Here is a 144,179-nt window from a genome sequence, read left to right on the forward strand (position 1 = left end):
AAAAAACGGCAAGAAATTATATTTAAAGATTATAGGGGCGGTTACAGGAATTATTTTAAGACAGGACTAGGCCTTAGTTTAATTAGGAAATATAACTAGTTTTAACAAACATGCCTTACTAAATACATTACTTGTGTACATTTTGAAGCAAAACAAAGGGCACTGGTGTATTTTAAAATATGGCATTGCAAGTTGTTTTCAGTTTGGACAGCTCTTACATTTATTTTAGTCTAGGACTAGTCTAATCCCTTTCCGGGAAACTGCCCCATAAACTTTATCTTACTTTACAATCATATAAATCTTTATTTAATACAAGAGTGAGTGCAGGTGCAAAAGGGGAGCTGGGCTCTTTTCTAAACCCCCCAACCGAAAATCACGCGAGCCTACTCAATAAACTTTATGAAATGCAAACTTTTATAAAGACAAACGTTTGTTTTAGTTTACATATAAACACACATTGCTAGACAGTTAGGGACCACAAATACTACATAATATTTATTTTAAATTGTAAACATTTTTACATGACACATTTAATAATATTCCTCCAATTTTATGCACGTATATGTAAGAGCATAATTACAGCGCTTTTTACAATGTGTAAACTTTAAAAAGTTAGCGAGGTGTTGGTTTTGCCGGTTGTTGATGAGTAACAGCTGTGAATGATCACCGCGTTTAAGCAGCCACGTCACAGGAGAACAAGTGAACAGTGTCTCAATGTGAAGTGAGCTAGAGTCCTTACCAGTGCCCGAACCTGGATACACATTCTCAACATCGAGAAATTGGGAACAAATTGAGACACTCGCTGAGCAGCACCCAGCACCCGCAGCCAGCTACAGTGGTTGGGTGCGCCGCTCTAATTTGCCCGTTTAGAACGTTATGCGTCGGATTAGTTCCGCTTTTGGCGCTCGCGTGTAAAATCAAAATAAATGTATACTTTTTTATTTGGTCAGCACGGGGTGGCCACAGGGGTGGCCAGGGACTTGTCTACAGAGGCACGGGCCACCCTTGGCCTCCGTGTAGAACCGCCACTGGCCACTTGTGCTACAACCTGGCACAAGGCATCTCTCCTTGTTCTTGTACAAGGTTAATGTTAATTTTGTGCATTGTCCCTGCTTAAATAAATGAAACTGAATTGTTTTGTCTCAATAAGCACACCAGAATTGTTTTATTGTAAGGTATGTTTGTAAAAACTACTTAAATGTCTTAATATAACTAAGGCTTGGATTAATCTAAACCATGTACGGGAACCCACCCCATAAACAACACATGAAAGGTGTTGGTTCTCACCTGTGAAAGGTTAGCCCATTTTTATCTGGAATATAAATATATTTGTGAATATAAATCTCTGCTGGGTTTACGAACCAGAGGCTGCGCAATGTGAGTGACGGACCTCAAACATAGATATTGGTACATCAGTGATACATATCTGTACCTACAGTAAATGGTTAGGACCTTAAATGTTTTAAATGTTTTAATGTTTTAAATCATTTACCTTTTTTTCCGAAAGTGTAAATTCAGTTTCTTGTAAAATTTTCATGTTTTTACATGAAAATATAACAATACAAAAGTAAAATGAAAGGTATATTCTGTTTTATGCATTTGCTACATTGCATGTAGTTTAAAAGTGAAGTTCTCTCATATAGAGAGTACTGTTGACCTGCAGAACCCCTGTGTGTGTGTGTGTGTGTGTATGTGTGCGTGTGTGTGTGCGTGTGCGTGATTGTGTGCGTGTGTGTTACTACAGTAGAGGTTCCGTTGACCCTTTTAAGGTCATGAGTAGAAGTGGTAGAAGAGAGGAGCTAATGGTTGGTGGGCTTTCACGAGAGGCATATACACACAGCCCTGCTTAATGATCCTGCAGTTACCACAGCAACCTGTCAGAAGAAAGGACATTTATCTTAAGGTGGATGTTTCTGTTTTTTTCTGTCACTGTGTCATATAAATTAAGGAATAGTTCAGAAAATTTAAATTCTCTTACTTTACTTACCCTTATGCCATTCCAGATGTATATGACTTCCTTTCTTCAGGGTAAAATTAAAAACTATCCTACTCCAGCTTTGTAATGCCATTGAATGGTGGTCAACGTTTTGAAGGCCACCAAAGCACACAGATCCATCATTAAAGTAATCTAAATGACTCCAGTGGGTTAGTAAATGTCTTCTGAAGTGAAATTATATGTTTGCGACAGAAAATTATTAATATTTTGAGTTTATTCAGCATTGATAACATCGTCTGACATTAAGTTAATAACAAAACCCAACGCCGCCATATGCGAGTCATTAAAGGAACATGCCGACTTTTTGGGATTTAAGCTTATTCACTGTATCCCCCAGAGTTTTATAAGTCCATACATACCTTTTTCATCTCCTTGAGTGCTGAAACTCTGTCTGACGCACCTATCGCTAGTCTAGCTTAGCACATAGACTAGAAGTAAATGGCTCCAGCTAGCATACTGTTCCCAATAAGTGACAAAATAATGCCAAGATTTTCCTATTTATATGTTGTGATTTGTATAGTACAAAGGTCATTTAAGTAACAGCCATCTTTAACAGTATGGTAACTATATTCTCAGAAGGCGAAGTACTGCTCCTTATATATACAGTGAGGAAAATAAGTATTTGAACGCCCTGCTATTTTGCAAGTTCTCCCACTTAGAGGAGGAGTCTGAAATTGAGTCTGAACACCTTAGGATTGTTTTTACAGGACACATTCTTGCCTTCACAGCTAACAGGATGAAACACACTTCAGTTGTCTCTCAATGAAACATAATGCAGGGTCTCATGTCTGACACTCATGACGAAAGCAAGATGTGATGCAATGGCCAACAAATTTTAAAAATAGCACAGACATGTGTCCCCCTTATAGTGCAGCATAATTACAGCGATGATGCATCATTTGCTGCTCCATAAGAATCTTCATACTGGACAGCAGGATTCTGTCACTGGCAATTACCCACCATATCTCTGGGTATTTCTGCTTGGTTTAAAACCAGAAAGTGGCATTTCAATGTGACAAGACCTCAAAAGACCTCAGAGAGAAAGAGCTTCAGCTGATGTCTTGTGATGGTTTTGCAACTAGGGTGAGGTCTTCTTTATAGTCGTTGTTTCTCCAAAATGCTCCACAAAAAAAGTAGAGTATGATAAGCAATAAAAGCAGTATTAAGATTTTATGAGGTGACAAAAGACACATTTTTGTCTCGTCTTGGGATAAAATGAACATTCACAATCGCCAGACCACAAAGCCCCCAAAAAGCAGTCGCCTAAATAAGAAAATAATGAGTCAAATGAGCATATAAACATATAAAAGGGTTTGGGGACTCGGATAGTGCAAACAAAAAGAGACAGACATTACCTCACACACACGTTAAAAATCCACTCTGTCAATCATTTTGGATTTCATGTTGTCAAAAAACTCGGATTCAATTCAAACTAATCAGTCGCAGGGTGAAATGATCATTCCCAGCACCTTGTTTTCAATAAAATTCCAAACAGACACACAAATTTAGTTATTTACTTTTTTCCGAGGCTGTCATGTCATCATTTTTTAACATTTTTTCCAACTACAATTTGATCACAGCTTTTTGTCTTATAATATGACTTTTTTCATTTATCTTAACAGATAAACAATACAGCATGACCCATAACCAGTCAGACACACAGACAACCCAAAAACATTCATACCAAAACACTGGCACCATTCTATATACATACAGTATAACAAAAGATAATATCTATATATGAATATTCAATTAGAAGTATATCAAAGACATGGTCACAGAGTCATAAAAAATAAATCTAATAAATAAATAAATAAGTCAGTCGATCAATAATTACTGAAGTACTCTTTTTCGAGGAAATGGATGATCGATTGAACTCGCTAACCTCACCATTCACAGAAGCAAATAATACATGATTTGTACTGTATTCAGATCACTGAAACATTAAACTTTTCAAACCAATGCAGTAAGCAGGCCGGTCCTGAGCAATGCTCATTGGTCTGTTCATCTATATTTTTTACATTACACGTGTCTACTTTCCGCACTCATTACCAACATTCAGTGCATACAATATGTAGAAAGGCATGTCCCTCTCCAAAAATACCTTTCTGTTCGGGTCTGTTCATGTAAACGGCACATACTCCCATGCTTGCAGTGCATTTCCAATTGTGCATTTTCAATGCCGAACGTGTAGACGTCCCACTGTGTAGCACCATGCTGACCATCGGGGATCGCAACGTAAACTCACGGCGTCGTCTTTCACCCGAGTCCCACCTCTGCATAGAGATGTCACGTGGAAGGTGGAGCCCCCTGGTGGTGGGAGGTATGAACAACACTACACCGTAGTCTCATACTCTGTCACTTCTTTGGGGTCGCTGAAGGTGTGGTACTGGATGCGGGGCGTCACAGGAGACGTGTTCTCTAGCACCAGAATGGTCTTCCTCAGCCTCCGATCGATAAAGTGAGCGTCCCAGGCCGGGTACCTTTTTCTTGGCAGGTCGATGCGGATGACGGGGCCCTCAGTTCTTGGGGGACGTGGGGAAGGAGCTGGGTGAACGGTGGGAGGCCTTACCTGAAACACAGGTAGGCAGCTGTCTCTGTCCCCGGCTCCTATCTCCCGATCCCCACCAGTAGTCCTCTGAAGCGTTCTGGGTGGGCTGGTAACTACATCTGGCTGAGGCAGGGGTGTCCCCAAATCCCCAATGCCACCTAGTCCGATAACCCCCATTCCTTCCTCCACGCAGCTCCACTGAGTGCCCAGGATGGGACCATCTGGGTGGAGCAAACAATAATACACAAACATAAAGAACGTTCCTAACGCATAGCTACACACAACAACACACACAATAATCAGGGAGTAGAAGTCCGAGGTGTGAGGTCCCCTGTGGATGTACCAAGCGGCGGTGAGTGCGACATTCTCAATCAAGGTCACGCAGTAGTACACACCCAACCGGAAGCGGGCGCGGCCTTCCTTCACGTTAAACCAGCAGAAGATGTAGATGATGCCCACCACCATGTTGTAGATGATCTCCTCCCACTTGGACATGCAGAAGTCAGTCTCACCCTGAATGATCCAGAAGGTCATGGCACACCAGTGGGCCACGATGAAGATCCCGAAGTAGAGCTGGAAGACAGAGGCGAAGAGGGCAAAGGCGATGGTCCGAGCACCGATGGTGAAGAGGTGCCAGAGCATTTGGACAATCACGGCCTTGTAGGACATGGGGAGCTTATCGTCACGAGAGTCACGCAGAATCTTCTGGTATGAAGCGATCATCCAGGCAAGAGAAACCAATGAGGCTGATGCAGAGAGACCTATGAAAATAGAGAGAAGAGCTTAAGTAATACATCATAAGGCCAGACATATGCTACACTATTGTGAAAAAGTCCCCTCAACATTCTTCATAAGACTCACTGAAAGAACACTGCCAGTAAAATCACACCGTTTCTATTAATGATACTTGGTTGGTTATTACGAATCTTGTATAGATCATTTCACACAGAGATTACGGAAAATACACTGAAAATGTGCCCAGGATTTGTCCAGGATCATTTGATTGTGGTTCGTTCACACTGCCATTGATTTTCTGGAATCTGTGTGTGCATTCACACATGCATTTAAAGATGCCGTAAAGACACCTGCCATATTTAAAGTCCTGCACTTGGTCTGAAGTTATTATCCGTGATTTCTCTTTAGAGAAACAACACGCTTGCATTTTTGTTTATGATAAGATCATGAAGGAGCGCATGACGTGCTGTTCTATTATGCTGGCGAAAGATCTCAACTTAAGCACGGATAGTGACGAGTTCCCTGATCTCTGCTTCAGTCCAGTTTGCAGACATTTCTTGTCATGCATATTAATCTGCATTAAAATCCCTGGGTCAAAGAGTTGGACCATATCTTCTTGTTGCGATAACTCCTTACTACGGCACAACCCTTATGACATTGTTATGTCTTTGTTCACACACAATGCTTTCTGTAAACATTACAGCAATGTTACTAGATCCGTTTTACTGGAACGTGTTTTTTACGGAAATTTTCTGGGATCAAAGTGCTGTGTGAATGGGGTTTATTACAAAGGTCTGAGTCAAGAACTCTCATGTCTCTCGCTCTGTACCTTTTCAAAAAGCCAGAAAATGTCGCTGCCAATGGTGAAGTGGACAGTGCTCCGACATATAGTGCAGACCCGTCCGCAATCGGACAGCAAAAAAATATAATTTACCTGACCCGCTTCCTGGCCCGCATTTTTTTAAAGTAGTAATTGTTTAAAATAATTAATTGGCATCTTTTTCAAACGACCCGACCGACTGCAACCCAAATATAATTAAAAATATTTTTGAATGACTCGTAACCGCGGGTGACCGCAAGCACTCGCTAATTATGGATCAACCCGTGCATCACTGGTGCAGACGCACTTCCGGCAACTCAAGTTCGAATAGTAGTCTCGCGTAGCCAGACCTTCAGTACTAAAGATCTGGTGTTTTTCGCTTCTTTTTCTGGACAAAGCCCGCCCACAAGCTGTTTGACCGACATGTCAAACAACCAATAACAGTTTGTTTCGTCTAGCGTCACGTTTCAGAATCCCCACAATAACGAGCCGGCTGGCAACATGTCAGTTATTGAAATGACCAGCCAACCGAATAGCATCTAAATAAACAACATTACTCATCATAGAACAACGTTGTGCACTTTCATCAACAGCCACACCAATGAGACGCTCCCGATAAACGTCTGTTTGAAGCATATCTTTTCGCTTTGTAACACCTACAAGCAATTCAGGAGAACCGAACTTTTTGACTCCACTAACTGCCTCAAGCAAAACTCTTGGACGTCTTTTAGAGAGTCTATGCCGCAAACTTTGCATATTTTTGAGAACCCAATGTTTAGCTGATCATTATAACTGCTCATTATTATCCAGGTGAACACGACTGATTCTCTTCCTCAATGGAACGTCAGAGCTTTGTTTTCCAGGGACCGAAACTAATCTCGACACTCGCGTCTCCTGGAAATCTGGTTTATTTCAACCAAAGACGACTTTGACATTCTCACAGGGTTTCCAGAAAAGTGTACGAAAAACATCAGACGTTTAAACAACAGTCTGTGGGTGTGACGTCTGAGGCTGAGACTAGAATCCTACCCGAAGTCCTTTGGCGATCCCATACCCCTCTCTCCACCACATACTTTCTTGTTGTCTCCTTAAATACTGTTAAATAAAGGCAAACATGGCCCAAAAAATAATAAAAAAGCCTGAAAAGAGAAAATGCTAAATATAAAACTTAATTAAAGTCATTAAAAACAACCACAGTTCCACATTCCCAGACTTCCACCCTTCAATATTTCATTAGATCTGATGTGATTCATTGCTAATGACATGCGACTGAATAATTAACTTTTGAGAAATTAATAATTCAAGCCATAAATGATGTCTCTTGCCTCTCCCGACTCAAAACGTATGAATGTGTGAAAATACCTTGCGTCATGGCCGACACGATTTGAAATGAAAGATACAGACGATTCAAAGATGCGAAACGATCACAGCACACGCTTTTGAAACAAGAAGTGACATGAGCTGGCAGAGAGTCAAGGAAAGATTGATAGCGTTGAAAAGCAACGAACGTTCAAAGTTATGCCACATTTGTTGCTTTTGTTTTTAAATTTCAAGTTGTATTTTATAGAAGCAAAAGCACCTGCTGAGACGACAAATCGCTGGGCTTGTTACCAAACTGCCTGAGAGAAATGTCTCTCCAGAGAGAGAGAAAGAGAGAGAGAGAGTATTTGATTCGTTGAGGGGGAAACAGACAGGCGTTTCATGTTGTGTTTGCGAGTACCCTAGAGCGTGAGGTTGTGTGAAAAGGTGAAGAAGAAATGTGTGAGTGAGTGTGTGCATGTTCTTGTGCGATTGAGAGATATGAAGTTATCTCTAGAGACTTTTACCGAGAGCTGATGCTATCATGGGATCAACTCTTTAACGCTTCCCACTGCATGCCTGTTTATCTTTGGTTCTGCCGCTTGATTCCCATCTCTGTCACAATTCACACACTTTAAACATCCCTTTCCAGCCTCCGGTCGGGCTTACATCAGGTCACCTGAGGCTATTTGGAAGACCACATGAAAAGCATCCATTGCATGCGGTCAGATCCGGATTGGAGAAAATTCCTATCCAAAGGTCGATCCTGGCATAAATAATGCAAGACATACTATTATTTTCTGCTTCAGGCCCACACGGTACATATCCCATTCCAAATTTCCCTTAGCACAGACTTGACCCCTGATGTTTGTTGAGTGGTTACTCATTTTCTGGCGAGAATCTTATCGAGTCCCTTTTGCATATTTCGCTTCATCTTCATATGCTCTCCGTCTCTCTCGTCTTTTCAAACGGCTCATTTGGTGCAGATCCAGATTAAGCGAGGTCTTAATTAGCAGATCCAAAAGCATTAGTCTGTGTTTTCCCGCTACGCTTCCAGCCTGCCCGCTACTCTCTCTGTTTTCTCCTGGCCTGGCTTTTATGGAGCAAAGCGCTGGCAATCTTAATTAAATCAAACATCGTATACAGCGCAAGCCCACAAAGACTGCCTTAGATTAGAATGCAGTTTAAAGAGAAACGGATAAGGCAAGTTAAAGTCCCATGCTGCTAGATAGAAAGAGAGAGAGAAAGAGAGAGAGAGATTAGGAGGAAAGCAAAGTATATGCATGCATGCATGATGCATTTTAATAAAAATAAATTGCATTAAGCGCATGCATAAGAATGACAGTCAATTCAGTCAATAAAACATAAACTTTACAAATGCAAAACACCAAAACACACTGGGAAGAATTCAGCATGAATAAAATGCACCCACTGATAGTGTTATTTATGCGCTATCTGTATTGTTTTTGCAATTGGTTCAATAAAGGAATTATGCAAATTCGGTAATGTGCAGGCACGCCCACAAAATTAGGCCAGAACTCAATTTGCATGGCGCAGTTCCATATCTTCCAGGCCGGCTTTGGGTGATAAACTGTGAAGGATGCACCAGACTGCCTCAACCTGGCATACTTTTCGATGACTGTACAGCAATGCCTCGCTACGACAAGTGTTGCCAACTACTTTCAATGGAAAGTAGCTTAAGCCAGCTCGCAAAGTCTAGGTTACGTCATGCTATAATTAGCATATTTGTTATGTCATCACGTTACATTTGCATTCAGACTAGTGTCAGCACTTCAGATTAGTTATGCTCTGAACTATCACATACTGTATTTTAAAGGAATATTCAATTTTCTTAAAAGAAAAATCCAGATAATTTACTCAGCACCATGTCATCCAAAATGTTGATGTCTTTCTTTGTTCAGTCGAGAAGAAATTATGTTTTTTGAGGAAAACATTGCAGGATTTTTCTTATTTTAATGGACTTTAATAGAAACCAACACTTAACACTTAACTCAACACGTAACAGTTTTTTTCAACGGAGTTTCAAAGGACTCTAAACGATCCCAAGCGAGGCATAAGGGTCTTATCTAGCGAAACGATTGTCATTTTTGAGAAGAAAAATAACAAATATGCTCTTTTAAACCACAACTTTTCGTCCAGGTCCGGTCCAGCGCGACCCAACGCAAATGCGTAGTGACGTAGGGAGGTCACGTGTTACATATATAAAACGCACATTTGCAGACCATTGTAAACAATAAACTGACACAAATACATTAATTAGTATCAGATAACATACAACAACGTAGGAACGGTCCTCTTTCAACACACTTGTAAACACTGGGGCGGAGTTTCGCATTCGTCCTCTGTGACCTCTTGACGTCATGACATATTGCGTGGGGTTACACTGGCGCATCACGACCGGATCTAGACGAGAAGTTGTGGTTTAAAAGTGCATATTTTTTATTTTTCTTGTCAAAAATGACAATCGTTTCGCTAGATAAGACCCTTAAGCCTCGTTTGGGATCGTTTATAGTCCTTTGAAACTCCTTTGAAAAAAAAACTATTAAGTGTTGAATTGAGTATTAAATGTTGGACTCTATTAAAGTCCATTAAAATGAGAAAAATCCTGCAATGTTTTCCTCAAAAAACATAATTTCTTCTGGACTGAACAAAGAAAGACATCAACATTTTGGATGACATGGTGGTGAGTAAATTATCTGGATTTTTATTTTAAGAAAATTGAGTATTCCTTTAATACAGCCAAACAGGGGGTCATGCATCAGTTTTTTAAGGGGGCACACTGTGCACAGCTTACATTTCTAACAATTTGAGCCCCCTTGCCTTCATTTGAAAACCACCAAAATAAATGTGTTGACTATCTTTTATGTTAAATACTTATATCAATTAATTAAATCAGAATAATGACATAATGGGCATCATATTTGAAATCCTTAAAGTATATAAACAATAAAAATGATGACAATGACGTGATTGATTTTATTGTTTAATGCTGCAAACGCAACAATGCTTTAACACTTTTTGTTTATTTTCAACTTTTATTTTAATTGCAAATTTTAAAAACTTTAAAATATGTTAATATAAAATGATTCAGAGGAATATGAAGGAACCCATTTTTGCACAAAATGTTACCTCATATGTGAGCATGTGATTCTACGCCCCCGCGAACTTTGGCATTGTACTAAGATGAATCTATAAATCTATAACATCTTATTTTGAACCATTTCCTACACAGCGGAGGTTAACTGCACATTACCATACTAAGTTTTGGAAATGTTGTCAGCGTTTATGGCAACGTTTTAATTCTTCAAATTGCAAAATGCAACAGCAACTGCGCTGTTGGCTTGTCTCAGCTGCACGGAGCGTCAAATCTATCAGCGTCGCGTTTTGAGTGACCAGAGCGTCAATCAGAAAGTTGAAAGAAGCTCAGCTTGGTAATGACCTATGAGGCGGTTCAGCGGCAAAATGCCTGCAACCAATCGGAATATAGCATAGACGTTCTTCGCTGGCTGATTCTGGAGAAACATATGATGTAAACTTTCGTTCCTACCAAACCATTAGTTCAGAGAAAACAGACTTCAGAGCGGCCAAAGCGTCAACAAGTTTTTTGACAAGCGTCCTTGACCGGGCGGCCTGAACGTACAGTAAAGTAACATGTAACATGATCAAAAACCTATAAAAATGGCGAAAAAACTCTAAAAAGTGGTTCCGCAGAGAACTGATAATATTGTGCATATTAAACAGATAAAATAACATAAGACAAATAACAAATTAATGGACGTTTCTTTAATTTGAAGGTTGCATGCAAAATCCATTTGCCTCAAAAAACTTAAGAGTTAAGACATGAAAATTATCTTATTTGCACTGACTGACAGATCAGAAGCTTGCACACAGACACGCGAGTGTATTTGGTGTGTGCTAAATTAGTTTTACAAGTGATTTTAAGGTATGGATGCTGTTTTTTTTTTGAATCCTCAAAAATCTTTAAAGGAATAGTTCACCCAAAAACTCTTTCATCATTTAATCGCTCTCATGTTGTTACAAACCTCTATAAATTTCTTTGTTCTGATAAACACAAAGGAAGATATTTTGGGAAAACCATTTGTTGACCCCATTCACTTCCAAAGTAGAAAACAAGAATACCATGGAAGTAAATGGGGTCCACGAACGGTTTGGTTACAAACATTTCTCAAAAGATCTTCCTTTGTGTTTAGGTAATAAGGTAATAAAAACATAACATTTAATTATGTAAGGTTTCTTACACAATGCACCATTAAAACACTGAGCACTGTTGCACGTTTGTGATGTTTCAGTGGTGTAAGATCAAGTATGTGTCGCCACATTCGGAAGTTATGTAGTAAGAAAAGTTTATCTTCCAAAGGCAAGTAATACTATCTCAAGTAGTGTTCTGTAATTTTGCAACACTGGCTACAACCACAGTTATTATTGGTATTATTGGTTAAAATCCTGAAACAGCATTCACAGCAATGTATTTTTGAATATCTGTCACGATCGCTAAAAATAAAGACAAACATCTCTTTTAATACAATTAGGGGCCAGTCACACCAAAAGCGTTTATGGCAGTTGCAGGCGCCTTTTTTGAATGATATTCTATGGGCAGGGCGCGTTTGCGCGCTGTTTATGCGCGCCGAGCACCTTGCGTTTTTTTGCCGCCTGCCGCGCACGCGTTTTTGAAGGCGCGCTGAGAGCGGAGAAGCGCCCGACGTCATTCGCGTCTTTCCATTGTCTAATCGAATGAGGGGAGAGGCGGGCCTTACGTTGTGGTAAGGAAAGTTTACAGTTGCTTTGAAGAACCGGACTCCACTCGCTCACTCTCTCCTGCGTGTTCGTGCACCTCTCATCCTCAAACATGGTCAGAGCAAGCGCCCTCTTTTTAAAGTTTCTGCTAATATGACAGTTAACAGCAAAAGAGCGCTCACGCTTCAATATTTGATTGACAAGACAGCTGACTCGGTGGTTGCTTAGCAATATAAAAAGCCACGTCGCACTGCTCTTTTTTTTTAAAGGCAGTGCGTCGCGCCTTGCGTTTACAAGCGTTTAAAGTGCTTTTGGTGCACTGGCCCCTTACACTGCATACTTCATGCGGAATTGCAGCTGGCTGGCAATAAGATGTATGTTTTTGCCCTAAAAACAGTGATGCTCACTTTAAAATTGAATTGATTGACACAGCGGTCAAAGGTTTGAGACGGTCAGACAGGCTGAGACATGAGATCAGAAAAAGACAGAGAGAAAAAGGTAAAGATAGAAAGAAAGGTTTTCTGTGTTGTGCTTGGTAACCTAAACCTATGACCCAGAATTAATCAGAACATCACTGAGCACTGCTCTCTCTCTCTCTCTCTCTCTCTCTCTCTCTCTCTCTCTCTTCTTTTTCTCTTCATTTCTTCATTGTTTTTCTGCTGACTGAGTCTCTCATCATCATCTCTGGAGTCCCATTCTCTTTCTCTCTTCATATTGTGTAATGGGCTTCTATAAAGGAAAAGCCCTTCTCTGGGTCTTTTTATCCTAATGTAAAGTTATGATCCATTTAAGGTTTACAGAATTTCCCAGAATTTTCCAAGTCAAAGAAAAGCTGTAAATGTAAGTAATTTCCAATTTTTTTTGCCAGCTTATTAGAATATTTCATTTGGATAATGCTTCACATTAAGGGTCTACAGTATATAGAGAGCACATAAATGTAGATAAACATAGTTTTATTTTAATCAGACAGCTATTCTGTTATGGTGCTTTTCCATTGCATAGTACCCCACGGGTTGGGTCAGGTCGGGTCAGCTCACATCATTTTAGCTTGGTTAGCTTTTCCATTGAGTTTAGTAACACTTCGGAGTGGGAGGGATTATAGGCGTGTCATTATATATGCGCTGCCTACAGCTGTGACATCATACAAGTGAGAGCATCGTTATACAGTCCCATACATTCATTTTTCACTCAGTCCGCCACAAAATTAAAATTGCCCACCACAAATAGATGTTTCCACATTACGTTTATCACTACCTCTGTCTCACATGACACAAACACCCGTGGCGTCAGTCGACGCGCTCCGCTGAGCCTCATTCAAGTTGCATTTAAGCATATATGTGGATGTGCGTGTCGCGAATGTTCCGCCACAAACTGCAAGTCTGGAAAAAACTGTTATGGTGATCCTGATTCTCAACCTGTGGTTGTGTTTCACGCTAAAAGGGAGTTTGGGAATTTACAGCAAAGAACAGATGACAACAGGTTTACTCGAGACAGCGCAAGCTATCATGAAGGTAAAGCTAATCTTTTACATATAGCCATGACGCTGGTAGTAGCGATTCTCTCAGAGCAATCAGTGATTTTCGGTGTTTTCACGTCACGTTTTGGTATCAGCTCGGGTTGCTTGGAACTCCAACCGAGGTGGTACTAAAAAAAGTATTGGGTACCCAGTGAAAAAGCCCCCAAAACTAGGCTGACTCGACCCAAACCGTTGGGTACTATGCAATAGAAAAGCACCATTAGAAAGACCATATCATCTCTCTCTTTCTCTTTCTTTCTGTCTTTCTCTTTTTTGTCCATTCTTGTTACTCCAGCTTCATGTCATATGATTTCACACAGAGCAATGACTGTAAAATGTTTTGTTTTATTCATCACATGTAAACCTCTTCTCATGAGGTCCATATAAATAAGTCATGGCGATCAAGACTCATTCAGACAAGTGTTCTGCTCTCTCTCTCTCTCTCTCTCAACTAAAAGCATCTCAGAGAAACGTGTGTGTGTGTGTGTATGTAAGTGTTACCCTGCAGTGGCAGTATGTGGTTGCTGTGGATCATGATGCTAAGCTGAAGAACGAGTTGAGGAGCGCTCTTCAGAAAGGCCTCCAGCAGCCGCAACATGTTGATGTCAGCGCTCTCAAACATCAGACGCCAGTAGAAGTGACGCTGACCGGGGCCGGCATGCCAACGGCTCTGCACTCCGAGATACAAGGTGTGGACATACCTAAAGAAACAGAGGGAGAGATCAAAGGTCCTTTAGGTTGAGGAAACCTTACAATATACTTTAGCTGACTATCTATTATTTTGAGTAAAGCATGCAATTTTCGATGGATGTCAACACTTCACCTGTAATAGAAAGTTCCTACTATGCCTAATAAGACTAAATCCTAACTTACTGATATTTAGTTGAGAGTCTATTGAGAGGTTGTAGAGGTATGCACTGTGTAGTGATCGACAGGTTTGAATGAACAAACGTTCGTTCATTCATTAGATCATCGGACTTTACTGAAGGGCAAATGTTACATTTGCATGGTGGCATTTTTTTGAAGACTCTTTCTTCTGTTTGGCAGACTAACAAAATGTCTATTAAAAAGAATAAATATTTAATAATTGTGGAGAAATTTTAAACCTGTTCAAATGATGACTGAATGAGAAAGGGTTTAGTAACTAAATATCAGAAGCTTTGGCTGAGCTGTCTGTCAGAATGCCCATCGCAATTTGAGTCCGGTGGAGTGGCACCGAAAGCTTTTTACCTGTCAGCAGCTTTTGGCAGGACAGGAACAGAACATAACCTGATACCATACACACATTCAGACATTTGTCTAATCTCACAGAGAGAATGTATTCAACATTGAGAATGATTGACTGATATTTTTCTAAAATTAAATGTACATTTATGCATTTGGCTGAAGCGTGTGTGTGTGTGTGTGTGTGTGTGTGTGTGTGTGTGTGTGTGTGTGTGTGTGTGTGTGTGTGTGTGTGCATGGTAAGCTATACATTTTATCAGTATGTGTGATCCCTGAAATAAAACCCATGACCTTTTGCACTGCGCATGTAACGCCATACGTTACCAGTTATAAAAATATCTCATTCATTTATCCATCCATCCATTCAAACATTTATTTACAATTTCTTTCTTTCTGTCTACCATCCATCCAGCCATCCATTCACTATTCCTTTTTTATTTATTCATTCGTTAATTAATTCATTTATTTTCTTTCTTAGTTTCTTACTTTACTTACTTATTTTACTTTTTTCATCCATCCATAAATCCATCCATTAATTATTCATTCATTCAAACATTCACTCACAATTTTTTTCTTTTTTCTTTCCATCTTTCGTATCTTTTGTTCATTCATTAATTTATTTATTTCTTAATTTATTTCTTAATTTTCTGTGTTTCTTTCATTCTTTCATTCATTGATTGATTCATTCTTTCTTTTTCGTTCGTTCGTTCGTTCGTACGTACGTACGTACATACATACACTAATTCACATTTTTTTTCATTAATTTCTTTTTTGTCTTTATATTTTCATTGATTCACTCATTTTTTTCTTTCTTTCTTTTTTCATTCATTCATTCATTTACTATTTATTTCTTTTTTCTGTCTTTTTTACTTTATTTCTTTCTTGATTGATTTTGATTTGAGTGTTGATTCCAACATGATCTCACAAAGTTACGGAATTTTTAGTCATGGAATTTTGTGCTCATTTTTCCGTGGCATTCTCACGGATCTCCGCATTTTTCCGTGGCCCTGCTACGGACTGCCTTTTTCGTGGCATTCTCACGGATTTGTTACTCAACTGCTTTTTCTATTTTCAAACCATTTTCGCTTCGGTTTAGGGTTAGATTTGGTGTTTGCGTTAGTATGTCACTTTAACTATTGGTTTATACTATTTTTTCTGATTTATTCTTTTATATTTTCTAAACTTTAAACAATTGTCGCCTGGCGTTGGGGTTAGAGTTGGGTTTGGGTAGGGATGTAATTTCATGTAAATCTAACCCTAAACCGAAGCGAAAATGGTAAGAAAATATGACAAAACAGTTGAGTAACCAATCCGTGAGAATGCCACGAAAAAGGCAGTCCATAGCAGGGCCACGGAAAAATGCGGAGATCCGTGAAAATGCCACGGAAAAATTAGCACAAAATTCCGTGACTATGCCACGGAAATTCGTGAGATCAGGTTGGTTGATTCAGTCATTCATTCTTTTATTCATTCACTTTCCGTATTTCTTTCCATTTCATCTATTTATCCATCCATCCATTCAATCATTCTTATTTTTTCATTCATTCATTCATTCACTATTTATTTCTTTTTCTGTATTTCTTATTTAATTTTTTATTGATTTACTCATTCGTTCTTTCTTCGTTCATGCATTTATTTATTCACTGTTTATTTCTTTTTTCTGTCTTTATTTCCTTATTGATTGATTTTGATTTGAGTGATCGATTAATTTATTCATTCATATATTAATTCACTATTTATTTATTCACACATACATACATTCATGCACATTAATTCACAATTTTTTTATTTTTCATTCATATCTTTTCTTTCTTTATATTTTTATTGACTCACTCATTCTTTTTTCATTCATTCATTTACTATTTATTTCTTTTTTTGTCTTTTTACTTTATTTCTTTCTTGATTGATTTTGATTTGAGTGATTCATTCTTTTATTCATTCACTTTCCGTATTTCTTTCTATTTCATCTATTTATCCATCCATCCATCCATCCATCCAATCATTCTTATTTTTTCATTCATTCATTCATTCATTCATTCTTTCACTATTTATTTCTTTTTCTGTCTTTATGTAATTTTTATTGATTTACTCATTTTTTCTTTCTTCGTTCATTCATTTATTCATTCACTGTTTATTTCTTTTTTCTGTCTTACTTTATTTCTTTATTGATTGATTTTGATTTGAGTGATCGATTGATCGATCGATCAATTAATTAATTCATTCATACATTAATTCACTATTTATTTAATATTTATTTTTCATTCATTCATTCATTCATTATTTATTTCTTTTCTGTCTTTATTTTTTATTGATTCAATCATTCTTTCTTTCTTTCTTTCTTTATTCATTCATTCACTATTTATTTCTTTTTTCTGTCTTTTTTACTTTATTTCTGTCTTGATTGATTTTGATTTGAGTGATTGATTGATTCATTCATTCACTATTTATGTCTTTTTCTGTCTTTCTTATTTAATTTTTTATTGATTTACTCTTTCTTTCTTCGTTCATTCATTCATTCATTCACTTTTTATTTATTTTTTCTGTCTTACTTTATTTCTTTATTGATTGATTTTGATTTGAGTGATCGATTGATTAATTCAGTCATTCATTCCTTCATTTTCTGTGTTTTTTAGTTTTTTCTTTCTTTCTTTTTTCGTCCATCCATCATTCATTCATTCATTCATTATTTTTTTCATTTGAATGAATGAATGAATGAATGAATGAATCAATGAATCAATGAATCAATCAATCACTATTTTTTATCTGTCTTTCTTACTTAATTTTTTTATTGATTCATTCATTCATTCACTATTTATTTATTTTTTCTGTCTTCCTTACTTTATTTCTTTATTGATTGATTGATTGATTGATTGGTTTGTTCATTCATATGTTCATTCATTCACAATTTTTTTCTTTCTTTATTTCTGTTTGTCTGTCTTTCTTGTTTTCTTTATGTATTTTATACCTTTATCGATTAATTCATTGATTTTTAAGTGCAAGTTGAATAATCTCTCATTCTGTTCAATATCTTCTTTGTTTTCATTCAAACGGTGTCTCTCGTCCAGGCTCTAGCTAGCTTCGGGCCAGCTGCATTATCTAAAGGCTGCAGAAGAGCATTTTATCCCAAGCTCTACACTTTCAGCCTGCAACCAGAGGGATTTTTCATGCTTAACTCTGATAGGTGGTGAGGGGCGAAGATTGTATTTCATGGTCCTCTCTGATAGGCTAAAGGTTCCAAGGGAACTGTGCCTGCATGGCGCTATGGAAGATTCTGATATGATCCATTGCCAAGTGAATGTGAATATTTTTGTATCTGCGTGAGAAAAAATGTACAGAGAGGGGCAGAAATAAAAGGCAAAACAATATGCTACAATTTGTGAGTGTCTGTGTGTATGGTTGTTTATGTGCTATCGCGAACGGGCATTTAGCCAGTATGTGCTCTCAAGAACATCCATTATCAAAAGAGCGAATTAATCTTGAGGTCTCCAATGCTCCGGAGGGGCCCGCGGTAACGTAATGCAAGAAAAATGAGACAAGCGCCATAGATGTAGAAAAAATAGATTCTTGACCCATCTATGTCACGGCCAAATGGGTTTTTGAGGCTGATAAAGTTGAACTGTCACTGAGCTGCTGATATAAGGACAGATTGGGGTGAAATACACCGCAGATAAACGGAGAGCAGAGGCTGTAGCAGCCGATCTTTACTGTATGAAACGGTTTAATTACATTTCGCATTGATTTTGGCATAATGAACTCTTATTACTTAATACACAGGACCTAAAAGGAGAACACCAAAATCCCTCGTATACAGAAAGACAGAGAGAGAATCTTCAGGATAAATTGAGAGTGGCTGTACATGCGCCTAATTTATCCTCAGCAGTAATTAGCACCTTTGTAACCCATTGAGACCGTCAAGGAGAATTCTTGTCTAACACGCTTACAGTCAACACACTGTTTAACTCGCACCACATAAACTGCATTATTATCGAGTGTCGTCGGCTATTAGCAGACACGCCAAACAATTGCGTATAAATATTGGAGTACATAAAACTGGGCTGGCAGATTGTAAACAAGCTTGAAGATGTTTAGTAGATCGCTGGTGGGTCACCAGAGACTGGAGTGGGGTCAGGGTCATTATCTGGGTCCGCCAAACCCCACCTGGTTCTTTGATATATTGTTTGATTACATGCTTTTAATGGCCCCCAGCCTACATTAATCCCCTAAAATATGAGGTGTATGGTATGAAATGGACAAAACAATAAACTTTTAAGTTATTTATTTATAGACAAAATATTTTGGCAAAAGGCAAAACAATACACAAATAGTGCTAAATAATAATAAAAGTGGATCACTGGCTCGTTACTACTTTTGTATATCAGAGACAACTGAGCCAACTGTATGTTAAATCCTCCGTAAACCGTAAATACTGTGTGCCGCTGTCCGAACATTGCTCCTGTCCGACTCTGACATAGCAACACTCGTCCACCAGTGATGTACGTTTGGGTGCACGCTATGTGTTTGTTCAGCCAATAACAGACAGAAGAAAAAAATAATGATTCAATATTTTTGCAACTCCCTTTGACTGAGAAAATGATCCACTTTACCTTGAAAAAGAACAAAAACACTCCTACAGTATGTAACTGTACATCTTTATAACACATATTACTCTCACCGAGCATTGTATATTTGAATAAGGAACTCAAGATGGATATTTTCCTTCCTTTTCATCTCTCTTTCTTTCTCGTCATTGTGTTTTGCTCTTCAGCTTCATGTAAAGTACTTCATGTGAAAGTATTGCTAAAGGCGAAGTATCTGTAGCATGTCTCTCTACTTTCTGCACCACTTGTCTGAAACCACACTATCAATATTTCACACTGCATCTCCATACACGACACAACAAACATCTATACACTGAAAGTGTGTATGTGTGATGTGTAGTGCTGGACTCTTGAGGCAATGACACTTACTGTGTCTACAACCAGATGTTCTTGTAAAATCTGAACCATTGCTGACCTTTGTGAAATTGATCTGGTGATCAATACAAATAGGCGGGTGAAACGAGAGGGTGAGTACACCATCCTGATCTCACAGGAGTTTGGCTAATTCATATTAATTTGTACAAAGTACAGTAAATAATAACACATGTACGATTATTAGAAATACAATAAAGACACCCTAACCCCACCTGTAAGCATCATGGTGTTAAGATACTGCCTCTCTTGTTCACACTGTAAAAAGTAAGTTAGTTCAACTTAAAAAGTAAGTTACCTGGTTGCCTTAAAATTATGAGTTAATTAAAATATTAGTTAAATATTAACTACATTATTTTTTAGTTAACTGATATTTTAAGTTGAATTAACTCAAAATTGTACGGCAACCAGGAAACTTACTTTTTTAAAGTCATTTCACAAGACTTTGTCTCCAGAGTACATATGTGAAGTTTTAGCTCAAAATACCATATAGATAATTTATTATAGCATGTTAAAATTGACACTTTGTAGGTGTGTAAAATGTGCCATTTTTGGGTGTCTCCTTTAAAATGCAAATGAGCTGATCTCTGCACTAAATGGCAGTGCTGTGGTTGGATAGTGCAGATTAAGGGGCGGTATTATCCCCTACTGACATCAAAGGGGGAGGCAAATTTCAATGAGCTATTTTTTCACATGCTTGCAGAGAATAGTTTACCAAAACTAAGTTACTGGGTTGATCATTTTCACATTTTCTAGGTTGACAGAAGCACTGGGGACTCAATTATAGCACTTAAACATGGAAAACGTCAGATTTTCATGGTATGTCCCCTTTAAGTTGAACCAACAAATTTGGTTTTTATAGTATAGTTTTGTGTCAGGATCATGGCAGTCCCATGTTTTGTGTAAAATGCCCATTGCCCATTTTTTTGTTTTGGTGTGCTTTCCTGTCTCGTGTCATGACCTAGCCCCCTCGTATCTTGATTAAAGTATCTTATGATTGTTTCATGACCCTTACCTGGTGCTCTCATCATTTGCGCCCTTGTGTTTGATGTGCTGGTGTGTTTTGTGAAGAGTTATGTCTTGTATTAGGGCTGCACGATTTGGGTGATTTGGGTAATTTTTCCCATTGCGGTTATTGATGCTAATATTGCGATGTGCGATTTCAATAAATGGTATCATGAGTCAACTTGATGGGTTTTAAGGAAAATCCACACACAGTTTAGTGATAATGTTAAAATGTGTATTTGTAAAACTAGAAATGTTTTCGTATTGCCACGTGACGTAGCAACTGCTCAGTGTCAGTAGTCCTAAATCCAAAATACTGCCATACAACAGACGTAGAGATTTTTTTAGCTACAAGATCACTGTCATGGTCCTCTGCATGCATCTTGGCTCTGGTATTAACGCGCTGCACACACACAAGTGACGACGCACGCCACACACGTGCATGCCACACGTGCACTGCCTTTTTTGTTTGTTTTTCTTTCTTTTTTTAACAGCAAGGAAAATCATCAAACTGTTATCGGAAAGTTTGTGTTAACAAGTCCACACATTTATTTATTTAATATAATTGCAACATTTTGCTGTCATATAATCGCACAGGCTGACATCACGATTGCGATTGCGATGCGATTAATTGTGCAGCTCTATCTTGTATCTTGCTCTCTTATATTTTGTCTGTAAAGTGTCTTTTGTTTTGCCCCCTCATGTTTAAAGGGCGTGTTGCAGGGTCAATTTCTCAACGAATTAGTGCAATTTGCTTGTTGATAATACACATTTAAACTGTTATCCATTGTATTTTATGTTGTTAATGTTGGGTATCACAAAACGGAATATAATAAGAAAAAGTACAGCGGTTTGCAATGATTCTCCTTTCCCCCACGACGCACTGCATGACGTCACTTTGGGAAGAGAATTTACCAAAGCTGCCTTAAGAGCATTGAGAGTGACTAGAGAGATGAGTAAAGTACAATATTCAGGTAGTGCAGATTGTAGATAAATACATAGATATAGATAGATTAGACAGACAGACAGACAGACAGACAGACAGATAGGCTAGTAGAAGAGATAGAGGCAGACAGCCAGATAGCATAACGTTAGCATAACTTTGTGTAGAAAGTAAACAAACTATTAACATACTCGTGCGTGTTGGCTTGAGGGGGACCATAATCCTGCTGAAATGGGTGAATGTGATCTTCAGCACAAACGGAATCGGGCAGCATGCCTAAAATCCTGGAGTGAGGCACGTCACATCTGGTCGCGGGGTAAGCCTCGAACAGCGACCAAAAAGAACACACTTCCTTACAGCCAGTAGCGAAGTGGCAATCGGGAGAGTCGGTGACGTACATCCGAGTGAACGAGACTGAGGGAAGTTAGCAAGGGAAGGTCATAAAAAAATGAACTGGAACGCAGGGCCAGTCATATGGTATGGCAGGTGGGCGGGGTCCGGGAGAAGATCTCTGCGATTAGCAATTAGCAACAAGACCCAACTTCAAACGATCCAATCCCTGATAGCACACATACATCTCGAAGACGTCTATTTGATGTCTGCGTTTACATCTGCAAGACGTATTATTTAGATTGTTTGCTCATCTGCAATACGTCTCTGAGACGTTTCCTAAAAGATGTAATATAGACATATTGAAGACGTCTGCAAGACGTTTTTGATTTAGAATGTATGTAAAGCAGCTCTTTCTAAGACCTTTATAAGATGTTTTTACACACCAGATGTATTCCAGATCTCCAGATCTTTACCAGACATCTTGCAGACGTACCTGTGCTATCTGGGATAAAATCTCAATGTACAAATTCAAATCCATCCCTGCTTTATTTCATTTCAGAAGCCGGTTTCACTTTGGATATACGTCACCATGGGGAAAATAAGGTAATCGCTACTTCTTTTTTTCATGGTGAATTTAAAGTATAGTTTTTATGAGTTTGTGTGCTCTTCGAACCTCCAACTTTTGAGCTGCTAATCACATCATTTCCTGCATTTACAGTAGTTTCAACAAATGTTTCTCAGTGATTAAATACAGAAACATATTATAGAAACAGCCAACCTGCTACTTTAGTTTGTATGATCAAAGTGTGCTTTTTGTCACTGTGTTTTTTGGCCCTAAACTCCTACAGGTATTTGTTTCAATAGAAAACATCACAGAACCTCTGTCTGTAAACTTCAAGGCGCCAAGTTTTTAAAGTTCAGAACTGGACTTCAATGAAAAGTTTACCAAATAATGTGAACCCAAGACAGAGAATAGAAAGAAGACAATGTGCTTAAATTTGACAAAAGCTCAGGTACTGATTAAAAATAAAAGTGCTAAAATGGGCTTTATCTAATTCCTCATTCAAACCTATTTCATGAGTTTCATTTAGACTGAAGGAAAGCATGTGAAGCTCTCAAACAAAATGAAGATCCCACACAATTTCAGAAGGTCTTTCAGTGGACTACCAAATAATAAAAAAAATAGAAACAAACGCACTCCGTCCGAGGTGTGAGTCAAAAAGAATAAATCCAAATATATGACACAAAATAGTGACTGCACACTCACTTGCAAAAGAATTTTATTGTCACCAACGTTTCGGCATATAGCCTAGACATACCTTGACGAAGGCTATATGCCGAAACGTTGGTGACAATAAAATTCTTTTGCAAGTGAGTGTGCAGTCACTATTTTGTGTTATACTTTCAGTGGACTATACCAGTGGTTCTCAAACTTTTTCTGCGTGTGGCCCCCCTTGTATATGGTGCATTCCTTCGCGGCCCCCCCAAAGAAAATTTATGACAAAACAGTTCTAAAATGTAACATTTTAAATAAACAAAACATATTAAATTATACAAAGTAGTGATGTTGGTTAGTAGGCTTATATTTTTTTTGTTAAATTACACAAAATTTATGATAAATTCATAAAAAGTCATAAAACTGGGGCCCCCTGGCAGCGTCTCGCGGCCCCCCTGGGGCCCCCGGACCCCAGTTTGAGAACCACTGGACTACACCACCCCTCACATTCATCCCCGTGAAACATCCATATTAAACAAGTAAAGATGGCAGCTCTATATGTCATAGTGAAGAATGAAGTGCAGAAATGATGTCATGAAGCACTGACATGCATGTTATATGTATGTTGTCATGGGGTACGGCTTTACAGTAGGAATGATCTGAAGGGTGGGAGGGACGCATTATTGACTAATAAGGTGAACTCATTTTTGGCTATAGGGAGGTATGTGAGTGCTAACCCTTTCCCGATTACCGTTATGGCTTGCATGTTCAGTCCCCCAAGGAAAATGAATAAAATATACTATAAAATAATCTTAAAGAGCACCTATAATCCAATTCAGGATTTTACATTTCCTTTGGTGTGTAAGTGTGTATTAGTACATGTTAACCATATGCAAAAGGTACAAACCCCAAAGTAAAGATGATGCGAGTTATCGATCTGTTCGTTAATTGGATACGTAATATTTTGATTGCGAAATAAGCTTAAATTATAAATATTAAACATATCATTTCACTTCAAAAGACATTTATTAAGCCAACAGAGTAATTTGGATTGCTTTAATGATGGATGGTTGTGCTAATAGGAGCTTCGCCCTGTTGACCCCCTTATAAGAAAATACATAATGACATTTTTTTGTAAGAAATTGCTTGTGCTAAGCTGAAGAAAGGAAGTCCTATACATCTGTGCTGGCGTAAGTGATGGCGATGGAGTAAATTATTAAGGGGATTGTTCAGAACTATTCCGTTAAGTATTTTAATCCGTGTTACCAAAGTATAATCAACATTTATGGTAGAATTGAGCTAATTCCTTATTTCAAAGCAATCATAATATCATTGAATATCTCGTCAAACCCTTTGATTCAGAGTTTTAATGCGGCAGCAGATGTTTTATGTACAGTATGTGTGAATGTATGTGCGACAAAGTTTGTGAATGTGAGAGAGAGACCGAGAGACCACATACACCAGCTGCATCCTCCCTCTTCCTGTATTTTGTGCACTCTAAGCCTCATTTTAAGTAATTAGCTGTATTTGACTGAGGTAATGAGTTTCCTTTCTGTACAGTGTACTTGTTTTCAAAGCGGCTCTGTCAGTCTGAAACATAAAGAGCCCACCTTGGTAGGGCAAACTCCTTTTGGGTATTAATATGCGTGTGTGTGTTTGCGTACATGTGCTGGTTGGGACAGGCTTCTAGGTCTCATTCGAATTCAAAATGAGCATTAATCACGCTAATTACAGCGGCTTTGCCCCAGGGGCTGTTGGGATGCTGGAGGACCAATATGGGAATAGGCTGATAGACAGAAGATTTTAGTCACGGTGCTCATTGCTTTGCAATGCAAATCACAGAGTCTCAGAGAACTTCATTTCTGGCTTGGCATTAGCATATGGCTCGTTTAGAAAGGATTGGAATGGCATTTGATTTATTTAAGGCCTTCATTCACTCGTTTACTTCATTTCCACGTTCTGTGTTACGTCCACGGATTGGCACCTTTAGCCCAGCATGAGAAACAAAACCCATATTACATTCAGTTCTTGCTTTCTACAGCATTTACACATTTAGCAAACATTTAATTCACAGTCAGTGGCGACCGGTGAATTCTTTTTCAAAAGTCAAAATATGTGTTCGGCACATCATGTGAACCTATGTGCATCCCGGGTCATTTCAAAATATGTGCCTGCTGTAGACGCTTCGAAGGGGTTTATGATAAAAGAGACAATCACGTTTGCCAGATACATAATCTCATGTGTAATCAGAGTTTATTGAGTATTTTGTGAACGTGAGCGTCCTGAGTTTGTCAAAAGTCATATTTCATCACAAAAATATGTATTTTTTATGCATTTACAGTATGTATTTCCTATATATCTCATTCTGCATGTGAAAAAAACCTTGATATCATTGATATTGACTGAGTAAGATTAAAGGGATAGTTCGGCCAAAAATGATATTAACCCTCTGGGGTCGACAGCGGCGCAGGCGCCGCAAACTCTTCATTTTTCAATCACTCCGCAAAGAGACTTAGATTACTCTGCTGATTTTTGACATACAGATATGATTTATGCATAATTTAAAATGTTAAAGTGTCTATTTTTTTTTCTATCCACTACCAATAAAAACAGAATGTTGTTCTTTTCGCAAAATTAGGAAAATAAACATGATGCACATTTTGTTCTTTCAGAAACACGTCAGAAAAATTAACTGTAACTTAAGGAATACTTGTCATAGAAACAAAAGATAAATGTCTACATAATGCTTGGAATGTCAGCTTTTAAATGATGTAAGTGAGATCGAAAACGAATATTGTCATTCGGTGTAAACTGTATTAGAAGAGGGAGATGTATCGTCTCTCTCCTGTTACCTGTTTATCTGTAATGAGATGAGATCGCCACACCTCCGCGCCATTGAAGTAAACGAGCAGGAACATCCATATGCATAACTCATGCCCCCTACGGTCAATGGATACGCAATCCACAATCCAGTCTCTCCATTCCGTATTGTTTCATCCGAATGCACCAAACACGACATCTAAATCCTTATTTCAAAGCAATCATAATATCATTGAATATCTCGTCAAACCCTTTGATTCAGAGTTTTAATGCGGCAGCAGATGTTTTATGTACAGTATGTGTGAATGTAGTTGCCTCTAAGCGCAAATCTGGGCACAGCAAGTTTATTAAACACAGGATAACTCGTGTGTGCACACATACTGCCGCCATCTTAGTCGCGTATGCATTCCAGATGAGAGTGTATGCAGTTTACGGAGGATTCTCTGCTGCTGCTCTGTGCCCTCGCCCTCCGAATTTGTCATACGTCACTAATTAAAGTGCGTACACTATGCTAATACTCTCTTCTGAATACAGAGGAGTCTAAGATGGCGGCGTTACCGGAAGCTAGTTATTTTTGTTTATAAAGTTTTAAAAATATGGATATATCCACAACAACACTACACGGATTACCCTCAGAAGGCCTTTGTTTATCATCCTGGAGCCGTTTAGATTTATTTTGTGAAGGAAGGATGCACATTTTTTTGACTTGAAGGACATGTACACTGTAATTTTACATTTGATTAACTGAAAGATCAAAAAAAATTCTAAAATAACTGAAAATGTGTTCGTCTGAAAAATGATGGACATATGCATCTCGGACAGCTTGAGGGTGAGTAAATCATGGGTTTAATATCATTTTTGGCCGAACTATCGCTTCAAAATCAATGGTTGAAATCAAACTTTGATTTTTATAATCTCAGTTTATAAGATTTTAACCTAAACATTCACAGACATGGTCACATGTACATGTAATGCGTTACCCCCAACACTAATTATAAGTAACGTACATTACGTAATAATATTACTTTTCTGAAGTAACGAGTAAAGTAACGCATTTCTTTTTAAATGTATACATTAATATTTGAGTTACTTTTTCAAAAAAGTAATGCAAGTTACTTTTTTAGTTTAATTAATTCAATAAAAAAATAATGTACTGAATTAAACTCTATTTGTACACGCCTGTGTGTAGGCAGTTTGAGTCAGAAACTGAGATGGCAGGCCAGAGCTCGACATTTTTTCAATTTCTGAATGCAGAACTTTTCAGTCATAAAAAACCTGCAAGGCCTGAAAGAGATCAAGCCTCAGCCAAGAAAAAGTAACGCAAAAGTACCTTAAAAGTTACGTAAGCATTACTTTACATGAAAAGTAACTAAGTATCACAATCAGTTTCTGTTTTGGGAGTAACTTAAAGGACAAGTTCGGTATTTTACACTTAAAGCCCTGTTTTCAGATTGTTTATGAAGAAATAGAACGGTTTTGACTGAAATTTCGACATATGCAGCTTCCCCGAGAATTTTCGGGTGTTTGTTGTTTTACCTCCCACCTCTATAATGGGTGTATAGGTGCACTGGAACAATCCTTCCTAAAATGCATTAAACTTTCATTTACAAAGACATGAAACTCACCGAGTGGTTAGGGGTGTTCACTGATATGCTAACACAAAAATCGCTGCAAAAGTGTGTTAATGTAATGCATTACTTTTAAAGTAACTTTCCCCAACACTGCATATAATATGTAGTACAGTAGCTGTTGTATTGCTTATTTATTTACATTATACTGATACAATATGAAATCGTCCCACGCTTTGGTTCTCATGGTCTACATAAGTAATATTTTAAGACTCTTTGGTGTATTTTGAGCAGTTTGAGCTCTTTTATAATCTTAAGTGGAAAGTTTCTTGTAAGGTCGCTTATACTGTTCCAATTACTTTTATTGGGAGATATAAAGTCCTAAAGAAGCTGGAGATAGACAGAAAACGAGTGGTTGGAAAAGTGGACTGCTGTATGTGGTTTAACTAAATGAGGGTAATTATCCAATTTGACTGGAGAGAGGACAGTTTAAGTCATGGATTATACACTAAACTCAGGTGAGTGACTGTGTGTATTGCTCTACTTAAACTGTAAATTAAACCCAGTCTGCATCAATATTCAGTGTTTGTGGATTTACTTTGCAAAAACTTTACTTTTTTGGTTAGAAATCTACGGTTTGTTTATTTAGATCAGTAAAAGTGAGTATTTCTTTTTCTTGTGATGTCAGTGTTTGTTGTTGCTAAATGCCGGCTTTCCACAGAAAAATTGCCACCTGTCATTAAATATACAGTATACGTGTGCGTGTGTGTGTGTAAACATGCTTTTAACATTCTGGGATCCTTTTAAGCATTGCATCGTTTTGAAATGATTTGAGAATGAGGTGATGTGATATCCCAGGAGGAAATTTCTCAAGGCTTCGAATACATTAATATATAAATTTCAGCACTAAATCCTTCATACAGAAGGCAGAGTGTGGGGAGAAAAATCTGCCAGGCCTTCCTGCGGTAAATCTATACAAACACACAAGAGCTGCACAACTGTACGAATGACACCAAACCTGCTCTGAAATCGTGTACTGTGACAGTACATACACTGTAAAAAAAAAATGCAGCATGAACTTGGTTTCAAGTCAATATAACATACTATTTAAACATTTTACCTGTGATAAGTTGACATATCTCATAAAAGTTCAAAAGTTGAAATTGTTTAACTTAATTTTTTAAGTTAAAGTAACATAAAAATATAAGAATCCTGCATTTTTTAAAGTGTACTTAATTAAATTAATCTACTTACTCGACTGTTATAACAGAATGTTATTTATACAGCCCAGTCTCACAAAATTTCGTTATATAGTCACATATTTTTTTTATTCTTTTTTCGTGATATTATCACGGATTTCCGTGTTTCTTATGATCGTATAACGAATTCCTGTTTTAGTGTGATTATCACGTATTGGTTACTTAACTGTTTTGTCCTATTTTCTTACCATTGTCGCTTCGGTTTAGGGTTAGATTTACATAAAATGACATTACTAACCAAACCCAACTCTAACCCTAACGCCAGGTGACATATAAAAAAGTGACATTCTAATGCAAGCACCAAATCTAACCCTAAACCGAAGCGACAATGGTTTAAAAATAGGAAAAAGCAGTTGAGTAACCAATACGTGATAATCACACGAAAACAGGAATTCGTTATACGATCACAAAAAACGCGGAAATTCATGATAATATCACGAAAAAAGAAGCAAAAAATTACGTGACTATATCACGAAAACTTGTGAGACTGAGTAGCATTTTTAGTATGTGAGGGTATAGTATGAAAACAGTCCAGATGTACTACTGTACATTCACCATGTTTTTATTGTTATGTGACCCGTTTGTCCATGCACTATAATGTACAAACACTTCTTGGCACCTATATCACACTGAAAAAGATCTGCCCAGCTTACAGTTTTATGGCATTTTAAATTCATTCACTTTTGAATTTGGTGTCTCCTCAGCTCCTGTGACCTCATGAAATTTTGGTCATACTTCTCATTTTGTGTGCAATTTTCAGATATATTGGAGCATATAAAGAAGTATGTAATTTTAGATACAGGGCATGGCTCCCGTACTGTCTCACTAACTTGTCACTTGTTTGTGTTTGCCGAAGTAACCGTTGCTAATGAGAATAAATGTGCAGCGAATGAAACACTGACATTCCTTCATTATAGCTTGATAGAGTTTTGATTAATAACGGTATTAAAACAAGATCACTTTTAGAGGTACTAAACCAGTCAGACAAGAGTCATCACATGACACACAGCCAATCAAAAACAATGTTACTAGTTGGGCGTGCACAATATAGCCAATTACAACTGAGCATCCAAACAAGCGGCAAAATCAAAATGGACGAAAAGCTTATACTGTGTGTTTCGGAATTCCCAGAGCTTTGTAATACAAGTTTACGCTCCCACAGAGCCATCGAAAGGAAAGCCGTGTCATGGAAACACGTAGAAATTAAAGTTGGCATGTCAGGTGTGTTTTAAGTCAGGTAGCTTGTTGTAGGTAGGCAGCTTAAAGTTAAATCAAATGGAGACGGGCAAAATCAGTCTCTGTATTCCTCATCCACTATTTAACCCAAATATAAACACTGTATAATTTATTGAAAACCCCGCCTACTTTGGTCTGGCCAGCAGAGTGCAAATCCCTTGACTGCGGTAAACCCAGCGGCAAGCGCAGCGCACACTGCATCCTATGTGAAAGCCGCATTAGGTGGCTGGTTGCTGAAACCACGTCCACCTACCTCTATTCTAGTCACAGCAGTGGTTGTTCAACCGTCACACAAGTGGCCATGCCCTTAATTATGCAGAACTTTAAGGCTTAATAAAATGTAAACAAATGGGTTACAAAAAAAATCACCCCCCTCACAGTTCTTATGAATGACAAAATTAGCTATATAAACCAAAAACACTTTTTGTACCAGCCTACCAGGCTGTAAACACTGTAAAGTTGGGCATTTTAACATAGGGGGGTCTATGGGAACTGACTCCCTGTTGGATCCAGCCTCAAGCGACCAGTCGATGAATCACTTCCGTATTCAGAGAAATTGGAATGTTGCCCCCCGGTCCACACGGACATGCAAAACCCTGGTATGAAGCGCTGTCAAGAGCATGTCAAACCAATAGATGCCGATATATACCTAACCATAATGCCATGTTGGCCAATCCGAACCAGAATCCCCTGAGCACATCACAGGCCAAAAACTCCGGTTTCATCGGCTACACGACAATGCTGCAACTGAGGTTTTTAAAAATCTTCACCCTGGCAAGAGTTTTTATAAAAGTTTGGTTTCAGTCACCTGCGTTTGCATGATGACGAACAGCCAAACTGCATAGAAAAAGGTACGGCTTTAAAAATACCCGTGTACGTTTAGACAGGGCCTAAGAAACAAAAGTTATGGCACAGCTGATGTCAGGTTTAATTGTTGGGCCAAATATGTTACTTAATTGTGATTTAAACATGCTTTTTAGAGATATCTGTCTTTCCCCATATAAGTAGATAGGACTTTAAAGGAACAGTATGTAGGATTGTGGCCAAAACTGGTACTGCAATCACAAAACTTGTGGCTAAAACTGGTACTGCAATCACACAACTGGTGGCCAATACACAAAATGACAACAGAAACATCAGTTGAGGGCTGCAACTCCACTTTTTAAATGACAATATCCTGGCCGGACCACTGTTGTCAGTGATGTAAGTATTTGAAATGAAAATGATTTCTTAATGTCTATCAGGGCCATTTTATGATTAATTGATATACATTTCTTACATACTGTTCCTTTAAACTTGCATGACTGTAATAACTGCTCGGAGGTGTTACAAACATGGCCGCCTAGTGGGGTGAATTCCCTAAAGCGACTTTGCTGTTATTGTTGGTTGTTTCTTAGGCCAAGTCAAAAACACGTTAAACAGTTAGAAACACACAGTGGTTTAATAAGTAATGTTAGAAGTAGTGTTGAAGTAAAAACAATAGTAATAGTCCCAAAAATAAAGATGGAATCAAATATTCCCTTTCATATGCTGACACATTTATCTTAAGCACCAAATCCCAGGTAAACACATTCTCAAAATATATTCACATACACACACATCCCAACAAAATAACAAAACTCTGCTCTATCCCTCTTGTCCGGCATTGGTCAGCAGTGTCAAAAATGCAGAGAGATAAAGCACATGTCAAACTTTGCCTCACGCTTTTTACAGGAAGTGCAGCATCTGATTGACTGCCTCATGTGTCTTTAAATAACAGTTTTTATGAAGTCCTGTGCTATAGAGAGATCAGCTCCTGGAATACCAATGTTGTTTTTGAGGGATGGAGTTATTTACTTTGCAAAAATGGAAAGTATACGCTACAAATGTTTGCTTTTCTCTGACAAAGAGAAATCATCCGGAGCAAATAGTTCAGTGAGGAAACGTAATGTGTTTATTTGGTTTCTGACGTGAATGAAGAAAAACCAAATTCACTTTACAATTTGCCCAGTGCTATTATTATAAACGGTATATAGTGTAGGGCCTAATGTTCTTTTCATACTTGATTTCCTGTGTGGAAATTATCAGAATGGACGGCATGAGTATAAAAGTTTGCTTTTGGGTTATTTTGCTCTGAATATACATAGGGGGTAACATTCTTATTTGTCTATAAATAACTACCAACTAACATTTGGTCCCAAACTACTTACCCCCTATTGAGTAATAGCTCAGTTTAGCTTTGCATTTGTTTCATTTGATATTTCTTGACTCTTTTTATTTTTTATTTAATGATGTCCTACATCAAATTTTTTTGACATTGAAATCTGTATTGACATTGATGACATTTCCCCATAACTGTAGGTACAGAAAGTCAAAAAGTGTACTTAAGTAGGGGAGACTGGGGCTGGTTGTCTCACGGGTTGGTTGTCACACTGCTTATTCCAGACATACTACGTGGTACAGTTTTGATATCAATTTGTTAGCCTTTAATAGCTTACTCATTTGCACTAGTTATTTTTCTGAGCAGACACAAAACATTGAGGTTAGGAGACAATTTTTTATTTTTATGGGTCAGAGTAAATTTTCATGTTGGTGTTGTTTTCGTGTTGAGATCTTGTATGATATTAGTCATTCAAAAACAAAACACTCATTAAAACGCCAAAAGTGGTAGCTTTATTTTGAGTCATCTTTTAGCTATCAAGTTAAAGCCGTGTGGCAGCTAGCTTAGCCGTGGCATAGTCACGGAATTTTGTGCTCATTTTTCCGTGGCATTCTCACGGATCTCTGCATTTTTCCGTGGCCCTGCCACGGACTGTCTTTTTCCGTGGCATTCTCACAGATTGGTTACTCAACTGTTTTGTCCTATTTTCTTACCATTTTCGCTTTGGTTTAGGGTTAGATTTACATGAAATGACATCCCTACCCAAACCCAACTCTAATCCCAACGCCAGGCGACAATTGTTTAAAGTTTAGAAAATATAAAAGAATAAATCAGAAAAAATAGTATAAACCAATAGTTAAAGTGACATACTAACGCAAACACCAAATCTGGCCCTAAACCGAGGCGAAAATGGTTTGAAAATAGGAAAAAGCAGTTGAGTAACCAATCCGTGAGAATGCCACGGAAAAAGACAGTCCGTAGCAGGGCCACGAAAAAATGCAGAGATCCGTGAGAATGCCACGGAAAAATGAGCACAAAATTCCGTGACTGTCCCGCGGAACTTTGTGGGATCATGTTGGTTGGGGATGGTTGTCACATAGCTTGCGGGGTTGGTTGTCACATGTGAGTATTGGACATGTAGAGCTTTTAAGACTGTTGGTCTGTTTGTTTGTTTTTGTTTGCAGTTCAAATAAAATAAATAAAGCATTAAATAAAGAGGTTTTAACACTAAAAAATATTTCATTTTATTTCTCAACACAGTAGACAATTCAAGTAACTGATCACCCACTTTAATCCCATTGTTTAAACATAACGGGCATTGATGACAACTATCATAGGGGTGGTATTCATATTAAAACTTATTTGCAGTTTCTAGCTTAAAAAACTAAAAAGTTACACATTATCTTTTCAGATCCCAATTTATCACCGAAATCCTATTGAACCACTATAGGGACAACCAGCCCATACCCCGTGATGGGGTTGGTTGTCACATTGTGTCAGAGTGTCTTTGATGGTTAATTACTTCCTGTTACAATACATTCTAAAAGTAAAAAGTATACACATTTAAAGCCAAGACCCCAAGCTTTCATTTCATATAAGAATTACTGCTGAAAGATATTTTGAAGATGAGCAATTCATGGATGAGTAAAAATTGTGACAACATGTTGACCCTGGGACAACATTTCAATCAACCAATCAGATTTCAGAAAAAGTTTACAGTTTGTTTTAAGTTTAAGCTTACAACCAGGTTTCTACACCATTGTTTTTCACTTATCATGTCCCTCTGATTTTAGGGTTTGGTTATGGTTAGGGTTTGGGGTGGGTTTAGGTTTATTTAGAAAAATGTTGTCCTTGGGTCATTACAATATGATGCCCTGAGGACATCTCTCACTTGGCAAAATCAGTTTGAGCCGATCTCCCCTACAGTACTCAAGCTATTTTTTTTCTGAACAGAACATACAACAGCTGAAATATTTCGTTTGACTTTCTGTTGTTGATGACACCTTGAATTGGTTCTAGGCCCTGTTTGTACTTTACTGGTGGAAAGTGCCAAGTTTATCAGCAGCTCAGTTGTTCGATTGTTTTGATGTCCTTTTCACGTGCTGTATTCTGCCAAGACAGCAAAGACCGGTACAACAAAGAGCGAGCGAGCGAGAAAGAGATACATCAGAAAAGACAGAACAGTACTAAATTATGTCAAACAATGTAAACGTGAAATGACTCAATCTTCAAACTAATAGAAAAGAACGAGTCTTCATTTTTTTGTTTTTCTCTTCATTTGTCACTTTCTTGGATGTTTGAGAGAATGGAACAAAAGACAACTTGATGAAACAATCCCATTCAAGCCCACAATCTGTCCATCGCTGACTTTCCTCATTCTGCACGCCTGCCAATCAAAATCACCGATCATTATCACCATGGAGACAGAAGCTATAATGAGGTCATTAGTGAGCCTCCAAACAATCTTGAGGAACTTAAGGTTATCAGAAAGTGAGTCACTACAAAAAAAGTTTTCTTCACTTCGAAACTTTACAGTATATCGAGTCAAGGTCAGGGGACGGACTGTTTTTAAAACGGTATAATTCTTTCTCCTTATTAGTTTGTCTAATTCTCTCGCAGACAGTGCAAATCTTTCCAATTAGCGAGGCCAGTGGACTGGAACAAAGAGACGCACACAATGTCTTTACGGGATTAGCCACAGTGTTTTTCTCCCACCCTGGATCTTCCCTCATTAAAATGCTCTGGAAATGCAGAATGGTACACATCAATGTTACACGCACGCGCAGCTCTTACGGTTGTTCGTAGATGCTTTATATTGGATATGTTGTGAAAATGGCAAAACCAAACTATATAAAATAAATGAAAACTGGATCAGGGTATGTGTTGAAATGGTGTATAAATAACAACAAGTGTATTGTATATAAGCAGCTGCCTACAACTATAACAACAGGGTTGGTGTGAATTTTCAGCCTGATCTTACAGGAATTTGTATGTATTTAATGAGTTGACTAATTCACATGAATTCGTACGATATACAACAATGCAAGATGGTAGAAAAACAATAATGATATCTCGTCCTTAACCCCAACATCACAGGGGTAAGCAAAATATAGAAAAACGTATGAATGAATTAGTCACCTCGTAAAATACGTTTAAATTGCCATGAGATTGGATTGTTTTTTTTCGGGGTAAACAAGCCCCTGCTTTGACAGTAAGCGAAATTTGTTTACCATTATTTCTATTAAAGAAATACTTTATCCAAATATAATAATTCTCTCATAATTTACACAGCACATCATCAGATATCACTATTTCTTGCATGTTTCGTCACCTACCATCTATCTCTGTTTCCATGGCTACGTGATGCATCCATCACTAAATAAATAAGCTCAAAATATTAGCAAGCATATCGTTTCACTTCATACGACATATTTTAACCCACTGAATTAATTTGGATTACTTTAATGATGGATTTATGTGCTTTTTAAAGTTTCGCCATGTTGACCCCCATATCAAAAGATAACGATGGCATTTTAAAATAAAATAATTAATTTGTGTTCATTTGGAGAAAGGAAGTCCTTTACATCTAGGATGGCAGGAGGATGAGTAAATATTTTTTTATATTTTGGTGAACTGTTGCTTTAAAGGTGCCGTAGAATGTAATAATGTATTTGCATAGGCATAGATGAATAATAAGAGTTCTGTGCATGAGCCTCAAACGCGATTGTTTCATCCTTCTTATGTAAACCTCGTGCATGCAAGAAACTGCTGGAAAACAGGCCATTCTCAACATAACACGGACTGTGACGTTACAGTCAAAATGTATGACCCAACATTAAATGAATTACGTTATTACAATGCCAAAAACAAGGTTGTGACTGCTGACGCACATGCAAGGTTAATGCTATATGCTAATGCTAGTTAGCATTAGAAGTTCTACTATTGACATTACATTACGTTTTGCAGGTCCATACTGAAAAATAAAAACTCACGCATCAGAAACGTCCATTTCCAATCTCTGAACAATTGCTTGTTCCTCAAAATCTATATCTTTATCTGATACAGGCTCAAACATAAGGTCTGTTTACACACACACAGAGCTACTGAAATGAGCCGCTCTGTGAAACAGTCATTCAGAGCAAAGCTTAACCTCTTTTAATAAGGTAACAACAGCCCTTTTCATTCTAAGGAGAAATCCTAAGGTTGTAATTGGACATGTAAAACTGTTTCTGGATAATTTACAGTGGGGAAAATAGGTATTTGACACAACAGCTTTTTATCAGTAAGGAAATTTCTAAGTGTGCTTTTCCACCAGATGTAGCCATAAAGCCAAATATTGAATTCATAGAAAGAAATTAGAACATTTAAGTATACAAGTTGAGTCATAATAAATAAAGTGAAATGACATAGGGAATAAGTATTGAACACATTTTATTTAATACTTTGCAGAAAAGCCGTTGTTGTCGATTACAGCTTCTAGATGCCTCTTGTATGGAGACAGTTGTCTGCATTGCTCAGGAGTGATTCTGGCCCATTCTTCTACACAAATGGTCTTTAAATCTTGAAGGTTGCTTGGGCCTCTTTCTGAACTTTGATCTTCAGTTCTCTCCATAGATTTTCAATGGGATTTAGGTCAGGTGATTGACTGACCACTTCATTGTTTCCTTGGCCTTGTGTCTGGGATCATTGTCTTGCTGAAATGTCCACCCTCTTTTCATTTTCAGCTTTCTGGTAGATGGCAGCAGATTTTTATCCAGAATGTCCTGGTACATTTCTCCATTCATCCTGCATTCAATAATATGAAGTCTGTCAGTACCCCTTCCTGAAAAGCAGCCCCAAACTTAACTGTTGGTATGGTGTTCTTGGGGTGGTGGGCAGTGCCATTTCTTCTCCAAACATGGTGTGCAGAATGACTGCCATAAAGGTACATTTTGCTATCATCTGACCATACTATAGCCTCCCAATAATCTACAGGCTTCTCCAAATGCTCTTTTGCAAACTTTAACCAAGCCTCAACATGCTTTTTGTTCAGCAATGGAGTCTTGCGTGGTGAGCCTGCATGGATGCCATGGCGGTTCAGTGCATTGCTTATAGTTTTCTTTGAAACAACAGCACCTGCTGATGCAAGGTCTTCCTGAAGTGATTCTTGGCTCTTGGAGAACTCCTCTGATTATTCTTTGGACTCCTCGGACAGGGATCTTACGTGGAGCACCTGATCGTGGCCTGTTTATGGTGAAGTGATGGTCTTTCCATTTCTGGATAATGGCCCCCACAGTGCTCACAGGAACATTCAGCATTCTGAAAATGTGCCTATAACGATTCCCATCAAAATGCTTTTTAACGATAAGATTACAAAGATCTTGAGAGAGTTCTTTGCTTTTACTCATCATGAAGTCTTTCCTGTGTGCCTCCTAGGTAACGAGAAGCACTTTACAGGCCATCAATTAGGACTGATAGGGGGCAGGGTTTCTTTCTCAATACTGACAGATTTCAATGCCATTTTGCACCTTGTTCTCTTCATGTGTTCAATACTTATTCCCTGTGTCATTTCACTTTATTTATTATGACTCAACTTGTATACTTAAATGTTCTGATTTCTTTGTCTGAATTCAATATTTGGCTTGATAGCTACATCTGGTGGAAATTTTGTGTCAATAGCCCACTTGGAAATCCACTTATGTGATGTGTCAAATACTTATTTTCTCCACTGTATGTTACATAAAGTTACATACAAATTTATTTAGTTTATTACAATTTTTACAAATACATTTTTTTTTACAAATTCATTTGGTTACAAATGTATGTTATATAAAGTTACATACATTGTATGTAGATATCAGAGAACAATTAAACATATTGTATCAATGTGGTCTTTGGCACCTTTAGGACTTCATGAGCAGGTGAACTCATGAAATATCAATGCATATATTGTACTAAATATACATGCTTAGAAAACATACATCAAAATCTCACAATCAAAGATAAATATTTAGCGTGTATTCAAATATATGACAGCCCTGGGCCACAACAACCAGTGGCACACAAAGAACTAATATGCTAAGCAAGTGCCGCAGGCGACAGAGACACGGCCACTAGATTCACACGACATGGAGCTAAATATCTTCACTGAGCCATATAGTTGCAGTTCAGCAGGCAGAAAGGGGCTAGTTAACTATATTCAGTACTGAGTTTGCACCTACAGTTACAGTATATAGGGGAGAAATGTCATTAACTTCACTATAGATTTCTACTTAAATATTTCATAAAATTTGAGTCACAACAATAGACAAACATGGTCTGTCTTCATTGTACACACATCATTATCGAGTTAAATCCTAGATTCACATTCAAATGAAAGTTAAATCCAAGATGCAGCATCTGTAACACTGCACATGATCAGAAGACAATGAAGACTTTACAATCTGTTCACACTTTCTCGTGAAAGAGGAGTATGGCACTTGAAAAACAAGAAGTATTAAGTGACACAACTGGCTTAGCTTTCATTGGAGAGACTGGACAAACTTGGTTTAGCACTTAAGCATGGACATATGAACTGCCAAAGTTCTCTCTCTCTCTCTCGCTCTCTCTCTCTTTTCTCCCCCGTCTGCCACTTGACGTTATCCACCATCATGACCTCTGCTGTTTCCATGGAGATGTGAGAGTAGTGCCATACTCAGTCTTTTAATAATTAACATGTCTGGAGAGGGAAGATGTTTCAGGAGAACCTTTCAGGTATATAGCTGCTCCTCAGACGTACCACAGATCTTTCACACTGCAGTATGACTGCTTATCACCAACCATATGGCCAATAGGAATCTCAAGAGTCTGTTTCAATGATCTGAACTACATATATTGTGATGGTATCATAAGACAGTGATGCCTTGAAATGACATCCAGAGCTTTTTGGTGTAGTAACTTACATCTTGATACCAGCCTGATCTCATGAGAATTCGTACATATTTTACGAGTTGGCTAATTTGTATGAATACATACTAAGTTAATCGTTCAAAAACATACGAAAAAACAACAACAAGGAAACCAAACCTCTAACCCTGCACCTTACTCCAACATCACAGGGATCAAGGCAAATCGTACGAAAACTTACTAATGTGGTTGTATGAATTAATACGAATTAGTCAACTTGTAAAATATGTACAAATTCTTGTGAGTTAGGTGGTTGATACATATACTGTAGGGTCAGAGGAGAATGGGCCAACTGATTCAAGCTGATAGGAAAGCAACTTTGACTGAAATAACCACTTGTTACAACTGAGGTATGCAGCAAAGCATTTGTGAAGCCACAACACGCACAACCTTGAGGCGGATGAGCTACAACAGCAGAAGACCCCACCGGGTACCACTCATCTCCACTACTAACAGCAATTTGCATAAGCTAACCATATTTAGACAATTGAAGACTAGAAAATTGTTGCCTGGTCTGATTAGTCTCGATTTCTGTTGAGACATTCAGATGGTAGAATCAGAATTTGTCGTAAACAGAATGAGAACATGGATCCATCATGCCTTGTTACCACTGTGCAGGCTGGTGGTGGTGCTGTAATGGTGTGGGGGATGTTTTCTTGGCACACTTTAGGCCCCTTAGTGCCAATTGGCCTACCTGAGCATTGTTTCTGACCATGTCCATCCCTTTATGACCACCATGTACCCATTCTCTGATGGCTACTTCCAGCAGGATAATGCACCATGTCACAAAGCTCGAATCATTTTTAAATTGACAATGAGTTCACTGTACTAAAATGGCCCCCAAAGTCACTAGATCTCAACCCAATAGAGCATCTTTGGGATGTGGTGGAACGGGAGCTTTGTGCCCTGAATGTGAATCCAAAAAATCTCCATCAACTGCAAGATGCTTTCCTATCAATATGGGCCAACATTTCTAAAGAATGCTTTCAGCACCTTGTTGAATCAATGTCACGTAGAATTAAGGCAGTTCTGAAGGTGAAAGGGGGTCAAACACAGTATCAGTATGGTGTTCCTAATAATCCTTTAGGCGAGTGTGTATTTGTGTCTGTGTTGGCACATTCATCCTAACTCAAGGACATAAAGTCAGTGTGCCTAAAGGTTTTATTGTAAATAAACAATCTCACTTTTGTGTATAAGTAATCTACTGTGTTGAAGTGACTACTGTAAACAGTACAGTTGTATATATTGAATGTCATAAGCTGTTGTACCCATAAGCCCTCACAAACTCATTTTTCTTCACACTTTTAGTTGCATCTGTCTTTTATTGCTGCTCTGAAACATTTCTGCCCCAAAGTCCAAAACTCTTTCTTTTTCAATTTTCTCTATAACACAAAGTGCCAAATTCACTAAACAGCAGGTTTTTGCTCAGAAATTAACCATTCGTGAATCAGTTGGTAATGTTAAATCAAACCATCATCAGTTCTTTTTAGTACAAAACTACCCGCTTCCTACATAATCTGATTTTCCATCAAAGCTTGTCACAATGTTACAAAGTGATCAAAGCCAAGTTGCCTTATCCAACTCATTCTTTATGAAAGCATTGTGGGACTGACAACAGCGTAAGCGGTTAATGTTCTGTATTGTTATATATCTAGAGTATATATATATATATATATTATTATATATAATTCAGATTTCAAATGCATGCTTTCATTTCGGCTAGACTGTGGCTGTCAGAGTAAATGTAAGTGTATTAGATTACACAATACAGTATGCATACTTCGAACACTTGGTAATTCAGTTATATGGAAAGCAGTCACAATGACCTGGTATCTTGCTCGGCTAATAGTGTTACTTTCAAAGTTTAATGGCAGCTCTTCATTTTAGTGAAGTATTTCAAATATTTAGCAAAGTTACTTTTGCACTCTTTGTTAACAAATCAATTGCTTTGAATTGTATTTCCCAACATCACATACACTGTATATATGTCCTGTGCCCCCGCGTCCTCCTATGACCAATGAAAATGCGCCTCACATGAGCCTCATGAATTCAAGTGACGGGAAAGCATGACAAGTACATTAAAGCACACGACAGCAGGCAGACAGAGAAAAACAAACAGTCAGCGGTTCACATGCTTTACGCAAACATAAGACACACATGCCTCAGACTGACAGTAATATCACAATGACTCAGACTTAAACATGACATGATAACCAAATGCAATTCGAGAATTTAGGGTGGCACATGAATTTAGTGGATAGCACTGTTGCTTCACATTAAGAAGGTCCCTGGTTTGAGCTTCGGCTGGGTCAGGTAGTCTGTCTGTGTGAAGTTGGTACTCCCACAATCCAAAGACATGCAGGATAAGTGAATTGAAGATGCCAATCCTTCCCAAACTTGTGTATAGATTAACTTTGTAGAGTAAGTATGTGTATATCAACCAGTTCTCACCATAAATATAGCCATAGATGCTGGATTATTTTATTGACTTGGTTTCAAAACAGCTTCATTTGAACCTAATCATTCAGTAAACTCCTCTCCATTAAATTGCTAATACACTTATGGTAGTTGAATGCATGAAGTTGTGTAAAGGAGAAAAAAATCACTGCAATCATTTAAAGGCACAATTTACATACAACTCTTTCCCCGCCAGCGTTTTTTTTTAAGTTGCTAGCCAGCGCCAGCATTTTTTATGATTTTCACCAAAGTTTAATGCCTTCCAGTTTTTAAAAAAAATATATAAACATACAATATATAAAATGAACGAACAGACCATCTGCTTTCAAACAACATAAAAAAAGTTCAAAATCTTCATTTGTTCTCTTTTTATCACCTCTCACATAATGGGTAGGTTTCTTCAAAAATTAAAAATTTGAGCAAAAGGTTGAGAAAATTGAATTTTGGTAAAGGACCTTTGATAGAGATCAGATTCAGAATGATGATTAAAATATACACAGAGTTTAAACTGTTTCTGAATCCATGGATACTTTAGTGTTGTGTAAAACCTAGTGGAAATATGGATTGCTGTAGAACTCGTCATTGTCAGGGAAGCGTTTTCTTTTAAAGGAATATTCCATTTTCTTAAAAGAAAAATCCAGATAATTTACTCACCACCATGTCATCCAAAATGTTGATGTCTTTCTTTGTTCAGTCGAGAAGAAATTATGTTTTTTGAGGAAAACATTGCAGGATTTTTCTCATTTTAATGGACTTTAATAGAGCCCAACATTTAATACTTAACTCAACACTTTCAACGGAGTTTCAAAGGACTATAAACGATCCCAAACGAGGCATAAGGGTCTTATCTAGCGAAACGATTGTCATTTTTGACAAGAAAAATAAAAAATATACACTTTTAAACCACAACTTGTCTTCTAGGTCCGGTCGTGATGCGCCAGCGTGACCCTACGCAATACGTCATGACGTCAAGAGGTCACAGAGTCAAAAAATGTCAATCGTTTCGCTAGATAAGACCCTTATGCCTCGTTTGGGATCGTTTATAGTCCTTTGAAACTCCGTTCAAAAAAACTGTTAAGTGTTGAGTTAAGTGTTAAATGTTGCGCTCTATTAAAGTCCATTAAAATGAGAAAAATCCTGCAATGTTTTCCTCACAAAACGTAATTTCTTCTCGACTGAACAAAGAAAGACACCAACATTTTGGATGACATGGTGGTGAGTAAATTATCTGGATCTTTCTTTTAAGAAAATGGAATATTCCTTTAACTCTTTCCCCGCCAGCATTTTTCACGATTTTCACAAAAGTTTAATGCCTCCCAGAAAATGCTCTTCTTTAAATATATAAACATACAATATATCAAATGAAAAAACACCCCCTCTGCTTTTAAACAAAAAAAAGTTTTATCCTACCTTCATTAGTTCTCTTTTTATCACCTCTCAAATATGGGTAGGTTTCTTCAAAAACACCAAATTTTGAGCAACAAGGAGTAAAGGACTTTGAGAGAGATCAGATTCAGAGAGAGCCTCAAAACTTACACGTACATATAGCTGTTTGCCCTAGGGCGATACTTCCGGGTTTTATAAGTTGTGGAAGTGGAGAATAGCGGTATTGCGGATTGACGAGATAACTTGTCAATGGCGGGAAAAGAGTTAATTGACGAGGTAACTCGTTAATGGCGGGGAAAGAGTTAAAATATTCAAAAACTTTAGAGTGTTACACATTTTTTCACCGGTACTTACGTTATCCCAAATGTTTTCAACACGATTTGAATCCAGATCATTAGCAGTTTTAAAGAGCATTTCGCCCCTCTTCATAGGGTCACTTGTTAGTATTGTCAGGTTCAGGATATCATCATTCCACGCTCTTTAACAGCGTCATTAAGCTGCAATCGTTATTGATGTTCAGTGACCTCTAGCGGTGAAAATTACATATTGTGCCTTTAATGTTTTCTAAATACATTATAAATGTTAGAAATGTATTGCTGAACACATAACAAAGACTGTAGATGTAGTACTGAATTGTGAAGTTAGACCGCTAAACAGTTTTCCACATTTCTGTGTTCAGGATTATTTGGGCGGGGCTAAAACAGTGGATGCACTAAAGCCACTGAGCATGGCACTGCCACTAACACAATCGCGAGCATCTATTCAGGTTGTACCGTTATTTGAAAGCTGAAACTGCAGCTTTTCCCCGCGTTGCCGTGGTTTCAGGGCTGACAGTGGACACGCCCCCAGCGTCTGGGTTTTCCTCCAAATAGAGACGTCCCCACCAATTTGAACACTGGTCCTGAACATGATCTATACTCCAAAGCTAAACTTAATCGGGCCCACTAGACTCAGACTTCAGCTGTAATCTAGCATTTCACACCGTTCCTCTCACTTCTGACTCTACAGCTCTCTTGTTCTTCAAGTGTGTGTCGTTTTCATTGGCAGATTGCTTTAATAGCCTCTCTCCCACAATTCAATGTGTTTCGCAGCCCAAAAAGATTCTTGGTAAACCAACATGACACCTTAGAATTGATTTATAAGCAAATGGCCCTGCTCAAAGCATGACAATATCCTTCCTATATACTTTTATTTTATATGCACTAAATACTTTATGTCATTGCGAATGCTAAATGTCACCCCTGTTATAACTAAATGTCACTGTACAGTAAGATCAATCATAAAAACAAAAAGTGACTCAATCAGTTTGGATGCAGCTATCTATTATTAGATTACTCATGATGCACCACATTATACAACGCGTGACAATATAGTTTTGTATCACGGACAGACAGCGAGCTGAACTGTTTGTTTGTGTGTGGGAGAGTATGGATGGCTCTTATAGCAAGCCTTCTGGACTGGATGGATAAAGCCGTAGAAAGTTTAACACCCGTGCATGTGGTGTGTGCTCTGGGTGTGCATGTGTGATGATAAAGGGTTCACTTGGAGGCTGCCATGGATACAGAAATCTCTGGCTGGCAGGACGGCAGCTCTGATCCCCAGGATAAATAAATACATGCATCACAGTAACCTAGAAATTAGACACATGGACAGATTTCCTATGCTTGTGTGTGTATTTTGAGTGACTATATGGTATTGAACAAAAGTCTTTGAATAACCTTTATATTGCTGACACAGAATATGGAAAAACTGTCTATTGGCTAAACTTTGCACTGGTACATTGGCCAAAATATGCATATACAGTAAACACACATATTTATTAAAAAATGTAATTAATTGCATTGCAGTAATATTGTATATACACCAAAGATGTTGTTCATAAAAAATCTGATAATTTACTCACCTCCATGTCATCCAAGATGTTTATGTCTTTCTTTGTTCAGTCGAGAAGAAATTAATTTTTTTTTTTTTAGTAAATATTCCAGGATTTTTCTCCATATAGTGGACTTTATTGTACCTCAACAGTTTACAGTTTCAATGCAGCTTTAAAGGGCTCCAAACAAAGCATAAGGGTCTTATCAAGTGAACTGATCGTCACCCCCCCCCCCCCAAAAAAAATTTACTTTTAAAGTTCTCATCTTGCACTAGCCATATGACGTGCCATGATGTCTACGAACCTACCGCTTCAGTGGGGGTCGCTCCAACTGGTTGTATGATACTAATTAATGTCTTTGTGTTAGTTTTTTGTTTAAAATGGTCCTCAAGTGTGCGGTTCACATATGTAACGCGTTACCTTTTCACATGATTATGTAATACTTAAGGTCACGCTGGTGCATCACATGGCTAGTGCAAGAAGAGAAATTGTGGTTTAAAAGTACTTTTTTGGCAAAAATGATGATTGTTTCGCTAGATAAGACCCTTATGCTCGGTCTTTAAACTGCATTGAAATGTTAAACTGTCGGGGTTTGTTCCTCAAAAAAACTATTTTCTTCTTGACTGAACAAAGAAAGAAATCTTCGAGTAAATGATGGCAGATTTTCATTTTTGGTTGAACTACACTCAACTAAAGGATTATTAGGAACACCTGTTCAATTTCTCATTAATGCAATTATCTAATCAACCAATCATATGGCAGTTGCTTCAATGCATTTAGGGGTGTGGTCCTGGTCAAGACAATCTCCTGAGCTCCAAACTGAATGTCAGAATGGGAAAGAAAGGTGATTTAAGCAATTTTGAGCACGGCATGGTTGTTGGTCCGATCTGAGTATTTTACAATCTGCTCAGTTACTGGGATTTTCACGCAAAACCATTTCTAGGGTTTACAAAGGATGGTGTGAAAAGGGAAAAACATCCAGTATGGGGCAGTCCTGTGGGCGAAAATGCCTTGATGATGCTAGAGGTCAGAGGAGAATGAGCCGACTGATTCAAGCTGATAGAAGAGCAACTTTGACTAAAATAACCACTCGTTACAACCGAGGTATGCAGCAAAGCATTTGTGAAGCCACAACACGCACAACCTTGAGGCAGATTGGCTACAACAGCAGAAGACCCCACCGGGTTCCACTCATCTCCACTACAAATAGGAAAAAGAGGCTACAATTTGCACGAGCTCACCAAAATTGGAAAGTTGAAGACTGGAAAAATGTTGCCTGGTCTGATGAGTCTCGATTTCTGTTGAGACATTCAGATGGTAGAGTCAGAATTTGGTGTAAACAGAATGAGAACATGGACCTGTCATGCCTTGTTATCACTGTGCAGGCTGGTGGTGGTGGTGTAATGGTGTGGGAGATGTTTTCTTGGCACACTTTTGACCCCTTAGTGCCAATTGGGCATCGTTTAAATGCCACGGCCTACCTGAGCATTGTTTCTGACCATGTCCATCCCTTTATGACCACCATGTACGCATCCTCTGATGGCTACTTCCAGCAGGATAATGCACCATGTCACAAAGCTCGAATCATTTCAATTTGGTTTCTTGAACATGACAATGAGTTCACCGTACGAAAATGGCCCCCACAGTCACCAGATCTCAACCCAATAGAGCATCATTGGAATGTGGTGGAACGGGAGCTTCGTGCCCTGGATGTGCATCCCACAAATCTTCATCAACTGCAAGATGCTATCCTATCAATATGGGCCAACATTTCTAAAGAATGCTTTCAGCACCTTGTTGAATCAATGCCACATAGAATTAAGGCAGTTCTGAATGTGAAAGGGGGTCAAACACTGTATTAGTATGGTGTTCCTAATATTCCTAACCTACGTCATCCATTGCCAGTATACATCATTTCGATAGAAGTCTTTTGAGTCAACAATCTGAGGTGTTAATGTCATGTGACGAATCACTCTAAGGCCACAGGAAAATGACATCATAACAATTCTGTTTGGTTTATGGTCTCAAGCCGTATACTAAAATCTGCGATTTCAGTTTTTGTAGGACTCGGCCCCATATAAATATCCTTGCCTTATGTGCAAGTGAAGGATAATACATAATGTAAGAAACTTTTAGGTTAGTAAGGGGAGGATTCAAAATAAAACAGCCTTAGATGGCTACTGCAGAGAAATCACATAATCACAGATTTTTAAGGATGCTGACAGAGTTAATAGCTTTTTTTATAGAGCTAAGGCTGAGAGCTCCGTAAATAGCAATGGCTGACTATGCTAGCGACTTGTGATTTGAAAAGCAGCATACAGTAAGTCAATATCATGCTTTTAAGTCAAAAAATCAGACACTGGCAGAACATCTAATGAAATATCTGCAATTCATTTACACCCTTCTGGGAAACCAACCTACAGTATAAATGATTGTGTTATATCTATCCCTGTACATTAAGCTGGGATATAAGAAACATCCATTATATGACCGTTATTAAGTATTCAACTCACGTCATCCTATGAGTACGCAGGTATGGCTGAGGTGTTGTATGTGTATGTTTCTAAAAATAGTTTTTCCTCCAGTGCCATTCGGTATGAATCAGCTGTCTCTCCTGATGCTGCCGGGCCGGCCTATTTATCCACTCAACCACAGTGTGACTTCCTCTTCACTCACTGCATACAGTAAATATAAAGTGTTTCTCTTCAGCACTCCGCTGATCTTCTGTAATGACCCAAGTACTTACTATCACCTTTTAGCACTGATACAAGCTATTATATACAGGGTCTCTGCGACTCTGTAAGAGTGAACGTATACAATATTCATTAACTACAACGTTAAAGTTTACTGTGAGATTATAAACATCTATATAAGGACCATTTAACTACACTGGGAATTAAACCATACAGAACTCTGGATGCTCCATTAAGTTAACATTTAATTGCCAACAACACATTTTCCCACCATCCCCTTTGGTCTCAAATGAATATGTAACAAACTATAGCTCATTCAAATAATAGCCCAACAGTCTTATTAAAAGCTTTTTCATAGACAAAAATAAATACATTTTTGAAACGGCATGAAAAGATGTGCCGTATTAAAGGTCACGTTCTTTCTGATCCCATTTTAAAGCCTAGTAAGTGTGTAATGTTGCTATAATAGCATAACTAATAGCTGTAAAATGATAAAGCTCAAAGTTCACTGCCAAGCGATATATTTTCTTTAACAGAATTTACCTTTCAAAGCCTACAGCGAACAGCCGGTTTGGACTGCAGCCCTCTACTTCCTGCTTTAATGACATCACTAGAACAGTTTTTTGACTAAACTCCGCCCACAGGAATACAGCTAGCTGAGCTGCTTTCGAATCACAACACACTAAACAAGCTACACAATCAGAACTCGATACGTATTTCTGAAGGAGGGACTTCATAGAACAAGGAAGACATCAGCCCGTTTTGAGGACAGTGAAAACAGCGCTATACAGATACGTTTTTTTACACGTGAAAAATGAACACATGTTATATTGCACACTGTAAATACAATCAAAGATTCAAAAATACAGGAAGAACGGGACCTTTAAAGGTGCTCTAAGCAAATCTGTGTGACGTCACTTTTTGTTGATGTTTGAACTGTTTTCAAACAAAACGGAGCGTAGCTAACTCCTCCCCCTCCCTTCCGTGCTTTCATGAACGTGCCCCACCCCCAAATCCTTCTTGTTGTTTATTGGCTGGAATACTTTGTTATGTTTCGTGGTGGTAGGTTTTGACCACTGTGTTTTTATTGCAGTTTGTGGAGCCTGGGCTGTCTACAGAGATCAAGTTTTTTTACAGTATGATCAGCGATCAGGCAGCAAGCAGATAGTGAGGAGATGTTTACTGAATGTAACAAAAAATGTTTTATGGTATAAAATGCGTGAATTCGCTTAGAGCACCTTTAAGTGAACGGAAAGGCCTGGAGTATCATAAAAAATTGGAATTTAGCGTATTCATTGCACGACTTTTCACACTGTGTGCTATTTATATGCATTTTATAAAAATGGGTTGATACAAACTCATAACACCTATCCTAGTGGTCATTAAACCATTGTATGTTAAATTAACCCTTCAATCAAGACAAACAACAGGTGTATGATGATACAAGACCAAATACAAACCTCAACAATGTAACAAACTGACAAAAACTCATTTACATTTATTACTTTAGCAGATGCTTTTATTCAAAATTTATACTTTTAATGCATTGCAGTTTACGTTGGAAGTACGTGTATCTGCCAAATCTGTGAATGCAAATGTATGAAATGTATGCAAATAATGTCGTATTTAATAAATACACTATATATTTAATGAATTTAACCGGATCGCCCAGAGTTATAATACTAGCTACCCAAGCAATAAAAAATGCTGAGTGTATAGCATTGAAAATTGCTTGAAAAACATAGACTGGTATAAAGTGAAAAGGATTATTTTTTGTACTAAAGTAGAGCCAAATCTTTCCTTTTTACTCGGTGGAGTAGAGGCTGGAGTATATCGCCATCGATCAGCACAATTATTCACCTGAGCGCCATTAGAGGCCAGGAAATGAGGCTGTCTGCGGCAGTGTCTGGCATCACAGGTCCATTCATTTCAGTTAGGGGACGAGAGAGTGCAGGTTCCTCTCATCACCTCTGAGATCTTCCTAAAGTGATGAGTTACTGCATTAGGCCAAGATCCATGGCAGATATAAAGGTCCTGGAAACGTACTTATAGTCATGCATGACACTTTAATAAAGTATAGCTACAAACACAGTCCTAAAAGTGGCAAAGTCATGTCTAATTGTGACTAAAAAATTTGAAACTGAAAGTTTTGATCCTAATTTCGATGAATTCGGAATTCATCAAAGCCACCTTATAAAGGACAGAAATAAAAATGTAACTTTGCCAAATTTCACCTGCTTTACAATGTTAGGGTTAGGTTAGTGTGCAAGTATACATTAGTAGCCAAAAGTGAAAAGTCAGAAAAAACTACATTTTCTGTCACTGGGGTGGTCCCCTCAAATGTTTATTTTTTTGTACCTTAAAGCATAACTAAAGCCCTGGTCTGAGCCTGAATCCACCCACTGGCAATATTTGAAAAATGCGAGAAAAGTGGGCAGACCCCAACGGAGATAGAGGGGACGACCTGAGCTCATAGCAAGGCTGTGGTGAGATCGTAACAAGGGCGTGAACCTGCTTACGTCACGTCGTACTGCTTACGTCACGCGGTACCGCATCATCCAATATCCAAAATTCAACTGCAGTAGCCACCGTTCAACCTGAAGAGGGCAGCACTCAGATGTTTTTACACCATATATTGTAGCAATGAAAAACTTTCAGAGGTGTATAATACTTAAGTATTTTAGTTACATTTTCCAAGCATCTATGCTTTATCAGAGTGTTTGTCTTGGGAAAAAAATTACTTTTCTTTACTAAAAAATGTTCACTACATTCTAAAGCATAAAATCATACTGTGTATTCATTATATATTGCATATTAAAATTGATTTAATGCCTAATTACATAAAAATTGTGTACTTTTACTTTCTTAAGTAAAAGTACGAAAAAAATGTACTTAAGTAAAAGTACAAAAAATTACTAGATGTTTAATGTACTTAAATATTAAATATAAACCAAAAACTTGAAATTATGAAATGTAGTGGAGTAAAAATTATGATAATATGTTTTGGAATGTTTGTTTTCTAAAGAAAAACACTAATAAAATACAAATAATTGAAAATTTACTTTTATGTAGAACGTAAAAATACTTAAGTACAACTCTGAAAACTTTATACCCAAATGTCAAAAAAGTTACTAAAATCAATGAACAGCACTAATAAAGCCCCATTCTTACAGATCATTAACTAAAAAAAGTTGGTTTAGGGTTTAGTTACTCTTTAATATACATATATAAAATACATTGAAATGTTGTACCATTTGGGGTACAATATTATACCCCAAGGACCTATTGTGTACCTTTTAAGGAGATGTTTTGTACCAGTTAAATGTTAAGGGTACAAAACCTTTAGCTGTAGGCTACCTATAAATGTACACAATAGGTTCTTAATAGGGCTAGGACAATGCGTCGATGTTATCGATGACATCGACGCAAAAAATATGTTGATGCAAAATATGCGCGTCGATTCATCAGACCCACAATGGTGCCGCCATCTTTTTTAAATGAATCTTTAATAAAATATTTAAAGAAGAGCAAAGACATCAATTCTTTAAAGTTAAACATCACTTTTGGCCAGTTTTGTGTTTTGTGTCATCCGGCGGACTTTGCTGACAAATAAACATGAATATGTCAGTCCAGGTAAGAAGGAGAAAGAGTAAACATTACTAATTAACATAGTGTACTGTACAAAGCGATAAACAATGAAAATAGAAAAGTTACGTTTTGGCAATAATGAATAAACTAATACAAGTCACATGGGATGTCTGTGAAAAAATTTATGTAATAATTAATAATAATAATTTGTTACATTTACAAAGCACTTTTCTGCAGTACTCAAAGCGCTTTACATATGAACGGGGGATTCTTCTCAAACACCACCAATGTGCAGCATTCACCTGGATGATGCGACGGCAGCCATATTGCACCACAACGCACACCGCACACCAGCTTATTAGTGGAGAGGAGATACAGTGATATAGCCGATGATTAGTGTATATATATGCGAATGATTAGTAGGCAAATGGGCAAATTTGGCCAGGATGCTGGGGAACAATAGCCTGACTTTGTCATACTCAAAATTCTAATCAGAATTTGAGTCTGATACTGCTCCATTGGGCAGTGATTATGGGGCGTGTTTCAACCGAACCAGGACAAAAAATGCCTCTGCACTTAATTGGATAGACCTACAACCAATCACAGCAACAGAGTGTGTGATGTATGTTGATTGCGTTTCTCTGTTCCTCTTTTAAAATCAATGCGCTGTTAATATCTCTTGAACAGACTCTCTGGCAGAATCTTCACATCTCAATTTTCCAGCGGCAGCTATCTTTGTTGTAAACAGATTCAACACAAGCGCTCTTTGACGTGGTTGATTTACGTTACTGTTGATCATCTGTCCATCATTGTATAAAGCCCTCCCTGACAATTTGATTGGTTTGACCAGCTTTCGGCTGGCATAGTAGCGCCACAACGGAGCGACTCCAGACCGAACTTCCCGACCAGAGCACGAGGTGATCACCCCCTACTGGTGTCACTAACACCTCAACAAGCAGCAACCTGGTTTTCCCAAGAGTTCTCCCATCCAAGTACTGACCATGCTCAACCCTACTTAGCTTTAGTCTACAGGGTGAAATGGCTGCTGGCTAATGTGCCATTATTGCTTAATGTTTCACATATACTGAAGAATATGAAACTACGGTGACAGAAATGCTTGTTGTAATTGTGTCCAGCATGCGGCATGATTCCTGAATACTAGTCACATGCCTGAAATGACTTGTTATCGGCATGATATGCATATTATTATTAATTGTCCGTTTAAATTCCATCACAGTTAGAGAAAGTGAGGTGTTGTGCTGAAGTAATTGACTCATCATGAAGAGTTATTTGGGCTCTTAGACATATCTTGAGAGCTCGGTGAAATAATTACCGGGGGAAGAAAAACATGGCGATCACTTCTCTGATTTATGATATATCATTATTGAGTTAATAGAGCAGAACAATATCAACAAGCTCATGCAGTGCCTACTAAGCAGACACTGGGAAACTGCGTGTGTTTGTATTAAGGACGGGGCATTAAATTAGCTAGTGAATGAAACGCATGGCTTGCTGCCATTAGCTCATCTGTGTTGGTGTGGTAATGGGAAACTTTATGTTTTCACTTTTACCCTTGTTAATCACAGGGTCCACAGGCATCGAGACATCATTGCGGATCTATCTTCCTCTATACTTGCTCGAATCCCTAACAACTCTATTCATTATCTCCTGGCAGAAGATGTATTTTTGCAGGACACGCCCACTTATCCCCAAGGATTTCAATTAAAATGTTGATCTTGATGGGGATTCTCATTAAAGGTAATGTGTGAGAGGCTAATTGGTTAAATATAGACATATACACACACACACCCTCCTCATTATCCTTCTATGGACTCTCCACACACTTCATGTTAGTGAAGCTCTCTCTTGGGTGGTTCACTTCTAGTGTTATTTAATTGCGTGCCGCACATTTTTTAGCACCCACTTTTGCTACGTTAGTTATGCAAATCAACCACTGAAATTTAGCGCCTAGACTCATGCCTGCAATACTCGTTTCCATAATTTCGATGAATTACAGCTTATTAATCACAGATGAATAACGTAAAAGATGCAATCTACAATAAGCCATATTTGCATGGAAAGGTTATGTTTATGCTGGATTGATAATAGACAGTGAATAAGATGGAGGTTTTTTGCACTGAAATGCCATGTGCACATTAGATAACCGCAGCCCTGCTGTTGAGCAACTACAGTGTATGTTAATATCTGTTTGCATCAGTGTTTGTATTCGTGCACTTTCGTGTTTTAAGCTATAAATCAACACTGGTGATAAATGCATTGCTTAGACAGAACGAGAAAGTAATACATTCAGCAACAGTAAATTGCACACAATATCTCATCATTAGATAGCAGCAATTTTTTTTTGAAACCATAGACTTCAGCTGTTGGTATAGACACTATTACCAATAACATTATGGTCACATATACAGTAAAGAGGGTTGCTAAGTCATTGCAAAGATTAGAGTTTTCTTCGGGTCCATAACCTTAAGCATTAAACTTGTTGGGTTTAGGAATTTAAAGGTCCACTGTGTAGATTTTTTGTGGCATCCAGCAGTGAGATTGCAACCAACATTCCACAGCTCACCCCTCCCTTTTGAAACGCATAGAGAAGCTACGGTAGCCGACTAGCCTCCACAGGACAAACATGTCATCATCTGAGACAGCAAAGTGAGAAAATGTACTCTATAGAATAGTTTGTCCATTTAGGGCTACTCTACAAACATGGCAGCAAGAAATAGCTACTTCCCTGTAATAAAACCCTGAATACAGCGGCCGCACCGAGTTGCCCTGTAGCAGTATACAAAATGCGGTATGCAACAGTATGCTCTACAACCACCAGCAATTTAATCAGTGCTGGTGTAAACAGGGTTTTTCCAAGGGTTCAGGTTTGTAATTTTCGCCTTGTAGAAGATAAAATCACATACAACCACAGAAAAAAACTCTGAGGGAGAAATCTAACGAAAAACCTGCTGTAAAATTAAAAATCTTTAATGCGGTTCATTTAAATTTAGGTAATTGTTAGACACTTTCATCCAAAGTGACTTGTAGTGCATTACAAGATACACATTTTTCATATTTCAACTTCATTTCTCTTTTATTGATTTCTATAGACTATATTAATTAGTGTTTTTACTAGAGAACATTGTGCTTTAAAGACTCTCCGAGTTAGCCCTCGATGTGGTTTAATTAATGTGGTGTAACTCTTAATTATTCACTTCCCCTAACTCAGCGTTTTTCAAAGTGGGGCGAGACCCACTGGTGAGGAATAGGAACATTACAAGTGGGGGGTAACAAACGGGAGAAACTCTATTATTCCTTTATTTATTGACTATACACCCAAAATGACACATTTAAACTTAAAACAATGAAAAATATGTCACCATAAAGAATGAATTAATCAGAATGTTAATTGAAGGGAATCAAAACTTTAAAGTGGAGAAGCGGTATAGGCGGTAGCGGGTATAAAAGTTGCCAATGGATAAGTTTGGGAGACGAAATAAAAAGAAAACAGGAGATTCGGCACCAGCAGAGAAAACCGAGACAGACAGTGGACCCAATCAACCAAAAAATTTTTTGACTTTTGTCAGAAAATAAATCCAAACACAGTTGCATTATTATTGTTATTTACAGTATTTTCCGGACTATAACTCACACTTTTTTCATAGTTTGGCTGGTCCTGCGACTTATAGTCAGGTGCGATTTATTTGTCATATTAATTCATATGAACCAAGAGAAACCATTACGTCTACAGCCGCGGGAGTCCGCTATATGCTGCTCCTGTATTTATGTTATTCCATGGATTCAGTGATGTGGAATGACTTCGGGAGCTTGGTGAACTTGATTTGGCTTGTTGTGTTAATTTAGCCTATTCAGCCTCCCAGGTATGTTCTGTATTCTATTGTGTATCGTGTAAAAAACTGTTTACCTGTATGTTACTTTAACATGTATGGACACCTATTCAGCCTGCTGCTCTGTGCTATTGTTTAGTTGAATAACTTGCCTTTCCAGATTAAATATCTGTTCTTCGGCTTGGATTTTGTGAAATAATTTTCTAAATAAACGCGACGTATAGTCCAGTGTGACTTATACATGCTTTTTCTTCTTCAAAACACATTTTGACTAATGCGACTTATACTCCGGAAAATACGGTACTTTTGAACAAAGACTTATTTCATGCAAAGTGAAAATACATTTGCACATTTTCTATTGAAAGTGTTTAATGCTGTTATGTTTTAAAATATGATGTGATAAAATACATTTTATCACATCATATTGTTACACAAAGAGTTCAACTTAAAGCCTAGTTGTTTACCATTTTGTTGGGGCGATTAGGGACAGGTGGGGCTTGGAACCCTTCCCTACCTCCAAAGTGGGGAATGGCAGAAAAAGTTTGAGAAACACTGCCCTAACCCAACCACTAAACCTAACCCTCATAGAAAATGTTCTGCTGTTTTAGATTTAAAAAAAATCTATGTGCTTGTTTCCCCAAGGGACCCAAAATGTCCCCACAAGGTCAAAAAAATGACTGATATTACTATCTTTTTGGGGACATTTGGTGCTCACACCATAGAGATTACCAGGTACACACTCCTTGCAGCACAGCTAGTATGCAATTCACGCTCATCTTTTATTAATCCTCAACCCAGTGTAAAATGTCCTACACACACACATACTTCTACACATACGCTGGAATCATGAATCAGCAAGTAGGGACATGAATTATTGTCCATTAAACCAATGATTCATGTGTATTGTGGTGAACAAACTTTAATTACAGTTGTATCAGATACAGCAGGAAATTGCAGAAAATATAAAGTAAGCATTTGAAGAAAAAGGTCCAACTATAGAACATCTGTTATTTTCTATGCACCATTATTCTCTATATTCTTAACAGATTGCTGTTGTCCTGAAAATTCCTTTGTAGCCGCAGTATTTATAGTAAAGTTGTGTAATTTTAGAAGACTAATATCTACCCAAATGTAACACTTAATGTTTTTTTACTAACCGGAAGTATTCACAGTTTCTCGGAAGAGGGAAAATGACGTCAAGCGCATAGTACAATGCAAGTCAATAAAAAAAGTAAACTTTGCTCTTACGGCATCTGATAGCCCGCCTCACTTCCGTTATGTAAGCAAAGCCGTGACCGTTGAGTGCATGAAGGGGTCAGACACATCACACATAAAATTTTCGGTTGATAGTGCATCATCCACGTACTTAAAGTACACTTTCTTATTACTTCAATTTACACTATTTACTAACTGTAACTTACACTATTTATACTAGATAACTGTGTAGAATAGTGCCTTAGTGTGTGATTTGGGAAGCACCTTTCCTTTTTGGAACCAGGCATGCCACACATTCCTGAAAAGTGAAACCAAATTATTTCCAAATCGTTCCATGTATATGAATGGGAGATAGAGACAGAGCACAATTATGCTAATTTGAAAACCACGCCCACCGGGTGGAAGGGGCAATCCAACCGTCTACATTGACTTTGTATTGTGAGAGGCCACCTCCTTGTCATTTCTGGCTTAAAACAAAAAACAGAATAATGCCTAAAAGCTGCTGTGTGACAATATGTACAGCTAACAAGCCAAAAAACCCAGAAATAAGTTTTTTTAAGCTGTCGAGCCATAAAACTCAGCCTTTAAAGAGAAAAAAGTGAGTCGCCGACTACGTTTCCCTCTAGTGGGTGCAGTTCTACTAATAGTAGTACTATGAAAAGTTGCCTGTTTTCCACTTTTGTGTCTTTAAACACTCTTTTTTTGGGGTCGACAGCTTATAAAAACTTTTTGGGCTTGTTAGCTGTAAACCCTGTCACACAGCAGCATTTAGGCATTATTCTGTTTTTTGTTATAAGCCAGAAATGACAAGAGGCGGCCTCTCGCAATACAAAGTCAATGGAGACGGATGGATTGTTCCCCCCGGTGGGCGTGGTTTTCAGGTTATGACGCGTTGCGCTCTGTCTCTATGGGAATGAGCCAAACTTAATAAAATTACACTGGTATCTGTTATTTTAGTTATTTCTTATTCTTAAGTGCTCGTTTTTCGTCTTAAAGTTTGGTTTTAGTTCGTGATAACTCGATAATAACTGACTAAATAACTATCACAACTGCGCTCCAAATGATGTCATTGAAGCAAGATGACGGCGGCCATTTTGGCTTCATTTTTCTACAATGGCAGTCCATGGAGACACGTCGTCCATCTTTTTTACAGTCTATGTGTGGAACACAAAAGAGGTTTAACACACTGCAACAACTCAAGGCTAAATAAGTAACCAATAAACCATCAGACTGTTCTTCTACAAGAAAGTGATATCTTAACTTTCCCACATCTCAATGCTTGTTTCCAGTAAAGACATGATAATACAGATCTATACCTGCAGAGAGAAATGCATCATGTTTGATTTGGTGGTCTGTTAGTTGATAGGTCAAAAAGCTGCTGATAAAAACTGCTTATTGAGATGAAGTGGCTAGTACTGTTCACAGCAAGTGATAAATAGGTCGGCTGTTTGGGTTTAATGGACTGGAGAAATCAAATAATTCAAGGTCTAAAGAGCTACTCTTTTGTGGGTTTTAAATACTAGGCAAGGTTTTGAAGTAAAGGCCATAGATGTCTTCAGATTATGGTTGGACAAAAAGACAGCCCGTCCAAAACCTCAAGTCTGTCATAATTTGGGACATGTACACATCTTTTCACCTATTTGAAATAATCAAGGCATTTATGGAGTGATTGGTTACTTTACGTAACAAAATCGAGGCCAACTAGAGCACAAACAAAGAGCTTAAAAAGTTTTTTGAGCACAGCTGTCAGCATGCAGGTCATGTGTATCCAGAGGATCATCGCTCTCATCTGCCAGTCTTACAACCCTTATTGATCATGGCTGTCAAAACAGTCTGCTGACTTCAGGTCAACTATGCACAGAGGAAATGCACAAACGAAATCTCACTTATATCTCAATTGTTTCTCCTAGACAGCAATAAAACCATCAAATCAAACAGAGATAAAAGCCCCATTTATCTCACATATCAAGTTTCAGAAAAGATAGTTGGGCTTAAAGCTGCATTCCATAACATTATTTTATTAAAAATGAACAAAAATCTGTTGTTGAGTGAGTAAAAACTATTGAGTAAGTGTTCAAAACTATCCACAATGGTACGCTTATAATGATGATTTAAAATTTGAGTGTCCGGGTTTGTTTTTGCCGGACCAGGTTTGAAAAAGTCATTCATCTTTGCATGATTACCTCACGTCCGTCAAAAGAAACAAGTGAAACCAGCTAGAGTTTTACCGATAGACGTTAGTATCGTGTATTGACGATTGTCAGACATAAGGCCAATAGCAGACTCCCTTGCACGTGAGGCTGCATTACGTCATTGCAACTTTGAAGCATTAAATCTTCAAAATATACGGTCATGCGGCACATCGTTGGAAAGATTAGACTTTAGCGCGCAATTCCCTTAAGCGTGCACACAAAGCATAATATGATTTTTAGCAGTCATAAAACTGTAATCTAGTTGTTAGTTACCTGAACCGGGTGGCGCCGATCTATGATATTTACTTACCTTCAAAATCTTCCCATTATCCGCTTCGGTGAAATTGTCCAAAACAAATTGTTCATAAATCCCCAAAAGTCCAAGGAAATGGAATATCCAAGCCTTTTAATCCAAAACGATTTGTTCATCTCACAATCTTGATATTTCTGACCGAATTACGATATAAATAGTGTATACAATTAGTTCACTTTCGGACATTCGTTCGAATCTCACTTTTCATTCACGATTTATAATGAATATATTCGGATGTCACGTTTTTGTGCAACGTCTGGAACAAATACGCCCCCTTGTGGAATTTCAGCCGTTCCATAAGAGGCTACGAAGGTTGCGGTCATGACAGTGTTGGCTTTAGAGTAAGTCAGATTCTTTTTTGTCCATCAATCAAGTGACTTGTCATTAATAAATAAATAAATGAGTAAACCATTGCCCCGCCCCCCGATACTATCGTGTATCAGCGAGCTTACAGGCAGACAATAGGACGATCTCAAAATGGAGCATATTGCCCAACACTAAACCCGGCTACACACTCAGAAAAAAAGTTAACAAAAGTTTTCCCTAGGATGGTACCTTTATAAAAGGTCCTAATATGTACCAATATGTACCTCTAAGCCACAAAAGTGTATTTTTTGAAAAGGTAACACCCCCGTGACAACTTTTGTACCTTCTTGTACCTTTTTTCTGAGAGTGTACTTCATCACATGTACAGGTTTGTGGTCCAGATGGGAAACAGTTTAACCTAGTCAGAATTTAGGCAGATATATTACTTTTTTAAATACAATTTTTTTTCCAGATATATGACTTTTAGGATATACTTCAAACTGTCATGTCAATGTTTAATGACAGATCCGCTTAGATGTGAAGTGTCACAGACACAAACATCAGATCCGTGCAGAGTAGCTGGGCGAAGCACAATGCACATACAGAAAATTACTGCGCACAACTGTAATTTTGTAGTTTAAACAGAGATGGCGATAGAGAGGCCAAAATTACGGACTGCAGCTTTAGGGTGCGTGACAAAAGCACATTAGCACTTGCAGAAATGATGAGCTTCAAGTGTTTACACCCCCATCTATTGCACTTTTTAATACGATGCTTGCTGCGATTACTGTATGAGCTAAATTGTATTCTTTGAAGTATTGCGTTCACATAAGGTAAACTGTAATCGAAATATTGCCAAAATCTCATTATAATCACATTATCAGGGTGCACGTACATGTAGTGAATGTCACAATCTGTGCTCAAATATGAGCTAAAATATGTCTTCATGTGTGCTACTACGGTGGCTGAGAAGTGCAAAACAAAACAACAAATGAAAAACCCTGTAGTGCTAAATATGATCTTATAGCTCTATTCTTTTATGTTAAGAGAAATAAAAATGACTGAATTGAGGCAATTGTTTTTATGTCTTATATTTAATCTATCCTAAGGACTGAGACAAAGTAGTTCAGGGGTGTGATGGAGGGCCACTCTCGTGCAAAGTTTGGCTTCAAGCCTTATCAAACACAACTGAAGGAATGCCCACCCCTTAAGTAGATACTAATAAATATAAAAACGAGTAACTACATTAAGTCTCATGAGTTATTACATGAAAGAGCATCTTCTGAGAAATCAAATGTTTTTTTTAGTGAAGCCAAATCACTTAGTCTTTGTTACTTATTAATTAAAAGTGCAGACAGCCACCCATTTCATTTTGTTTACTACAGTTCAGGCTTCAGGCTTTCAGTTCAGTTCAGGCTTTGAAAATGAACGCCCAAGAGACCGCCACTGTTCGTGTAAGCACTTTAAATGAGAAAAATGTACATAATTTGGGATTCGATTACTGCTCTTTATTTTCTGTGGTTGTTTGTCTCAGGATTGAAGAAGTACAAATTCTAATGTGTTCTGATTGAGTCTCTTTATACGCTGTCTGTATTAAGTGCTTTGATGGATGGGCGGGGTTTAAGCAAACTAAAGTTTGATTGGCTGTGAGGTAGTTCAATGCTTTGTGGCTTCTCTCTCTGTGGTGTTTTAGAAATAGGCCATTGTTAAACTGTTCCTGAGCATTTATATCACAGCTAACAAGGCCAACACCAGCTGAAAGCTCGATGAGTTCTCTATTTTTCCAAAAAATATATAGCCTATATTTTGAAGTTTTGGCATTTTTTTTACTTTAATCATTGGTCTAACAGTGTTTTATTAGGTGTAATGGATCAACTGCTGACCCATACAAACACTGAATTAGATTTGGATACAAACCTGTGCTGAAGTTGATATTTACAGTATGCATATATTTAAAATTTCATTTTTTTGAAACGTATTATTTAAAGGAACAGTATGTAAGAAATGTATATCAATTAATCATAAAATGGCCCTGATATGTCACTAGACATTAAGAAATAATTTTCATTTCAAATACTTATATCACTGACAACAACAGTATGGCCAGGATATTGTCATTTAAAAAGTGGAGTTGCAGCCCTCAACTTATGTTTATGTTGTCATGTTGTGTATTGGCCACCAGTTGTGTGATTGCAGTACCAGTTTTAGCCACAAGTTTTGTGATTGCAATACCAGTTTTGGCCACAATCCTACATACTGTTCCTGTATATGTATGTGTTTAAAGGTGCAGTGTGTAATTTTTAGAAGGATCTCTTGAAAGAAAAGCAAAATAATATGCAAAACTATATTATCAGTGGTGTATAAAGACTTTTTAAAATGAACCATTATGTTTTTATTACCTTAGAATGAGACGTCTTTATCTACATACCCCTTACATGGATGTCACCATTTTGTGCCGCCATGTTCTACAGAAGCCCTTAACGGACAAACTTTTTTACTAAGTTGTCTCCGGCGATGAAATGTTTGTCCGGTGGTGGCTATCGTAGCTTCTTTATGCATTTCAAAAGCGAGGGTTAGGCAGTGGACTGAGCCGTTGATTCCAATTCACAACCTCACCACTAGATGCCACTAAAATTTAAACACTGCACCTTTAAGTAAAATGATAACTGTGGTTTCAGTCTGTCAACTACTGACAACATTTCTGCTAAATTCTTAATAGAAATAATGTTTTTGTTTGTATTAATTCATTGAAAATTGGAAATGTGGTCAAAATAACAAAAAGATACTGTGTTTTCCGAACTTTAATACTGCAGAGAAAACAACTTCAAATTCAGTTCTCATAAAACAAAACACTAACTTTTTACAAGTATATTAGGAAAAATCTAAAAAATTTTAGTCACATCTTTATGTGTCTTGTCATGCTCTCAGTCTTTAACATTTGCTGATGGGTGACTTTATGTCACTCCCAAGGTTTGCTTTTGTTGAAATTCAACAGAGACTGAAATGGTCGCAATACATCTAGAAATGATGATTAAAGTCAAAACTGAAGTGGTCTCTTAATTTTTCAGTGTAAAATAAAAAATATATAAATAAATGCAAATGCAAACATAATAATTTTTCACACAGATATCTATGAAATGCATAGAAGTCAGCATCTTTTTAAATTTCCCTGCTATGAGGTACGGCTGTGTATCGCCAACAACTTCCCAAAACAATACATATCCCGATACAAGGCCACGATATGATGCACATCGCAATACAATACACTTTTTAATTACATTTTTGTTCAGAATTTAGTAACATTATTATTATTATTATTATATTATCTGTTTACTGTACCACACAAAACTTGTGTTTGAACTGTTGTTTTTTGGCATTAATTTTTTAGCTCTTGAGGGGAGCTTGTAGAATTACATAAAATCTCAAAGCTACAGTACTTAATTCATGTTGTTTAAAAGCAGTTTTACAAAGATCGTGCCTTAGGGGTTGTGCTCACCAAAACTTTTAAATGCGGCTGAAAATGCCTGTACAATGCCGAATCCCAGCTGTTTTTTCAGCTGAGTTCCAGCTTTCTTCAGCTAAGCGCTTTGGTAGCTGTGATACTTTAGCTATGAGCCGGTTGGTTGCTGTGGTAATGCCCCGCCCCTCCTCCACTTTGATTGGACAGCCGTGTAAGAACTGACATTGACGAGCGGAGCTTTTCACCCAAAAATGAATATTTTTCAACTCTCGGCGCTCAATTGAAAACAATTGAAACATGCGCCGGCCACGGGCTTAAAAGCTTTGGTGTGCACGCCCCCTTACTCTAGGCATTAGAGTTTGGTTTCAAAATAATAACCAACATTTTTGCCAAAACGTGTTTATTATTATGTTATTATTGTGTTTTACTGTGCTACTTAGCTGTATTTTTTTGTTATTACGGGTTAAATCAAACAAATCAACTGAAGTTTGATATTAATTGGAATGTACAATCAAAAAACAAGATTTTTGACATTTGAAAAACTGAGTTATCTAGTTTTGGAACCAAACTCTTCATCTTTTTCTCCCATATAATGAATATATGTGTAAACATGCAGGCAGACTACATATTTCTCTGTAGAAATCAGATTAATAAGGTGCAATTTGTAAGATATTTGCAGTAAAATGTCCAAAAATCACTAGGCCAGTGTTATATATTTTGTCCAGCTGATTACTATCAATATCTGTAATGTTTTCAACTACTTGTAAATCGTGAGAAAATTTCCATTCAAAACATTGTTACGGGGCAGTGCAGTCTCCTGTCCGTGACGTTAATATCCATGTGACCCTTTGTCACCGCCTTTACTGACGTAAACCACATGACAACAGTGTTCGAGTTAAAAAAAATAAAATGGCGGCCAAGGAAGCGACTGGAGCACAAATTTAGTGTAAATAAACGTATATTTTCATATATTTTCGTATATTTCGTATATTTTCTCTCTGTTTATATTTCAAACACACTGCCTTTGAAGTGCGTCGGAAAGCCTTTCTCTGAGCTGCCTTCAGGCCTCCGAGTCCGAAGTCATGTCCTCATGAGGCAACGAGGCAACAAGTCCTCACTGCCTTGAGTTCTCGGACGCAGCCAGTGTCATGGACAAATGCGGAACTATGCGATAGCGCCTGTCGGGCTACGCGGCGCGCTTGCTTATGAACTTATGGATAACTCTTTACCGTCTGTTGTGTCAGCTCCTGTAAGCGTACGGGCCAACCAAACGACCCAAGAAGAGTTTGGAACAAAACGAGGGAGGATCAATTTGTTGTTGCATTATCTGGATGGAGAAGAGCTTCACGACAACATTTAACTAGACCGAGATTCTGATCCTGCTTGTGTTTTACGCGATGGGTGAGTTGTTTTGATTCGTAACCCTTCAAAAAACGTATGCTATTATATTGATCACAACATTAGTGTGTAGATTGTAATCAGCGCGTCTTCCCGCGGACAATATGCACATCAAAAGGTATTGTACAGCAATATAAATGGTCATTTTAAGACACTTCACAATAAGATTTGTACTGTCAATACATTATGTGAAAAATCATTGTAGATTGTAAGTTGCAAACTTAATTCTGAGCTGTGTTTACCATCGAATTTGGACTAATACTGTAATATCAATATGACTAACAATTTCGTTTTGAACATCACATATAAACTTACATCATGAAATAAACGATGTCATCAAACGCAACATTTATAAGACTTGATTACCTTATCCATCAACGTGATTTCTCGTTCTCATCTGATTGATGGCCATCAGCGGTTGAATTAAAGACTATAAATCCCATAATTCCACCCTGCTTCAGAGCGTCAGTAAACAACATCATTGTTATTGTTTGATCTGGCGCCATCTAGCGGCGCATAAATACAAATTGTATCTTTAATGCAACAGATATAGTTTGAAATAGCTATATCCCTTCACCTAGACACACACTTTTCACCTGCAGCTCTTTGTCGTCTTTCTTCCTAAATGCGCTACTATCAGTGGCAGCCGGTGACTTCTTTTTTCGAGGGCGCTCGATGCGAAGTTCATCACAACATGTATGTATACCGTAATGTGTGTGGTTCGTAATTTCAAAATATGTGTCCTGCGCGTCGAGTGATCCTATGTGCATCACGTGTCTTGTCAAAATAAGTGCCTGCTGCAGACGCGTCTAAAGGGTTTATGATAAAAGAGACGCTCGCGTTCGCCAGATACGGTACTCAGAGTTTACTGTTAAGGGAGTGTCTTGTGTGTATTTTGTGAACGTGAGCGTCTCTTTTATCATAAACGGTTTTGACGCGTGAGCAGCAGGCCCTTTTTTGACAAAACGCGTGATGCACATGGTTCACATGACGCAACAAACACATATTTTGAAAACAAGAGCAACACACACGACACTCCGAACACATATTTTAAATTTGCTCCCTTTGGATAAGCAATCAAGAGCCGCCACAGGTTACCATATAATAAAGCGCACGCTTCATTGATTTTAAATGCGTGCGCACGCAAGACAGACATGGAAAGTCAAGTATACCCTACTACCTTTCGCTCAACAGACTCATCGGGTCACATGCGTCCTTTCAATACGGATTCACGGATTACCTGCGATTCATCACGCTAAAAAAGTGCATCCGAATTGATATGAAAGGTGCTGTATCGATGCACGCATCATCAGGAGTTCATGTCGATGTATCGCCGTATCAATATTTTGAATACAGCACTACTATGGGGTGTGTTTATTTTTTTCATTTAAAGATCAATGAAAAACCTGTACTGGTGGTTTTTGGTATTTGTAATCTCCTTTAATAATTCTAATGGAGCTGAAATACATAATGTTCTGCACCGCTGGCAGAACGGCAGCAAAAACTGACAAGAACCTTTACTTGTAATTAGCCATAAGCTATTTTATCTTCTGTACCAGAGAGGCTGAAAAGGAGCTCTCTGAGATAAGACGCTGACAGAGTCACACTTCTGTTTGATTTAGGAGCTATCGAGGCCGTTAGTGAACAGTTTAAACCCTAAATAGTGCATTAGAACAGTGAAATAATAACTCCAGGAGGAAACTTCCCATTTCCACACAACCGCAAAATCGCCTGTGGGCTTGGGTGACATCTTTAGTAGGTCAGAATACATCAGCGTTGAAAAGTGAGAAAGTGTGTGAAGGAGAAGAGAGAGAGTGAGAGAGAGAGAGTGAGAGAGTTAATAAGCTCAGCTGAATTGTCGTCTAGTTTACACATCAATCTATTCTCACATACAGTACATGCGCATACAGTATGTGTGTATTTAAGCCTGACTCAAACTATCATATATTTGTTTTTCTTTCACTGCTTTGATTTTCAAATCTGCTTTTGTTAATACACAAACACATGTTGTAATACAACCATATGGGCTATACAATATCAGCTGCCCAAAATGCCAGATCATTTACATTCATGCATTAATTCAAGTAAGACTTTTTTCATCATGTATGTTCTCATGGGGATCAATCCCATGACCTTTTGAACTGCCAACTCAATTCTCTACCAATTGAGCTACGGGAACACTAAACAAGATCATCATGGACTAATAAAACAGGACAGCAATGTCACCAAGACCTCTCTTGAGTAATTATTACCTCTCCATACTGGTAAGTCTCAGACTCTTGACCAGGCCAGACAATGTACGTCACTTACAGATTCAGAGAACTAAATATGGCAACTTTCCTCTTGGTCTCCTCTGTATTGGCACAGTGTGTCATCACGGTCGGACCAATGAAAACTCGCCACTTCCCCAGTGGAGCAAGCTGCTCTAATATTCTCGTCTCCTTCGATGGATTTTCACTCACAATTACCAGTTTGTATAAAAAAAGACAATGTGTGTTTTGAGGTTATGCTAGCAAAAGAATATTGCGTTTGTAATTATATTCTTAAAAATAAACAATTGATTAAAGGTTAAGGTGTTTAATTATGTGAAAGTCTGATTTTAAAGTACTTTTAAAGTCTGCAAATAAAAAATAAAATAAGCTTTGTGTAAGGACTACAGTAGAGACACATACAGTACAAAGCCAAAGAAATAGTTCACCCGAAAATATGCTTCTTTTTAGAAATCATTTGAAAGATTTTAAGAGTTAGTAAGAACTAACATGTTATACACCACAAGTAGTATTAGAGTTATCCCAGCAAGCAATTTTGCATTTAAAGGGGCTATGGCATGAAAATCTGACTTTTTTCATGTTTAAGTGCTATGATTGGGTCCCCAGTGCTTCTATCAACCTAGAAAATGTGAAAAAGATCAACCCAGTAACTACGTTTTGGTTAACCATTCTCTACAAGCACATGAAAAAATAGGTTGTTGAAATTTGACTCTCCTTATGATGTCACCACCCCTTAATCTGCACTATCCAATCACAGCACTGCCATTTAGTGCAGAGAAAAGAACAATTACGTTTTAATTGCAACAAACTACCATCATTGTGATCAGTGTTTGAATTTCATCAGCTCATTTACATTTTAAAGGACCCAAAACGGCTCATTTACATTTTTAAACACCCAAAATGGCACATTTTTGCACAAACCTACAAAGTGGCAATTTTAACATGCTATAATAAATTATCTATATGGTATTTTGAGCTAAAACTTCACATATGTGCTTTGGGGACACCAAAGATTTTATCTTAAAAAAGTCTTGTGCCATGGCCCCTTTAAAAGACATCTAGCCATCCAAACACAACCCAGACGACTAGGCTAAAACGAGGAAAAATATGGTCTGTCACTAAATATTAATAGACGCCTAAACATAACCTTCATAATATATTTTCAAGACCCTTGGGATGGTACATTGACTTAAAATAGGTTAAATGACATTGTGTACCATAGCCTGACGGGGTCTGTATCGCTTTTACTCGTACTTTTAAACTTGGAGTTTCGGGTGTAACCCGAGCACAAAACAAAAAACTTCAAAAATCTGCTTTACGGCATACGTCACTTCCTCCACTTTCTCATATTCGGACGTGAGAGCGCACCTATTTATTTTCCTGATGTTTTTGTCATGTCGGAATAGCAACTAAGAAAATGAAACCCAAGGTTTTGTCGGAGGAGACGAGAAAGAGAAACGGGACAGTGACCGAATAAAAAGAAGGACGGAGATCAATTATATTGGGTCAGCGTGAACTAAAGAAGGAGGAGGGGTTTCTGACCGATGCTGACTTGGCCCTCATGCTTTTGTACTAGTAAGTAATGTTATATTGCTTGCATATATAAGTCCTGTCTGGCGCCCGAACACTATTTTTTTTACTGGAGGCTACTTGGAGAGTTTAGAGAGAGACTTATATCACGTGACGTGGCGCTGATCCGGGTTCGATTCCCCAATATTTTTTTATATAAACTTTAACCAAGCGACCACCGTTACAAGTGGCTTGAAAACGTGAGCTACGCGATCTTTTGACGTTTGAAATAAAATAAAACCCATGAAATTATATTCATATGACATGCTGGAAGGCACACTTTGTAACCTAAAGAGTTGTCTTCTTTTCCTTTGCGACAGTGCTGCGGCGCTTGTGGCCTCTAGGGGCGCTATACATGAAAAATACAAGTTCCATGGTGTGCCTTTAACTAATGAACATTATTGTAAAGTGTTACCAAGGAATAAAACCAAACACCTTTCATTCACTGTAAACTTTGCTTACATGGTGGAATATCATACATCTACATCTACGTTTATTTAGGCAAGAAGTGGGTTACTCGTAGCCAGATTATATGCCTGGTCCAAGGGTGTAATTTAGATTTTGACATTGGTGGGGACGTAAATTATGTAATTATCTTAATCTTAGGCGTCATATTTACTACACGTGTCAAAAACAACAAATATATAGGCCTATTTTATTGTGATACCAGTGAAAATTCTGACTGGCCGGGCAAGTAAAATACTTTCTCCAAATCTGCTCCAGGAGAAAAAAAATCTAACACATTATACTTATTCATCAGCCATGACAAAAATGCACAAACAAAAATTAATTGCTAACTACTGTAGCTAGCAACCATTTTATTGTTCGTTCCTTCTGTCCCTTAATCATTATATAAATATATGTACCGTATTTTGTGCATAAAACTGTTAATATAAGAATACTTTCTTTTTACTTCTTACAAGCGAATGGAGCATACATCGCTATTTTACAGAACGTGATTGTAAAACGATTCAATATCATTTAGTGATTCCTGAATGAAATTCATGTTACATAAAATAAGTAAAAACACAAGAAACAGACAGACATCATTTGTTATATATAAATTAAGATCAATTGTTTGGTTGAAATTATTGCTAGGGACAATTCAGTATTCCATGAATATTGGTAGGGACATGTCCCTAGCGTCCTTACCCAAATCGACACCCTTGAGTTAACCTAGAATGTGAAATTATCGCTTGCTGAGATTCATCAGGGTTAGGTTTTTTTTGAAATTCTTAACCTTATGAACAACCGTAGCTGATATTGATTAGTTAACACACCAACTACTGAACTGTGATGCTTTTGTGCATAGCAGAAGTGCACGTTAGATGTGAGGCTGAGATTAGAGAGCATCATGTGTCAGCTATCATTGTTATACATAATGACATTACATAGCTGTAGTGGCGTGCGGGTGGGGGGGATATAGGGGACATTATGATCCAATAATATTGTTGTTAAATTGCAGGAAGTCACATTAAAGAAGTGAACATCCTGTGTGTTCACGTAGACATTGTGATGTCACAACGACATGACACATAAACAGACAATATTTCAGCAGGGAACAGCCAAAAATAACTCTATATAAAACCACCCATGCATGACATCACCGCTTGTGGGCGGATCCCCTAAGATTTCGACAGGCAGATGTGTTTGCTGGGTAAACCATCTAGTGAAATTAACAGACCCATGCACACCTCCCTAATTTACAGATCTCATGAAAACACACTTCGGCAAGCACCATTCTGGAATACAAATGTAATCAGCATGCAATGAGATTGAAATTCAGACTTAGATTTATATCAGATGTGAAATGCATTGAAATTCATAATGTACATGTCAAAATCCATGATACATTTTTTCTCAAGTAAACCAAATGGAATGGATTGTTTATTAGGCCATTAAGTATGCGTCTGTATGCTTGCACAAGATTGCTGGCATGCATATCTGTGTGTGTGCATGTGTTTATTTGTGTGGGTGTGGTGTTATTGTTTAAAACTCAGACTCCACACTCTGTATTGTTTAGCGTGCATGTGAAAATGCTTCCACAGCAAACTCTGCACCAAAGGGAACAACTCACGGCCTGTTTTGTCTCACCGCTCTTAAAATATACGTGCTTCCTAGTATATAGAAATCAATGTTTGTTGTGGGCTTTTTATAGCAGTAAAGCCTTCAGTTAAATGAAAATATGCACACCAGTCCTAACCTGAACAACTATAACATCAAGATATTAAGATGTAAGGACAGAAACTCTGTAAATAGATAAACACAAACTTTTCTGAATTATTCAGTTTTCCAAAAGCACAGTTGACACCATTTTCTTCAGTACACAAAAAAATACTGTTGTGAGTGAAACTGTGACACGCTGCGCTAAGAAGCGCTCTTGAAAATCGCTGATTATAGCTTGCGGAAAAGTGGCGTTATTTCTGGATGTGGAACCTCGGCTGAGTTATCTTCTGCTTCGGCCTTTCATTGCCTGCTAGGGAAAATAACTGGAACGGACCATTCTTCTGTTTTTCATTTTTCATCCTTGACCTTCTGAAGTGGGGGAGAAAAATGAGGTGAGCAGAAGAATAAAGGAACCGAACGCATTCATCAGGGGAACGGTCAGCGTGTGCGGCAGAATTGTTAAATCAGTGACTCTTTCATAGAATCAGAGGATTGTGTGAACGTAGACAGTGGTCATTTTAAACATTATGCTGAATCGATAGTGTGACTAACAGGCCTTATGTTAGAGGGTTCTTGTTGGAAATAATTAGTGGTGCTTGCTATGAAAGCATCAATATTACTATTGCTCATTCGGTCGAGCCCGACCCCGATGTTAAACTGTTCTTCAGCACTATTTGTGTTCAGGGTGTGAATGCAATCTTGAGTCTTGGGAGATAATAAACAGGTAAACAAATCTAATAGCCATATTTAGAGACAATCATAGAGGTTGACTATTGAAACACCAAAGCAACCATACACACCTGGGCTGCAAGATAGGCTATATTGAAACTATTTATCGCAAATGTGCATTTTGCTGTATGCATATAGCAAGGTTTGCAATAACGGAATGATTTAAAGCTCACGTAACACACTAGTTTCTGCATTTCTGATGTTAATCTGGAGTACCTATAGAGTAGTATGACATCCTTTATATCTCCGAAGAGTCTTTAGTTTAATCAGATTTATAAAAGAAAGATTAGCTTTACCGAATCTTTCCGATAACGTACGAAAAAATGAAGAAGGAGGAGTTACTACTGCGGGTGGAGCGAGTACGAGTCATGCAACACTATACAACACTGTTTTAACTACATGTTCGTGTCATTTATAAAATATTCACGTGCATATTTCCAACATAAGACAGAAGTCTTACTTACCGCATGCAACTCGTGACCCGGTTTGGAAAATCCAGCGCATCAAACACACACGCAAAACTCCGCTTCTACCCCGGGTAATAAACTATATCCATTGTTTTCATAAGGCTGGATTTTTCTCCTTACATCCAAAAGCACACTTCATCTTTCGTGCCATTGTGGAGTTTTGAAATTAAACAAAGCTGTGCCGCGTGATAAGATGTTTGCAAGTGCTAGCATCTCCCGCTGATTGACGGGTGGGCGGGGTTTTCCGGGGAATGTGCCCATATAAAGAATTGATACGTATAGAAAACCACTGAAACGTCAGTTGGACCTGTAATCGAAAAAAAACTTTCCGAAACTTGTACGAACTCTGGCGAAGTGTATTCGGCACAGAAATACTCTGTAACACGCCCAAATGCTTTTTTGACACTTTGCCTACGTTTAGCATGAGGAAACAACTCTACAACTGTGTTAATACGTCAGAATGCTTGAAATACCATTGAACCCCCCCTTTAAATACGAGAGAGCTCTAAGAGTATAGATTTCACATTTTATCAACATTTTGCAAGTGAGAGTCATTTTGTAAAATATCCAGCCTTATCTCACGAGAATTCGTACATATTTTACGAGTTGGCGAGTGCAAAAACGGACGATTCTCATGAAACAACAACAACAACTAAACCAAACCCCTAACCCCACACCTAAGTCACAGGGGTCAAGGCAAATCGTACAAAAACGTACTAATGTGTTTATATGAATTAATAAGAATCAGCCAACTCGTAAAATATGTACGGATTCTAGTGAGATAGCGCTGAAATATCACCGGCCCACAGGTGGGCCCAGGTTGTTATTACTTATTTATGACACTAATATAGCACTCTAAACCTAAAATAATCTTGACAAACTATGTAGGGGAGGGAGGGGCACAACCTAACACTTTTTGGTTTTGGCTCAATCATTAAAAAATATTTGAGTTTGATTAATTATATTTTTACACAAGCAACACACACATCTCTGCTACAAATTACCATTTAAAGTTTGTTTCTAGTACTTACCATTCTTGGACAATTACACCAAACATGACAGAAGTGCAAACGTTACAACTTACACCATAGGTGGGGTTAATTGTAACAGGCAGGGGGTTAGTTGTAACACTTGCTAAAATTTAAGTTTGCAGGCAAATATTTCAATACTATTTTGTCTATATACTTGAGGTGGATATTGTTTATATATCTGTCTATAATAGACGGGTATCTACACTATTCATCCCTCATCTAACCATATTTCAAGTATAAATGGATACAAATGTTTAAATATGTGAGAAAAAGCAGCAAAATTATGATTTTAGCCATTATTTCATTATGATTTTAATCTTTAACATGACCTTAATCAATCGATATTAAAGATATGAACAAAAATAAATTTTGATACAAAATGTTTGATAAGACAGGCACATTTATTTATTTTTTGCTGGCAGCACCAAAACACTCTTTATCAATAATTCTCTATATCTTTCCAATACAGTAATTTGCAGGAGACCGTCTTTTGGCATTGTGAAAAAATTCTGGAAAAACAAATTCAACCCTGTGCAACAATGTAAACGGTCCGTGTTACAATTAACCCCGCGTTAGTTTGTGCCCCGCGCACCCCTATAGTTGGAAAGCTCAAAGAGTCTCGTTTTTCTAATTCACCCCTGTTTTGTAAAAAGAATGATGTAGCGAGAGTAACTATAAAAAATGTCACCGACCCACTGGTTGTTATTACATATGACACTAATGTCCTATTTTAAACATAAATATATCATTGGAAATCTCTAAGGATGTTGTTTTCATATTTCAAAGCCATTTGATGCATGAAATGATGTAGTGAAAGTCATTTTGTTAATGTATTGACGCCAGCCCGAATACATATTATTATTATTTTTTATTCATAACACCAATGTCCTATTATAAATCTACAAAAATCTAGACAACCTATATATCATTGGAAAGCTCATATTTCAAAACCACTATTAATAATGCATTAATAATAATGCAGTGCCAGTAATGTATCGATTTGTGACAAGAGTACAGAACAAACCAGTGACACCTAGTGGCCATTTTTGGTAAATCTACTGAGATAAGATGACATTTGGACTTATGGTTTATTTATTTATTTTTTGCATTTTTGGCATAAAACATTTGCATTTTAATAAAATAAATGCTTTATATCATTATTTTTATACTGATTTGAAGGTGAACATTACCTTTTTTTTTAAATGTACAAACTTTATTAAACTTTTATTTTAAAAAAAAATTAAATTTAAAACTTAAAAATTAGATTTAGCGAAAGCTGCATCATATCGCATACCTCAATATTTAGCATGTTATTGCAGTTGTCTTCAATATCGTGCAGCTCTACAGACCACACTGACAACTACATACTTGGAGTGGGGGAGGATTTTGTCCTGGGCTTTGAGAATTCAAGTGGCATCTCTGTGTGTCTATGCGTGTGAGCACAGTTGTGTGTTAATGAGATCGCACAGCCATGTGCTCAGTGTGACCAAACAGATCTCTTTACTGCACACGTAAACACGCATTATGAAAAGAAGCAAAAGAGGCTATTTAAAAGGTGAGAGTTTGGGATGCTGCATGTTTTGTATTCTTAGACATTACACACACAATGTACACATGCACTGACTGTCAGATGGATTTGCACACAAAAGCGTCAGCTCCAATCTGATTGGCTTTCTACAATTTACGTGAGTATAGACACATAATTAGACACAAAATTCTGTTTACAAATTGTAAATTCAACCTTTAGTAAGATTCAATCTTAATTTTATAAAGCGACAAAAATACTTAATCGTACTTAATCAATAAATGAACACTTGCAGACAAGACATTTCTGATTTATTAAATGTGTTGTCCCTATACTAACACACCTTGTGTGTTATTATTCATTGTGCTGCCCACCAGGGTCCTGCGACATTATATCAGAAATGTCTTGTCTGCAAGTGTTCATTTACCACAAAATAGAGTAACAGGAGTAACCAACTCATTTAAATTTCACTAATTGTAACTGCGTTATTTGATTTTAAAAAATACGTAGTTACATGTTAATTACCGCTAAAAGGAGTGGAATTACAGTAACGGAATTACAGTAACGGAATTACTTTGTAACCCATTACTCCCATCACTGTTTTTAACACAACTTGTGTTGGCCCTTTCATTTGTTTTAACATGAAATAACGCCTTAAATGGCATGACACACACAATGTGTTAAAAATTAACACATCATTTTTTGCAGTGCTGTCCGGGTTTGTCCCTTTATGAACCATTTATGACTTTTTTAGAGTGTGGGTTTCAAAAACGCTGAGGAAAATCATTATAGGCAGACTCTATTAGCCCAGACCATCATGAATATACATGACTTCAATGAATATTCAAGCAACTGAGTCAAAGAGGGGTTGCGTACCTAGGGAGCCTCTTTTGGCTTCATCTCCTAATGTGACATTATTACACTCATCCTGTAATCGGGAAATCTTTCACTCAGATCTGAAATGAAAATGGCTTAAAGTCCACTGCTCCATGTCTCTCTATTTCTTTCTTGGGAGAAGAGTTAGTCTTTTCTCTCTCTTTCTGTCTTGAGTGTGATGACAACAGGGATAAGATATATATATGTAATGTGATGCCACAGGGGAGACACAGTGGCTGAAAGATAATATGAAATAAATAGAGAAAAAGTGTAGCAAAAAGGGACATAAAACGAAACCAAAAAGGTGAAGGGCTTCATAACATTTAGTCATTTAGCAGACGCTTTTTATAAGGGATTTGTTATTTATTCAACAACATTTGTGATGATTATATCCATAGACATAGACGCATTTATCATGGAAATCTACAACACTGCTTTATAAGATGTTAAAGGGTATGAAACCATTTACACAAATGGTTCTCAAACATTTTGAGGCCCCCCTTGTGTATGGTGCATTCCTTCGCAGCCCCCCCAACGAAAATTTATGACAAAAACAATTCTAAAACTTAACATTTTAAATAAACAAAACATTAAATTATACAAAGTAGTGCTGTTGGTTATAGCCTTATTTTTTTTTTAGGTTTAATTACACAGAATTCAGGATAAATTAATGTATCTTATAAAATGTCATAAAACTGGGGTCCCCTATGGCACCATCTCGCGGCCCCCAGTTTGAGAACGACTGATTCAGACAAATTAAGGTCCTTCAATGGCAATGTTTTTTTTTAAGAGTGTATGTCTGGCGAGATCCTAAAGTGTTCATTCGATGACATACACTGTATACTGTATTAAACAGCTGACCCTTGTGGTTAAATTGCAATTGATTAACATCATTCTAGTTAATGACTAACTTGTCGTTATGACGACGAATCTCACGTGATGTATCAACATGGCGGATATACTTCCGAATTCATTCATACTATCCATATTCATACTATAAAGTACCTACTGTTTTAACAGCCAATGAGTATACTTCATCTAATTCAGTAATGCAATCACAGTATACGATTTCGGATAAAGGGAGTGTTTTGAAACGGAGGCGTAAAAACAGGGTAGCCTTACTTACTAATTATGACTGGGTTTTTTATAGGTAAAAACGCTATTAGTGGAACCGTACAAAATAATCAAATAAGCCAGTTCATGACCCCTTTAAGCACCTTTATTTTTAAGGGTGAAGGTTTACAATCTACACTGTAAAAATAATGCAGCATGAAGTTATAACAACTTGGTTTTGCAAGATAATTCATCTTGAAAAACATCCTCTGTAAAAGTTTGTGGCATACATGTGTAGAGTAGACACAGCCCAGAACTGTCAGAGCCAATCAGATCACAGTAATAAGATAAGATTGACACGTGTAATTGCACAGGAGAAATCAATGTGCATCCTCCAGGTGATATAAAACTTTAAGGTATAACCAACTCAATGCTCAAGGACGATCAAAACGGGTTTTATTCGATTTTTAATAAAAATATTTTAAATAAGATTTTTTTCTGCCAGTGTCAGATCACTGTTTGATTAACTGATTAGTCGAGACATTAAATAACCCATCGCCTCACAAACACACAAACATTAATGGCTTTGCAATAAAATGCATCATAAAGTTTTATTGCAACTCAGCTGACCCCATGTCCTGTGTGTGCCTATAAAACAAAACACATCCTGTAAACTGTGATGACCTGTCAGAATAACACAAAATGAGTCCATAAAAAAGCCGGGTCAGTGAAAAATAAGGAAATATTCATTAAAAATGACCTCGCAGCTAATAAACGGCCCTTGGACTGTGAATGTTCTTGTGGCGCCATCAGCCAATCGGCACGGCCGTGATGTAATTTTCCTCTTGAGTAATTAGTCACATGACATTTACAGCACAGGTGACTGGCTCAAAAAAGACCTGGAAGTGAACGGCTGTGAGCAAAAATGGCAGATTTCAAATCATGTACTGCCAGGCTGTCTCGTGCTGGCCAAGCGAATGCCATTGAGATGAATGGGAGTGTTAAAGAACAGCTTTCTACAGGTATTATAGAGCTAGAAAAATGAGATCGGCGTCCCTGGACGTCAACGCGGTCCCTAAATCCACTCACACATATTCTGGCCAAATCTCTCGCTAACTCATTTTGACAAACAGATGGGTACACAGAGGCATTCGTATACAGTACAAACACCGCACGCCGTGATCTATATTTAACCGCTGTGTTTGGGAAACCTGTGAACGCTCTCTCTTTCTCAGACACATATCTATCACTCCATTGTGAGTATTGTGTTTCCAGCATCTGTCGTGAAGAACTGGGTCAGCTCTGACAAGACAAACGAGGAGTGAGATGGAGAGACTGACAGGTGGATGGAGAAATGGACTGCCAGAAAATCTGACACCTCATTTTCTAAACCTGTTCGTATGATGGGTGCATTTAATAAGCGGGAAAAAGCAAAGGTAAAGACGGCTGCTTTCCATTCCTGGGAAAATGTCATTTGAGGTGCAGTTGAGGTTTGAAATGCTCCTCACGCGTGCCAGCTGCGGCGTAATGCCTTCAGCTTGCTGAGAATATCCCCATCAACTCTCTTAATGGCCCTACGGATATACTTCACCGCCTTACACACCTGCAACACACATATCACAACAGCTGCTCTGTGCTTGAGTGCATTTGGGTGTAAAAACAGGCTTCACTAAGCCCATTACTTCAGCTTGGCGAAGTGTATTTAAAAATGCTATAAACCTGATACAGCCTAAAAAAGGCAACTTGTGTCTTACAGTGCGGCACAAAAATCTGACACTGCAAATAAAGTATTAGTATTTCTTAAAATACTTATTAATCACTATAAATAAATATTTATGACATTGAAAAACTTACTGTGCAAAGGGATTGACATCGCTTGCCTCATTTAAACTCATATACAGTAGGATGATTTTGTGACATTCACTTCACCATGCAACGATCCAAGATAAATCATTCCCAGAAACATCTGATCTTAGTCATTGTCAGCAACCGAACAAAACGGATCAGGGATCTGTTATATATCTGTAACATATACTGTATGATCCCACGCACCACAGACTTCAAATAAAAACGGATATAGGCACAGAAGATCTGACTTTGTAAATCTGATTCAGGTTCTTTCAGGCCTGGTTTATATTGTATGAGCACCGTGCATTGATCTCTCCTTGAGTCAGAATTTTCCAATAACTGAATGTTCTCAGTTGCTTTCAGAGTTATTTATGCTGCTCTTTATGACTGCCAGAGTAGTGCTAGATGTTGCGAAAACACAGTCGACCCGCCAAGTCAACTGCAGTGTTCGCATGAATATATCACTTTGAGCTCGGTCACATGTGGTTTGTATGTAGAACAACATAAACATCAACCCACACAGACAGAAACAGCAATGCACAGATGTCCAAATGTAACATGATGCCATGTAAATACACAAACACACATGTATATTATTAGCCTCGGCCTATGGTAGCCTATAGAAACCTATATCACAGTAAATGGTATGTAGAGCTGACTATAAATGTCAATATTAATGTCCAATAAATCATTGTGATTATAGAGATTATTGTCTGTTAAATGATGCTAATTGTCAATTTAAATTGTCACCCATATTTTTCTCCGTTATTAATTAAATAATGCTCACAAATTATTGTGAATATTTAATTTCATCCTTTGCTGTATATAATAAAACACCTTTAATAATAACATTTATTTATTAAAGAAAATATATCTTCAGAAATGTGAAAATTCTGTAAATTACAGAACCAATGACTATAAATTGACAATAGTATAAACAACCGTAAAGTCCTGAGTGTCACTGTGCTATTTAGTTTTATTCAGTTTATGGACTTTAAAGGTGCAGTGTGTAAATTTAGTGGTGAGGTTGCGAATTGCAACCTATGGCTCAGTTCACTGCTCACCCCTTGTTTTTGAAACGCATAGAGAAGCTACGGTAGCCGCCACCAGACAAACATGTCATCTTCGGAGACAACTTAGTAAAAAGTTTGTCCGTTAAGGGCTTCTGTAGAAACATGGTGCCACTTCCAATGTAAGGGGACCCTCTGTATGTAGATAAAAACGTCTCATTCTAAGGTAATTAAAACATGACGGTTCATTATGAAAGGTCTTTATACACCCCTGATAATATAGTTTGTATATTATTTTGCAATCCTGTCAAGAGATCCTTCTCAAAATTACACACTGCACCTTTAAGTTTATATTTTCCTCCTATGTTCCTTCACTTCCTTGTTGTCATACAGTAGGTATCGTTATTAGTTCATTCAGTTCATCTGTGTCCCATTAATTATCATGTTTGCGTTTCATTTATAGAAGTTTATCCCTCGCCGCTCTCTTTGTCCGGTCATGTTAATGTTATGGTGTGTATCTTATTGTGCCCTGTGTTTATGTCATCTTGTAGATTATCATTAAATATCTTGTCGACCTTCATCATCAGCCTGCTTCCACCATTCACCTAGTGTCACTAAGATATAAGAATGTTTTTACTATGATCAAAACTGCTTAACACGTAAATATAAAGCTTATATGACATAAAATAATTTAAACATAACAGTAAATGCATAGCCAAAAAAATATGTAGATGTAGCGATGGGTCACAAATTGACAAATTTTGCAGTTGGGTAACACAACAAGTTAAAAAAACCCAGCATTTTGGATTGAACCAACCCAGCATAGTGGTTTGAGTTCATCCTTTAATTACCCAGCGCTAAATTGAAAATAACCCAGCATGTTTTTAGTGAGTATAAATTAAAAACCTGGCACACATGGCATGAGCACACATTAAAAGAGCACCTATAATAAGTGCAAGTCTCAAATCAAACAGTGATTGACAGCGCTCTGGTCCAATGGTGCGGTGGGTGTGGTGGTGTCTCTTTCCTCCTGTTTTAAAAAAGTGCAACTAATGTGCACGCATCTTCTTCGCGTTCGTGCGAGTCTCAAATCAAACAGTGATTGACAGCGCTCTGGTCCAATGGTGCGGTGGGTGTCTCTTTCCTCCTGTTTTAAAAACGCGCAACTAATGTGCACGCTTCTTCTTCGCGTTCGCGCGAGTCTCAAATCAAACAGTGATTGACAGCTCTCTGGTCCAATGGTGCGGTGGGCATTTTCAGGTTAACAGTAAATCCAGCTAGCCCAATGAGATTGGAGGGGGGGCACCAGGGGGGCATGCCCCTGCAACTATTTCATTGCTAAAGAAACAATGTTATTTTGTGTATTTGGTATAATACGATGTGTTTGTGTGGTTTATTGTAAAAACACATTATTTTCCACATACCGTACATTTTTGTAGCTCTAGATTTCCATTTCTTCCTGAAACGCATGGATTTGAAAAGCTCTGTGTTCCTGATTGGCCAGCTAATCTGTAAATTGGCCTGAATACCTCTGACGTCAGATGGAAATGTGACGCTCCTTACCATGTTTGAAAGATTCGCTCAGAATGCAATGCTAACAGGAGTTAACTTACAGGCTGTGAGTCAAAGCGGGAGAAACTGTTGCCTACAATCCGTGTGTTTGTTGTAGTACAAGAAAAGAGATTTACGTTGGAGACGATAACCCACATCATTGTTACTTTGGGGTTTGTACCTTTTGCATATCGTTAACGTGTACTAATACACACTTACACATCAAACGTGAAGCGGACAATAGGTGCTCTTTAACTTAAGGTTTTCATCTATAATATTGACTACGTTCAGTTTAAAAGTGAATCTTTATACTGTATTAAAATGTCCATTGTTTAATTGCCATAATAATACTAAATGATATCCAACATAATGCAAGGGAAAAGAAATTTTACTTGTGTCAACAAGTGAAGAACTCAAACCTTCAAAACGGGAAGGGGAATCCAAAAAGAGAAAAATGCGATAGTCTTGTAAACACACAGGTAGATAAAAGCTGAGAAACTCACATACACCCATGCAAATATTCACATACCAAGCAATTGGTTTACAACCGCTCATGATAAGAAATCATACAGAAGGCAAGTAGGAGGTAAAATAAAAAGACAGCGAGAGACATACAGAGTAAAAGAGAGAGGGAACAAGAATATTTTTGCAGAGATTGATGGCAGGAAATGCTACATCCTCTCCCACACAATCACTGAGACGAACAGGTCCTCACAGGCCCTGTGTTAATAATTCAGCACTTAACTACCAGTAAAACACTCACGTGCATGTAAGAGTGAATTGCTTCCTTTGTCCCTGATCTGGTATAAAGGACAGCACCATCTGGAGTAAAAACATTCCTTTGATGAATCCTTTTCCAAAGGCATTTATCAGCAGCGCACCTCAAATGTCATTAGCAAAACAAACCTACACAATCCATCAAGTGCCTGTCTGTTTTTTTCTCACCATGTCTTCCTAATAAACACGTTGCATGTGCATATTAAGCCGTAAGATCTACAGAAAACATGAAGCACTCAGAAGAGGACAACTTTGTGTTCTCTTTCTCTATCGGAGATGACTGCGTTGTTCCCAAGAGCGAATGATGCTCTAAGACATCTCCAAACCAGCCTCGGTGCAACTTTCAAAGAAAAGAGCAATTTCAGCAACATATAAAAACTATTTAAAGATAAGCAGCAGACTGAGGAAAACAAGAAGTGCAAAAACATATCATGATTCACACAGTGGTCAGTGGAATAAACTTGTCTAGAAGTTGTCTGTACTCCCTGTGGCTAACAATGAGCACGTAGGGGTGCCAAATGCTTGTTTTCTTTCCGAAGAAGGCACTGATATTTAAATAGTTTCTTAATCTTTGAACAAACACCTAAATCTACTGTGGATTTGACCATGCACTTTGAAAAAAAGCGAGCAGTGTCCGTCACTCTTTTTCGGGAACATTTAACGTGGAGTGCACAAAGGAGACGTCTTAACTACATTTATTTAACCTACATGTAATATGCATCAGCCTGAGGGGACCACAGATAGCACTGTGTACACCTTGACACACCATTTATTATGACAAACAGCAAAGCCAGGCGGTCAAGTCGGGATGTAGACTGATAGGGTTGCACCTCATTTTATCTGTCCACAAAGCATCATGTGCATAATTTGAGATTTAAAATATTTTTTTCTTACCTATCAAAAATGTTTATACTATGCAACAGAAAGGTTTTGTGGATGTTAAAGGTTCTTAAAGGAACCACAGCTTGACCAAGAACCTTAAGAGTAGATATAAGCGCAAATGTATGCATGCTCATCCAAAGCAACTTACAGTGCATTCAAGCTTCATATTTATCAGTATGTGTGCACCCTGGGATCATACCCACAACCTTATTTACACATTAGGCTACTGGACACAACCTTGGCAATAAGTTCCCACTTCATCGAATACGTACTGCATGCTATGCAATCCATCTTACCTCCAGACCTGACCGATCTGCAAGATGTGAATGACGGACTGAAAGATCCACATGCACGCTTTACAGCATTTCCGCGTGCCGTTCGCGGGCACGGTGCGCGCTCCGCCGCTGCGCTGATCGCTGCCCTTGGTGCTGAAATTGCATCCATCCCCGCCCGAGGACGCGCTCATCTCCGTGTAATCGTAGACGAACCACCTGAAACTCAACACCTGAACCACAGCGGAGGGAACCACCACGAAGACCAACGTGAGCCCGAACCACCAATAGTCCCGCCTCAGGTAGTAGTCCGCTGCCAGCCACAGGTCGGTGGCTCCGTCGGAGAAGAAAACCAGGAGGGCGCACAGAACCCAGCAGAAGTCCAGCGGCGAGAAGCGCTTGTCTGCGTGAGGGTGCGGGGGAGCCGCGCTCTGCTCCGGGCCAACCAGACACCGCGAATCCTCCTCATTCTCGCTCACACACACGGCTGCTCCATCCGATTTAGCGGCCATGTTTGTTGTAAAAAGAGAGTGAGCAAAGGAAAGCGAAGTACAATGAGAGGGGAGGGGGATGTGTTGGAGTGTGTGTGTGAAAGCTCATGGGAGAGTTGGGAGAGAGAGAGGAGAAGAGAAAGTGAGTGAGTGAGTGAGAGAGAGAGAGAGAGGGGGGGGCGAAGGGACAATATGGGGGGATAATTGGTTTGTGCTGGGATACAATCAGCCTTATTTCAAGATTAATTGAAAGACTATAAAAATGTGCTGTCTTTTTCGACGTTTGATTTGTCTTTATTGACCAAAAGCATTAACAGTGTTTAAAGGCTTTTATCCAAAGTGATTTACAAATGAAGGGGCATTTAGCATGTTGTCTTAAAATGCCATAGCTAATTTACAGTTTGCAAAATTGAAATAAACGACAGCTTGATGCAATGACAATAAATCTACATAAAACTCAGTGGAAATATAGCATAAATGCAATGCCATCTATTCTTTTGTGTAGTGACTCTTAGTCTAACATATGAATTGCTTAGTTAATTTGGTCATCTGCAGTGTTTCACGTTTATTTATCTTTTTCATATTAAAAGAGTGTTAAAAGAGAGTTGTCATGGTAGTAAATAAGGCATATGTTACGACACATACCATTTGGTTACTGTATTAACACCATGGTAAATTTTCGTTTCGTTAGTAGCCTATTTGACCAATGTATTATAGATGGCAGATACATTTTTGGGTTTAACGAATTTAGCTGTTTGTTCTGCTGTGCTATAACTAAAGTGTGTAGTTTTAACAATCGTAAATGATCAAGAAGTATTTCATTAACAAGCTTAATTGGGAAGTCATATTTTCCTGAACAGTGTCAGACGCGCGCACATTCAGCATTGAGTGATCAATGAACACGAGCCATTTAAACCTAGCGCGTCTACTGAAGCTGCTTATTTAATACATTGGATATTGTCCATGTGCTTTCATCCCTTTAAACGAGGAATGATAGCCCAAGTGTTTCTGTGGTGAAGGATTGGAAATGGTTTATTGATTAGTGGGACGGACACGCGCTCTCCCTCTCTGATATTTAACGTTTGACAGCGCGAGGCAAGCGCGCGCGCATAGATACCGAGAGCCGTCATTATGTGAGCAGGGCTGCATTTTTAACCCCATCTGAATGCTCTGTCAAATTTGGTTAAATAGATAGTTCACCCAAATTGGGAATTTAGTCAGTTTTTTCTTAATCACATAATTTCCAGACCTTATGCTCAGTGAAACTTAAAACATTACATTTAAAATTTCCTTTTTTCCATACAGTTCACATTAACCAAGTCTGCTGAGCTCAAACTAAAAACAAAACCGAGCACAATAATACCACCATGCTGAGCATGATTCCCATGCTGGTCTATGCTGGTTTGGTGCTGGTTTAGCTGCTGGTCTTGCTGGTATGGCTGCTTATGACCATGCTGGTGGTCCATGCTGGTTTGGTGCTGGTTTAGCTGGTGGTCACCAGCAAACCAGCACCAAAACATAACATATGGCGTTGCTGGTATGACCAGCATGGGATGCTTGTGCTGGTATGCATCTGACCATGCTGGTGGTCAATGCTGGTTCACTGAAAAAAATGATTCATTCAATTTACTCAAGTTTTTTAAGGTAAGTGGTTGCAATCAATTTATTTAAGCTACATTAAAAAAAATATTAGTAAAGTAAAATAAAATAAACAACTTTTGTTTAAATGTAGCTTAAATAAATTGATTGCAACCACTTACCTTAAAAAAATTTAGTAAATTGAATGAATCTTTTTTTTCAGTGTTTGGTGCTGGTTTAGCTGTTGGTCACCAGCAACCAGCACCAAAACATAACCTATGCTGGTCTTGCTGGTATGCTGGTTTTTCCATCAGTAGGCAATGGTAGTACTAGTGAATAAAGACAGAAGGTCCGTCCAAAATCTCATACTTATGCACTATTCTATGTCATTTACATTCATCATCAGTACTATGAAGTAGAGAAATGAAGTGTATACAACGCTGGACACTTCGTTCATCTGTATTCCTAAGTTTTACTTTACTTACCCTGCTGAAATAAACAGCAAAACCAGCCAAAGGCACGAAGACCATTTTCTCCATCGTTAAATTAGCAAAAGTGGATTCGGACACGCTCTTTTAGACTGTGCGCTTTAGACCATCGCTTAGATCATTAAAATAGGGCCCTTAAACCATGTCTGCATTTGAGATCGTAGAAACCATAGATATGTATAAATGCTAGATGTGTTACGGCGGAGTCTCTAACGTCATCACCTGGCGGCCATCTTACCACTGGGGGCTCGCTGACTCATAACATTGAGTTTAATGGTGCAGATACTTTTAAATGACCATAACTTGCTAAATTTTCTACCAATTTTCAAACGGTTTGGTTTCTTACAAACGTTATTAACGTGGCTATAATTCTGGATGCTTTAACAATTTATTTTTTTTGCATAAGTATGCAGTGTCATGGGTACATCTTTGACGTTTATAACAAAACCAAACCGTTTGAAAATAGGTAAAAAATTAAGCAAGTTATGGTTATTTAAAAGTACCTGCACCATTAAAACTCAATGCTACGAATGAGCGAGCGCCCTGTGGTATACATCTAGCCTTTATACGAGACATCTAGCCTTTATACATATCTATGGTAGAAACGACAAACAACACGCACTACTATGCACTGCACAAAACTCGTGTTTGAGTCATGGTTTAGTCAGAAAATTCTTTAAATATTTTAGAATTATGATAATGACCGTCGTGTTCACGTCAACCGGCCCAGGAAGTAAACTGTTGCCTACAATCTGTGTGTTTGTTGTAGTCCAAAAAAAGAGATTTAAGTTGGAAACTATATACCTTTTGCATATAGTTAACAACTAATATGCACTTACACACCAAAGGAAATGTAAAATCATGAATTGGATAATGGGTGCTCTTTATAGTTCAATCATGTTGGGCAACACTGACATCAAGGGTAAATTGTACAAATAGATTTTGATTTACTTTATGCTTAAAATCATTTGCCTTTGTCTAGGAAACCGCTTATATTTCTAACTAGTTAGTGTTCCATCTGAGACAATACTAAACTTCTAAAATCTTTACACTAGATGGACAAAGTGCATAGTGCACAGTAAATTGCATACTCTATCCACCTGTTTCTCAACTGCGGAAGTGACGTATTTCCTTTCCGAGACTTTCGGTTCAATAGCCAGCCGGTAGAAAACAGTGTAGTGGGTGCACGCATAAAACATGATTTAAACAGTTAATATTTACTACATCTTCCATGTATGAACCAGTGTGAGGATGAAATTGAGAAGTTGCTTGATATACGAAGATATTCAATCATTTCGTGTTGTTGATCAGAGGTGACGGGTCTTGAATGCGCAAATATAAAAGCACAGAGACATACCAGTATCTTTACAATAAGAAAGTCAGTCGAGTGTTTGTACATGGAATTTACCAAGACTTCATGTTTTTAACTTTCTAGGGGCTGGTTTAAAATGTCACAACTATCCCTCTGGTGTGAGTTTTTTTTTAAACGCATTCCGTTCTTGTGCATGTGGTTAAAACAAATGTTTTGTAGAGATTTTCTGCAATTGTATTAGCTATTATGGCAACCCCTAACTGCACAAATTATGTCGGTATTCTTGGATTTTATAATAAACATTAAACAGACCGTCAAAACGGCACACTTTTGTCCTTCGCAATAGACTGCCATTAACTTTAGTGGCTCACCGGAAGTCATAAACCGGAAAGCTCAAGGAAAGCTCAAGGTATGCTTTTTGTAACACACCTTAATTTTTTATTTTTAGGTCAGAGTAGTACGTCAAAATCTTTATAGAAGATACAGCCCTCCAGTACATGCAACAAAATATACATCTGAAAGATCATGTTTAACTTAAAATCCTTATCTGACAGAACATAGGCAACGTTTGTAAACCGTAGAGCAGCAGATTTAATTACATTCATTCCATTAAGTCAATTAGACTTCTAGCTTACTTTGGGTTCTGTACTGGCAGAGTTGCAGGGTAGGCTTTTTAACTTCCAACAGAGATAAATAACACTTAGCATTACTGCGTGGATCAGCTGTAAGGCATCTGCATTGACACAGAACAGACCCCGTTCTTTAATTTAGTCTACAGGAACCACTGAGTCAACCATAATCAGGGCAACGGTCAAGAACGCTTTGTTAAATTTCAGCTTCCCTTGATATTATCTAATAATTGATAGCTAACCTGGAGCACTATAGTTCAGAAGACAGTGTTGTACACTCATGCTTATTGATCAGCTTTGTGCAATACCTAGGAATCGAGCGTATGATTTTAGCTTTGCTGGTGCCGTGCTTTAAGAAACGGCATGATCCTAAAGCTTTAGATGCATGAGTGACCGACTGCATGTATTGTAGATACAAAGCTCTATCTTCAGCAACATCTGTCTGAATAATGGGAGGTTTGGTAGGGTCAGAGTACCCGAAGTACATGAGCATTAATCAAAACATTTTTCAGGCTTGTCAGTGTGCTTTGTTATCCTGGTGTCGACACTGCCAGCAGGTGTGTGAATAATGTCTCATCTCTGAAGCGCAGAGCTATGTATCTTATTTCCGTTGCAAAATGCTACAGTGCAGGATTGTGTGGAAAAGCTAAAATTTGCACAATAATTGTTTCAGCTTGTCTGCCATAATCTTATGACCACTTTCCCTTTTATTGGTTACAGTCAATCTTTTTATATTCATCTCATCAATTCTTATATCCTTTTCCTGGGGTTCAATCATATTAATGTTCATAGTCTACTTCTTATAGTCTAACTATAAAATTTTCACTTTAGTTATTTCAATGGTATTTAAGAAATATGACTGTCTTTCACTGCAAAACCCCTAAGTGAACTCAAGCTTTTTTGACAAAAAAAACTCAATTTCTTTCGATAAGACATTGTAAACAGTTGCAAAATCACCAAAGATGCAACTAGAAACATTGCAAATGATGAAAGTCAGAATTTAAAATGTAAAACTAAGAAACTGAACCATACATTAGGGGGCGCTGTGATGCATGTAGCTGCGCCATTTGGGTTTATTCAAATCTAAATACTCACAAAAAAGGACATGGTGTTTAACGGATTCTACAAACAAAACTGGTATTTCTAAATTGCGCGAGAACAGGATTAAGCAGATTTGAAGCGAAAGTATTTGATGCACGTATAATACAAAGAGCATTCGTTTAATATCATTATCAAATTTTTGACGGAGGTTGATTTCGTGAATTTTTTATCTGAGCTTTTCATACTGTATGCAAACCATATGTTTTGTCTGAGACATCACAACTGACTAACACATTGCATTGGATTTTAATATTTTTAAATATAATGACAGTGCAGTGTTACAAAATGTCAAAACATTGTAGAAGGAAAAGCTACTTTATTCATAAATGGACAGCGGGTTAGTAAACGTAGTATGACATGATTTGGCTTAAAACGCTGATACGCTGATGTCAAGTTCACTAAAGAGTCAGCTTGTCTGACATTTCCTATGTCTACAGCTACAGTCTTGAAACCTACAGTACGCAGCACAATATATAAAATATATTTAAATATGCATATGATATGAGAAACCAGGCTCTCTAAGTGGCAATTTGTCATGGTACGCAAAAGGCTATTATTTTTTTACTGCTAGGAGGCATTTGGCACGTGATGCAAGTATGGCGTTCGAAATGCTCAGTTTGTTTGTGTGTCAGCGCAGAATCTTGTGCATGCTGTCATCTGCCAAGTCGGCTCTGTGTTGTTTGTCTGGTCCTCTCACCCCGGTTAGACAACTGCTAAGCCATTGCTTCCTCAAGAACCTGGTGATTTGACTCAACAACCTGATGTTTAAAGAAAAGGCACAAGGTATATGAAAACAACATGGAAGCCCAGTGCTGGAAACACAAACAAAAATAAAATACAACTAGGGTGGAATTGGAAAGTATACAACATATGTTGCTATATTTCATGCAATGCACAGAAATTTAAGGACGGAGACCTGAATTATTTGATTGTTTTTGTTTATTTTTAAACTTGTTCATTTACACAAACAACCATCCATACAAAATAAATCTGTAAAAACAAATCTGACTCTTCATCACTAAGTATGTGAGAGACAGGTTTTCGGCGAGCGTGTTTGATCGCTTGTGTTTTCACACTACACGGTACTTGTTAAAAAAGCAGTTCATTAAAGGCTACCGACGTGCTGCTGAAAAAAATGTTGTTTGGGGAGGTCTAAAGCTATTTCATGTATTCTGACTTATTAATACTTTTTAAGAGTTGGATTCCTCATATTTACCATATTCATGAATATCAGTTGACGTCACTCACATCTCAAACTTGTCTTTTGCCATTTTGAGTACCTGAAGTGGACGCAAAAGAACTAGCTGCCTTCAATATGTTGTGAGGATCAAAATCGCTATTTTACAACACTATGAAGGCTCGACACAACATTATACTTTGCTCAAACTATCACCTGTGTCTCCACACGTGAACTCGAGCATTGTTTGTGTACACAGAGTTTACTAAAAAGAAAGGTTTAAATAACCGACTTTGGCTGTTTTGGTGTCTGCCCGCCGCCATCTTGCCAGTCAAGATGTATCGATCTTTAATTGTGACGTACGGAGGGAGGAGAGTAAAGATGGATAGCTCCTAAAGCATAGTTTCATATAAATGCACGGATAATTCGTTGTTTTGTCGCAACTGAAAACAATATTGACCTTCTAGTTGAAAAAGGAGCCTCATATGAGATTCATTCATTCGCATTCGGAGATCGATTCTTTATGTCTGGCAAAGATGATGAGCAGACACCATAACAGCCTAAGTCAGTTGTTCAAAACCTTTCTTTTTAGTAAACTCTGTTTACATAAACAATGTTCTCAATGCTCGCGTTCATGTGTAGAGATGCAGGTGATACTTCAAGCAAAGTTTCATGTTGTGTCGTGCCTTCTTAGTGTTGTAAAAATAGTGGTAGTTTGGTAGCAGTAAACAGCGGCTGAAAGAATGCATCAGGGATCTGCAAACTAGATCTGTGTCTGTCAAAAAGAGATCCTTAAATGAGAACACCAGTGTGCTATTTATGAAGGCTATATCTTTAACACCAAGCATATCTGCAGACTCTGTTGATTTTCTCCTTGATTCCTTTAATTCGAAAGTTAAGAGTGTAATTGATGATATTGCTCCTGTAAAAGTCAGGAAGAAGAATGGCAGGCAAAAATCACCTTGGAGAAACTCAACAGAGGTGCAGAATATGAAGAGACAATGCAGAAAAGCTGAGCGCATGTGGCGGAAGACAAAACTTGTAGTCCATTATAATATCTATAAAGACAACCTTCGTGCTTTCAGTGTGGAACTAGGCAAAGCTAGACAGACTTTCTTTTCAAATATTATAAACAAAAACATAAATAACACACGCACTCTTTTTGCTACTATAGAGAGACTAACAACACCCCCCAAGTCACATTCCAAGTGAAATGCTCTCAGACAGCAAATGTAGTGAGTTTGCTAACTTCTTCTCTGAGAAAATCAATAATATCAGAAAGGTGATCAGCACATCCTTAAGCTGCGCCGGGGTCAGACAAATCAGACCACAACATCAGAAAGTAGTTACGATGTCTGATTTCGAAGCAGTTGATGGTAAAATTTTGGAAGAAACAGTAAAACATCTTAAAACATCAACCTGTGCCCTTGACACACTCCCAACATCTTTTTTCAAAAGTGTCCTTAACTGTTTAGAAGCAGATCTCCTAAAAGTGGTAAATTCATCACTTCACTCTGGGACTTTTCCAAAGTCCCTTAAAACTGCAGTTGTTAAGCCCCTCCTGAAAAAGAGCAACCTAGATAACACTGTATTGAGCAACTACAGACCAATCTCAAATCTTCCTTTCATAGCCAAGATCATTGAAAAAGTTGTTTTCAATCAGCTGAACAAATTCTTAATTTCTAATGGTTACTTTGACATTTTTCAATCTGGTTTCAGACCACACCACAGTACAGAGACAGCGCTCATAAAGATAATAAATGATATTCGCCTCAACACAGACACAGGCAAACTATCAGTGCTGGTGCTACTTGACCTCAGTGCTGCTTTTGACACTGTCGATCACAACATACTTCTTGACAGGCTGGAAAACTGGGTCGGGCTTTCTGGGGTGGTCCTGAAATGGTTCAAGTCATACTTAGAAGGGAGAGGTTATAATGTGAGTATAGGTGGCCATAAATCTGAGTGAAGATCCATGACATGTGGAGTCTCGCAAGGCTCAATTCTTGCGCCACTCCTGTTCAACCTGTATGCTCCCACTAAGCCAAATAATGAGAGAGAACAAAATTGCCTATCACAGTTATGCAGACGACACTCAGATCTACTTAGCTCTATCCCCTAATGACTACAGCCCCATTGACTCCCTGTGCAAATGCATTGATGAAGTTAACAGTTGGATGTGCCAAAACTTTCTTCAGTTAAACAAAGAGAAAACTGAAGTCATTGCGTTTGGAAACAAAGATGAAGTTCTCAAGGTGAATGCCTACCTTGACGCTAGGGGTCAAACAACTAAAAATCAAGTCAGGAATCTTGGTGTGATTCTGGAGTCTGGCCTTAGTTTCAGTAGTCATGTCAAAGCAATAACTAAATCAGCATACTATCATCTCAAAAATATCGCAAGAATTAGATGCTTTGTTTCCAGACAAGACTTAGAGAAACTTGTGCATGAAACAACAAACACCCGAAAATTCTCAGGGCAGCCGCATATGTCCAAATTTCAGTCAAAACTGTTCTATTTCATCATAAACAGTCTGAAAACAGGGCTTTAAGTGTAAAATACTGAACTTGTCCTTTAAAGACAAATGATCCAAACTAGGTAAAACAGTTTAACAAAAACTTTTCGGTTTACCAAACATAAGAAAAACCAAAGCAATATCATGCGATTCCTAGCTATTTATGAGGTGGCTAAATTGTATGAATTCAATTATGTTGGGTTTAGGGGTGGGGCTTACTGCCTTTGCTAACAATCATATGTTTTTGTACAATTCACATCATATGGATTCAAAAGAAATAACCACCATAGATTCACTTTTTTAATATTTCATAACATATTGTGTTGTCCATGCTATGCATGCACAAAACTAGATCTGTACATTTCTAAGTTAATGCCATGCAAAGTCACAATGCTGTGCATTGTTGCCAAGATGTTGCTATGTGATTGCTATGATGTTTTTTAACCACATTGGTATGTGTGTGTGTGTGTGTGTGTGTGTGTGTATGTGTGTACCTGGTAATTATCACGTTGTGGGGACCAATTGTCCCCACAAAGATAGGAATACCAGTGTTTTTGTGACCACATTTTGATGTCCCCATGAGGAAACAAGCTTATAAATCAAACAGAATGAGGTTTCTTGAAAATGTGAAGTAGCAGAAAGTTTTGTGTGATGGTTGGGGTTAGGGAATGGGGTAGGTAAGGGGAATACAATATACAGTTTGTACGGTATAAAATGCATTACGCCTATGGAATGTCCCCACAAAACATGGAAACCAGAATGTGTGTGTGTGTGTGTGTGTGTGTTTATGATATTCTGGGCTCTAATACAGTATGGCTTGAATCCAGTGCAAGTCTATGAATTTTTTCAGCTTCTATCAACCGGCAAGCAAAACTGCAGGATTTAAGGTCTCACATTCATGTCAGCTTAAAAGGTTTTGGCCTGGTAACACGTACTATATGTACTGTATTTATATCAATAGCAAACACCACTGATAATGAGCAATTACTAGCTACACCACAAATGATTATAGATTATGCAAATGCACAGAACCCCATAATGTAATGTATAACCGTACATTTGTTGCGATAATGTGGAAATGTGTCATTTGTAAGTATTGATTTCTGATGCAGAACGGTACGCTGTGATATCAAATGCTCTAAACAGTGTATTGACTTCAAATGAGGCACATCTGTTCAGCAGCCCTAAATACACCGGCTTGTGGGAGACGCATAAATTTACTCAATTAACGGTGTCGATACAGAACAATTCTGTCATTGTTTACTTCGCTTCATGTGGATGAGAACCCATATGGCTTACTTTCTTCTGTGAAGAAACACAACATAATCATCTATACAATGTCCTAATATTCCTTACTTTGTATCATGCATTCGGTCAGTGATTGTCTGTATGAAGTTCAAGCCTGATCTCACAGGAAAATGTACTTTTTTTATGTTGTGGCGATTTCATACAAAAACTGCAATCATCCGAAAAAAGCACAAACGAAAATCCACCCCGAACCCCAATGCAACTGGGGCGAAACCAGATGATGTGCTAAAGCATACACATTTATTCAAATCGACCATCTCATAAAGCTGTTTCATGTGTTGCTCTGTTCATTGTACATCATTCCTTGTTTATTGCATACATGTAAGGTTTGGATTCATGGACTGTATTTCACATTCAGCTTTATTACGCATTTGATTCTGCTCACAGATTGTGCCTCAATCTTTTTGTACAGTACTTTACAACTATGATGCCAAACAAGATCTGTTTTTGCTTTGGTTAAATGACATGCATTCGGTGTTCATGGAAAAGCACCCTGGAGAAAATACAGTCTGGATATGGATTTGGAAAGACAAGAGAGCAAGTAAATAATCCCAAATTCCAAATGTGTAAATCCAAAAAGGTGATAATGGAAGAGAAAGAGATGAATCAGAACTACATGCCGTTTGGTAGAGAGAAAATGACAGACCAGCAGCAGTGTTAAATAGGAAGACAGTAAGACAGAAGGGTAGCGAATGCAAGGATGGGGAGAAATACCGAGTGGTCGGCAATGAATTAATGTGCCGTTAACAGAGCAGCGGGAGAAGTTTTTATCAAGTGAAGAAGATTAGCTTCAGGAAGCTACAGATGCCCCTGTCAGCATTTCTGCCGCATTCAGGCCTATATCCTAATGAAAATAGTCTCCAGGCTCTCCGCGCCAAACGTGCACACGTGCTCTTCCCGTAGTCTTGCACTCAGCACTCTCAAATTATTGAGCGGCGGTTTTCCCCCCTTATTTATTTCATTTTGTGTTTTCATTTGCCTTTTAAATTCTTTAGTTTAATTACTCAGATGAGCTGCAGGAGTCTGTGGCCAGAAGAACTGCTGCTGGTTCATCAAAAGTGTCTTACCGTTAAACCATCTCTCAATGAGTGTGAGGAGAGACAGACACACAGAATTAGGCGTGTTTTATGTAGAGTATTATTAAGAAAAGGTTTAGTGTTGGGTGTATGCCTTCAAATAGACAATTCAACATTTTTTTCATGTGATAATTTCATTGGAGAGAGGAAATATTTGGTCCCCCTTCATTCATTTACACAACAACAGCAGTTGGGGGGCTGAAAACGCAAACCTTTGGAAACAGTGTTGTTATCATATCTGTATAAATTATCATATCTGTTACTATGCACATGCGCAATCTTCTACGGAACAATAAATACAAACAATTAACCCATACAGATAAAAATATATTTTTAAAATATTTTTCAAAATATACAAAAATGGCCAAAAATATATCGGTGAAAATATATATGTTGGTAAACATATTCCAAAATATATTTCCGCAAATATATTTTTTGGTAATTTTTTGTATATTTTTAAAAATATTTTTTAAATATATTTTTATCTGTATGGGTTAATTGTTTGTATTTATTGTTCCCTAGAAGATTGCGCATGTGCATAGTGTTTCTTTAAAACGCCAGCTACTGGCCTGGTATGCATAACACAGCTTTTATAGACAATTTTGCGGATTCGGGCCTGTTTTGACAACAACAATATCCAGCCTGATCTCACAAAAATTTGTACGAAGCTTATCGTGTAAAAACATACGATTATCATAAAAAACCATAATGGGTCCCTACCCCTAACCCCAATGTCACAGAGGTCAAGGCAAATCATGCAAAAATGTACAAATGTGGTCGTACCAATTAATATGAATTAGCCACCCCGTAAAATACGTATGAATTGTCATGAGATAGCGTTGCTTCATCTGTACGCAAATTTTCCAAAAACTGATTTTTTTCTGTTTTTAGCAATGGCGGCTCGTGACTGCTCTTCCGAGGGATGCAAATTCCAAATAAGTGTTCGGAGTGTCATGTGTGTTGCTCGTGTTTTCAAAATATGTGTTTGTTGCGTCATGTAAACCATGTGCATCACGTATTTTGTCAAAATAAGTGCCTGCTGCGCACACGTCAAAACCGTTTATGATAAAAGAGACCCTCACGTTCACAAAATAAACACAAGACACTCTCTTAACAGTAAACTCTGATTACGCATGAGATTATGCGAGTATCTGGCAAACGCGAGCCCATCTTTTATCATAAACCCTTTGGAGGCGTCTGCGGCAGGCACTTGTTTTGACGGGACACGTGATGCACATGGGATCGCTCGGCGCGGCGAACACGTTTTGAAATTATAATCAACACACATGATGGGCTACATACATGTTGTGACGAAATTCGCATTGTGCGCCCTCAAACAAAGAAGTCACTGGCCGCCACTGGTTTTTAGACATCTATATCTTTGTAATGATGGGGACAGGGAACAGGATCAACATCACAGTGAAAACAATAACCGACAATATAAAAGGCGATATATACACCTGGGTAACAAGGAAACAAGACACACCTGGGAAGACAGATGAGGACCAATGGAAAAAAGAACTACAAAAGACTACAAAAAACATGGCAGACAATGACAAGACTTCAAAATAAGGGACATAGACAGGGGAGACACAAGACAGGACTATTACAATTATGTACATATACAGTCCCTTTAAGCCTGAAGTATAGTTTTTTTTTACGTGTATGCATAGTTTATTTGACTAGTACATGTACACAGACGTTCAATGCATGCGCATTGCGACAAAATGCAATGCATCTCCTGGGCTACATATTGCATTCTCCTGGACGCGCATGCATGACATACACATACAAAGTATATGCTTAGCTACAAAGATCTGGCGGTGTGCATACTATTCTAATGACAAAATCTGTATGCCATCAGTCTTTTTATATAAACCAGGAAGAGACATTACTATTCATTACTAATAAAGGGGAGGTGTATAATTCTGGTTGTCTTAGTAACAGTTCTGAACTTCACAGCTCATTTCATGTCATTACAAATTTACCTTAAATCAGTTTTAAACCACTTTAAATGTTTTATATAAATGACACTAGCGTAGAATGAATTCTATCAAATATAAATGAGAACGTACTTGAGCTTTCTGGGTAACACTTTATTTTACAACCCGCAAAGTACCGCGTAATTAAACCGAATTTACAGCGTACCTATTTGTAACAACAGGATACCTCTACAGTACGTACTTGTAGGTATAAGGGAATAATATTTTGTTTTGTTTAAGTTTAGGGTAATAAGGGGGTAAGAATATGAAGAATTATAAATTATTTATACTCTAAGTATTTTATAACTACAGGGTACCTATGTAATATTACGTGGTATGTATGAAAGTCTACGGGGAAATTATGTTTTATTTTTTTATGATTTTATTGTGAATTTCTCATATTACCTACTGAATGTTGTATACAGTCGATGTCTACAAGCCACACCAGCAAATAAATATAAAAGCACATCACTTTTATTTTAGTATATTACTTGCTTTTAATAACAAAAGTCCAGCTGATTTAATGTGGTTATCTTTTTTTTAATGTAAGTACAATAAAAATAGCAACTTATTCCCTTTTTACCAGGAAACTCTTACATTTGCGAACATATTTGAAGTGGTGCTTTGCAATTTATTTTATTTCAAATAACACAATAATGACAACAAAGCAGCACGCTATTTGTTTATTTTTAATAGGTGTTGTCATTGGTAGAATAAAACTTTGCAACATGTGTAAACACAAGTATTTTAGCCAAATATAATTTATGCAATGGCAAACCAGAATGAAACAACAGCAGATATCAGCTCCCGCTAAAGCAAAAGACGACTACATGCGTAGGCTACTGCGCAGGTGTAGAGCGCGCACCCGTCTGCAGGAGGTTTGCTGGAACGCGATCCTGAGGTGAAATTTATTTAAGAGGGTTTAAAAACTTTCTACACTGTGGAGTACGGCTGCGAGTGATGTGAGCAGGATCAGCATGCTGGATAAGGTGACTGGTTTTGTTAATACATGACTCACGCATTTCAAACAATGTTTTTTCAAGACAGTTTAACAGTAGCAGCAGGTTAGCTAGCACATAAATTAGCCTAAAGTTAATAACTGGCTCAGAAAACTCAGTTTTTTGTCAAGGCACAGTGAAGAAACATTTACTGAAGGCTTTCATTTATGTTTTTTATATGTAATGCAGAACAGCATTTGTGAGACGACATCAACCCAACATCCGAGTGGACAAGCACACCAACAGAAGAAGCCAGCCGCCAAAACAACGAAAAATTGTCATGACTTTTTATTTGAAATAAAAGTTATGTGATAATAAACATTAAGTGTTGGCTTAATTATAGTGTTTTAAAGATGTTTTGAAATAAGTTGTTTTAAAATAAAAATAACATTATTCTGTATGTTTATGGTATTTACCCTATAACATTTATAACAAGAGGTGAACAAAGCACCACTTTAGTTTACAGCCCGCAAATATGAGAGTTACCTGGTAAATACACAGAACAAGGCTGTAACAAGCACCACTTTAATTTACAGACCGCAAAGGTAATAGTTACCGGTACATACACAGAACAAGAGGGGAATAAGCCCCACTTTAATTTACAGCCCGCAAATATAAGATTTACCTGGTAACTCCTGTGTACATATACAGATCAAAGAGGTACAAGTTGCTATTATTTTTATTGTGCTGTTATATTTTATTTGCCGACGTGGCTTGTAGACATCAACTGTAGGCTATACAATAACACTTCATCAGGTAAGTAGCAAATATGAAAAAAAAACATATTACACATAGACAATATTACCCATAGACGTAAGTCATACATACCACGTAATATTACAATAGTAGTTATGAAATAATTTTCCGTATATTCTTACCTACTTATTACCCCAAACTTAAAATATTGTTCCCTTATAACTACAAGTACATAGAGGTACTCTGTTGTTACAAATAGGTACGCTGTAAATTTGGTTTAATTACGCGGTACTTTGTGGGTCGTAAAATAAAGTGTTACTGCTTTCTGCAAGCATATCTCAGGCGAAAAGGCAAATTGTGGGTTATTTTGGTCCACTGCTTGTTCCATCATTTTTAATATCATCCATGTACATGATATGTGACATCTCATATAAAATCTGGAAATTACTCAGCGCGAAAGATTAACTTAATCTTCTGTCCACTGCAGAGACGAATGATGTGAGCTCCACTAACTTTATTCCCATTGGAAGGCATTTCTGATGCTCATCATTTGCATAACGTTGAAGCTTTTAAACTTTAAACCGCCACCTGTGTCGCTGGAAATTGCCAAGCTCCCTCTGAAACTAAAGAGATCATGATGCTCTGTCACTGACAGTGTGTACACAGCTTTAGGGTATGCTTGTCACTATCATGTGTATTAGAGGAGGTCTTAGAGTAGGTTGGTTTGCTTCAACTTTTGGGGATGGGAAATTAGTGAGATCATGATGCACGCCAGACCTAATCCTGCACCTTTTGCATAAGCAGTGTGGCATGGGTATAGGCCAAGAATGCACAGAAAAGTATCATGGGAGGTGTGTTTGTGTGGGTTAAAGGGTTAACTCACCCAAAAATTCATCATTCACCCCAAGCCCACATGACTTTGTTTCCTCTGCGGAAGACAAAAGATGATATATTGCAGAAAGTCTCGATCATACTGGAGCCTGCGGCTGTGAAGTGCCAAAAATAACGACAACACCAGTACAAGCACCATAACCATTGTCAGATTTTATGCTGTTGATGTCAAAATTTCTCCTCAGGTGGATGTCCAGCTTAACTCAATGCATCTTGATGTACCTAAACATTCTGCACATTTTTTCTTTTGCGTTTTACAGAGAAAGCAAGTGGTATAATTTTGGAGTTTATTATAAAATGTGTTGTGAACTGTTACGTTAATGAACAACATATTGCCAGTTTACATTTGAAAGTACTGTATCAGTGGAGGCCGGTGACTTCTTTTTGCGAAGTTCATCACATGTATGTAGCCTGTCATGTGTTTGGTTTGTAATTTCAAAATATGTGTTCTGCGCGAGTGCGAGTGATCCTATGTGCATCACGATTCTTGTCAAAATAAGTGCCTGCTGCAGACGCGTCTAAAGGGTTTATGATAAAAGAGACGCTTGCGTTTGCCTGATACTCACAAAATCTCATGCGTAATCAGAGTTTACTTTTAAGGGAGTGTCTTGCGTGTATTTTGTCAATGTGAGCGTCTCTTTTATCATAAACGGTTTTGGCGCGTGTGCAGCAGGCACTTATTTTGACAAAACACGTGATGCACATGGTTCACATGACGTAACAAACACATATTTTGAATACACGAGCAACACACATGACACTCCAAACATTTATTTTGAATTTGCGCTGCTCGGAAGAGCAGTCATGAGCCGCCACTGGAAAGTATCATTAAATAATATTAGAGCTTGATATTCAAATTTTCTCAATTAAACAATTTAACTAGGATACATGAACCTTTACACAAACTGTAAAACGATCACAGTAATCACTGTCTAGAATTTTTATCTAGGAAAGATGTAGAAAATTATAGTGTGTCATAAAAACCAAGTCTTATGCCCATGTTTCTTTTATATGGCAAACATTGATCAAAGTCATCAATGTTACAACCTCTGCCGTTAAAGCTGAATTTAATGCAGCACATTGATCCAACATCTGGCAGGTGGAGTGACATTGAATAAAAATTAAAAGAAGCATATACACACAAGCACACACACACACACACATTCTGGTTTCCATGTTGTGTGGGGACATTCCATAGACGTAATGCATTTTATACCATACAAACTGTATATTCTATTCCCCTAACCTACCCCATTCCCTAACCCCAACCATCACAGAAACCCTTCTACTACTTCACATTTTCAAGAAACATCATTCTGTTTGATTTTTAAGCTTGTTTCCTCCAAGGTCAAAAAAATACTGGTATTCCTATCTTTGTGGGCACAATTGGTCCCCACAACGTGATAATTACCAGGTACACACACACACACACACACACACACACGCACACACACACACACACACACACACACACACACACACAAATAGGAATACACACACAAACAGGAATATGTGTCTGCAACATTATGGCAGATACCACAAAATCTCATCAAAGCACTGAAGCAAGAGTCTATTGTCATTCACAGGCTGCCCCGAGAGAGAAAGAGAGAGAGAGAAATTCGGCTTAAACTGAAAGGAAATGAGATTACATTTATAAGGAAGACAAGAAATTGTCTTCATAAAGACAATTGGTAATCTGGTATGTGGACTGTGTATGGGTGTTGGTTCCCTTTCAGTCTGTCACTACGACGTCACGCTGTGACCGACGAATTGGGAACTCGCTAGAGAGACCAATCTACTTCAAGAACTACTAAAACGCCAATGAACTTGGCATGCAGGTATTTGCATAATGCCGGCGCCACCCCGCCAGGTGCGTATATAAGCAGCAGGTGCAGAATACCAAAATTTGCTTTTTCGCTTCGAAAGGCGTCAGTATCTGCTATTGAGAAGCTACCTGCTCCGACGGAGTACACTATTTGCTTGAGGTTGGTTGGACAAGCAGTACCACAGCGGACGCTCAGGGTTTCCACTTCTTTTCTTTTATTTAAGTTAACTGTGTGCGTTGCCTTTTCGTCCGTGCAGCCTTGGATGCGGGAAGTGTCTGGGTCCTAAAGACGGTCACAAGTGTTATCTCTCGTGCATGGGCCTTGAGCAGGCTGAGGCTGCGTTTGTGGGGAGTTCATGCTCTCATTGAGAGAGTATGACTCTCTTGGATCTGCAGAGATGGGTGTCGTTCCTTTCGTCAGCAGCGCTCGCGTCCCCACGGCGCGGTTGCGAAGCTCCCGCAGGACGACCTCCAGGTTCCAATGTAGACAGCAGGCTTGTGTTCTGCGGTGTCTACCATTGGTCCTCTTTTAGGTCCCTCATCTACCGCTGCATTGACTCAGACGTCTTTCCTCCTTCTGGTCGAGTCACGGCGCCAGAGTTCAACCCGGAGATGGCGGCCGTGCTCTCTCGGGCGGCGGTGGGGCTGGAGTTGACTGTATCTCCCCCTCCCGAACCGTCCCGCCTTTACAGCCATCACCTCTCACCTCTCTCACCGGTGGAGCTACTAAAGGATATGTCGGGATCCCTACAGTGGAGCGACGGGTCGCGATGCAGCTGTGTCTGGCCACCGCTGCCTCCTGGAAGGACCGGCCGACACTTCCCTCACGAGCCTGTAAGCAGTCGTCCAGTCTCACGGCGGCTGCGTTCCAGGCCTGTGGGGACTGGGGAGGCAGCATCCCATGGCACTGCTGCAGGTTCACCAAGCGAAGGCTTTGAGAGATCTGCATGAGGGAGGCCACGACTCCCCTGCCTTCTTGGAGCTCCGAGCGGCCACTGATTTGGCACTCAGGGCGACCAAGGTTACCACCCAGGCAGTCGGTTGTGCGATGTCCACCATGGTGGTCCAAGAGCACCATCTCTGGCTGTGCCTGGCCGACATGACGGAAGTCGACAAGAACAAACTCCTGAATGCTCCCATCTCCCAGACCGGCCTCTTCCGACGAGTCCGTGGAGAATTTCCGCTCGGCTGCCCCACCGCGGGTAAACTACATAGGCATATAGGTTTCACTTTGATATGCATGAAAGGCATAAAAACCTCCAAAGCACACAGAAGTAAAGCTTAAAACAACATCTTGTGAGATTTGCTTTAGCTGTATGCCCTCTAGCCAGAACCCTGATTTCAGGCAATGAAATGACGGCTTGATTTTGTAAAGACATATTTTGTGATAAATTCCGGGTTGCCAACTCTAACGCATTTGACATGAGACTCGCCCAATTGACTCTATTAAAGCCCTCAATATATTTTTTGGTGGTGCAAACATCCTCAAGGTCAAAAGAGGCGGCAAATCTAACGAAAGAGGGCGAGAATTACTGTTTACTATTTTTAATGTAATTTTGGTGATTCATGTAATGCAATTTACAATAAATTCTGCTCAAAATTTAAAGGGACAGTTTATCTAAAATGAAAATGAAAGTGAATGAATGAATGAATAAATGAATGAATGAATGAATGAATAATTTTATTATTGTGTCTTGCATACTACTGTATGCCCAGCCCCAGAGGTGGAAAGTAACGAATTACATTTACTCACGTTACTGTAATTGAGTAGTTTTTTTGTGTATTTTTACTTTTTTGAGTAGTTTTTAAAATCTGTACTTTTACTTTTACTTAAGTATGTTTTATTTAAAGTATTGTACTTCGCTACATTTTAAATCATATCCGTTACTGAGTAAAAAAATATTTTAAAAAGCAAGGTGATAAAGACGCGCAACGGATGTAAATGGGCGGGGCCCGCGGGGGAACGCGCAAAAAGAACCATGGAGACGGACGAGACAGGCGCGCGCTAATGCAGACCCGCCTCAGTTCAAATCTTATGAAAGAAACCCCTGGACATATTTAAGCGACCACTTTCCACTGACGCGAAGCGAGTGTTTCATTTCTATGAAAGGTAGGATTCATGCTCTTAAGTACGAAATTGCACGACGCGTTTTTAATACCATGCGCATTATCTTCCGAGGTCTAGCAGCTTCGCGTCAAGTCAAACACAACTTCAAAACGTCCTTGACAATGCGCAGAGAGAGAGAGAGAGAGAGAGAGAGAGAAGAATAAAGGTCATCAGGTACCCAGGTCAGGGAAGTAAGAAGATAATAAACGTGTCAAATGTATATAGACATGGCACTCATCTCATTATATGCTCATTTAAACTAGATATAGTTTAATAAAATAATGTATGTTACCAGCATTAACATAAATTACAACCTTATTATAGTGATACTAGCTGCTGACCACCTTCAAAAGTGCATAACTCACCTGTAAAAATCATTAAACAATTCCATAAATGTTTCTTACTTTAAAAAAGCTTTTTATTTTATTAACTTTTTGTTATTGCACTTTAATTGTAAAGATGTTCCTTCAATTAAAAACAACTAGTTTGAGATTTATATTCCCTTGTCGTTTTTAACTATACTAAAATCCTCCACCTCTTCCCGCTGTAAAAAAAGTAACTTTTAATCTGAGTAAAGTTAAAATGACTTACTTTTTAATTTTACTTGAGTAGATTTTTAGACAAGTAACTTTACTTTTACTTAAGTAAAATATTATTAAAGTAACTTTACTTTTACTTGAGTACAATATTTTAGTACTTTTTCCACCTCTGCCCAGCCCTAATAGGCTTATAAGACACCAATATCACCAGCATAAAAAAAAACAATTAACAAACATTAAGTGTCACAAGTCGGGGTGGACCCAGATGTAAATAAGGTCACGCCCCTTTTTCCACCTCGAGGAGATTCCCAAAGCCACCCCAATGACCAGACACACAAGGTAGGCATAAATTAAAATGTATTTTATTTAATTTACTTAAAAATATTGAATAGGGCAGGGAAAAGGGGAACTTAAAATAACGGCCCCTCTAGGCTCTCTCCACAGCTCGGCTTCTCAAGGTTCACGCTGGTTCTCTCTCTCTTCCTCCACAGACGACAGCTGGGACACAAAGGCACAGTGAATCGTTCTCAGTGAGTTCTCTCACCTCGTCGCTGATTACAGCTTCTGGTACGTATGGTTCTCCTTCACAACGGGTCTCCTTAGAGCCCACACTGGTTCTCTCTCTCTTCCTCCACAGACGACAGCTGGGACACAAAGGCACAGTGAATCGTTCTCAGTGAGTTCTCTCACCTCGTCGCTGATTACAGCTTCTGGTACGTATGGTTCTCCTTCACAATGGGTCTCCTTAGAGCCCACACTGGTTCTCTCTCTCTTCCTCCACAGACGACAGCTGGGACACAAAGGCACAGTGAATCGATCTCAGTGAGTTCTCTCACCTCGTCGCTGATTACAGCTTCTGGTACGTATGGTTCTCCTTCACAAGGGGTCTCCTTAGAGCCCACACTGGTTCTCTCTCTCTTCCTCCACAGACGACAGCTGGGACACAAAGGCACAGTGAATCATTCTCAGTGAGTTCTCTCACCTCGTCGCTGATTACAGCTTCTGGTACGTATGGTTCTCCTTCACAACGGGTCTCCTTAGAGCCCACACTGGTTCTCTCTCTCTTCCTCCACAGACGACAGCTTTCTTCCCTGTTGATGGACAGACTAAACAGGATATACTTCTCGGGGTGGCGGACTTACGATAACGGCTAGGCGTACCGCATCGACCGGCAGTGGTTTCCAAGATAGCGCCGGGGACCAAACCCTCTTGGCTGACTCGTTGGTTCAACAGAGGGGCGGGAGTGTCACGCCGTCACACCCGGGTCGAGCGCTGCCCTTTCCTCGACGCCCGTTGGCAATCGACAACCGGACCGGGGCGCCCCTTTGTAGAGACCTCGGGGCAGCGGATCTCCTTCGCCTCTGACTCTGTGATGATAGACAACCCACAGGTAAAGTAGCAATGTAACTGGTAATACTCACACCGCCAGCCGTACAGATCTTCACCGCCACTCCTAACACAAGTCCGCCAAGCGTCTGGCTATGAAAATACTTCAGGAACTACTCCGAAATCTCCGATGCTGAAACACACTCACAGCATAATCATACACAGGGTTATTCTGGGATCCGTTTTCCTCTTCAGCGCCCCTAGCGAGTGACTGGAGGCGGGGTACGTCTGACACGACACAGCAATCCCACTGCAATATACACAGCACCACTTCAAAGTGAAATTTCTACATCCAAGACTCACCCACCACGCTCAGTGCACACAATAGACGCCCGTCTTCCTTCGCCTCGCTCTGGGCAAGAATGTGGAGATGGTAACACGGCCTAGCAGTTGTTTTCCGTCACTGTGGCTGTCTCACACAAAGATCCTGTGGCTCACCCACCACGCTGACTCAGGGGCAGGGCCACTCACTCTCGCTGAAAAGCACTTAAACGATGTCCAGGTCAAAAACATGCAAGGTACATTCAATGAATGAGTTCGTTTACTCACAACTGCGGTACTTCCGTTATCTCACGCTTCCTTAGGTTGACTTCTCCTTACGATAATTCCAGCTACACAGATGGGTACTCACGATAGCACGTTCCTTCTTCCTTCACTTCATTTATACAAGGTCAATCTCCACTTACTTTCCAACCCGTAAGGTCTTCAATATCTGCATCAGCCAAAATCCCACGATGCACAAAGAGAGAGAGAGTAAGTCCAATAATCCGACTGGCGTACCCGGTGAGTTTAACTCAGCGCTACAGCACACACCAACACTGGTCACAACAACAGCGACTTCGGGGTGCTCCTTTTTAAAGATCCACGGCCTGCCTTCCGCTTCCTGTGGCTCTGTCCTCTTTCCAGTCGCTTAGCGATCCCCGGATCAGCAGAGCCTTCGGGCTCTTCAAAAGGTGCGTGTCTTTGTTTGCCTTTGGCAAAGGAGCTTCCCCCGTGTCAGCCGCCGCTCGTGTACATCGCTCTCGTGTCAGTCGCTTCCCTTCTTGTGTTTCAGCAGAGCTATTTATTTCAACCGGCCTCCAATCATGTTTCGCTGCCTTAATCCCTCTCACCTGCGGCTCGTCAAGCCCTGATTCCGTCGTCCTGGCAACCAGGAAGTGAGACGGTCCGTCCTCATATTTGGCCCGGTGGGGAAACTTTCCGGGCGGAACCAAAACTTCCCGAACTTTGGTTCCGCCCTTAAAAAAAAGATCGTCACCTTGTGACATAAGCACAACTTACATAAACTTATTTAAATAAGCAAGTCTGTCGCCTCTTCCACGCTTTACATACAAAAGTAGCCAATTTAAACACATTATGATTAAACAACCATTTCATCTTTTCATCATCACTAATCCGAAACATTTCAGGCTTTTTAACAAATAATTTACCAAATAGTACATTTCTAAAGTCATCATACCGTGGGCAATATAACACAAAATGAGTTTCATTTTCAACCTCTCCTAACTCCTAACACAGTCTACAAAGTCTGTCCTCTTCTGGAGTTTGAGTAAACCTACCAGTTTCTAAGGCCAGGGGAAGGATACCAGTTCTCAGTTGAGCCATCAAGGAACGTTGATTTCTTGTCAAGTTTGCCTTTACATACAACTCAGTTTCATATACCTCTTTAATTTGTATGTAGGTCCTTAACTTTGGCTTAACCATAATCCCAATCAACCATTTATGTTCAAAATTTGACATTAAATGGGATCTTATTTTTTATTATATTTTATTATCTTATTTTATTGACACTACAAGATAGATTATTACAGTATACGTACTGGAGATGTACATCTGAAAAAACAGTCTGGAGCTCTACAGCCCAGGGCGACTTATTCTTACTCCACAAAAACACTTTTTTTGTTACTCTTTTTTCAAGCATATTAACAAGTCGATTCCATAATCTAACCATTTAGCATTTTCTCTGGACTGACCCCGGTGTCAGGATTGCAGGAAGAACCCAAATGCAGACGGAGATGGAGGGGTTAACAAAAGACGTTAATAGTGAAAACACAAGACAAAACAGTAGCCCATATGGGGGCAAAACCCATCAACAGGGGATATACTAAACAGAGACTTTACACTAAACTTCACGAACAACAAGACAGATAAACTAGACTTGACTTCTAAACGAACACGGCTGGCAAACACACACGGTACAAAATGATCCTGCACAGAACAAAGGAAACAGTGACATTAAATAAGGAAACCAAACAAGGAGGGAACAGGTGATGGGAATTAACTAATGATTAACAATAAGCAGGAGAACGAGGTGGCGGGACAAGAGACAAGACACCGGAGCACACTACCTAAACCAGATGTTCTCAACTCTGGCCCCCGAGATCCACCCCCCTGCAGAGTCCAGCTCCAACCCTGACCAAACTCACCTGCTTGCAATTTTCTGGTAATCCTGAAGATCTTTGCTGCGTCCGAAAACTCAAGGCACATAGGGACACATAAAGGATTGGGTAGGCCCTGAACACATGATTAGATGCTTCAGTGTGTTATTAGGTATAATGATTGGTTATGTAAAATGATCACATATTAGATGCCTGTGATCAGAAACATTTTATGAAGCAAATCGTGGTAGCAAATAACATTGTGTACCTTCACAGTTCACATTTCAGCTGCCACCTTTTCAAATGTTATGAGGATAAGATGCCTCCTTCGCTATTACATTTAAAATATATCTAAATACAATAGATCTGTAAAAATATAATATATACATAAATAATAATGATTAATTATATAGTATAAACAATAATTAATAATTATTTATATATAAATGAAAGGCAATGCAATAAATACTACCATGAGACAAAACATGTACAATATAAATGAAAGATTTATGCTTATTAAGGTAATGAAACATAAGGGAGCGTAACTAAGAACGATGTAGTAGAGCCTGTGATGGACCTGATGAGAATTTGTTAAATATGTATATAATATATATATATAATCTTTTGTTTGTTTGCTGTGTTTTTTTTTTTGTTGTTGTTTCTTTGTTTTTAATGACCTCATGGAAAGCACATTGGTCGACCCAAGTTGTGCTATATAAATAAATTGTCATCATCATTGTCATATACATATAACATTTATTTGGTGATTGCCAAGGTTGTATACATTAAATTCTTCTGACAGTGTCAACATTGAGATGCTGCCACACTGTGGTTGACATTCGAATGTACACCTGTTCTCTCTCTCTCTCTCTCTCTCTCTCTCTCTCTCTCTCTCTCTCTCTCTCTCTCTCTCAGGAGGAGGAAGTTCTATGATTAGCTCTCTCTAGGAGTCACTCCATCTGCCAAGGTCAGGAGCTCTTATCAGCTCCACTGCAGCTGCCTGTCCAGTACAACACAACCCAACATAACACAACAACTGAGAAAGGGAGACAGAGAGAGGGGGCAATTGAGACAGAGAGGCAAATGGCTATAGGGGTAAGAGTTTTCTCTCCATCGCTGTGAGACAATAAAGAACAGAACTAAAAATCCTATCTCTAAGATTTAAAATGAGACAGAAAATAATGAAGGGGAAAGTGAAATACAGAATATGTGTGACTAAGTTAATAAATCTGTACAAAGCAATGATGGGTAGCTCACCCTGTCCATATGCCACTCTCAAAGTCACCATACAGCCCAGAATGCCCTCTACTGGACAGATCAGTACATGACGGTACTGTGATAGTCTGACTACTGTATCACACCCACATGAACATCTCTGTCCAGTTCCACTGACCTAGCTTTTAAAGTATCAAGAAGATTAAACCAATTAATTTCGGTCTGTATTAATTGGAATACACTGGATTCGGGAGGCACGTGAAGATTCAAACAAGGGCTGATCAGTGATAGATTGGACTGTAAACATGGCAGTACATGACAGTGTGTATGATAGCTTACGCAAAGACACAGCAAATGTATTATGGCATCATAACATCCATTAATTTCCTCTCACGCACACACATAAACACAAAGTTAATGAAAATTGTTGCAGCAGACCTCTTCCTTACTGTTGAGATGAGAAGATTTGATAAGACTGTCTAGACTCTAGACATATCAACTATAGAAAGGCTCCATTGTGAGACAGCATACAGAGACATTGTTAGATCAAACGAAATGCTTCTAGCAGGTGTAAGAATGTTGCTAGAATAACCTAAACTATTAGGTATCAGTCATTAAACGATAAAGAAATAGGTTAATATATAAGCAAATGGCGTAAAAAGATAATTCAGGCCACCCAGTTGTTTATGGGGCATTTAGTGTTTGTATACGTGTGTGTGTGTGTGTGTGTGTGTGTGTGTGTGTGTGTGTGTGTGTGTGTGTGTGTGTGTTATTTTTTTGTTGCCGGAACTAGCGACAGCATCCTGTCAGCAAACCCTCAGGAAAGGCATATGTGCGTCTGTTTAGACAAACCTTTGTGTGTATGTGTACGATAGATAAAAGGACTAAAACACCTGCTGTATAGGGACAACTTTTCTTTTAATGTTGAATGTAAGAAAAGTTAAAACCATTAGGTCAACAGCTTTCCTTAAATATTCATTTGGTGGACCCCATTGACCATCTAGTAACCCAATGTCGTTAAGTAGATCATAATCTTTTTTTTTTTTTGCACGTTTGTATACTAAAATGTAAAAGTTCAGTACTCAGTACTATTTTGTTTTTGTTGCATTGATCAATATGCAAATGCAGCATTGTGCAAAGCAAAACTTTTGGATGGTCAGGTGATTTTAACAAGTCAGCTCCAGAGCAACCACCTCTCTGTAAAATTAAACAGCTGTTTTTAGGCCAATTCATCACCTCATGTGAGTGTATATGAGTTTGAACATATTTTTTAAAATTTTTTATTGATTTCTATCTTTTGTCTGAATCTTTTTAACTGAGGGAATGTGGCAATCAGAGCCACATTTGATTACAATTTTTAGTAAGCCAAGCTATAAATAGCTTAAAACGGCACATTATACAGTATGTAAGTTCCCATTATGACATCATCCTCCATTATGGCATCACTAGCCATTATGATGTCATCAACCATTGTGACATAACCACCAATTATGACATCATCACCCATTATGACATATCCCATTATGATGTCATTACCGATTATCACATCACCACCAATTATAAGAGCATCAGCCATTATGACAACAATAACCATTATGACATAATCATCCATTATGATATCATCACTTATTATGACATCTACACTGATTATTACACCATTGTTGATTATGACCTTACCCATTATGACATTATCGTCTAAATTATAACATCATCACCCATTATAACATCATCAAACATTATGACAGCATCACTTATTATGACATCATCAGTAATTATGACATCACAACCCATTATAACATAATCACCCATTATAACATTATCAGCCATTATCATCGCCCATTATGACACTGCCCATTATGATATCATTACCCATTATCACATCACCACCAATTATAAGAGCATCAGCCATTATGACATAATCTCATATTATGACATTAAACATTATGACATCTGATTCTGCACTAATTATGACATCATTACTAATTATTACCTCACCCATTATGATACCAGCAATTATGACATCACAACACAATCATAACATAATCACCCACTATCATGATCAGCCATTATAACATTTTTCATCATTATTATATCATTGCCCAATATGACTTCAAGTCTCTTTACAAGATTTTATTTTAATTTTTTAAATCACATTTACGTTATTTTTATTGTTTGGCAGATTTTGTCAAACTGACATTTCCCACAAAGTTGTACCTGAGAGTTCAAATAATACACTATTATTAAAAGGTTCTGACCATTATTTATCGCAGTAAGGTAAAAAAAAGTTTTCAACACTGATTTTTACGTACTTGCTCAATAAGTGATTTTTTGTTTCTTTTTTAAAACTAACAAAGATAAGGATTGCAGCTTTATGTTGGGATTGAATTTGTTTCAAGTTAGAAAAAGTGTGCCCTTTACCTTTAAAACCTGTAAATTAAAAGTATACAATTGTCAACATATTTATATGTTCATATACACATATGACCATATAAACAGATCAAGCACAGAGTAAATAATCCTGACTGCATATAACACAAACAAGTATCTGTCTGAGCGGGCAGCTGTATGAGGTATAATCAGTGTGAAGGAGATAACACAGAACACCGATCCAGACCAGTTCATGGTCTGCAGGTCAGCCCGGATGGCTCTTACGGGCTCCCGCTTACAACACGCCACACCACCGAGCTTCCTTCAGATGAAGAAAAAGAGCAAGGTAAGGTCAGATATACACACATGAAAAGGTTTGGTCTACCACTGGAGGACGTTCCTCTGGACTCCTTCATCAGAAGCAGCTTCAATACCACAGAGGCCAAACCTTCCTAACCTCACTCCCCACATTACCCATCATCACCCTCAGCCTCTCCATATCAAATGCTGTACACTCACAGCCACTGAGACCTGAGATTATGAGACCTGGAAAACACTTTTTCACATTTAGTAAACCCTTAACGGTATATTTTATAATCATCTAAAACTTCCTGTTTTTCAGCTTCCACGGCTCTTAAACTCTTTTCCACTCTCACTTTTTTAGTTATTTTTGACAACGTTGTATTAAATTACTCTTAAACAAGTAGGGCTAAGCTTGATTTAACAGACCTTGTTGCCTTGTAATAGGAGGTCGGTTACTAACCCAATCCCATAACTATAATCATAACCTAACATTAGCACTAAACCTAACCCTAAAATCTGATTGGCTGTCAGAATAGTTGTTGTCTTTGTTGTCTCTCTCTCTTCCTTTACCTCTCTCTCTCTCTCTCAGTCTCTCTCTTTCTTCCCAAACTTTGTTTCTTTGCCTCACCATGAGCACTGCTTCCTGTTTTTCCTACAAACTCTCCCTGAAGACCAACAAAGAAACCTGAGTAACCTTGCACAAATAACACACACACACAAACACACACGCAGTTACACAGAATCCATAGGGAGGTATGTGAGAATAATAGAGATGGGCCTGGAGGGTTTTATTGACGTCTGAATCATTCATAGATGCTGTTCTGTCAAGGCTTTTGCCGGGTCAGTAAACACCTAGAGACCCAATGCATTTCAAAGAGCGATGCGTTGGATAGACGGCCATGCTGAGAAAGTCAAATTTCTAATGGATTTAATGGTTACAATGGGACTTGTATTTGTCTTTATGGAAAGTATAATCTTCTCTGTCATGGACTCTGTGGGTCAACCCTGTAATGTAGTGGGTTATATTTGTGTGATAGGAACCAGTTAAACACCATTAAACCATAATGAAATAAGGCCCGAAACACACATGAATTATGTACTGGTTTTAATGGTAAGCAGGTCATGGCTTTCAGTTTCACTTTCTTTATTGTCACATATATTGTAATAGGTAGAATGTAATTCTTACTTAACAAAAAAGACAAATTGCAGGACAATAAAATATGAAAAATATATAATTAAGAACTGTAATTAAAAGCATACAAAATTGTCTTGATTTTTAAGCAGCAAAGCCATTTACATGTCAACGTAAAAGTTATTTTCATCAAAGCATCAATTTGTTTTATATGTGTGTTTTATTCTTGTTCAGCTACCAATTAATGCAAAGGTGAACAAAGTACACAACTCCATTACTTGAGTGAAAGTACAAATACTGTTAAAAATTCTTGTTGCACTTAAATTTTTAAGTTTAATCAACATGAATTTGAAATTCATTTTAACTTTCAAGACTAGTGAGGAGTTGCTATAAATTATGAAAAGAAAGCTAAAATTACAAAGTAAAACAAGATTTGTTGGTTTAACTAAACAAGTAAGTGTTCGTACTTACTTTCTTAAGTTAAACTAACAATATTTCTTTCAATGTAATTTTATAGTGTACTGATATTACAGGTAAAAGTAAAGACAATTTTTTAAAGTAAAACTACAGAAGTACTTGCTTTTATACGTACTTAAGTATTAAAGTAAATTTCATTTTAATAATAACATGCATTTTTTTATACGGTTGCATTGTACAATACTTTATGTCTCTGAATTAGTACCTTGGAAAAAGCTTAGAAAGCTCTTGAAATGAAAACCATATACTCAAAAAGCAAGGTTTTTGTGTTTATTTATGTTTAAAGGGTGTGATATGGTTCATTTAAGGTAAACAAAACAAAAATTTACAACAAAATGAATCTTTAATCTTATCAGGAAACTAAAAGATAAATGAACATGAGTATGCACACTGGACCAAAGAACCATCATCCCCCATCAACTGAAAAAATGTTCAGAAATCATTGAACTTTATGACATGTGACCCTATAAAAAATATTCACAGACTTTAAAGTTATTTCATAATAATGACTTTCGACTACTTACCTTGACAGAATGTGTGAAAATAAAGAGTGAAAAATAAATAATACTAAAAAATATTTGTCTTTCTCAGAAAGTCCACAATGTACTTTACTACTGTCCACCTCTGTGTAGTATTAGTATATAATATATAGTTTCATTTTCTTAGCATCATCTCATAATGATTCAATACATGCAGCAAATTTCCTGCCGAAATCAAGTCCGAAAATGTGACACAAGCATCAGATTCCATTTATGTCTGATCATTCACATAAAGATAACTAACAGATGAAATCTCTTTGATATTTTAAATATTTCCTCTAAAGTAGTCATCAATAAATTTAAATTGAGAGCAAATGGTCTCCAAACGATCTACATCTGAGATCATTCTGAGAAAAAGACCCAGAAATCTTACAAACTGAGCTCAGATTCATCTGCAAGTCTGCAAACAAAGGTCAATAATACTTAAAATTTTAGTATGAACTCAAAGTTTCCTATCAAATTGACCTAAATCAAAATAATTTTACCTATGCATTTACATTAATATTACAGCAATAATATAATATTAATAACATACAATAATATTAATGTATTTTAAGGAGAAACATCTGAGACAACGTTGATTAATGATTTAGTAAATAAAAATAATAAAATTTCCATCTGGGTTATAGGCCAAAGGTTCAAAAGTGCAGTGATCTGTATCAATGCTGATGATAAACCTATTCGTTGACAAAGTAATGGGAAATACCTCCTTGAGGTATCGTAGCGATGTTAAGTATTACGTGACCAGGACAGGGAAAAAACATCCTCCGACTCGAGAAAAAAAATGGCACAGATTGAGAAATAGGAAATGTTGTGCGTAGGGCTAACGGCGAGGCTGCTGCTAAACTACGTGATGACATCTGCCATATGGTTTTAAACACACAGTTGGCGCGTTGTTTACGGAAAGAGAAGTGATCATAACTTACAGGTGTTATACAAATACCTTGGAATGTTTAAGATTTTCTGATGTTGGCATCAAGCCAATTTTAAATAACTTGTTGACATGTGCAGTGTTGAGAGAGTGAAGGTTTTTCTCAGAAGTGTTCTCGCTCTCATCTTCTCTCTAAATCTGTGTTGTTGGGGGGTAAAATCAATGTGTGTGAAACAGGAAGTAGCTGGAATAACAAGGAAGAGGAAACAGAGTCATCTGCTTTGCAATGCACACACATTTTAACAGGTGACAACACGCTGATCTTAAACCAGACCACAAGACTATAAGATGCCAGTAAGACTGCTTACTACAACAACAGCATTCATGCTAATGTATTTCAATGGACAGAGTCTTTTAGAATACTTTAATTTAAAAATAGTCACCTTTATTTTTTCATTTCACATTTCAATTAAATTGCATTGAAAGCATGCAACTTAAAAAAAAAATCAGTTTCAAGGGGCATGACGCCTCTGCTCTGTTGCTCTGAAGAAAATGAGGTGAAATTCACAGATTTTTTAAAATCCACTGTAAAAAAAATTTGTTGGTTCAATCTTTAAAAAAATCAGTTACCTGGTTGCCTTAAATTTTGAGTTATTTCAATTTAAAAATATTTGTTAACTCAAAAAAGATGTGAAAAAAGTCAATTAATACTTTTAGATTGACTTAAAGGGATAGTTCACCCAAAAATGAAAATTTCTTTGTTTTGATGAATACGAGGAATTGATATTTCGAGGAATGTTTGTACGAACCGTTCGTGAACACCATTGACTTCCATAGTAGGAAAAAAGAATGATGTAAGTGAACAGGGCTCACAAACAGTTTGGTTACAAACATTTCTCAAAATATCTTCATCAAAACAAAGAAATTTATACAGGTTTGTAACAACATGAGAGTGAGAAAATGATGACAGAATTTTCATTTTTGGGTGAACTATCTCTTTCACTCAAAACCAGGTCTCTTACTTTTTTTTAAAGGGGTCATAGCGTGAAAATCTGACTTTTCCCATGTTTAAGTACTATAATTGGGTCCCCAGTGCTTTTATCAACCTAGAAAAAGTGAAAAAGATCAACCCAATAACTTAGTTTTACGCCATTCTGTGAAAAATTAGGTCGTTCAGATTTCGCCTGTTTTGTGACATAGGTAGCAAGGCCAATTACAATAATGCCGCCCCTTAATCTGCACTATCCAACCACGGCACTGCCATAGTGCAGAGAGAAAAAATAATTCACAACACAATTGAGTTTCAATTGCAAAAAAACACAATCATTGCGTTCAGTGTTTGCATTTCATCAGCTCATTTGCATTTTAAAGGACACACCCAAAAATGGCACATATTTGCTCAGGCTTACAAAGTAGCAATTTAAACCTTATAATGAATTATCTGTGAAGTATTTTGCGCTAACACTTCACATACGCACTCTGGGGACACCAAATACTTATTTTACATCTTTTAAAAAATTCATAATATGACCCCTTTAAGTTGAATCAACTACTACTACTTTTAAAATGAATAGAAAATGTTAAAAATTATATCACATCAACATATATTTTTATTTTTATTTTACAAATTAAGCTAAACAATTGCAACTTGTTTTTCTAAGTTGTGTCAACTGATCACAAGTCAAAACTTTAAAAAGTATTATGAATTGACTTAATTATAATATAATTAAGTTGTTTATCTTATTACCATCCATCCGTTCATTATATGAACAAATGAACTTGTCAGCCACTTGGCTTAGCTGTTGTTTAAAACCAGCTAACCATAAGACTCGCAGCAAGGATTTTCAAGTTCAATTTTATTCAGATGAGACCAAAAAATGGTGGCGTCCAAGTGGGTGAGTTGTGTTCCTGTAGCTCATCTCACACAACATTGCGCTAACAACGTTAGGGTCATGAGTTATATTCCCAACCAAAACACAAACTGACAAAATATGTGAAATGAATTAAATATTGAATGAACTGTGAGTCACTTCGGATTACAACATCTGCCAAATATGTAAAATAACTCAACACAGTGTTTGACTTGTGAGTTGTGACAAAAATTGAAAGTGGAAGATCGATCGTAAGCAGAATATCTAAACGAATTGTGGAAAATTCACATTTCAAACACTGTAAAGGGGATCACAGCAGTGTTTGTCAATGCTCTGGTCAAAGAGAGCAGCAGAAGACTGTAAAAAACGGAATAGGAAACATTTGGCTCTCCATCAGAAACGCTTGCACTTTTTGATGTGCCGACAAGTGGGTGGTTGCAAGCGACGCAAACATCTCTCATAACGCTGTACTTCTAGGCGGAACTTTCCAGACACTTTTTGGGACCGATGAAGAGTGAATAAGTGTCATATACACAGACAAACTTTTATATTAAACAATAAAATATGAAATAAGCAAGCAAGCTTTGTGAAGCTATGTAGCTACTTGGAGTGTGTTTTGTTTAGTTATTTGAGGAATGAAAAGATAAAAGCTAAAGTTCTTATAAAATCCATTTTCTTTTTTTCCCAATCGTTCAGCCTTGTAATTGTTCTCATATTCTTTCTTTCGTTCTTTCATTTTTTCTTCACCCCCCCTCCCCTCTGGCTCACTGCCGTTCACCACACACTTGTGGTTTCACTGTCTTTTTCCCCTCGCAGACAAAACCACTTAATGCAAACGAAAAAAGAGGTTTGTCCTCAGTTTGCCGAGCCCCGTCACATCTCTACGGAAACAGCCATTTAACACAGCGAAGATAAATCAGCGAGTAAGTGCTAGTGTCTTCACATCTCAAACACTCATCAAGGGCACAGAGTTGTGTTTTATAATTATACGGATGGCAAATAACAGGCAGCACAAGGAATACAGGAATAAAACAACACAGAGAGTCTGGGTGGATGTTACACAACGGCCGCCAGGCACCAGCGGGTTAAGAAACTGTGGGTCCTGGGAAAGGGATGGGAGACTGTGTGTGTATATGTGTGGGATCTACTGGCCTGTCTCAGTGAGTCAACAATTGAAATTACTCCGTTAAAGCCCGAATGGAGACGCTGCCCTTAAAACCTCTACACACACATGGGCCAAGTCCTGGTTGACTGTGCAAGACTCACAATGATATGTTTGTAAAAGGGAAAATAGAAACCTGAGAAGGGGAATTGTGTGAAAGGAAAAAATAACCTCGAAACATCAAAAACACCCAAAACAACCCCCCCAAAAAAAGAACTTAGCGTTTATGAGGGCTGTTTTAGTCTGCTGGATCACTCCCCGATCTTTAGCAAGGCGTCACTCCGGGTCAGCCGCCCGTCTCACAGACGCTGCACTGTCAATTATGACGTTGTTATGGAAAATGCAAAACGCTTTGACCCCAAACAAATCTGAACTTTTCCTGTTTGTCCTAAAATAACATGACTGCTAGTTTAACAATTAGTGCACAAATGCAGTCAGGTGGACATGTGTGTGAAAATGTGAGATTTCTTAGCATTGATCTGAACCCATACAGGTAGTGCATACAGTAGAAGTCACAGCGCGTAGCTCAGTGTATGCACTTATAGATAAAAGTACAAACTGTACCTTTTCCGTCACTGGGGTGGTACCCTATAAGTTTCCGTTTTTTACCTTTACGGGTATGCAAAACATACAATGTTGTACTTTGGGGGTACAGTATCTTAAAGCGGAATCGAACCCTAGAGATTTTAGCCTGTTATTAGGGGTAATTTATTTCTATTTTGCATTTTGATAGTGTGTTGAAGCGAAAATTTCATAACGGTATTTGACTCAATTAACCAGAATGCACTGCGTAAAACTGAGTCATTAGCTCCACCCACTAACCACAAATCGATGCAGCCTTTACCCCTCGTTCAGACAGCCAGCGATGATATCGCTGTGTGTCGCTCGTCTATTTCAATGAGGCGTTTCTAAATCTGCTTGTCATAAACAAATGAGTACCATCCACTCCAGTAACTGAAGAGAGATGGATGAAGTGAACTCTACTTCTTCGTTCTTATTGTTAGTCGCTCCCGAAATTCGCTCAACATTTGCATAAAGTTAAACTTTTCTTAACTTTCTCTCGTCGCTGGAAACGCCCATACGGTCGCCAACGGTCACTTTCGCTTGTGTCGCCGGAAGTCACCAGGTTTCAATTGAAATGAAGTCACATTAGCTACAAGCGACAGAGACAGAGTGACAGGCTACCATTCATTTTCAATGGAAGTGGCCGTTTGCCAGCGACAAGCGACAAGCTCGTCGCTGCGCGAGCAAGGCGGGGCCAAAATAGACAAGCAGGCTATTTTATGCAAATGCTGAGCGATGCGACAAAGCGACTGCCAATCGGAGTGAAGGAGCAGCGTGACGTAGGTCTGTGGTCGAGTCTGAAAAAATAATTCAAGATGCCGGAAAATGCGTATTTATGTATATATCTGATAAGTTTGGCATTTTATCTCATATATTTTGTTACTTTTATCGAGAGATAAATACTTTTAAATCCAAAAACACCGTTCTTGTAACTTAACAATACCTCTAAAGTGACTTTTGATAACGCTTTTAGAAACTAGCCAAGGAACGCCCATCAAGCGAGTGCGTGTCGCTCGGTGTCGTTCACTTTTGTAGCTAATGTGACTGTAGGGTGAATGGGGCGTTAGGCTTGTTCTACTTCATGCGGCGCCACAAGAACTGGTAGCCGGATGATGTCAAAGTACCGCAAGAGCGATTTAAAAGCAAAGTCCTCGGTATGATTTCGTGAATCTCTCTCGCGGTACTTTGACGTCATCTGGCTGTCGATTCTTGTGGCGCCGCATGAAGTCGAACAAGCCTAATAGCTTTTTTTACCGCTAAACCTGCTCTCAAATCAACTCAAGTCAACTTGAAGTTAGCCGGAAGATGAACCCAACCATCTCTGAAGGGGAAATCACCAAAACCCTTGATAAAAGATGACTACCTGTGCAGTATGTGGATGTAAGGACAACAAATTCACTCCACCGGGAGTTAGTTTTTATTGTTTACATCAACGTGACCCTCAGTTGACACACCACTAACAGATTACTTGAAAATTAAAATATGCAGCCAGCACTTTCGTCAGGAAGATTTTGAGTACTATTTTCAGCCCAGTTTTTCAGTGGACTCAGTTAACGTAAAATAATCAAAATATCTAAAACATCATTTGGCTTAGATGTTGCTTGTTTTGTGTAACTATGTTAAACATATTACGTAAAAAGTAAATATGTTATTGTTATGAACACGAGCAAAGCAGCTGTGCAGCTGTCAATCAAAGAACGATATCATCTACTGTCAATCATCTCGCATCAAGACCTGCCTCCATTCAGAACGTTCAGAATATGTAGTCGTGCATTTTTCTTCCGGAGATTTGACGAAGCGTCAAATCACCATTACTGTAGCAGTTTAAAGCTTTATTTTTTTATATGGAGTTAGTACATTTGATGGCACCACAATCAACTACATATATATATATATATATATATATATATATATATATATATATATATATATATATATATATATATATATATATATATATATATATATATATGTGATGAAATATAGTGTTGGAGCATAATGTTGTTGGGTACAAGAAAAATATTTGTTATTATATTTATTGGTTCTTCCTAACCCCAAAATAGCTGGAAGAATACTGTACTCAAAAAAGTTGTGTTGTATACCCATGAAGGTGCAAAAAGGAACGACCCCATGATATACAAGATACATTTTGTGATTTTTTTTCTGACAGTGTATGCACTGATTTAAAAAAAAAAGTATTCAAAAATGTATAAAATGTAAATTTTAATCAAAATGAATGTAAAATTGCAAATAACTATAAAGCACAAATGAGCAAAAACAGACAAATGCCAAATTTAGAACTAATATTTTTGCTGACAATTCACTCCGCTCACAAACGTTGATTCAGGCTGCCACAATTTTTTAACCTCTTAAGATCTGAGCTTTGGTTTTCTTTTTTTCAGATATCTTCCAGCTATTTTGGGGTAAGGAAGACCCAATAAATATAATAAAAAAAAATGTTTCTTTGAACATGAAGCAGTGTAAGTGCCCAAGTTTGTGTACAACAGGTTCCAGTTACACAGAATTAAGTATTATGGTGCAAACAACCAAAAATATGATGTCCACGTATTACAAGTGTCAATGTTCTCAGTTGTAACATAATCATATAACGCAGAAAGATAATTTTCCAGAACTAGTCGCAACCTGCGTCTGCAGCTCGGTGAGGGATGGCATGCGTCCATTCGGTTGGGTCATGGTTACTGTCCTGTCCGAGGTTTGAACCCACAATCCACAGGTCATGCAAACCCAAGGCCACCAAACCACCAGGCCTGTGTGCGGCTCTGATCGTAAATAACGCTGACAGCTCAGGAAAGGGAAAGTCAGAGGAGACTTACACACTGGTACAACAATAAAGATTAGATGCGAGAACTCAGGAACCAGCAACCAGCAGCTGTGTTTTCCAGCGCTGCCTCTAAAATAATATTCTGCTGTTCATTTCTGTTATATGCAGAAAGTTCCCATGATATTTTACATAATGTAAGCGCTAAACTGGCTTGCTAGGCCAAGTCACGGCTCACAATGATCTCAAGATGTTTCCGATTTTCTTCAGTTGTATAAATGCAGCAGATCCCGGTGTATGAGATCAGCTTGACCTTTAAATTGACCAGCAGACCATCGTGCACCATAATAGAAAACAGTGTTTTTTACATGTTAACCGGCACATGCGTGTTTATTGGTTTACGCATGTTCCTTCGTCCTGCTGCTTTTACAGGAAGAGGAGGCAGAGCTACTTCCTGTCCAAGAAGGGAAGAGTAGGGGGCCACGCTTCCTGATAAGAAGGAGGGAGGAAAGAAACAGAAAATAAACAGATGACATCATGCGGTAAGTTCGCTGGACGGGGTTTTGGGGAGAGTCCGTACTTTGGCCTGATGGAAAAGCTGAAGCAAGTGTGTGAACAAACACACACACACACGTGTGCTTCTCAGCTGCAATAATAAAAAGCTTTTTCTAAAACAAAGATCCTTTTGCCTTCTCATTACTGACAAACTAAAAGACTAACACACCCATGTGCGCAAATAAAAAACACACGCAAACAATCTACACAAAGACAAGTCAGATATTGTAACATTCGTTGGCTTCGAGACTTAAATGACAATTTGCTAGTGTGTTCCTAATGTCAAAAATATGCACTGTGGTCCTTGGTCCATTAGTGTTGTTTTTTTGAGTAAAAATATGATATATTGATATATATTAAGTGAACTGATTGATATATACAAGAAATTGAACATCATTTACAACATTTTCCAAGTAAACTATCATCAGCCGAATGTCTTTAGCGTGCCTAAAACTTTTGGTGGATTCATTCTCAGCATATGCCCTAAACCTCATTCACGCAGCACTTTTTTCCCAGAAAATTTATGTAAAATTGGCATTCTGTGTGAAGAGGCTTCTGTGTGAACACAAACATGTCCCGAAAATGTTCTGGGACTGCTTCCGTAAAGCGGACCTAGTAACATTGCCGTAACATTTACGGAAACGTCCTGTGTAAACAAAAAGCAGAAACAATGCCGTGAGGGGCCGTATATGCTTGAATGCTCCTTTATGATCTTATAATAAACAAAAATGCACGTGCATGGTTTGTCGAGAGACAAATCAAGAATAATTAGCGAACTTCAGACTCTTCGGAAAAAAATCTATAACAAGTGCAAGACGTTAAATGCGTCACATGTCTTTACAGAATCTTTATGGCATGTGTGTGTGAATGAACAGACAGATTCTGGAAAATCATTGGCAATGTGAATGAACCAAAATCAAACAATCCCCGGACAAATCCCGGGCGCAGTTCCATGTATTTTCCCTAATCTCTATGTGAAAAGGGTTCTTTGATGTGGGAACTCTGAAGGGAGATGGGCAATTGTATCTCATTATATAGACGTTTGGATCACACAGTTTTTCCCTTTATCAGAGACAACCATTTGATTATCGATCTCTTGCCACAGTGCCATTCAAAAATTTAAAATCACAGTTTGGATTCACTTTATTTTTGGCCTAAAACAGTTACCCAACCATGGATTGTAATAACCCAGCAGTTAGATTTAAACAACCCAGCTTTAGGTTATTTTTAACCCAGCGGTGTGTTCTGTCCAATATTTACCCATTATGACAAATTTTACATTTCCTTTGGTGTGTAAGTGTGTATTAGTACATGTTAATGATATGCAAAAGGTACAAACCCCAAGGTAAGCGATGACGCGAGTTATTATTTCCAACGTAAATCTCTTTTCTTGGACTACAACAAACACACGAATTGTAGACAAGACAACATTATCATAATTCCTTCCGCTTCCGACTCACAGCCTGTAAGTTAACTCCTGTTAGCATTGCATTGTGAACGAATCTTTCAAACATGGTAAGGAGCTTCACATTTCTGGCTGACGTCAGAGGTATTCAGACCAATCACAACGTACAGATTAGCGTACGTAAAGAGTGTAAAATCTGGAGCTAAGAAATGTACTGTATGTGGAAAATAATGTGTCTTTTTAACCATAAATCACGTAAACACATTGTATCACATCAAATACACAAAATAATGTCTTTTTAGCATGTTTAAAAGTCAGAGACTCTTAGTCTGCAATGCTGTGTGAGATGTGTGATAGTTTTGATGATTTGATCGTCCAAAAATTCAAGTTTTATAATCAGTTTTATTTGAAAGAATCACCAGGGGTTGTCATGAAAACCTCTCTAATGTCTTCATGAAGCCACAGATGTGCCATAAACCCTAAACTGCTAAATTGAACACACACAACCACAAACAAAGCTTTACGACTCTCTTTCTATCAAACAAATACACAAATATTGCAGAAATACACTGCTGTTTAAAAACACTTACTCATTCTTTATTTATATTTTTCCACATTGTACACTGTCAGAAGAAATGGTCCCAAAGTGTCACAGGGGCAGTACCATTTCAAAAGACCTTACTATGTACCAGTGATGTGCGGGTCAATGTATAAACAACCCCCAACTCAGACCGCAAAAACAAATAAATAAATAAATAAATAAATAAATAGATAAATAAATAAATAAATAAATAAATAAATAAATAAATAAATAAATAAATAAATAAATTTATTGTACCCAACCAGCTTCTTGGCCCACATTTTTTAAAAGTAGTAATTGTTCAAAATAGGTAATTGGCATCTTTATTTCAAACGACCTGACCGACCGCGACCCGAATATCATTAAAAATATTTTTCGATGACTTGTAACCGCGGGTAACCACAGGCACCTGCTCATTTTGGATCAACCCGCGCATCACTAATATGTGGGGCTTTAACGATATATCGCGTGTCCCAATAAAAAGACCTGTCTAAAATCGAATCTGCATCGCGATTCTGGGTTTCATGCGCAGCTTGTGCGTGTACTATGGCGTTTTGGTCAGTAAGAAGTCCGTTATTAATCTAAAATCATTATGAGTCTGAGTCGTTTATAACGTGCATTTAAAAAAGCAAAATCATTCAAAATATTCTTTATTATCATGAAAATACCTGAAACAATTTGAAGAACAGCGATATACATATTCCTGTAGACTTTTCCTGGAATAGGGTTTGTAACGCTACTTCTTCTTTGGCACAAGTGGCGTTTCTGCACGAGTGCGCCCCCTGGCTTTTGGATGTGGCGGCATTTCACCGTAATTCATTCAAATTCATTCATTGAGAAAACGCGCATTTGCACAATAAATCGTTATAGACCTACTAATATGTACCAATTATGTATACAAATATGTATACATTTGGTACCAATATTTACTTTAGGTACTGAAATGTACTATGTGATACCAATATGAAGTACTAATTTGGCCTCTTTAGGTGCAACAGTGTACTTTTTGAGACAGTGCAGAATAACAGTAAACTAGACGAATATGGGAATTGTTTTGCGACTAAAAGCATCCAAAATAAATCAAAACTGTTATATTTAAGACTTTTCAGTGTGGTGACATTTGACTACAATTTGCAAAATTGCACTCTTGTCATTTTATCAAGCGGCTTTTTGACATCTCAGCCTGAGATGCTTTTAAAACGTAGAAGTTCACATATTGAGCTCTTTTGCTTTTTCATTATTCAGTCCAACTTTCAGTCCAGTTTTTCTTAAAATGATAGAAACGAATATGTTGGCACAATTATATTTTGGTGTACAAAAGTCACATTTTTAAAATCACGAGAAATATTTCAGTCGAGTTAGTGCGTTAGTGTATTTTTGGGACTGAATAAAATAAAGGCAGTATAGTGTCTTCTGATGGCGAATGTCATGAGAAAACTCAATATGCTGTTGTAAGCGTACGTGGTGCAGTTTTGCTGACCTGCAGATGGGACTTAAGAATGACTGGACCTGCATGATTGGTCTGTTGTTCTTTCCATTTAGGGAACTGGTCAGGACAGAAAAAAAACGTTTCTCTTCCCTCAAACACATCCTTCCTGCTGCAACACACACACACATATTCTCAAACACACAGATTCCAGCTATCCCAACATCCCCAGTTTCCCCAGGATCTTCCTCTGTTTTGACATTCCTCCTAATTTTATGGCTAATTAATTGGCGGGATGAAATTTTACCGCACGGCGGCCGACCCCTGCAGTACCTAACCGAGTCCACTTAAAGTCTTGGCAGAAAAATCAGTGGACAGAACCGACATCCAAATATAACCAGCGTGACACGGGTGTATATTTGAGGAAAAGAACACATGAAATGTGTAGCATTCGGTATGAGGTATCACACACACTGGGAGTTGTGCCCGAAATGTAAATGATTTGGAAAGGCCGCTTTCCTTTTTGAAACACATACGTCGATCTTTTTGTCCTCCAGTGCTGAGTGAATCAACATAAGGGAGCATTTCTTTAATCTCAGAGCTGACTCTCTGCGTATAAAGACATAGGAGTAGACAGCTTCAGTTTTGTTCTCCTCAGCTGAAATGTTTTCTTTTTGTTCGTGGTTTTAGGGGAAAAAATAGCTTAAAGAGCCAAGCTCATTTTGTGGCTGATCAAAAATTTTAGAGGAGGGAATCGGAGAGACAAGACTGAATTACAACTTAAACATTGTGGCCCTGATCTCGCTCTCGCTTGCGTATTTCATAAGAAAACAAGAAATGCAGCTTTGCATGAATCCTCAATTGTACTAAATAATTCGGACAAATACCCAATATTAAGTGACAACTTTATTTAGCAAAATATTCATTGATACATTTGATGTGAAATACAAACTATAAAAACTGTAGCAAAAGGAGAATCTAGAAAAACACATGCGCGCTGTGGTTTGGGAAAGTCTTTCGGTGAAATACTATGTACAACTGTGTGTTTTCAATTTAATCGTGTTGATTTAATAGCTCAGAGACATTGTTTTTTCATTGCAAACTCTTTTTATTTGAAGATAATTATTACCAAAAGGGAGACCAGGAGTTATTGCCGAGCTGTGTTTCTCATGAGCTGTGAGTATTACAAAATAAATGTATACATGAAATGCCGAATTCAGTCATACGGGAGGGAGAATTTGCAATATAAATCATACTTTGTAAATGATCAATATTTTTAGATGGTTTTTGAATGGAATTGAAGAAATGAGAAAGATAAGTGCAGTACAAAAGAGCTTAGAGTGGTTGTCCTCTACCCAGTGCATACGATTTCAATCCAACCTTATATAAAATGTCTATAAAAATAAACAAATATAAAAAGCACCTTAAAGCTTTTTATATATGTGTATATATGAAAATATTCACATTCTTGACTTCCACCTCCTAGTACCCTCACTTGAGACCGTAAGAATACAGTAGCTGTATGGAGTCAGCAAATGATCGGTTTAAATTGACCACAGCCTCAGAAAGTACAGGTTATCGAGTCTAGAAATGACCAGTCATGCTGTGAAATACGCTTTTTTGTGCAGTCTATACAATGAGAACCATCCTTGACACGTATGGAGTTCAGCAACCACCTTTATTTAAAACAACACCAGCTAAACGACTCCCTGAACAATGAATCAAATAACATGAGTGAAATGAATCAGAAGTACATGTGTGCGCCAGACGCTCGGTTTTATCCAGTAATGCACGTGCTGTAGTAGACGGCGCTGCTCGCGTCCGAGAGGGCCGATATCAAAGCGCTGCTCTCCTCACATGGAGCGTTTCTGCTCAATCGTGTCCTGCTTGCATTCAGGTATTGGTCAAATTCAATCCTGTCCATTTCGCCCCAGAACTCCGCTGAGGGTCCTAGGTGGTCTAACGTGTCCAGAGATGATGGAGGGGCCTGAGCGACCGAGGGGACGGACGTTGTGGCGGGGGTCTCCGGTGGTGGAGACAGTTGGCCCAGGTGAGATGTAAATGCAGGCTGGGGTTGACTGCTCCCGTATATCTGACCGTAATAACCTGTGGGAGTGCTGGGGGCATGAAGAGCCTTGGATGGTTCTGGGAGGCTCATGTTGGGCTGGGGAGGATAGAGAGCATTCAGGTTTGTAGACTCCAGGCATTTCTCCTGCATCGGAAGGCAGGCGAGCTGAGACTTCTGGTTAAGATGTGAGTGGGAATGTTGGAGGTTATGGGAATTGTGATGAGGGTGGTGGCCTCCATGGTGACTGGGGTTTGGGTGTTGGGGGTGGTGGTAGTTTATCCATGAAGTCAAAGCCACGTCTTCCTGCATGTGAGGTGGGAAGAACACAGAATCGCCACCTCCTTCTTCCAACACGTCTAACGGGGACATCTCCGGCGTGGGGAGGCCGTAACTCTCCAGCTCTGGAGACGGGTGGAGGTCTCTGAAGTGTCCGAGAGGAGGCAACAGGTGATGGGCGTGGCGATGCGGGGAATAGGAGTCGCCAGGTCCGGGACCTCCGGCCATGCCGTGGGCCAGGCCTTGAAGGAGCAGGCCTGGTTCCACGCGTTTCATTTTCTTGGGCTGTTTCTTACGGCGAGGGCGGTATTTATAGTTTGGGTGATCCTGGAGGTGCTGCAGTCGGAGTCTTTCAGCTTCCTCAACGAATGGACGCTTGTCTTGTGTGTTCAGAGCCTTCCAGGACTGACCTGAAAGCAAAAATGACATTATTTTTAGTACTTTGTGTAGTATATTCACATAATTTATACTTATTTAGTATTTCATATCCCAAAGCATCAAAAACGTTTGATTTATTATTCAACATAATTTGGATTATTCTGAAATCGGGAAAATTAGATGTACATTGTAAAAAAAGTACCTGGTTGCCTTAAACTTTAATATTAGTTGACACAACTATTTTTGCACACTTTTTAGTTAACTATTTTAAGTTGAATGAACTTAAAATGTTAATGCAACCAGGTAACTTACTTATTTAAACAAATCTTTTTTACAATGTATGTATAATATATGATAGAAAGCATATTATGTGTATGTTTGTATTTATTTAACAAACTATTATTCAGGCAGAAATTTAGATCTATCTATCTATCTATCTATCTATCTATCTATCTATCTATCTATCTATCTATCTATCTATCTATCTATCTATCTATCTATCTATCTATCTATCTATCTATCTATCTATCTATCTATCTATCACTAGACAAAACACTAACGCTCCCCAATTTGTTATTCGTTATGGTGATCAAGTTTATCTTTTCTTTAAATGTATTTTTGCCCATTGCTCATTGTGCTTTTGTCACAGATGAACTAACTAGAGGTGCGTGTGACCTGGACATTGCTGCTGAATAGACAGGGTTTGCAGTTTTTGGATTATTGATGGGTCACTGGTTACAGACAATCAGAAGCTTATGTGTCTGCTTTGGCCGTGTTAGTAACAGGGCATTCGATGTATCTTAAAAACAATAGGAAAAAACTGAGGACATCAGATTTGTCTCCCCCAGAAAGAGCGAAACACAAATATTGTGCAACTTTTCGAATTACTTCCATCACGCCTGCCAAAACTGGCATTTTCTCATCTATAATTTGGACCTGCATGAGATGAATTGACAATTTTGACGATTACAATAATAGACTGCCATGTGTAAGTGTTTGTGTTTGTATGCATGGCAATAAACAAATTTAGTTTGTTAGTTTAAATGAAAACAAAACAGTCTGATTATACAGAAACAGCGGGATGGGAAATGGGCTGATTTTTTAAGCAAAGCCAACATCATTTGAACAAAATAAAAATAGAATAATAAAATATTATGTTTTTTTCACTTTGAACATTAATTATGAGCATTTACTTTTAATTGCTTTTATTCTGAATTAGTGCAAATGCATTGTGAAAAAAATCGTTTCAAATATCTTGGCAAGTGATGAGTTGCTCTAACTTGTAATTAAATCAAGTTGAATTTGCTTTAGTTATGTAAACTTTATTTTATAAAATCCCCAAGTTGATTCAATTTATATGCAAAAATATTTATTTTACAGCCAGTGTGGTAATTGTTTGGCACAGTGCTACAGTAATTTATTAGTACTAAGATACTTTGGTATGGATCTTCAAGACTTCAAGCAATGATTTCATCCTACAGTGCTCTTGATCACATTAGCAGTCTTTTGAATAAATTATAAAGCGCACACAGTTGTGCTTTTTAAAGCACTTGGTGTAAAATATCACGCAGCATCAAACCACTTAACCCAAATGTAAACCTCTCCTGGTTTTCAGTCATGTCACAAGGTGATTTACTACAATGACCCCCCATCAGTGAACTACAGCAACAGACTGACCGAGCATCTTACTGAGTACAGCATTATGCAGGTCCGGATTCTGCAGGGCCAGACGTTTGCGCTCATCTTTCGCCCACACCATGAAAGCGTTCATCGGCCTCCTGATCCGCGAATCAGATTTTCCCTCGACGGAGCCCAGGGTCAGAGCACCGGGCCGGGTTGAGTCTGGGCTTCCCGCCCTGGTCTCTGTGGCTCCTCCACTGCTCGTGGTTCGGGATCCGGTCCGCGTTTTGGAGCCGGGCACCGGCATCAGTTCTGTGGTCCGGCTGTGGTTAAAACCATGTCCCCTGTCAGGGCCCGGAGTGCAGGACGGTGCACCCCATGTTCCACGCTCCACAACCTGGCTGGGCTGAGAACTGGACTCTTGACAACAACTAGACTCAGATATATTCATTCCAACGAGACCACCACAGTTAAAGCACGCTGTTAAAGCAGCAGGAATAGTAGAACTGGTCACCTTTTGTTAGTCTTTCGGTAGTAACTTTAAATACTGGCTAACCAGTGACACAAATGACACGAAACACAAAAAAAGAAGAGCTGCTGAGGTTTCAGAAGTATAAAATCCCACAGATGTTTGTGTTTTGTAACTCCTGAGCGGACTGAGCAGACGGCTCTTGTGCTGAGTTTTAAAGTTGTTGTGAGTTTTGATGAACTCATGCTGTAAATATATACATGGCTTAAACCAATCAGAGCTTCAGCTTGGACAGAAGAGGCGGGAGGGGCGGCCAGTGGGAGTTCAGCCTCTCCCCACAATGCCCCCTCCACACACAGAACGATGTAATCTGAGCGTGCCATTGTTTCAGGCCTGCACACACACACACACACACACATATAGGGCACATACACTAAATCAGAAAACGCGCACACACATAACAGAAACCCTGATTTGAGGGTTGTATTGAGAGTTAAGACCACAAAGAAAGCCGTTAACAACTTGTAACAAGAAACACAAATGTACAGACATGCCACACACACACAAACAAAGTTTTAATGTTATATGTTAGTTATTTATAGACAAAACTGTAGTGTATTATTATAAAAATATAATATATAATGTTTAACTCATATAGGTTCAGCGTGAGCCAGCATGCATCTCTGTGTGCAAACATCTGCCCTAACAGAGGGGTCATGGGTTTGATTTCCAGAGAACAAACACCAAAAACATTGACGTGTACTTACAAGAAAAATGCATCTAATATACTGTGTTGTCAGGCTAGGGTTAGGGTTGGGTTTTGGGATAGGGTCAAGAATGTATTTACATGCAAATTCTTTAAATATAGTCTATTCTGTATTCAATTTACAGTAACAACACGGTATACATCTTATCTTATGTAAGAGCATAGAATAATTTGAAGTGTGACCAAAGAGGTGTGTATGTAAAAGTGTCTGCCAAATACAGTACATAAACTAAAGCATTTTTATTGCTAATCTAAAGATTAGTTTTATAGTCTAATGAGCTGAAGTCCTGGTCATGTGCAGGGTAACCACAGCATTTATTTACTCCTGTTGCATTGGGAGGAGGTGGATCATTAAACAGCTGGGATTAAATTCACACTTAGCAATGAGTTTTATTAACTTCATTAACATGTAAGTAAAAAGGGAGTTTATATAAATAGGTGTGAGGGAGCAGAACATTTTCTATAATTTTCTCTTAAAGGAATAGTTTGCACAAAAAAGAAAATAAGCCCATATTTTACACTTACTTACACTTAAGCCATCCTATGTGTTTATAATTTTAATTTTCAGCCAAACACTGTCGAGCTTATATTAAATCATATCCTGGCTCTTTTCAGCTTTATAATGGCATTGCATAGTGCCCCATTTTTAAAGCACCAAAAAGTGCATCCATCCATCCATCAAAAACTAATCCATACAGGAGACAGGGTTTAGATAAATCCAGGACTAGGCTATTAGTTATATTAGGACATTAATGTAAACCTACAAAAGCAAAAAAAAACAATACTGATTTGCATCTTGAGACAAAACAATAGCACTGATATATGTTAAGATATGTACAAAGTGTTTTCAAACTAAGACAGCTTAAACATGCATTTTAATTTTTGACTAGGATAAACCCTTTACGGGAAACCGCCCCACAGTTATATATATATTTCAAATTTTATAACTATGGCTGTATGGGACAATTGAGGTCAGGTGGAAGGCTGAGATGCGCTTTTTGGAGTTTTAATAATAGGGCCCCATCCAATGCCATTATAAAGTTCTCATGGCACTCTCATTCATACGCATTTTATGAGTTGGCTAATTTATATTAATTCGTATGACTATATTCTTACATTTGCTTTCACCCCTGTGACACTGGGGTTAGAGGTGGGGTTTTATTATTGTTTTTTACGATAATTAAAAAGTTTTTATACAATTTACTTTGTACAAATTCATACAAATTAGTCAACTCGTAAAATATACACGAGATCAGGCTGGAAAAGAGCCAGGATATTAAAGCAATAAACCCCAAGAAGCAGTGGGTTACCAGTTCATTTTATAACAGCTAAGGGGCGTTGTTAGGCACGACGCGAAGCGGAGACGCAGCAAAGATACAATGAAAATATGATTTAAGACTGTGGATTTATATCAACATTCATCTAAAAATATACATTAACATTTATATCGTGCAACTGTTGAAGTGATGATCAAATATGCTTGGAAGCATGCTTAACTCTTTCCCCGTCAGCGGTTTTTTTAAATTGCCACCCAGTTTTAGTTTAATGGGTTACAGAAAAATTATCTTCTTTAAATAAACATAAAATATCAAATGAAAGAACAGTCCATCCGCTTTCCAACAACAACAAAAAAAACCGTTTCATCCTACCTTCATTTGTTCTCTTATCAGTTATCACCTCTCAAATTTTCAGCTAAAAGCGGAGATAATTCCATTTTTGTGAAGAACTTTTGTAAGAGATCAGATTCCGATCCTGATCAAAACTCACACGTCACGCTAAATCCACCACAACGTTGTTGTGTTGAGTGAATGCGTCAGTGTTTAAGTTGGGTAAGATTGCCATCTAGTGGATAATAGCGGAAATATCAATTTAAGACAAAAACAACTCAGAGAACGTTTTCTCTTTATTGACGAGATGACTCAACAATATTTATTGACATTTATCTGGAAATCGCCATAATTGTGCAAAGGTGTTAAAGACTGTGGTGTTTGTTTTCATAAATCAGTACACAGCAACAGTGGCGCAGTGATACTTGTGATGCGGTCTGAACCGTGGGTTTACCGGGGTATTTTATCACGGCTTAGAACGCGTTTCAACCAATCAGAATGAATAACCAGAATGAGCCGTTTTATAATATTTAATATAACTGACTGTGTTCGGCTGAGCGAAGAAAGTCATATACATCTAGGATGGCTCGAGGGTGAGTAAAATATGCGTTTTGGGCTCATGGGCTATTTTAAATTTTTGGGTGAACTATAGTCTTTATAGTCTAGGGACACTTCACTCATTTGCATTAAGCTTTGTATAGTTAGAACCCCAGTCATGTTTTTGAATGGTCGTGCATCATTTCCTCAGTTGCCGCTGAGACAGGAGAAATACAGATTTCAGTTTTGCACTTCCTTCATCATCATTTTGCATCATTGAAAGCAGGAAGTCCAATATCTTTGTTGAGGGGGTGATACTACAAACACCCCTTTTCTCCGTCAAATAGGCACCAAATTCGAAATGTATGTTACATTTCAACTACAAATATGACACACTTTCAAGAAATATTAATGTTTTTATGGGTGAAAGGCTCATTTAAGGCTTAATTCATGCATTTTATAATTCATAAATACACAAATAAATAAGTTTTACACATGTTGACCAAAAAATAATTTGACGTAATTGCAGCTTGATTCGAAAAAAAGAACATAAAATATATGGAGACTTCTTTACACATTTCATATAAATACAGTACAACACAAGTACACAAACTGGCTAGATTTATATCACAACTGAAGGTCAGTTTCTATATTTTGTAAAAAAATTGGAAATCTTAAAAGTCTAATTAGATGTTTTTTCATTAGCCATCATTATTACATTCATATACAACTATTTATGGCACATAGGAGGTCTTGAAAGTAAGAAAAAATGGTTTTAAGGGCTTCAAGTAATGTCTTTGGATCATTTTATTATAAAAAATATGACTATACTAACATCAAACAAACAGATAAAAATACATTTACCTTGCGTCATTTCAGTTTTCTGTTGTGTTGTAGCATGTATTAATATATGATGTAGTTGCTCACCGTGTTTACAGTACACTACTGTTATTAAAATAATACTTTGTCTAGGGCGTTTGGCTTTAGATCAAAATATTAGAAGCTATAGCGATAAAGTATCACCATTAAATGCAACAACAGAATGCTCAATTAATTTGAATTGACACACTGCTCATTGTAACTGCAGAAAATACGGTAGCAAGAAAAATTATGTGAACCTTTTGGAATTTCATAGTTTTCTGAATAAATTTGTCATAAAATGTGATCTGACAACGTGATCTCATGAGAATACGTGTGTATTTTTACGTTTCAGTGTGGTTGTACAATACGTGCATTTACTTACGTTTAAATCACACTGAAACGTACAATATCCTTTACAAACATACAAATTTGTACGTAAGTTACTCCTATTCATAAATATTAAATCGGCATTGCCGTTTCTTACTCATAATGACATCTTATCAGTCATATTTTCAGACTTATTTATTTAAGACAGTTTACCCATTTATCTAATGAAATGATTATGATATTCAAAGAATTTCACAATATTTAACATTTTAAAACTTAAAAATGAATAACATTTCTGTATTTATATTTAGTTTGTTTGCCATGATACACAAAAACGTGTTTTCTCCTGCTGTCTTCTATGTAATACGCTATTATTACTACTAAGCAATAATTACAACAAAATACAACATACATTCACAAAAGATGTTACTTTTATTCATTTGTTGTAATCCGCATCTTTAAAATTCATGCGATTGCGAGGAACAGATCCAAATTCAGCCCTTTATCCAGCAATCTTGATTCGAGTTCTCATCAGCAACCGTAAAGTCAGATCGCGCGTTCGTTAATGTGAATTCAAATATCCCGCCTCAAGAAGCTTTACCACACATTGCTTTACGGCAGTGATATCAAAAGCTCATTGGCTCTTTGAGTCTTTATGGAATGAAAGATACGTAAATGTTTTACGTTTTTAGCTGTCAAAACGTAATAATGCTACGTTTAAATGTTGTAAATACGTCTACATAGCATCTATTTAAACGTACAAAAAATACGTTTTTTGCTTTTTAAAGTTACGTGTAAATACTACGTATTAACAGTGAGACCAGGCTGGATCTGATCTTCAAAGTCAAGGGTATTGACAAACATAATGTGTCTAAAAATAATTACACAAAAAATTCTGTCTTTATTGAGAACAACCAAAAAAATCTTGTGGAAAAAGTATGTGAACCCTTGAGTTAATGACCTCAAAAAAGTCAGGTTTTAGCACACCTGGAGTCTGGTTAAAATAATACGTTTGGAGATTAGGACTACAGCTACTTTGACTGATAAAACCCCCTCAAAAGTTTGGAGTTTGCTCTGCACAAGAAGAACACGCTTATGTGAGCCCCTCCTCCCCAAAAAGAGCTTTCAGAGGAGCTACAATCAAGAATTGTCACTTTACATAAAGCTGGAAAGGGTTACAAAGTTATTTAAAAAACTTTGGAAATTCACCAGTCTACAGACGCTTTGGGACTGTTGCTACTCTTCCAAGAAGTGGGCGACCAGTCAAAATGACACCAAGAGCACAACGAAGAAACAACCCCGAATTACAGCCAAAGATTTGAAGGCATCATTGGAACTTGCTAACATCTCTGTTCATGAGTCTACAATATACGTAAAACACTGAACAAGCAGGGTATCCATGGCAGGACACCACGAAGAAAGCCACTGCCTACTAAAAAGAACATTGCTGCACGCCTGGAATTGCAAAAGAGCACATTGATACTTCACAGCAGTATTGGCTAAATGTTTTGTGGACTGATGTAATTAAGATTGAACTATTTGGAAAAACACACAGCGCTGGCGTAGAAAGGGCACGGCATATCATCATGAAAACATCATCCCAACTGTAAAGTATGGTAGAGGAAACATCATGATCTGGGCCTGCTTTGCTGCATCAGAGACTGACCAGCTTGCAATCATTGAGAGCAAGATGACTTCCCAAGTATATCAGACATTTCTTCAGGATAATGTAAGAATGTCTGTAAGTCAGCTGAAACTGTGTAAAAGGACAACGACCCAAAACACTGTAGCAAGTCCACAACAGAATGGCTTCCAAAAAAACAAAATCTGGCCAAGTCAGTGCCCAGATCTCAACCCAATAGCAATGCTATGAATTGACTTGTAGAGGGCTGTACACATGAGACTTCCAAAAAATATGACAGAGCTAAAGCAGTTCTGCCAGGAAAAACGGGCTAAAATTATTTCTCAACAATGCAACAATGTGCAGGACTGATTCACAGCACCTAAAGGAAGCGCCTGGTTGAGGTTATTGCTGCCAAGGGGGTCAAGCAGTTATTAATTCTAAGGGTTCACTTACTTTTTCCACTTCCATTTTGAATATTGAATGAGTATGTTCAATAAAAAAAAATGTGTAATTATTTTTAGACACATAGCTGAAAATCAGATCACATTTGATGACAAATTCATTCAGAAAACCATGAAATTCCAAGAGGTTCACATACTTTTTCTTCCTCCTGTATTAAATACTTTAATGGTTATTTATGTGTCACCCAAGGTCCAGATCCGAACCACGGTTCGCTAACTGGTGACCCTGTCTCTAGGACACAAAAGTGTCTGTTTCAGAAACACCCTATAATAGAAATACACGAAATGGCAGCATTGGGTGAGTCAGGTCGAGCGACCTCTTAATGAGATGGGATGTCGGCCTGCCTCTCTTCTTTTGAGAAGGGTCACGGTCAACAAGCATTGAACACAATCGTTTAACCTCAGAGGATGTGAAAGTTGAAGACCATCACTCTTAACACACAAATACAGTTGGACACACACAGATCCAAACAATGAAAACCAATGACCATGCAATAATGTTGCGTATGTTAAAAAGAAAATGCTTGATATACCCTGAAAGAGCTGAGAACGTGTGTGTGTAAAATAACTGACGTCTATGTAAAAGCCACAAATAAATGGTGTGGGTCCTCATTTCCACACCTAAGTAATTCATCCAGTCTTAGATGGCTGCATTCAGCCAATTTCTCCCCCCATTGAGCACTATATCAATATTTCTCCGCTCTAAGAATAAATCGAGGCGGGGCGTAAGAGTTTAAGCTGCAAAGAAAGAAAAAAATAATAATGTGATTTGTATGTAAAGCATATTTAGTTTCGTAAGTTCAGTAGGCAGCCCAGGAATAGGATATTAGAATTTTTTAAAATATAAATGAAATCTGTTTTGCCATTATCATTATTTATACTTATTACATCGACTTCTCAAATGCTTCATTGTGTTCTTTCAATCGCGGAATTCGAGCATGCTTCTGCTGTGTCAGTGATTTACTGGTAGATGTTGCGTGGACGGGAAGGTCGCTCCCTTTTTTTTTAGATGGCCAGAGTTGGATACGTGACAGTGGTCTTCGCCTGGCTGTCTGCTCTGCATCCCCCTGGACATTCTCACAGTAAATGTGTGTGCGAACGTCTCACCATTCCTCTATTCCACCTCCTGCCCCCCACCCCACCTCAAGAAGCAGGAAGTCAAAGACGCTGGCCGCCATGACGGGACCTGATAAGATCAAGAGATACCAAGAAAGAGAGAGAGAGAGATTGAGAATAGTAAGGGAAGAAGCAGCAGGGGTCAGGAAAAAGAAAGGACAGCTGATCTTTGACTCGCCTGGCCCCTCGAGGCCGCTTATGAAGGTGCCAGGTTTGGCGTGGCCGCTCGCTGGCCTCCTGCCCGCGTGTGATGGCACGCCCATTTCGCTGCTGTCTGCCGCTGTCTCTGTGTCAGCGCTCGCGCCTGTGCGAAAGAACAGGAGTCGGGCACCACACCTACACCACAGCGGAAATTTGGCCAAGATTCCAGACTCAGCGGCTGGAGGCAGAAAACTTCACAAGAACCTCTCATCTTTTATTTCTCTATTTACTGTACGCTGGAGGACAAACACTGACACACACACACACATACACATACACGCACTGTGATGAACAAAGGCTGTGCTAATGAGGTCAGCGACTGTGTATTATTGCTGTTTATTGTTGTTTTGAAACAGGACTAAATTAGTTGTATTTATGTGGGTTTGTGTATGTGTGTGTGTTAGAGAGAGAGACGTCCATATGAACATTTCATGCACTGTGCTATTTTTGACCGCTTGATGAAAGGAAGTTTGTGTTGATGAATGGAACGACTGTGTTTGGGAATCCCCTACTTTAACAATATTCAATAACACACGTACGTATTCACTCACAGAGAGAAAACAATTCACGCCCATACAATAACGCACAGATGCTTTCATTAATATTTACTGTTTTATGTGCATAAATCAAACAATAAGCCTACTGATGTTCAATATAAATTGGTGTAAATAATTCAAATTGCATATTTGGATCGATGGAGGATGCAAATCTCGACTGTTTGTCACCATCACTGACAGATCAAATCCTGATATGTTTTAAAGCAAATCATAGGGTGTCAGTTGACATCCCAAATTAATTGGATAAACTAGATGTTGCATACTTTTATGATTTCATCTGAATGAGAATCACATGCACTGAGGAATTGTGTGCAATGAGAACAAAAAGAATCACGGATGCTATTTTATGTGAGTTTGCTATGCTGGTTTAATGTGGAGGATATGTGTTTGCGGAAAGAGGGAAATTCCCATTCTAGCAACTGATTGGACAAAAAAGCTGTAGTGCGAGATGAGTTATCAATATGTTTTATTCTGTCTTATATGTGGCTTGTGACTAGTTGTCATATGCGAAAGAACCAATGAAATTCGAAGTTATCATTGTGACGCCATATTTGTATTTTTTGCTCTAATCTGTATTTTTGGATAAACCTTTAGATTTTATAAAACACTATTCTCTGTAACAGCAGCTTAAAGGATTAGTCCATTTTCTTTAAAAAAAAAATCCAGATAATCTACTCACCACCATGCCATCCAAAATGTTGATATCGTTCTTTGTTCAGTCGAGAAGAATTATGTTTTTTGAGGAAAACCTTCCAGGATTATTCTAATTTTAATGGACTTTAATGGACCCCAACACTTAACAGGTTTAATGCAGTTTAATATTGCAGTTTCAAAGGACTCTAAACGATCCCAAACGAGGCATATGGGTCTTATCTAGCGAAACGATTGTCATTTTTGGCAAGGAAAATAAAACATATGCACTTTTAAACCACAACTTCTCTTCTTCCTTCGGCTGTGTGACGAGCCAGCGCGACCTCACATAATTTCATAATGCCGTGGAAAGGTCACGTGTTACATAAATGAAATGCACATTTGCGGAACATTTTAAACAATAAACTGAACAGTCCTCTTTCTCCACACTTGGGCGTAGTTTCGATACGTCATCCGTATTACGTGAGGTCGCGCTGGCGCGTCACAGGACCGGAGGAACACGAGAAGTTGTGGTTTAAAAGTGCATATTTTTCTTGCCAAAAATGACAATCGTTTCGCTAGATAAGACCCTTATGCCTCATTTGAGATCATTTGAAACTGCAATTTTAAACTGCATTAAAACTTTTAAGTGTTGGAGTCCATTAAAGTCCATTAAAATGAGAAAAATCCTGGAATGTTTTCCTCAAAAAACATAATTTCTTCTCGACTGAATAAAGAAAGACATTAACATTTTGGATGACATGGTGGTAAGTAAATTATCTGGATTTTTTAAGAAAATGGACTAATCCTTTAATGTTAGGGCTTGGAACAGTAACTTGACCAGATCAGTGATTTGCCGCACAATATTGGAGCTGACAGGTCTTTAAACCGGTATACATTTACCAGAAACTTTCCTTCGCATTCAAACAAACATCTTTATTGCCATCTCTGTTTAGAATACAATAATTTTGTGGCTGTTTATACGAAAAGATGTGTTTTGGTCAGATTGCAATTGGACAAGAGACACATTCATGTCAATTCATGACCACTTCTGTCCTGATTACTTTGAGGGGAGGGTCTGTGGGCGAGTCCCTCTGCTTTCATTAAAGGGGACATTTCACAAGACTTTAAGATGTCAAATAAATCTTAGGTGTCTCCAGAGTACATATGTAAAGTTCTAGCATAAAAATCATCCATAGATAATTTATTATGTTGTGCATGTTAAAATTGCCACTGAGCAAAATGTGCCATTTGGGTGTGTCCTTTGATCTCTGCACTTAATGACAGTGCTGTGTTTGGATAGTGCAGATTAAGGGGCGGCATTATCCCCTTCTGACATCACAAAGGGAGATACATTTCAATGACCTATTTATTCACATGCTTGCAGAGAATGATTTACCAAAACTAAGTTACTGGGTTGATCTTTTTCACATTTTCTAGGTTGATAGAAGCACTGGGGACTCAATTATAGCACTTAAACATGGAAAAAGTCAGATTTTCACGATCTGTCTTATTTAAATCAGGGGTGGGGAACCCTGGGTCCTGGAGGGCCACTGTCCTGCAGAGTTTAGTTCCAACCCTAATCAAACACACCTGAATTTCATTTCCAAGTAATCCTGAAGACTTGAATTTGATTTTTCAGGTGTGTTTAAGTAGGGTTTGAACTAAACTCTGCAGGACAGTGGCCCTCCAGGACCAGGGTTCCCCACTCCTGATTTAAAGGGATAGTTCACCCAAAAATTAAAATAATGTCATTAATGACTCACCCTTATGTCGTTCCAAACTCGTAAGACTTTTGTTTATCTTTGGAACACAGTTTAAGATGTTTTATACACTGAAAAAAATGATTCATTGAATTTAATCAATTTTTTAAGGTAAGTGGTTGCAATCAATTTATTTAAGCTACATTTAAACAAAAGTTTTATATTTTATTTTACGTTACTAATCTTTTTTGTTTGTAGCTTAAATAAATTGATTGCAACCACTTACCTTAAAAAAATTGATTAAATTCAATGAATCATTTTTTTCAGTGTATTTAGTCCGAGAGCTTGTTGACCCTTCATTGAAAATCTATGTACGGTATACTGTCCATGTCCAGAAAGGTCATCAAAGTAGTCCATGTGACATCAGTGGGTCAGTTAGAATGTGTTGAAGCATCGAAAATACATTTTGGTCCAAAAAGAACAAAAATTACAACTTTGTTCGGCGTTGTCTTCTCTTCTGCGTCTGTTGTGGGGTGCATGCGCGAGGCTGGAGTCACGTGACTGCAGTGACATGGATGACGTACGACGCTGCTGACTTGTTATCTGGTGCGCCCCAGCTGTTTTTTTGTTTTCTTTTTTGTGTGCCCGGGCTTCGTTTACAGTCTAAGGGAAACGCACGCTGTAAGTTAAAAAAACTTCGCAAACATGTCTGAGGATAACACGTCATCTTTAGTCTTGCACATGCGTTTCACAACAGACGCGGAAGAGAAGGCAATGCTGAATAAAGTTGTCATTTTTGGACCGAAATGTATTTTTGATGCTTCAACACATTCTAACTGAACCACTGATGTCACATGGACTACTTTGATGATGTTTTATTACCTTTCTGGACATGGACAGTATACCATACGTAGTTTTTCATTGGAGGGTCAACAAGATCTCAGACTAAATCTAAAACATCTTAAACTGTGTTCTGAAGATGAACGGAGGTCTTACGAGTTTGGAACGACATGAGGGTGAGTCATTAATGACATTATTTTCATTTTTGGGTGAACCATCCCTTTAAACACAAGAGGGAGAAATGACGCCCACTAATATTATGTCAGAATACCGCTGATTTCGTTGTTAGTAAACGTGCTGCACAGAGTTTTGTACATGTACGAGCTTTCTCTGATATTTCAGGGCAATTTATGAAATAAGCTCACGCAACTTTCACATGCTCGCAAAATAAAACAAAAAGAAAAGAGGTGGAGAGCTACATCTGAATTTGGATGAAAGCGGTCGAGCTAAAACTATCCAATCGTCAAAAACGCATCTTAATACCAGGTGTAAACAGCCTCTTAGTATATATTTTAATATTTAATAATTCATTTTTGTAGTTTTGCTAATTCTATTTTCGTTCTTTGAAACAATGTAACATTGTGAAAAGCGCAATATACGTAAATAAATTTTGATTGATAGAATCCTCTGTCTCACATTCCTTTCTGATGATCCCATCTGGATAACACGAGGACCAAACGGCTGGAACCCTCATTTAGGAAGTAACTATATAAAGACCTGCCTGTCAGTGTCTCTCTTTCCTTCATGTTTAATAATCACATATGAGTATCCTACTAAGTTTTAAGGTGTGGTGAAGTGTAGGTCACTTTCCCAGGGTACACCTTATCTATCTTCAGCCTGCAGCCGCGCTCCATCTCCACATTACCTTCCTCTGGCCCTCTGACCGGTCATGTTATGATAGTGACTTGGCTTGAGACAAAGGAAGCCAGAGCCATTTATTTTAATAAATCTGAAGGAGCAGAACGAGAAATCAAAGTCATGTCACACATGCTTGTGACTCTGATTAACAGTGGGGTTTGGTGCTAAGAATATCCACTCGCTGACAGAGCAGTTGTGCTGCGGGAACAAGCAGACGGAAGTACATTGAATTCAACTGTGACTCTTTCACTTAGAGGGTGGATTTTGTGTGATTAAAAGCCTGAGCTGTGGGTTTAAACCATGCTTAATGACATAATATATATGTGCTTTTTTAGGGTGAATAATTTTTACTGATTATAATTTGTAAGATTTTCTATACTGTGCAATTTCAGGCTGGTATGTTTCATTTAAAAAAAATAAAGGTTCAGGTTCTTTGTCAGACTGTAAAATATAATAATAATATAAAATATTGTTAGAAGAAAATGGTCAAAATATGTACTATTGGGAATATACACTCACCTAAAGGATTATTAGGAACACCTGTTTAATTTCTCATTTATGCAATTATCTAATCAACCAATCACATGGCAGTTGCTTCAATGCATTTAGGGGTGTGGTTCTGGTCAAGACAATCTCCTGAACTCCAAACTCAATGTCAGAATGGGAAAGAAAGGTGATTTAAGCAATTTTGAGCGTGGCATGGTTGTTGGTGCCAGACGGGCCGGTCTGCTCAGTTACTGGGATTTTCACGCACAACCATTTCTAGGGATAAACAAAGAATGTTGTGAAAAGGGAAAAACATCCAGTATGCGGCAGTCATGTGGGCGAAAATGCCTTGTTGATGCTAGAGGTCAGAGGAGAATGGGCCAACTGATTCAAGCTGATAGAAGAGCAACTTTGACTGAAATAACCACTCGTTACAACCGAGGTATGCAGCAAAGCATTTGTGAAGCCACAACACGCACAATCTTGAGGCGGATGGGCTACAACAGCAGAAGACTCCACTGAGTACCACTCATCTCCACTATAAATAGGAAAAAGAGGCTACAATTTGCACAAGCTCACCAAAATTGGACAGTTGAAGACTGGAAAATGTTGCCTGGTCTGATGAGTTTCAATTTCTGTTGAGACATTCAGATGGTAGAGTCAGAATTTGTCGTAAACAGTGAGAACATGGATCCATCATGCTTTGTTACCACTGTGCATGCTGGTGGTGGTGGTGTAATGGCGTGGGGGATGTTTTCTTGGCACACTTTAGGCCCCTTAGTGCCAATTGGGCATCGTTTAAATACCACGGCCTACCTGAGCATTGTTTCTGACCATATCCATCCCTTTATGTATATGCATACATTTGGTACCAGTATGTACCAAGAGATACTAAAATGAACCTCTGAGGTACTAATATGAACTGAGCTGAGGTCCATATTTTGACCATTTGTTTTCTGACAGTTTATTTCAGTTTATTATTATAATAATAATTGATAATAATAATAATAATAATATAGGCCCATTAGTTGTATCTTTATGTACACCTTTACACTGTAAAAAGTGAAAGCTGCTCTACTTAAAAAACTTACTCTAATTGGTAACACCTAAAAATTAAGCTTTTTCTACTTACATTTTTTCACTTTAGGAGAAAATTAAAAAAATTAATACTTTGATTGGTAACACCAAAAACATTTAAACTTTTAACTGAATGTGAGAAAATGTATGTTAAAAAACCTAAATTATTAGGCATTACCAATTGAAGTATAATTTTTAGGTTGAGCCGTGTGAACATGCATCCTTTAAATATTTTATTTGTTTGCTTGGTTGTTTGTTAGTCTGTATTTTTTTACATTCTTAAATTAGAATATGCATTTTATGATGTTACTCTCTGAAATTAAGACTATATACAATTACTGCATCACAATATTTTACCATAGTTTCTTTATTGCGCTAAAGATGTTGTTATATCACCCACCCGGCCTACTCTTAAAATCATAGAGAGGTTTTGTGGATTTTATGTTAACCACATCTTGTTAACCACAAACTTGCAATTAGTATCATAATACCATTATAAATACACTAAGAATGTGGACCACACCTTTCAACACTTTGTAGTCGCCCAGAAGAGATATTTGCCTTATATGACACTTTAACACTGGCTCAACTTACATCAATCATCATTTTTGATAATTACCATTAAAACATTATGGCACAGTAAAATTGGGTTCAAGTGAGTTTGTAGAAATGACTTTCTTATGAATTCAAACTTTGGAAAAAAGTTAGAGAACTGTTGTTAATGTTTATCTATATATGCTGTTTATGTTATGGCTAAAATCTGAACAATGCATTGATTTTTCTGGAAATAATCACAAAATGGCACAATATGATGCAGCGCTATGATAAGACACAGCATTGAGAGTAATCCTGCAAAATATTCGTATCACGTATTCCTGCGCTGTCTTCTGTATTTTATTTATATTTTTCATTTTACATGCGTGTTTCCTGAATCAATCTGTCTTTGCCATCTTTGTGCTCTGGAGGTCAAAAATCGAGGGTGGTTTGTTTAATTCCAAAGAAGAGCTGGTGTGCAGATAACCAGCCTGCTTTTGTAGTTTCACTGTGGGAGTGTAAATCAGATGTTGGTGATTTCTTAGGTCAATGCTATCAGCGTCGGACACTCAGGGACTTGGCGCAAACTCATGAGACCAGCGATCGCAGATTGAGACAAAGCGCAGCACCACAGGACGTCAGCTGACCTTTTATCAGCAAAAGAGTTTGCATGCTAAGGCATGACCTCTAAGTCAAAGCGGGGCTCACCCAAACACACACTGAAGGAGGAGAGTTTAGATTCGTTGCACTTTCTGACCTCTGTTATGGTTCTGGATAGATTTTCGTAAAAGTGTAACGTTACACATATTACATGAAAATGTTATTAACTTGATGATGAAAATAAACAAATTGTAGGACACATTTTGTCCAACAAGATAATCTTCAATGAATTTCGAAGTCTACTAGAAATTTAAAGCTAACCTTAGACTAGCAAACTACACCACGGTCTCTCGACATCAACGTTATCACCAAGCTTCCGAAAGCTCAGATGGTAGAGTCAGAATTTGGCGTGAACAGAATGAGAACATGGATCCATCATGCCTTGTTACCACTGTGCAGGCTGGTGGTGGTGTAATGGTGTGGGGGATGTTTTCTTGGCACACTTTAGGCCTCTTAGTGCCAATTTGTCATTGTTTAAATGCCACGGCCTACCTGAGCATTGTTTCTGAACATGTCCATCTCTTTATGACCACCCATCCTCTGATGGCTACTTCCAGCAGGATAATGCACCATGTCACAAAGCTTAAATCATTTCACATTGGTTTCTTGAACATGACAATGAGTTCACTGTACTAACACTGTGGAACGGGAGCTTTGTGCCCTGGATGTGCATCCCACAAATCTCCATCAACTGCAAGATGCTATCCTATCAATAT

At 38.1% G+C, this 144,179-nt stretch overlaps 2 protein-coding genes across 3 annotated transcripts; both read right to left on the minus strand.

Moving 5' to 3' along the window:
• Positions 1-3,496: 3,496 nt before the first annotated feature.
• xkr7b (XK, Kell blood group complex subunit-related family, member 7b) lies at positions 3,497-82,696 on the minus strand. 2 transcript variants are annotated; one of them, XM_055188859.2, is made up of 3 exons: positions 82,111-82,696; positions 14,195-14,394; positions 3,497-5,308 (listed from the first exon to the last, which is right to left on the minus strand). In XM_055188859.2, the coding sequence occupies exons 1-3, from the start codon at positions 82,596-82,598 to the stop codon at positions 4,332-4,334; spliced, it is 1,665 nt and encodes a 554-aa protein (XP_055044834.1). In that variant the 5' UTR covers positions 82,599-82,696; the 3' UTR covers positions 3,497-4,331. The 2 variants fall into 2 exon arrangements, with proteins under 2 accessions (XP_055044834.1, XP_073731140.1); XM_073875039.1 differs by lacking the exon at positions 82,111-82,696 and adding an exon at positions 22,027-22,250.
• Positions 82,697-124,700: 42,004 nt separating this feature from the next.
• On the minus strand, positions 124,701-128,849 carry sox18 (SRY-box transcription factor 18). The gene is made up of 2 exons (XM_055188908.2): positions 128,207-128,849; positions 124,701-126,561 (listed from the first exon to the last, which is right to left on the minus strand). Exons 1-2 carry the CDS (start codon positions 128,598-128,600, stop codon positions 125,585-125,587), a joined length of 1,371 nt encoding a protein of 456 aa, XP_055044883.2. The 5' UTR covers positions 128,601-128,849; the 3' UTR covers positions 124,701-125,584.
• Between the last annotated feature and the right edge of the window lie 15,330 nt (positions 128,850-144,179).

This window comes from Misgurnus anguillicaudatus, chromosome 13, assembly GCF_027580225.2.
Source record: "Misgurnus anguillicaudatus chromosome 13, ASM2758022v2, whole genome shotgun sequence".
Taxonomy (NCBI): domain Eukaryota; kingdom Metazoa; phylum Chordata; class Actinopteri; order Cypriniformes; family Cobitidae; genus Misgurnus; species Misgurnus anguillicaudatus.

Coding starts and splice junctions, on each gene's coding strand:
- xkr7b (XM_055188859.2), bottom strand. CDS start 82,598: ATGGCCGCTAAATCGGATGGAGCAGCCGTGTGTGTGAGCGAGAATGAG. Junction 14,395..82,110: donor CAGATCGGTCAGGTCTGGAG/GTAAGATGGATT, acceptor CTGTTTCTTTAG/GTATGTCCACACCTTGTATC. Junction 5,309..14,194: donor CCACATACTGCCACTGCAGG/GTAACACTTACA, acceptor CTATTTTCATAG/GTCTCTCTGCATCAGCCTCA.
- sox18 (XM_055188908.2), bottom strand. CDS start 128,600: ATGAATATATCTGAGTCTAGTTGTTGTCAAGAGTCCAGTTCTCAGCCC. Junction 126,562..128,206: donor TGTACTCAGTAAGATGCTCG/GTCAGTCTGTTG, acceptor TTTTGCTTTCAG/GTCAGTCCTGGAAGGCTCTG.